The 121,896-nt window shown below is 39.4% G+C and overlaps 2 protein-coding genes and 1 long non-coding RNA gene across 4 annotated transcripts; 1 reads left to right on the top strand and 2 right to left on the bottom strand.

The window, feature by feature from the left end:
• Positions 1 to 16,869: 16,869 nt before the first annotated feature.
• On the top strand, positions 16,870 to 26,827 carry LOC101177068. The gene is made up of 3 exons (XR_004033096.1): positions 16,870 to 17,173; positions 19,426 to 19,538; positions 26,497 to 26,827. It is a non-coding gene; the product is annotated as an uncharacterized LOC101177068 (long non-coding RNA).
• A 2,605-nt stretch (positions 26,828 to 29,432) lies between these two features.
• On the bottom strand, positions 29,433 to 65,614 carry CAV1 (caveolin 1). The gene is made up of 3 exons (XM_004090205.3): positions 65,311 to 65,614; positions 63,714 to 63,878; positions 29,433 to 31,657 (listed from the first exon to the last, which is right to left on the bottom strand). The coding sequence occupies exons 1-3, from the start codon at positions 65,338 to 65,340 to the stop codon at positions 31,316 to 31,318; spliced, it is 537 nt and encodes a 178-aa protein (XP_004090253.2). The 5' UTR covers positions 65,341 to 65,614; the 3' UTR covers positions 29,433 to 31,315.
• Positions 65,615 to 81,731: 16,117 nt separating this feature from the next.
• Positions 81,732 to 90,685, bottom strand: CAV2 (caveolin 2). 2 transcript variants are annotated; one of them, XM_030826727.1, is made up of 3 exons: positions 90,308 to 90,685; positions 89,796 to 89,983; positions 81,732 to 84,313 (listed from the first exon to the last, which is right to left on the bottom strand). In XM_030826727.1, the coding sequence occupies exons 1-3, from the start codon at positions 90,455 to 90,457 to the stop codon at positions 84,163 to 84,165; spliced, it is 489 nt and encodes a 162-aa protein (XP_030682587.1). In that variant the 5' UTR covers positions 90,458 to 90,685; the 3' UTR covers positions 81,732 to 84,162. The 2 variants fall into 2 exon arrangements, with proteins under 2 accessions (XP_030682587.1, XP_030682588.1); XM_030826728.1 differs by lacking the exon at positions 89,796 to 89,983 and having other exon boundaries at positions 84,125 to 84,313.
• Between the last annotated feature and the right edge of the window lie 31,211 nt (positions 90,686 to 121,896).

The raw sequence follows: 121,896 nt of genomic DNA, 5'->3' as shown, positions 1-121,896 counted from the left end.
TGATTAGACAGAATATCCTAAGGGAAGTCTCATATACCTACTTTAATTTCACCACATGAAGGACAATATGAGTTGCCTCTTCTCTCTGGTCATATTAAGGAACCACAATTTGAAAATGATTTTATCAGCATGAATGCTGTGATTCTGCATTCACTAGAGTGACAAACATTACTCTGCAGGTGAAAATACAAATTCTTTAGTAACGAGAAATTCCAGACAGGAATATTGTTGTGCCTGCATGTTATACTTATTTATTCCATTAATCTATCCAGATACTTATCTTTCTTCTAAAAATTAATGTCATTTGTACTGTCTTCTACAGAGCCTTCAGTGATTAAATACACTTATTTCTACGCAGCTTAGTTTTATATCATAAATGTCCAGCAGATGGCAGTGCATGCACTAGAATTCACAGAATATCGTCTCAAACCCTAACCGAAGCTATTTTTTAAAATCTGCATTTTGGAAACATTGATAAGGTCTCACACAATAAGATTAAAAGTCAGCATTAAGCTACTGGCTTCTTATTTTTAGCCTCAGACAACCAATGGAAATGAAACCTGTATCTACATGTTTTATTTCACTGTGTTTGAAAAAGATTTTGGCACAATAAAAAAAAAAAGGAAATCATTAACTTGAAACATCCTCAAACACTGGAATGATAAATGCAATAAACCAATTTTCTGTAAGTTTTCTTGATTTGTCAGAGGGGAGCAGACTGGAGGGTGTGATTTGCGGAGAGGATGCTGCCCTTTAATATGAGCAGCAAAGTCCTGGATGATGCTTGTCCTCCTAGAAACTGTCCTTGTGTGTTGAAGACATAACTTGTAGATGATGTAGGGACAGTTATTGTTAAATAATGAAAAGTGGCTGTCATACAGGCTTCCAGTCTGATTTGTCAATGTGAAAAACTTGGAGGGCAATGGGGAGGCTTCTGGAGGGAGGGAGGGAGGGAGAGAGAGAGAATTGATTTTGTTTTCCCTAAAGGAGAGGAAGTGTCCAGGGAAGGTCTGCCTTTGTGGTTATTCTTGTGTGCCTCAAAAAACTTAGGCAAGATAAAGAAACTTTCTCACTCTACTGGGTAGCAGAGAGGAAGAATCATTGTTTCCAAGAGTCAATGCACTCAGAGCATCCACTGGGCATTTTGTCAGGCCAGAAATAAGAAAGTGCTAGGCTGCAGGATGTGGTGAGGCCACCGGGTCAAGGGAAGGCTGGGGAGAGCCTGCTCCTGATGAAATGACTGGGAATGTACCAGCTGAAGTCCCTGACTCTGTTTGAAACCAGGATGCATACAGCATGGTGTAGAAGAGCATGGAATACAAACACGGGGAGGGTGAGAGGAGATTAAGCAAGTGTAAGCCAAATCTTCACACCCACACTCGCTGGACCCTGAATGCTCTCCTCCTCCTCTAGTTTTCACCAGGCCATCATCTTCTTGGTCTTCAGGTCTCAGACTTACAGTACATATTTCTCAAATAAGTGAATGAATGGATGATAATGCAGAGAAAATTAACATTCCAATCCCAAGAGTTTGAATGTACAAAAGAGGCAGGAACTACTGCCACGATAATGGTAGCAGGAGGAGAGAGCTCCTCTGTGGGGAGGGTGGCTCCGTGTCCCACTGTACAGAGGCAGGGTACTCAGGATAAGAACCTAAGAAGAGCTCAAGACAACCTTACTTCTGGGTGAAGACTCAAAAGAATTGAAATCAGGGCCTTGAAGAGATATCTGTACCCTCGTGTTCTTAGCAGCATTATTCACATAGCCAGAAGGAGAAAGCCACCCAAATGTCCATGGATGGATGAATGAATAAACAACATGCAGTATATACACAGAATGGAATATTAGCCTCTAAAAGGACATATGTATTAGTCTGTTTTCACGCTGCTGTTAAAGACATACCCAAGACTGGACTGGGTAATTTACAAAAGAAAGAGGTTTGCTGCACCCATCAACCTGTCATCTAAGTTTTAAGCCCTGCATGCATTATGTATTTGTCCTAATGCTCTCCCTCCCCTTGCCCCCCACCCCCCAACAGGCCCTGGTGTGTGATGTTCCCCTCCCTGTGTCCATGTGTTCTCACTGTTCAGCTCCCACTTATGAGTGAGAACATGCGTTGTTTGGTTTTCTGTTCCTGTGTTAGTTTGCAGAGAATTATGGTTTCCAGCTTCATCCATGTCCCCACAAAGGACATGAACTAATCTTTTTTATGGCTGCCTAGTATTCCATGGTACATATATGCCATATTTTCTTTATCCAGTCAATTATTGATGGGCATTTGGGTTGGTTCCAACTCTTTGCTATTGTAAATAGTGCTGCAATAAACATACATGTGCATATATATCTATGTAACAAACCTGTACATTCTGCACACGTATCCCAGAAGTTAAAGTAAAATAAAAAAAAAGAAAAGGCAATTAGAACAAAAAAAAACAAAGAAAGAAAGAGGTTTAATAGGCTTACAGTTCCATGTGGCTAGGGAGGCCTCATAATCATGGTGGAAGGTGAAAGGTACTTCTTACATGGCTGCGGCAAGAGCGAGCTTGTGTAAGAGAACTCCCCCTTATAGAACCATCAGGTCTCATGAGACTTATTCACTATCATGAGAATAGTACAGGAACGACCTGCCCCTATGATTTAATTACCTCCCACTGGGCCCCTCCCACGACACATGGAAATTATGGGACTTACAATTCAAGATGAGATTTGGGTGGGGACAGAGCCAAACCATATCAATATATATTCTGATACATGCTACGACATGGGTGAACCTTGAGGATATTGTGCTAAGTGAAATAAGCCAGTCACAAAAAGACAAATACTGCATGATTCCACTTGCTTGAGGTATCTAGGGTAGATAAGCTTATAGAAACAGAAATTAGAATTGTGGCTGCTAGGGACTCAGAAGAAAGAAATGGGGAATTGTTCAATGAATAGAGTTTCAGTTTTGAAAGATAAAAAGGTTCTGGAAATTGCTTAACAATGTGAATATACTTTACTAACTGTACACTTAACATGGTTGAGAAGGTAAATATGTTATGTGTATATTTACCACAATTAAAAAAATGTTAAATAGAAAGGAAAAAAGAGGTCAAGAGTAGATCATGCAGGGCAGAGTGCTTTAGCCAGCATCTCTTTGGAGCTGAGGTTTCTTCCTATATAGTTCAGCTTTGTTTAACTCGTAGGGATTTATGCATTTTTAGCTCAACACTCATGCCACCTATGCTAATTGGGCCTTGACCTTATAATACTGCCATCTTGCCAGTTTTGTTAACAGAGATGCTGCATCTCTTAAAAGGCACTGGCCTGTTGCTTGTAGGGCTGGGGTCCTGCCTTGCTCTTGCAGTTCCTTTTCTTCTTTTACTTCATCCTTGTGTAGCGGTGGAGTCTAACCTCGAGACCCTGACTTCCTGCTCGTTGACTTTCCTAAAGATAACCCCTGCCTGCATTGATTTCCTGGACTATCTGTTCCAATTACAGTGACCAGCTGCCCTGGATTACTGGGGCTGTCCTGGTTTTAGCTCTCCAAGTCGTGTATCCTGGGAAATACCTCAGTCCCGGGGCAGTTTAGGACAGTGGGTCACCCTCTCTGTTACCACCCTCTGTCAGTGTTTCCTCGGTGTTTGACCCTTCAAGTCCTGTCCAGGGGCCCTCAGTGGCAAGGGTGATCTGTCCCCAGAGCATACCTAGAGCAACTGATACCGGACAGGGAAGATGAGGAAAAGCTAAGGATTTGGAAGGCATTGAAATTCAAAACTGGGAAGTCAAGAAGAGGAAACTGGGTGCTAAGAACTAACATTTAAGAACTGTGCTGATATTTTTATGTGAATGAACTCATTTAATCCTTGCAATCTTATAAATTAGAGACTATAATGATCACCATTTACAGGTGAGAAAACTGAGACAGAGAGACAGAGAAGAGGTAATTGTTTATACTGGACTTCCAACTCAGACCATCTGATATTAACCCAGTGGCCCTGGGAGCTTGAGAACAGACTGATACCTGGTCCCACGCCTAGAAAACCTAATGTAGTTGGCTTAGGATATGGCCTGGGTATTGGGATTTTTATAAAATCCCCAGGTGATTTTACTGTTTACCTAGGGTTTTGGAACCACCACAGTTTATAAACCTGGCTTTCTAATAGCTCCTCAATTCTACCTTCCATAAAGGTGAAGGTTCAGAAGACAGGCAGAGCTGGGGAAGTCAGGAACTAAAGGTAGGGCTGGAAGCAATGAGAAAAAGTTCTCGGGTGGTTTCCGTGAATACAGCTGCATGCTGTTTCTTCCTTCTTTTGGCTACTGACCATGGGTAAATCAGACAGGTTTAGATATACCTGGTCAGGACAAATGCCACTGGACAGTCTGTTGTCTCTTGACGTCTTTTCCAGTTGTCGTGTCCTATGTGCACATGAGGCCAGGTGTGCCTGACTTTGTACCTGCCCTTTGCATCTGGGCTAGATTAACATCAAGCCCTGGCCCCTTCCAGAATTCCTGTCTTCTAAAAGTTACCCTGCCTTAAGAAAAAGACCTTTCTCATCCAACTCCATGCCTTTACCCTGTGAAAAGAGCCAGAATCAGGACGTAGATTTTGAGGTTTTACTTGAGATTGGAAGAGTTTACCATGTCCTTGGAAAAATGTATTAGTTATACATGCCTACATGAGTTATTTGTAAGCCTGTGTACCATTCTTAAGTAGCTAATTCCTTCTGTTATTTATCCAGAGAACCTCTCCAAGGTACCAAGAAAGTAGAAACATCCACACTTTGGGTGGTTAACTCAACATTGACATTGATTTTTGAGACACTGACATTAACATTGATTTTTAGGCAAAATAATGGAAGCTACCAGGCCCCTAGTGCCACAGACTCTTCTCACCACCCTGGATTTGAGTACTGCCTGCAAACCAAATATTGTATAGTAGTCCTGGAACATGGCCTATCTATAATCAAGAAAACCAGGTGTTACGAAGGTCTAATTTCAGATACATTGACTAAGACTCCAATTCCTGTCAGTGGATGCAGGAGTTTCAAGAAACTTCATTCTTCTTTTGAGGTCAAACTTAAAAGAAGTTTGAAAATGCAATCAATTTCAGATTTCCAGTCACTTTGTTTCCTAAAAAGTTAGAGTTTGTTTTGATAATCCTTGTGGTACTGATAGAAATACAGGCATAGATTAATTTTTTTCTTTCTTGGTCTTTTTTGGCCAGGAGAAGGTTTTTGAGACAGCTTTTTGGGGTGGGGGTGGAGGTGGCTCTGGTCATAGGGCAGGGTGAAGCCCTGGGTGGTATTTGTGAGCCAGTATCAGCAACACTAGTACTGGCCAGTAGTAAGTGAAATGTTAGCAAATCACAGTCACAGGCTAAATTCAGCCCACTGCCTATTTTTCCCCCAATAAAACAGTTTTATTGGAACACAGCCATGCCCATTCATTCACCTATTATCTCTGGTTGCTTTAGTGCCCAAATGGCAACTTTCACTCATTGTGACAAAGACCATATGACCTGCAAAGCCTAAAAAATATTTGCTATCTGGTCTAGAAAAAGTTTGTTAAACTCTGTAGTAAGCTATTCACAGAATCAGAAGAGAACTGGTTGAAAAATATTCAACATGTCTCTAACAACTTTTGGGAGTCAAGACCTAACTCAAAGAGGCCACCTATTGGCTTGAATGTGGCACCCCTGCAATTTGGAGTCAGTTCCTCAAAGGCTAACAGCAGTAAGACACATGCTGGTCTCCAGTTAGCACTTACAGTTTCAGTTTCAAAAACTCATTGTAAAAATAGGCTTATGTTTTTCGGAACTCAATGGAAATTATGAACTAGTATTTGGTACAATTCAGAATTTTGTGCTAGCAAAAAATTGCTCATTGGAGACCTCCTAGAAAATACTGGAGACCTCCTAGAAAATGTTTCCAGGACTTGTCTTTTTATTCAGCTTACAGGAATGCTTGACCCTTTCTTTCTCTCTTTCTTTCTTTCTTTCTTCTTTCTTTCTTTCTTCCTTTCTTTTTCCTTCCTTACTTCCTTCCTTCCTTCCTTCCTTCTTTCTTCCTTTCTTTCTTTTTTGGAACTCTGTTGTCCCCTTGGGTCTCATTGTTCTCAGATTTTTTTTTTTAAAACTAGTGAGTCAGACCCCTGCTACAATGAAAAAAATGTTCAGTCTCACAGTCCCTTGCTACCATGAGAGATGGCACTGAGGCACAAAGATGTCACTGGATGAACTAAATATAGTCCCAGCAATGCACTGGCTCCCAGGCCCATCCACTCTTTGTAGAGAAGGGCTGCCACATGTCACGAGCCTCCTCCTCTTTCTTTGCCCTGTGCTTTTTACATTGCTCTGAGGAATCTTTCCCCTCAGGGCAGGCCTGATGAAAGAAACATTCCTAAATTCTCTGAAGACATGCTAGACTCAGGAGCTGCATGAACCCTTTTCTGGAGGAAACTCACTGATTGTGGTGACCCAGCAGCATCGGGAGCCTCAAGAAGCTTAGTGTTAGAGCTTGTTTTCTTTCCTGTGTTTAACAAATTCGCTATGCATTTGGGTGGCCGCACTTAGCCCTGTGACACCACAGGGCGGAACTTTTCAATTTTCTTCTTGGTACCAATGAGTTGGGCAATGTAGTTTACAGGTTAAATGATGGGAATGGGTAGTTCTAACGACATAAAAAATATTGATGGGATAAAATCACGTGGGAGAGGGATGAAACAATCCTATATTTAAACCAAAAAAGGATTGTCCAGCTGACTTAAAATCTCCTCACTTGTGTGCGGCTGGTGTGCTTAGTCTTCTCAGTGGTTTCCATGAGAAGGTAGGATCCTGAGTTGATGACCCTTCTCCTTACTGACGCCCTTCTTCCTGGGAATGGAGCTTAGACCCCATCCTGCAGGAAGACAGCTGCCCCAGCAGAGGGAGGATGAAAATTATGGCTTTTCCTCTGACTCACTGTGCGACCATGGAAAATTCCTGATTACAAAACATGGAAGAGGCAAAGCTTTTCCCTTGAGAAACATCTCCTGTGTCTCCTACCCTTCTACTCACCCACAGATCTCAAACTGTCTCCTTGGGCAGTATGGAGAGCTGGGACCTCTACAACTGTGAGAGGGGAGCAAGCTACAGACAGCTGGGGTGACTCACTTGGCTGGGAGCCTAGCCTTGGTCGTGGGTGACTGTGTTGGATAATGTAAGTCCAGCTGCTATGACAGATAAACCTTCAAATATTAGTGGCTCACACAATGGAAATTTCTTATGCATGCAAAAGTCCATTAGTGCTGGAGGGTGGGGTAGGCTGTGGGCTGTGGGGGATGGTACTTTCCTATGTGTAGTCTTTTTTTTTTTTTTTTCAGACAGGGTCTCGCTCTGTCCCCCAGGCTGGAGTATAGTGGCACGATCTTGGCTCACAACAGCCTCTGCTTCCCGGGTTTAAGCGATCCTCGTTCCTCAGCCTACCGAGTAGCTGGAATTATAGGCATGAGCCACCATGCTCGGCCTCTGTATAGTCTTTTGAGGACCCAAGCTGAGAGATGTTGTGTCCTTTCAACATGGGGTTTTCATGGATGCCCTTGGTCTAGATATCCAGCTGACACATAGAGGAAGAATGTAGAATCACACATGAGGTTTTTATGGTCCAGGTCCAGAAATGAAGCACAAAATTTCTGCTCAGATTCTAGTGCCAGATCTTAGGCACATGATCACTGCAAGAAAGGCTGGGATGTGTCGTCTAGCTGTGTGCCCAGGAGGAAAGGTAAAAGATTTTCATGCATAAACTAGCTAGTCTCTGCCTCAGTGGCCAAAGTCCACTTCTCAGCCTGGCTGGTATTAATGTCAAGACCCTGGTAGGTCAAGCACAGGTGCTGGTCTTCCAGGAATCGGGAGTCTTGAAGTCAGATAATGAGTTGTACCTGCTTCTAGGACAGTCTCTTTAGTTTGAAGAGGCCAGTGGCAGAGACATAGAGAATAGGGTTCAGTCTTCTGGGCATTACTTGGAAGAACCAGGCAGTGCTGCAGGAAAGTAAGGTCACAGCCAAATGATTTGGGCCAAAACAGGTTCCGGTCCTGGGAGAAGCCAGAGTGATCTCAGCAACTCCAAGGCAGAAACTCAGTCATGATTCCTTGGCTAATAAAATCAACTGAGAGACAAGCTGTAGGCTGGGCTCTGGATAAGTGCTCAGGGACAAATGATCTGGATGTGATGTGTACAGTCAAATTCTAGGCCATACCACCTGATGGAGGGGAATCTCTGTGCTCTGCCAGACTTGGTGGAACTAACCTGGAGCTAAGCCTCCACTTTCTTCAACTGTTTGGGGTTGAGGAATGCAGAGTCATACACACCTGTTTTCTTTTTCCTTGAATCTGGTAGACATAGTGGTTGAGTCCCTAAGCCAGAAGTCAGAGAAATCTCAGGAACTTTGTGGCCTATTCCACCACAGAACTAAACCTGTCTTCGTAATTCCATCACATTTGCTTGGTGAGGTAACTTGGTAACCCGTGAGCCATGAGGCCCAGGTGAATCTGTAATTCTATGATTGTTAAGGAAGTGTGGCTCTACCAGTCCCCCCGCAGATCCCTGGAATTGCTCTGCATCTATAAGTAACATCTCCCTTAGGTGGGGCATTTCCCCGCACAGGATGTGAAGATGCATTAGATTTGACCATCTCAGCTCAGTGAATCCAAGTAACCATAGATCTTTAGCAGATTTTCTTCCCTGTCATGGTGTCAGGGGCCCAGGGAGCAGGACTGATACAACTCAGTTTCCCTTCCCGGGGCAAGAGTGAGAGGAAGGGTCTAAAGCTGTGGGAACGGCAGTCAGCTGTCCCCTTCCCTTCAGCTTCAGGAAATATGAGGCCAGAAGAGGGAAAGTTCAGAAACTGTGCAGGCGCTCATGGCCCTGCAGAATTTCAGGCTCACTGCTAAATCTGGGAAGGACAAGAAGCAGGCAAAGTTGGATTATGTGGCTAATAGCTTAGAGCCAGGGAAACTAGCATGAGGGGCTTCAAGTCTGCTAAAATTAGAATTTTCCTTTTAGATCTGTGCAGACTTTGTTCTTATTACAAAACGGTGGACATTTTGGAACAACCAAGAAAATTTTATCTGCTCTTCACTTGCTACCAAAACTAGCAGTAAAACAATACCAACATTACTCATGCTGCTTTTCACCCTCAGATACATCTGGGTCTTTAGTCCAGGAAAGAATCCCCTCCAAGGTGAGTGTGAGTGTGAGTGGACAAGGATGTAGAGGATGCCCCAGGCTTTTGGAGGAGTCTCTGTAGGATCAGGCCACCTGAACAGATGCCCTGAGTGCTCTGTTTATTACCTTTGTTCTTTTCAGTATCTGCATGGTGGGGCCCATGGTCTTTTTCCTCTCTGCAGAACAGTGAAAATTTCTCTGCCTTGCTCTGCCCAGGAGCAGGTAGGCCAGAAGTGCCAGAGAATTAACACTCACCATCTTCACCCCCTGTCCTGGCGCAGCCTTCAACCAACTTGCCACTTGGAAATAAATACTTGTTCTCTTGCCCCTTGGGTGGGATAATTCTGCAGCAGGTGCTGTTTCCCCAAGTTTTCCCACCAACATAACCTGACCGTGGTAGCAGATTTAATAGTTACCTTATAGCTCCCTTCCCTTCCCTGTATTGCTTTCCTGGTTCCCAGCTGATGATACTCCCTATTCTTCTCAAATTAACTACTTGTGTGCCAATGAGACACCATCTCACACCAGTTAGAATGGCCATCATTAAAAAGTCAGGAAACAACAGGTGCTGGAGAGGATGTGGAGAAATAGGAACACTTTTACACTGTTGGTGGGACTGTAAACTAGTTCAACCATTGTGGAAGTCAGTGTGGTGATTCCTCAGGGATCTAGAACTAGAAATACCATTTGACCCAGCCATCCCATTACTGGGTATATACCCAAAGGACTATAAATCATGCTGCTATAAACACACATGCACACGTATGTTTATTGTGGCACTATTCACAATAGCAAAGACTTGGAACCAACCCAAGTGTCCAACAACGATAGACTGGATTAAGAAAATGTGGCACATATACACCATGGAATACTATGCAGCCATAAAAAATGATAAGTTCATGTCCTTTGTAGGGACATGGATGAAACTGGAAAACATCATTCTCAGTAAACTATCGCAAGGACAAAAAACCAAACACCGCGTGTTCTCACTCATAGGTGGGAATTGAACAGTGAGAACTCATGGACACAGGAAGGGGAACATCACACTCCGGGGACTGTTGTGGGTTGGGGGGAGGGGGGAGGGATAGCATTAGGAGATATACCTAATGCTAAATGACGAGTTAATGGGTGCAGCAAACCAACATGGCACATGGATACATATGTAACAAACCTGCACATTGTGCACATGTACCCTAAAACCTAAAGTATAATAATAATAAAAAAAAACTACTTGTGTGCAAATCCTTGCCTTACGGTCTGCTTCTGTGACAAGGCTAACTAGGATGTCACTTTTCCAGAAAATAGCCTGGGCTGCATGAAGGAGTCATTCTGATACTTTAAACATAAGGTTTCCCCAGGCAGATGTTTTGGGATCATGATAACATTTACTCTCAACCTTCCTCCCAAGCTAATCTTGATAGACACATGGATATTTTCAGAAAACCAAATACCTCGTGTTCTCACTTATATGTAGGAGCTAAATGATGAGAACACATGGACACATAAAGGGGAACAACACACACTGGGGCCTTTCGGAGGGTAGGGGGTGGGAGGAGGAAGAGGATCAGGAAAAATATACTAATGGGTACTAGTCTTAATACCTGGGTGATGAAATAACCTATAAAACAAACCTCCATGACACAAGTTTACCAATGTAACAAACCTGCAATTGTAACTGTGAACTTAAAATAAAAGTTAAAAAAAATGTTGCATTAAAACTTTCTTTTACTTTATTTGAGACCCAAAGAAAATTTATCTCCAAATAAATTGTGGTAGTGGTTTATACATTTTTAAAATATTACGTTTTACTAAGAAATATGCTTTACATTGCAACTCAGTGTACATACTCTCATAAACATGAGACGTCTTACTAAACTCATCTGATCACCCTTGCTCTCTGTGATTTATATGTTTATTTCGCCTCTCCTCTCTTTTCTTTTCCATTCTATTCAGTTATATTTTTGTTAATAAATGAAAGCCAATTTCACAATTCTAGAATAGGTGCTATGATCAAAATGTTTATGTCCCCCTCAGATTCATATGTTGAACTCCTAACCCCCAAGGTGATGATATTAGGAGGTGGGGACTTTGTGAGAAGATTAGTCATGAGAGTAGAGCTCTCCCAAATGGGATTAGTGTCCTTATAAAAATGGCCTGAGAAAACTCTCTCGTACCCCTTTCTACCACATAAGGACACAGCAGAAAGACCACCTTCTATGAAGAGGCCCATCGCCAGACACTGAATCTGCTGGTTCCTTGATCTTGGACTTTCCAGCCTCCAGAGCTGTGAGAAATGAAGGTCTGCTGTTTATAAGCCAACCAGCTTGTGATATTTTTGTTATAGTAGTTCAAACAGACTAAGACACTAGGTCAGCACTCACAGTTTGAGCAGCACTAGATGAAGGAGATACATATTTCACAACAGGTCAGCAAAACAGGATTCTTAAGGAAAGAATGTTCAAAGAGGAGATTTGCAAAACTATTATTTGTTGTCCTTCACAGCTATCACTGCATAGGGCCAATAGCTATGCAGTGACCTTTGTTGTTAGAAACACAATTTATTACCATCCTCTGCTTCTAGAAGAAACAAAAAAATCAATACATTGCAGGTGCTAGGATGTTTAGGCCCTATGTGTGGATTTCTCCAAGTGTCCCCATTCCAGGTAGTAGAAACGCTGTGGGGTCAAATGGAGCAATGAGATAACTAGAAGATGGGAGGATCTTGAAGGTTTGAAACAGCACTCCTGGGTTTGCACTTGCTGTTAAGAATGGCTCATGTACGTTTTGGCAGGCTGGGGAGACCAGGAGCAGGCTATGCATAAGCAGTGTGTGCACTACAATTTCACACATGTGTAGTTATCTGTAGCTGGCTCTGTGGGTTCACCAGAGGCTTATTTGTTTGGCAGACTTAGAGGAAAGACAATGAAGGAATACACTGGACTCTGAGGTTAAGCCCTATATCTGACAAAAGGCAAGAGTTCAAACCTCTCAGCCATTTAGAGGGAGAACTCTTCTGAAGAGAAAACAGTGCTACTATGTTTTCAAGTAAATTATTTCTTTTTTTTTTTGAGACGGAGTCTCGCTCTGTCGCCCAGGCTGGAGTGCAGTGGCTCAATCTCGGCTCACTGCAAGCTCCGCCTTCCAGGTTCACGCCATTCTCCTGCCTCAGCCTCTCCGAGTAGCTGGGACTACAGGCGCCCGCCACCACGCCCGGCTAATTTTTTTGTATTTTTAGTAGAGACGGGGTTTCACCGTGGCCTGGATCTCCTGACCTCGTAATCTGCCCGCCTCGGCCTCCCAAAGTGCTGGGATTACAAGCATGAGCCACCGTGCCCAGCCTCAAGTAAGTTATTTCATATATTCTAACACTAATAGAGAAATGTGTGTTTGTGTTTTAGAGGACACCTTAGTGGTGCATAGTTAACTTTTGAAATAGTTGGCTAGAGAATTCATACTTAGGGATCCTCAGCTAGCATTTGAACGACCCTAATCAGCTGTCCTATTATAGCTTTATCTCCAATGAACACAAAAAAGCCTGTTAGTTAGCATAGGGGATGCTAAAATACGTTTTCATGGGTGAAATGAGTGGTGATTAAGATATGTGAATACGCTGGAAATATTATGTAAGCAATTCATTCCTTCTGTAAACAACAGGGAGTAAGAATCTGGAGAGAGCTCCACAGCTTACCTTCTTCACAGGGCTGTTCTTGGACCAGGGCTTTATTCAATAGGTCAGCAGAGAATCCTGCAGCTCAACTTCTGATCAGAAGTTTAGCTGAACCTTTCACCAGAATACTGATACATCTGCCTTGAGTGGCCGTTTTGCGCGTGCTGTTGCCTGGGATTTCATTGCGCTTATTGCGTCAGGTTAGCTAATTGATTTGAGTATTTGAACATGTGGCGTCGTTGGTCAAATGTGTTTTCAATATAACTCATCACCCAGTAATGAGATTGTCGGGGAGGCGGATTATCGTTCTCACCTGTTCCTAGCTGCTGGTGGTGATCAGTATCTGCTAGAGTAAACTAAAACTCGCAAACAGCCAAATTTGCTTAAGTCAGGTCCGTTCACTTGATCTGAGATTATTGCTTGAGGGTTAGTTAAGGAGAAACACTGGTTTTTGAACGCAGCTCTGTGAGTGTAACTGGACTTGTCTCCTACTCAGCCCTCACAGTTCTATGGGGGTTGGGGCTGTGACAAAGGGTGAGTCACAAAGTCACACAGACCTCCCTATGGTCTGTGTAAAAAATGTGGCGTGGAAGGCAGCCCTGCACAGTTATTAAGTGGGCAAGATGATTTTTCTTTCAAACACAGGATGTGAGTAATATTACATTTCTTTCCTTTCTCTAAATAAATTTAATGTGCTCCAAGCCTCCCATCGGCCTCACTGGTGCAAAGGTCAAGCTTTGTCTGGATGGCTCTCCACTCGGTGCCATGTGAATGCCCTGTTATTTGGTCCCCAAAGATCATAGCTGACATGCTCAGTGTTCAAAGCTGTACTATTCTTTAAGGATGGAGGCTCTGCTGGAGCTGCCATTGTGGTGCACTAGGGTCATTGCCAAGTCTAGGAGCCCAGTGCTCATGGTCCAGCCTCTTTAGGAACACTAGGTGGCTGTTTCTTGCTGAGATCTTATCATATCTTAGAGTGCTGCAAGGGATCAGAGCACAGGCTCCTAGTGCTGTGGAGCCCCCCTACTTTTGGTATCTTATCAGTCTTGGATGTTCTCCAAATTACTTTGTGGTCTTGCTTTTTCCATTCCTTCTATTTCTGAAAGAATCCCATGTAATCACTCTGCAGGAAGTGATTTAGAAACACGATGTGAACTCTTCTCCTTGGAGTGGTGGCTGGAAAAATAACATGCCAACAGTCCCTACAATGTAACCTACTTATGCTGACAGCCACATTCAGTGAGATAGGTGAGAGGAATCATTGTAGAATTGTCACCTGAAACTGCCCAGTAAGCGAGATGTGACCTTCTGAGATATGAAGTGGCAGAGAGAAAAAATGGAAATCTTCTTAGAGTAGAAGAAAATAATTTGCCTTTTGGGCACGTGTATGTCTTTAACTGTGCAAAGAAACATATATTCAATTATTTGTTAATAACACAAGCACCGTTACTATGATAATAGTTATTTAAAATAATTTGAAGTAACATATTTTAATAATAACCTGTATTTGCTTAGCATTAGATGTTTTCATGCCAGTTATCTCATTTGCTTTTGACAACATCCTGGTAAGGAGGCATGGCACATAGGATTTCCCAATTTTGCCACTAAGTCAAGCACTTTGCATGTTAATTGAACCTCAAAGCCAATCAGTTAGTAGACAGCTGAGTGTAACTAGTACCCAAGTCCATTGATTTTCCACTTGACTACTCTGCCCTAAGCAGTAAGATGTGGAGTGAAAATATGGCTTATGGATGACTTAATCTTAAGTGGTTACTTTGAAGTACATCTTTCAAATTAGCCATAAAAGACTTTCCTCGCAATATCCAATGAATGACCGAATTGCTTTTCCTGTAGACTGCCTATTTAAACTCAACTTGGCCAAGTACATATTGCATGCTTGCAGCACTCTGCAGCTGAGAGCAGTTTGGCGGGAAGTAGGTTTGTGGAGGGATTAGGTATGTGTAGTCATTCATTCGTTTATTCATTCATAAACATTCAAATAGCAACTACTGAAAGCCAAACATCAGCCTAGATTCCAGTGCTACCCTTTTTTTTTTTTTTTTTTTTTTTTTGAGATGGGGTCTCACTCTGTTTCCCACACTGGAGTGCTGTGGTGCGATCGTGGCTCACTGTAGCCTCAACCTCCCAGACTCGGGTGATCCTCCACAGGCCTGTGCCATCACACCTGGATAATTTACTTGTATTTTTTTTTGTAGAAACTGGGTCTTTCTACATTGCCCAGGCTGGTCTTGAAATCTGGGGCTCAAGTGATCCTCCCATCTTGGTCTCTCAAAATGTTGGGATTATGGGTGTGAGCCACCACACTTGGCCTCCAGTGCCGCTCTGTCTGACATAGTAGCCATGAGCTACAAGGGGTGATTTTAATTGAAATTAAATCAGAAATGCATTTTTTCACCTCACTAGCCATATTTCAAGCACTCAATTGCCGCAAGTGGCCAGTGGCTCTTATTGAATAGTGTATACATAGGTTCTTAAAGGAAGAACATTTCTTTAAGAACTTTCCTTTTCCTAGAACAGAAATAAAGCATTTCCCTTATTGCAGAAAGTTCTGTTGGATAGCAGAGCTGCAGAGTTACAAAGATACAGAAGGACTAGACTTGGTCCCTCCATTTTGAGAACTTACAATTATTGCATGCCTATGGCAGAACTTAGAATACATCACAGAAATTCTATAACAGGGTATCAGTTTTAGTTTAGCAGATTTTTATTATGCCAGTCACTATGCTAAGCCCTATGGATACAATGAAAGCTAAAAATTGGTCTCTGAACCCCAGTAGTTTACAGTTCAATAGAGATAAGAAAAAAGTGCCTCAAGGCCTTAGGGACCAGAGTAATTCTGCCTGGGAAAGTTACAAGAGGAAAACACAGTTATACGTATTTCTTCTGTCTTCTCTACGAATGTACATGCCTTGTTTTTTTTTTTTTTCAAACAATACAGAAAATACTTTAATAACTGTATCATGTAATAAGTAATTATTATAATTTTGCATTGACATTCTCAAAGCACTGGGCTCCCTTTGCTGTATTTTATAAATGAACCTGAACCATAGGGTGAGAACTGTGGCAACTTCTGAATTCAGTTGGCAACATTAATCATAGGGCAGGCAATTTGACCTCATGCCAGTGATGTTTCTCAGTGCAGCCTCACCCCCTACCATGGGTAAAGTGAAGGAGACATTTAAGTCTCCTAATGGTCCCACAGTTATAAGTGTGCCCAGCAGTGATCTTTTATTGAAATTTCTGGCAGCAGCTGTTTTGTATTGCTTCTACCTTTAGCATATTTCATTTAAATTGCAAAGATAATAAAATAGTTATGCCCTTTACAGTAAGATAACTCATTTAATTTGTGAGTAGTGGCTGTATATTAACTGTGTTTTCTGAAACTTGTATGAAAGGGACATCTATTTATTGACTGAATTATGGGAGTGGGGTTCTCTATTGCTATCTGGGGCTGGGGCCAAGGATTTAACCCTCAGGTTCCTTCCTTGCTGGCATTAATATTACTGTATAGGCAGGAAGTTGCCCAGGAGTGAAAGCACAATGCTGCTGAGACAAAAGTCTATTTTAAGCTGGTTTATTTCCTCACTTGAGTGACCTTGGATATGTCTGCCTTCTCGCTGTGCCTCTGTCTTTGTCTCTACAATTGATTCAGATGCAGTATTTATTGTACTTGCAATATGGTTTGAAATTTTTGCAGTCTTAATTGTTAACAGGAGACCAGGCAGTCTAAGCTCTCAATTCGAATTTATTTCTTGTTCCACCAGTGGCTCATTAAGTGACCCTAATGGAGGGACCAGTATTCCTGGCACTTTATTCTTCCCATCTGTAAAATGGGGTTATGAGCATGCCTCCCTTCCTATCTCAGGGGAATACAAGAGCATACATATGTGGGAGAATTTGAGGGATTGGAATTTTATGAATATTTAGATTGTAAACAGACATGTTTGCTGGTCTGCCGTCACAATCCTGTCTCAGATTAACTTCCTCTTCCTTTCACAGCCCCTTGACTGGGCAAACTTCAAACAAGGTGACTGAGCTCCCTTAGCTGCCACTGATTGGACCAGGATGGACAGCAAATGTAGGAGGAGTTAATCTGGATCTAGCCTGAGCCAGTCAGATGTCCCCTTTGAATCCATGCCTATAGAAATACAAAAAATGGAAGCCAGAGGATGATGGATCCTTGAAGCAATAGGTCAGGTAGATCTTGAAAATTTTTGACTCAATCCATATTGATGAACACAAGAATAATTCTGGTCTACAAAGAGAGGCAAGGGAAAGACTTGGGGTGTATTAAGAAAAACAGGTAAGTGACCCTGGGCCACTAGAAAGAGTGACACAGGGTGATGGAATGAGTGGCTGCCTGAAACTTTCTAATGCATACAAGGTCTGGCTCTGTTTTAGGCATTCTTCACATTTTCATTTACACCACACTCTAATGAGGTAGGAAACGTTATACCTGCTGGTTTAGAGAATGCAGTCCAGCTATGGGACTTATCCAAGGTCACACAGCTGTTTTTAACTTGGCTGAGGATTTGATTATAGATTTCTACTTCTAAGTTTAAAGTTTTTTCTGCTACACAATGGCCTATTATTTAAGGTTGAAGCTTGAAAGAGAAATAAGAAGATCTAAAGAAACTCTTCTAGTCCAATGAAGATACCGAAGGCTGATATTTTACTTGAATGTGACTGAGTAATATTTGATATCATCCCTGATATTTGTCCCAATGCCAGTAACCTCACTATTAAATTCATCTCTTCCTCTGGAATTTGAATGACACTACCACTTTTTTTCCTACTCATCCCACGCAAGTAATTTTTCATTTCTGTTGGACCAAGAGTGGGAGAGTTTACAAGGCTATCATATATTTTAATTGGTATTTACTCATGGTTCTGATAGATATTTTCTGTGTTTGGTCATCTGCTCATCTGCTCTGTGAAGCCTGCATCTTCAAAAGTTATTATAAGAACACATTTTAGTGATAATTACAAAAGCAAGTACCAACATTTCATTTAAGATCTAAGTTGGTATAAAGTATATGTTTATTTCACCAAGTCAATCAAAGGTTTTCAAATTTTCTTTGTGATAGAACTACTTAGTCAAACAAAATGTTATGCTGAAAATTAATATGAAAAGAAATTAAAACAGAACTTGTGTGTTTGAGGGAAAGTGGTAGACACCATTTCACTGACCCCTTTCCCTAGTCCACCTCTGTCATCTTAGGGGAGCTGGTGGATACCTCGGGATTCTATAAGACACAGTTTTAAAGCCACATATTAAACTGTACAATTGATTGTCAATTTTTATTTTACAAAAAGTTATTTTCTGAACAGAAAAAGAGCAAAATATTAATTTCATCTTGGAGTTGCCTTTGTAGGGGCTTCACTGAGCTTCCATGAAGACAAAGACCTTTGTCTTGCTTATCTTTTTAATCCATGCGATACCAAATAGTTGCTCCATAAATGCCTGTTGAAGGAATAACATGAACAACTATTAACAGAAACTTAGACTAGAGAATACATTATTTGCATGGCTTTTAATCATTCACTCTTCTTTTTTCCTATTGATGACGCACAATGCTATCATAATACTGTCAAATGGTGTAATGCTGTCATAATACTGTCAAATGGTGTCACACTTATGCACTTTCTCCCAAGCATGTAGTGAGTTTCTCTATAAAGAATAGCTTTGAAACTAATAGTCATGGGTATTAAACTCATTGGGTGACCTGGAGTTGGTTATTTAACCATTCTAAGCTTCTATTTCTTGATCTCTAAAACAGAGCAATAGTATCTACTTGACCTAGATAATAACACATAGCATATAGGGCTGTTGTCAGTAATATTTGCAAAATGCTTAGCACATTGCCTTGTGTGTGGTATATGCTCAATAAGTAAAGACTATTATTATTTAGCAGGCATTATGAAAGGCAGCGAGGCAAACAACACAATCACTGTAAAAATGCAAAGTCACTCTGAAGCCAATTTATATTAATCAAAGTGCATATTGTGCTATGTACTTTACTGAGTGCTTACTTGTGTCATACAGTCAACAGAACTTTCTGTCTTAGAGTTGGCAGGTAATTAAATCTCACCTTTTCCAAGAGGTTGTGCAATATGATGGGGGATTTAAGAAACATCCTCTCAAAAGGATGTTGACTGGTGCCTGGGATAGTTATTATCTCATTAATGGATGGCATTATATTAATACAACTGAAGGAGAGGAGTAGGTTTCTTTCTTGGCCATTTGTAGAGTGGCTCAAACTGGCAGCTGTTGCTTTTTTAAAAAAATGACTGCCTTTTTCCCATTGCAAATACCCCATCCTTTATGCCAGTTTTCACATGCTTTTCAGTTGTGTTGTTAAAGTACTAGGCAAGTGTATAGTTTTATCTTTTTGACACGCAAATTACTCAACTTTCTATGGAATCAAATCTCTCATTCTAGTTGATTTTATTCACTTTCTCCCTGTCTAACTCTTCCCACTGCTCTCTCATCACAATAAAAAAATCCCTACTTCCTTACTTGCACCTTTCTTTTTTTCTTTTTTTCTTTTCTAGCTCTGTGGAAGTTTAAGTGACTCATTGCAGAGAAGAATTGATGAAGTCAGCAGCTGCTGGAAAAACTTCTTTTTCCTTAATAGCTGTATCAACATGTGGTTGCTATTATTCAAGTAAGACAAATATGTATATCAAACATCCATGGTAGTCCTTGCTAAAATTTTCGTTAGAGACACTCATGTTTTGACATTAAAAAAAGTTCAAATGTGTACCTTAGAGGATGTTTTGATGGAGAACAAAATCATGGAGAAATAAAGTCTAAAAAGAAAAACAAATGGCAAGCATGTTGTTAATAATGCTGTAATTTATTTCAGAGTGGGTTAGGTGATTTTCTTCATGGCATTACTAGTGGCACTGCAGAAATTTGGCACCTCATGCCTTCATAGTCTCCAGTATGGTCTGACTGTTCATCCAACAAATATTAATTGCTGTCATGGTAAAATCTCTGCCTCATGGAGTTTAAATCCTAAAAGTGGTGAAAAACTAAACATTGTGAACAGCTAATTACTCAATATGATATGTACTGTGAAGGAAATAGGCAAGAGGCTAAGATAGAGATTAAGACAAAAGGACTTGCTTCACTTAGGGAAGACATGGGAGACCTCTCTGAGGGTTGACATTGAGGCTGAGACCTAAAGAATGAGAAGGAGGTAGCAAAGTAGAGAGAATGGTGTAAGATCATCTTGGTCAGAAGGAGCAGCTGTGCAAAGTCCTCTGACTTTGAGAGGGGCCATAGCACGTTCTTGGGACTGAAAGAACATCAGTGTGTCTGGAGCACAGATCATGAGGAGGTTGTGGTATGCAATTAGATTGGAGAGATAGGCAGGAGCTGAGTCACGTAACTTTGTAGGCCTTGGTAAATAGATGTGATTTTATGAATGCATTTTACTGAATGCAGTGAGAAGATACTAGAGGATTTTAAGTTCTGTGTGTGTGCATGTGTGTCTACCTCTGTGAAAATGTGTGTTGCTGTAGAGCAAAGTGGCCAAATGAGTTGAATGGGGTTAAGGGTGGAAACAGGTAGACTGCCTAAAGTAGACCAGGATTTAAATTATGGCTGCTCATACTGAGGTTGTGGCAGTGGAATCGAGGCAGGGGTGCAAAAGCAAGATATATTTTGAAGAAGGAACTGACAGAATCTGGTAATGAATTGGCTATAGGTCTTGAGGAAAAGAAAGGTCTATGGGGACTCCTAGGTTTTAAGCTTGGGTAGCTATGTGGATGATTGAACAATTAAACATGATGTAGAATACTTGGCAGGGTGAAGAAGCATGAGTAGTACAGTTTGGAATAGCGTATGATAGAGATATCTATGAGACACCCACAGGAGATGAGAGAATCTGGAGAGAACATGCACAGAGAGACAAGAAGAGGGCTTAGGGTGGAGACTTGGGCTATTTCTTCATTTATGGGTTGGGTAGAGGACATCTGAGGAGTAAACGATCTCAAAAGCAGAATAACAAACTGGATGACAAACACCCCTGGGAGCAGATATATTAGAACAAAAGGACCAATAATTTATATCTTCTTAAATAAACATCCTAACTGAGAAAAAGAAATATATTAGCAACATGAAACAAGACAACAAATTCCCCCCACAAAAAAAGCCGTGTAAAATATCAGGATAAAAATGTAGATTTGAAGGAACCTAATAGGTGGGAAAAATAGTGACATAGATACAGCTAAAAAATGATGGAGTTGAAGGACCAGATGGAAGAATGCTTCTAGAAAGATAGAAAATGTAAAAGTTCATAGCCAGAGATAATAGAAGTACCAGGTTTTAGATACTTAGAGTCCCTGAAGGAAAAATTATAAAAATTAAAAGAGGAAAATATTTAAAGAAATGTGGAGAATATTTTCAAAAGAAAGAACAGCTACAGACTGAAATAGTCTTTAGAGAAACATTTCATGGGAAATATATGTTAAAAATATTAAATAAATATATATTAAAAAAATTCACACACAGTTCCATTATATTGAGATTTAAGAATATCATAGGCAAAGAGAAAATGATAAATGACACATGACTTGAGGGTTTTCAATAAACGCAGAATTCCAGAGGCAATGGAGTAATTTTTAAAAAAATACTTAAGAAATTTGAAGGTAGAATTTCACAATTAATAAATTTGTCATTCAAACATGTGAAGGCAATAAAAATATTCTCAGGCATACAAGGCTTTACCATAAAAAGGACTCCCACTGAAAAGATGTTTTAACATAAGTGCTCAAAAAAAGAAAGAAAGAGAAGAAAAAATATCAAGAAAAAAATAACTATATCCAAAATACCACAGAATTAACACTCTGTATGGTGTCAATATGATTGGCAACCCTGGTGGGGGGATGGCCAAAAGTAATGAACATATAGTAAAAATCTTGTCTAGTTAGAGCGTGTATATACACAAACATATATATATATATATATATATATATATATATATAATATACTGTATATATATCAATTACTTTAAATAAGAAAGTATTAAAAATAAACAAAAAATAGAATACTTGCAATAAAATGTAGGAAAATAGAAGAAAAGAAAAATGTATCAACAATCACAATGGATATAAATAGACCCAATCTTCCAGTTAAAGAGTACACTATTAGATTGGTTAAAAAACAAAATCCAACTCTGTGCTGTTTATAAAAGACTCACATAAAGCATAAGAACATGGGAACCTTATAGGCACACAGTCTAAGAGATACCATTCACATGACAGTCTCTCTAAATGGCATCACCTAGAGCTGGGTAGTGTACTGCTGATATTGCTAGTGCATGACAGCCCCTCAGAGTAAAAGATTGGACCTAAACACATCAGGAAAATGTTTATCTTTTATTTTATTTTATTTTTTTGAGATGGAATCTTGTGATATTGGCTCACTGCAACCTCTGCCTCCTGAGTTCAAGTGATTCTCTTGCCTCAGCATTGCCAGTAGCTGGGATTACAGGTGCCCACCACCACGTCCGGCTAATTTTTTTAGTTTTACTGGAGACAGGGTTTCACCATGTTGGCCAGGCTGGTCTCGAACTCCTGACCTCAGATGATCCACCTGCCTCGACCTCCCAAAGTGCTGGGATTACAGGCGTGAGCCACCGTGCCCAGCCACGAAAATGCTTAAGTAAGCAGGTATGACTATGTAAGTTTTTAGCAAAATAAACTTTATGACAAAACAATAATTAAAGATAGGAAGACTCACTACCTAACCATAAAAGGTATGTAGAACCAACTCATCAGTAAGATAAAATATTTCTAAACAGGTATGCACTGAATAGAGTAGCTTGAAATGTATATAAAGCAAACAATTATAAATCCATTAGGAGGGACTGATAGTCTAGTCTTCTCATTTAAGAAATGGACTAGACAAAAAAGTCATCAAAATATTGAAAATCTGAACAACAAAACATAAGGCTGATATAATAGACATATATTTAATTCTGCATCTAAAAATTAGAGGATGCATATTCTTCTCAAGCATACATTAAATATTTATAAAAATTTATCATGGACTTGACCATAAAATGTCATAATACATTTCAAGAACAAGTATGTTTAGATCATATTTTTTCCCAAAATAGAGCTAGAAATTAAAACAAAAACAAATTTAAGAAATTTTATATATTTGGCAATTAAAAAACATAACATTTGTCAAAAGTCATTGAACTGTAGTTAGGATATATGTATTTCACTTTAATGTTAATTATGCCTCAATATTAAGTCAATTGCATTTCTAAAGGTAGTCAACAATTAGTAAATATGTTCTAAAATAGTCACTAGGCATAATAATTATCATACTTGGAATAGATAAATCATAAAACATGAAAAAACTCTACATAGAACATTATGAAACTTTACTGAAAATGCTTATAAAGAAATAAATGAAACTTTACTTCCATGTTCAGAGCTAGGAAGCCTTGGTATCATACACATGCCAATTTTCCAACTTGATCTAAAGATTCAATTCAATTCCAATTGATATTCCAAGTGAGTTTTTATTAGAAATGGATGAGACAATTTTAAGTTTTTCTGGAAAATTAAATGGCAAAAAAACAAACAAACAAACCCCAAGGCCCTTAGAAAGTAAGGAGTAAAGAAAACAGGAAATTAGAACTTGTCTTACAAGATTTGGAGACTCACTTTAAAATGTTATATGAGTACAGGAAAAGCAAATTGACCAGTGGGCTGGAATAGAGAGTTCAGAAATCAATCCAAGTATGAATGGAACTTCAATAAATAACAGAGGTGGCATTATAGTTGAAAGGAGAAAGGAGGACATTTTCAATTAATGAAACTAGCATAAATGGTTGTCTCGTTCAGAAAAAAATGAAATTAGATTCCTACATCATGCAACACAAACAAATCAACTCCATGTAACTGGATTAAGGACTTAAATGTTAAAAGCAAATCTTTGATGTGATTGAACATATTGCAAAATATTTTTATGTTAGAAAAACCTAAGATATTTAAACTCTTAGACCACAATAATGCTAGTTAAAATACAATAAATATCTTACTGATCTTGGCAGGAAAATATCTCTTTGACATTATAAAAAGTACTAAAAATAAAAAATGGATAAATTTGAACACTAAAGTCAAAATACTTGTGTTCACTAACAGGCATTTTAATAATGAAAGTGAAAATAAGGATACAAATTGAGAAAAATATTTGAAGCACATGTAAAAATAAAATGATAAACATTAAGAATCTGTGAGAATTCCTATGACTCAATGAAGAAAAATCCATGTTTTAAAAACCCTTGGTGAATGACATGTCATTTCACAGAAGAAGCCCACATGACCAAAAACCAGTGAAGAGACGCTTAACGTCATTGGTAATCAGAAAAGTATACATCAAGACTAAAATAAGATACTATTTCACACCCACTTGATTAACAAAATTGAAGAAGTTTGACAGTTCCAAATGCTGGTGGCAGTGTAAATTGCTATTATTACTTTGAAAAGCCATTGATCATATCTAGAAAAGCCGGGGGTGTATCATTTTTTAGTACTGAACAATTCAGTCCTAATGGTAATCCCTAGAGGAATTTATGCCCACAAACCCTCCCAGTGGACGTATAGAAGTATGATTATAGCAGCACCATTGGCATACCATGTCCCCCTCAAGAGGCAGCCGGATAAAAATGGATATGTTCCCACAACAGACAAATATATAGCACTGAAAATGAATGACTTAGAGCTATATTCAACAATATGAATGAATCTTAATATTAAGTGAAAAAAAATCAAATGCCAGAACGGTCCATTCTGCATGGTACTCCTTAGAAATATTTTAAAAAGAACTAAAACTAAGTAGGTTTTTTTTCCCCCTGGGAGATTGTATTTAAAATATTTCTAATAGGCAAAAAGATAATAAATACAAAATTTAGGAGAATGGTTACCTCATATGGATGCACGGGTACAGGTGGATGGGAAAGAGAAGGAACAAATGTGTAGTTGTGAGTTGTAGTTCTTTGATTTGGTGATGAATTCATAGGTGTTAATTAATGATCATTAAATAATAAAATAAATAGAATCAAATAGAAGAGAGCCCCACATGGACCAATGATGACATTGACTATTGAGCATGCCTATGCTTACATCTGGGTACCAGAAATAAAAATTGCTTAAAAAACCTGTTCAGCTGGGCGCCGTTGCATGTGCCTGTAGCTCCAGCTTCTCAGGAGGCTGAGGTGAGTGGATTGCTTGAACCTCTGTGTTCAAGACCAGATGGGGCAACTTATCAAGACTCAGGAAAAAAGAAAAAAAGACAAAAACCCCAAAACCTGTTTGGCTTAAAAGTATAATTATAGGTAGGGTAATTTAATAGTGTTTAGACAATGTACATAAATAATTCCTTTTTAAATTTTGGCTGTAAAAGAAAGGAGAAAAAACACTGATGGTTGGAGGAGATTATAAGGTTAAGTGAGGGAATGTGTTTTTTTTTTAAATGATAAATTTATACGCGATGTTTGGAGGCTAATGAGAGCAATTCTGAACACAGGGAGAGATAGATAGTAAAAGAGTTAAACGAGATGACAAACGGAGCAAAGATCTTGTGAAAATAAGAAAAGATGAGATTCAGAGCACATGTGATGGGAATGGCTTTTGCTCAGGGTAGGGAATCATCCATTATAATGGAAGGGAAAAATAAGATGAGAGCAAGTATCAGTAGGATTGGTGTGCATTGGGGAAGTGGAGAGAGTTTGCATTGATGGTGAGTTGGGTAATGCACAACATCTTGAGACATTCATTATTACTTAAAGCAACTGGCAGATCTGAGAATGAATATGAAAGTCAAATAAATGAATGGAGAGTCCTAAAGAAAAAAATAGTTTTGAATCTTAATGGTAAAATGGTTCTATCGGTTACTTGAAAGAACCTAATCTGATTCCATGGAGATTATTTAATATTTGTCAAATAATATAAATATTAGAGTTTATTTCAAAAAGTGTGTTTCTTTCCATCATTAAAATCTCTGTCTTGGAGTCTGTACATCAATTTATCACTTAGTCATTTTATGGTCTTGAAAGTCACTAAACTATAATGTGACTGAATATACCCTATTATGAAACATTTTTTATGTCGTAAAAACTTACATGTAAATGCTTAAATAAAAGATTTTGTTAAATTTGTGAGAGCACTTTTAATTTTATATTTTAGACTCAAAATGTTTTAATTTGCATTTTAATTGGCTTCCATATTTTTGACCATTACTTGTTCTCAGTAGAGACACAACTTGCTTTCTGTTTTGCGGGATTCCCGCTAACTATATGATTTGCTGCCATGGTTTAGCTCCTAGATTCCGGAGCCAGACTCCATGGGTTCATAATCCTGACTTAGTTACTAGCTGTGTAACTCTGAGCGAGTTACTTGACTCTTCTGTGCCTCGATTTCTTACTCTGTAAAATTGGAATGATAATGATAATACATACCACATAGGGTTATTGCAAATATTACATAAACTAATACATTTATAAAGGATACAATTGACATGCGAAGTTGAATACAAGTTTTAACTATTAGTTAACTTCTGCTAATGTTTACTCCAATCCTACTCACATTACTTGCTTTCAGAGTGGATGAAATAATTCTGCAAGCCAGTGGGAACAGGAAGCTTCATGAAGAGGAGAAAGGCTTAGGGCTCGGAAACCACACAGAGCAGGATAGATGAGTGTAAGGAGCAGAGCTTTGAGGACAGACACCCCTGGATTAGACAATAGCCCCAATACTTATTAGTGATGGTGAATGGGTGACTTTCTAAAACTCTTTAAACCTTATTTGTAAAATGGGGACATCAATATCTATTTTGAAATCTTGTATAAATTTGCAATAATGTCTGTAAAGTATCTGACAGGAGCTCAGAAATGACACAATTCTTTAAATCCACTCACACCCAAATTTTAAACAAAAGGTAGCAGTATATCCTACACACGATTTTTAAGTTTTACTATTTAAGTTAGTAACATGCTATGAACATATTTCCATGTCATTAAATATTCTATTCCATCCAATATTTAAAAGCTAACAGAAGTCTGTTAAATGCGTATACCATAATTTATTTAACTAATTAGGTTGTTTTAATATTTATGTTGTTTCCAATGTGTTATGCTATTGACAATAAAATGATGAACATTTATGATGATGAACATTGGTATTGCCTCTATTATTTTTATTTAGTAAGAGGAATTGTGGGATATATCACGTGTACATTTAATTGTCTTCCAAATGGTTTATACCAGTTACCCTCACAGATGCAATAAATGAGTGTGCCCACTCGCCTGCATCTTCACCAGCATGGACATTACTTTTGTTTACCGTCTCTGCAGACTTAGGTGAAAATGATGTCTCATTGCTTTAACTCCTACTACTTCTTTACTAATGAGTATAAGTTTTTGTATGATTGTTGTGTACTTCTTTTTGTGAACTATCTTTGCTTATTATTCATCTTTTTCTTAATTTATGAAAGCTCTCTTTATTTTTAGGTATATTATAATGCTATGCATTCAAATGCTTTCTGTTATCAGTCTTTATCATTTGTTTGTATTTGTTTCTACTGTTTTTGATATGTAGAAGTTTGATATTTTGTGTGTTTATTGCCATGACCTTTTATTTTATGATTTCAGTCTTCTGTGTTATTTTATGGGTATCTCTCTTTACTTCTCCCCTCCACCCAATGTTAAAAATATGGATTATAAATTAAAACATTAGAAGGCTTGACTATTAGCACCCACATCAGGGAAGGTATGAGACCTACCTTCCTTCTTTCCTTCCTTCCTTCCTTCCTTCCTTCCTTCCTTCCTTCCTTCCTTCCTCTTTCTTTCTTTCTTTCTTTCTTTCTTTCTTTCTTTCTTTCTTTCTCTCTTTCTTTCTTTCTTTCTTCTTTCTTTCTTCTTTCTTTCTTTCTTTCTTTCTTTCTTTCTTTCTTTCTTTCTTCTCTTTCTTTCTTTCATTCCTTTCGTTCCTTTCTTTCTTTCTGATGGTCTCACTATATTGTCAAGGCTGGTCTGAACTCCTGGCCTCAATTGATCCTCCAGTCTCAGCCTCGGGCTTCCAAACTGCTAGGACTACAGGCTAAATGTGTGATGTATGAAGCTATTTATTACCAATATGGAATAAAAGTTGTCCAAAGCCATATAGTTATTTTTGTAGATGGAATTGGATTGGAAACTGTGATGATTGAATTTTTGTGTCAACTTGACTGGGTCATGGGGTGTCCATAAGTTTGGTCACATATTATTCTGAATGTTTCTTTGAGGGTGCTTTTGGATAAGATTAACATTTAAATTGATAGATGGAGTAAGGCAGATTGCCCTCTCTAATCTAGGTGGGCCTCATCTAATCAGTTGAAGGCTTGCATAGAATAAGCTGACCCTGACCCTGACCACCAAGTAACAGAGAATTCCTTCTGCTTGACTGCCTTCAAACTGGAACATTGAATTTTTTTCCTGCTTTTGGACTTGGTCTAAAATAGCAGCTTTTCCTGGCTCTTGAGCCTGCTGATGTTGGACTGGAACTACATCATCAGCTCTCCTGGGTTCCCAGCTTGCTGACTCACCCTGCAGATTTGGGAACTTGTCAGCCTCCATAATCATGTAAGCCAGTTCCTTATAATAAAGCTCTTGCTCTCTATCTCTGTCATCTCCATCTATCTCTATCTCTATGCCTATCATCTCCATCTATATCTTTATCATCTCCATCTATCTCTATCTGTAGCTCCATCTCTCTATATACATCTATTTCTATCTCTGTCTCTATATATCTCTATCTCCATCTATCTCTGTCTCTATTTCTATCTTTGTCTCTATCTGTCCCTGTATATCTCTATCTCCATCTCTCTCTATATATGTCTCCATCTATCTCCATCTCCATGTCCATCTCTATCTATCTCTATCTTCATCTCTCTATCTTTGTCTTTATCATCTCTGTTCTATCGTCTATCTATCTATCTATCTATCTATCTATCTATCTATCTATCTATTATCTATCTATCTATCTATCTATCTATCTATCTATCTATCATCTACATCTGTCTCCTATTGGTTTTGTTATTCTGGAGAACCCTAATATAGGAGTCCTGAATGTAAACTTAGCCAAGCAACAAACATAAATTGAGACTGCAATACATCTCTTTAAAACCCAGTTAAGGCATGGCAAAGTTCAAGGCATTGGCCCCGAATGCAAATTGTGTCTTTCACTAAGAGTATTAATATCCATCACACAAGCTTGCTGGGGGCTCAAATTAGATGACATATAAAACATTGGGCAAATTGCTAAAAAAAACTGTTATTAATTATAACTTTTATCTGAAGCAACTCATAAATGGTGATGAACTTAGCAGAAATATCCTAAGTGACTTTGTAATAATTTTAAAGTGGGAGACCATTACCCTCCACAAACACATACAAACACATACACACACTATGCACATGTTCACTACATACAAATACATAGACATACACAAATGCTGACACATAAACACCTGTTTTGGGAAAAAATAATAAAACTGACTGTTTAACTGTTACACATTTTTATTGTGCAGGCTTGTAACCTTTACAGGACATGCATGATAAAAAATTGTAAAATATATCAGTAAGCATATAAAATTTCAGCAATCTTTTGGACCAGTAATTGATTTGCATGAGGGACTAAGCATCTATGTAGAACAGACATGTCTTGGAATACACAGTTTACAGACTGAATCACAAAGCCATTTCCTAAGTGATTTTCTTCATATAAAGATAAAAATATCTTTACATTTAAAAAGTATGCAGTATAGCACATTTTCAGTTATGTACATAGTTTGAAAGTAAATATCCATGCCAGTGTCTGTTTTAAACGCAAAAAGTCAAAGTAGGTAACAGGTCGGTAATTAAAGTGTCAGGAAGACTCGAAGAGGGAAAAATCAAGCGGAGTTCCAATAAGTGTATGAAAAAAAATAAAAGCATAACTGAAGGTTTAAGAAAAGTCCCCAAGGGCAGAATCACAATAGGAGCAGGAGGAATAAAAAGTTTTTGGGTATACCAGGCAGCTTTCTGTATGACTCAGGTTTACAGGTGAAATTCCTCAGTTTGAGTTCAGAAGAATTTGAACTTATTCCAGCAAAACACTTCAATCTTTTTATTACTGCCTCCTCCCCCACCTTCTTTCTGAGCAAAGGGATGCTTGGATTAGGTCCAAAGCTCCTGGCAGGGGGAGGGGCCATGTGTCACAGCATAACAGACGGTTGCAAGTGCTTTACTGAGCAGGGCTCAGGTTTGCAGCAACTCTGATAGGCTCACACAATGGCCTCCGTTTTACAGCCCCTCCCTGGAGGCCCACTGATCAGCTGAAATGGGAACACAATGTTGAGCCACTAAACCACCCCAGTGATGGATTAGTTTGGATTCAGGAAAGCGTGATTATTCTTGAAAATAAACGAAGCTGAATAGACATGCTGACCTCATTCAGCTGATGAGAGGCAGGGAAAGCTGGCTTCCAGGCCTGCCAGCCCACAGAGGGCCCAGCCCTATTGGTCCACTTTAATTCATTTCATCAGGCCAGTGTTGACCATACTCACTATGAATAAAGATGTTGCCTGATGAAGCCCAGAAGCGAGCTTCACCAGACTCTGTAGCTCAGAGTCAGAAACACGCATGGAAAACTAGGTCACGGATATTCTAATTTTGGTCTTCAGGGAGGCTGCTGACCTAATGCGAGTTGCTGAGTTAGACCCTATTTGAAAAGGAAAATGTGAAAAACAGGAAGGCACTGAGGTCTCGTTATCTGTATAACAAATATTCAGGCACAGAAAATATCATAGGTTAAAATTTCAGGAAAAGTAAGGCATTAGTTGGATGATGAGAAGGCAGAAGATTATGTTTTCTAACTTGTAAGGATCACTGGATCCTACTGGATTATGAAATGAATGGCAGTAATCCACTAACTCTTTAAACGGTGGGAAAAGAGTTTGCTGAAAATCTGCCCACATACTTGTACACTCCATGGCCATACCCTGGAATTCTTCCCTTAACATAAAATGACCAACATTTTAGAGTAGGCAGTTGAGGTTGTTGGTTCTTTTTTCTTTTTTTCCTCCTCAGTTCTTCATATTTCTCTCAAATTACCTTTCAACAATATGTTCATATCTCAGCCAATAAAGTGATGGTTGATCCACATGCAAATAAAAAGGTAAGGAAAAAAATTTAAATGGGTTTTAAAAATTCAGACTGCCAAAAATGATGAAATAGCTCAGAAGAGACAACACTTATGAAAACTGAGAAAGTGATCTTTTTATTCTCAACCAAGATAATTCATTCATAAATTGTTGCTGTATTAGCAACTTGGAACTTGAAATTGGCACCAGGAAAATTAAAAGGAAAAAAAATCAGGTGTACTTCTATCCTTGAAATGTCATTTATATTTCTTTCTGCAAGTTGATGCGGACATTGCTGAATATTTTCCCAACAGCTTCAAAGAGTGGGTCACAGACGGTGTGGACGTAGATGGAATAGACACGGCTGATGCACTGAATCTCGATCAGGAAGCTCTTAATGCATGGTACAACTGCCCAGATGTGCAGGAAAGAGAGAATGGCGAAGTAAATGCCCCAGATGAGCGCCATCGGGATGCCGAAGAGGGCAGACAGCAAGCGGTAAAACCAGTATTTCGTCACAGTGAAGGTGGTGAAGCTAGCCTTCCAAATGCCGTCAAAACTGTGTGTCCCTTCTGGTTCTGCAATCACATCTTCAAAGTCAATCTAAAAGGAAGAAGTGACAGAACATGAGCACAGAATAGAAGAAAAGAGAAAAAAAACCCACTATTCAGTATCCATAGACATATACTGTATTAGCATTTATGAGTTCGTTCTTTGCAAGATGCTTAAAGGCAACCAGCAGCATCAGCATCACTTGGAACTTGGAAATACAGATTTTTTCATTTTTATTTTTTTGAGACAGGGTCTTGCTCTGTTACCCAGGCTGGAGTGCAGTGGCATGATCATGGCTCACTGCAGCTTTGACTTCCCAGGCTCAAGCAATCTGCCTACCTCAGCCTCTTAAGTAGCTGGGACCACAGGTGCATGCCACCACACTCAGCTAATCCTTTATTATTATTTTTTTTTAAGAGATGGAGTCTCACTATATTGTTCAGGCTGGTTTTGAACTCCTGAGATCAAGGAATCCACCCACCTTGGCCTTCCGAGGAGTTGGTATAATAGGATGAGCCAATAAGCCGACCTGAAACACAGATATTTGGGTTCCCCTTGGACCTTATTATCTCTCAAGGGTGGAACCCAGGAGATTTTTAAACATGTTCTCTAGGTGTTTCTCTACCACACAAAAGGTTGAGAACTACAGCTCTAGAGAAAACCAAATGGATGTGATTAAATTTCTTGACTTAAAGTAAAACCCCCAAACATGGATAAGGATACGAGGCACTCAGTACAATGTAATGAACATGACATAATTTAACTGCCTTTGAAGACAACTACACATGCAATGTTACGGGGCAGTTAGTTCATAATTGGTTAACAATTCTTCAAATGCCCAATTAGCATAATTACTTCAGGAAATTAGATCATGGTGAGCTGGGAGGCATCAAGAAGTCTTCATGAGGTGGGAGATTTGAGCAGGGCTTGGGCAATTGGCTGATTTGGAGACGAAGAAGAAAGGGACCTTGGAAATGTGTCAAAGCCCAGGAACAAGCAAGGGTGTCATAGTGAGTGTCTCAGGCAGAATAGACCTGCATCACCAAGGCTGGAAAGACAGGTTGAGGCCAGACTGAATATTATTTTACAGACAGTGGGGTCTATGGAAGATGTGGGAACAGGGGAGCGTAGCCACAATCGATGCACTAGTTTATCAAGATGGGTTTGACAACCATATGCACACTGGGAGAAGGAGGAAAGAGACTCAAGGCAGGGAGACTGTTGCTGTCACTTAAGTTTGAAGGGCCAGGACTGGAAAAGTGGTCATAAAAAAAAGAAAAGAAAAGAAGTTTCCGGAGATGCTAAGGGAAGAATCCACAGGACTTAGTTAGCTCAAGGGTGGGGATGAAAGGAGCTGGAATGCAAATTTGGCCCCTTTCCCAATAGCTCTCCCAGGTACATGTTCACCCAAACAAGTAATTACAGGAAGTTTTATCCCTCTGTAAAGATTTATATAAACTACACTAAAGCATAGGATTAAAAACAGAATTACCAACAGAGAGGTAGGACAGAGCCAGTGCAACTGCTTGGCAGTGACAGCTATAGGAGGGGATTTAATGCAGTTTGAAATCCAAACAAGTGGATGACTGCCAGCAGCGACTCAGGCAGGCTCAGGATTAGGGAATGAGGACTGCCATGACTCCATGGAGCTGCTCAGTGCCAAAAAGCCACCTTTGATTCGACAAAATAAAATGTCTTCTGGAAAAAGTACATGATGCTTACCAATTTGTAAAGTTTATTTTGTAGAACATTCTGTTTCTTGACTTATTGTCCAATGTTCTAATAATGTAATGTGAAAAAAACAGTATGGCCAAAATTATGTAAGTGAGCTTAAGTAGATTTATTGTCACTCATTTTTTCTTCACCCATTTGGATCTAGACACAGGGTAAACATTTACTTGTGTGTTTTAAAAAGTGGCAAATACATGGCAGATCAGGTCAATACTTTTATGAAGTTTCTGTGCAAATTATTTAATTGTCTATTATGGGTTTGTGTTCTGACAGTGCATTCTTCCCAAAACTATCAAAAATAAGGGGCTCTGGTTTTCCTGCATTCAACTGCAAGACACCTAAAGAATTTTATTTTTTAAAGATGTCTTTGTTTTGTAAGAGGATTTGAAGGCAGAATTAAAATACTACAGCAGGTGTTCTTAATCTGGGGTCAAAAGATGGGCAGTGGTCATCCATGACTGCCCTGAAATGGGTACACACATTTTGAGTATATAATGGGAAATGATCCATCACCTTTATTAAAAAATAGTCTATTACCAAAGAACGTTAGGAAGCAATTTACCGGGAGCAGAGGATTCCTACCTCTTTACAGAGCAGACCCGAAGCAGGTCTGCCTTGAGATTCTTTTCCCAGGAGGAGAAGAGTTGTGAACATTTGTTGACTAGTTATTATGATCAGACACTGTTCTCATTTAACTGACAACAACTCTATAATATAGTATTCTCACTTTATAGAAAAAATGTGAGGTTCAGAAATGCTAATGAGTTGTCCAGGTGAAAGAGAGGTAGATTTGAGGCTTAAATCTGGTCTGAAAGTTATCAACTTTCTTCAATATTGCACCACTTTACAAAAATGTTTTTCAAATTTTCTCGAAGGTGAGTATGCTATTTCATAATTAAAAGGCACGTTAATAAAGAAGAGTTTGCCAAATTTAACCCTCTGATAACTGAAACAATTCTCCCGGCATGTTCTTTGAGGACAGTGTTATGCCATATATACAATTGGTTCTTAGTGAAGATATTTACAAACATGAGTGTGTAAGATTTCTTAATAATAATTCTATTTTTCTAAGCATAAATTCAAATTATTTTTCAATGAATACATAGGAGATTCTTATACTTTCTTTTAAGTTGCTTACTAAATTTCTGGATGCCTGTATTTTCAGTGAAACTGCACTTTCAGAAACTGCTAGTGAGCCTGATTTATCCTCAAATGTCCAAGTGAATTTAGAGCAGGTCTCCAGGGGTGGAAAGCAACATGACAAAAATAACATGTTATATAAATATATTCAGTTAGTTATTGCTGCTTTAGTCTTTAAAATTTAAGGCAGTTTAAAAGAAAACTAAAAGTACAGCCAATTATGTGCAGCTGAAAAAGGAAGCAAGGCAGGTTAAAGAAACAATAGAGGCAGAAATAAAGCTTAGTTTCTTTCTACCTCTATTTACACAGCAGTAATTAGTTTTAGAGGAGTACATGAGATAATTTATATAAAGTACTTAGCATGGGTGCAAAGCATAGCAATATGATTAGTAAATGCCCAAAAAATAGTAGCATTTAAAAAATCTCTTGCTTTTGGTGACTAGGTCTTTCTTTCTCTCTCTCTCTTCCTTCCTTCCTTTTTCTTTCTCTCCCCTCCCTCCCTCCCTCCCTCCCTCCCTCCCTCCCTCCCTCCTTTCTTTCTTTCTTTCTTTCTTTCTTTCTTTCTTTCTTTCTTTCTTTCTTTCTTTCTTTCTTTCTTTCTTTCTTTCGTCTCTCTCTCTCTCTCTTCCTTCCTTCCTTCCCTCCTTCCTTCCTTTCTTTCTTTTTTTGGAGACAGGTTCTTGCTCTGTCACCCAGGCTAGAGTGCAGTGGCATGATCACTGCCCACTGCAGCCTTGACCTCCTGGGCTCAAGCAATCCTCCAACTTCAGCCCTCAGAATAGCTGGGACTACAGCCATGCATCACTGGCTAATTTTTTGCTTTTTGTAGAGATGAGAGGGTCTCACTATGTTGCCTAGGTTGATCTCGAACACCTGAGCTCAAGCAATTCTCCTGCCTTGGCCTCCCAAAGTGTTGGGATTACAGACGTGAGCTACTGCACCAGGCTGTGACTAGGTTTTTAAATAGACAATTGTAATAAGAGGAACTATCAGCTGCAAAGCCCCTAAGGGCTGGGAATTTAAACCCCACCAGTGGCTCAAAAGAGCTAATTTCCATTTATAATAATCTTCACCACAACCCACTGATGTGCACGTCATTATTCCCATTTTACAGACGACAATACTGCCAGGGGTTAAGAAATTATCCAAGGTCACAGAGATGCTAAGTGACAAAACTAGAACTTGTCATATTTCAAGTCTGGGCATTTTTGCCTTTGTATTCCTGAGACCACAAGCCTTTACAATTGTCTTATTTGCTGAATTTTCACCCAGATAGATATGCTTCCTAAAATATTCCCATTTTGATCGTTCAAAGAATTACTCTTGTTAATGTTTCCACTTTAAGTTAGGACATCTAGTACCTAGGATGTTTTGCATCCTAGGTACTGGTACTAGTACATTATTGGTACTGATTGTATTTTTATGACTCTGAACAGTATGTTCTCACAATCCTGGGCACCCAGCCAGGGACTCTGACTCTAATTGACAGATATGGAAACTGAGGCCCAGAATGATTAAAATGAGACAGACATTCTCAAGATCCCAAGTGAATCAATGGAAAAGCTGCAATTAGAACTCTAATTTCCTGATTCCCAGGTCTATGTCCAGCCTTGTGCTTCGTACTTTTTCCCTAGGAAGTTACATCGTCCTCCTCACGTACCTTCTCTGCCTTCTCCATTCATATCTCTAGGTCTCCTTTAAATCTCTCATTGCTTTCTAAGGCACTGACTTGAAAGGTATCTCTGTGTGAGTTTATGAGAAATGTCCTTTCCACAGTGTGAACACGGACATTTTTGTACATCTATCTATGGTGAAAAAACCAGGAAGGAATATTTTTTACAAATCCAGGTATATTTTGACATGTATTCAGAATGCACTGAATCCAACAAAGCTCGGCTAAATAATTGGTCTTTGTATTTAAGGGAGTTCAGAGTTCCACATCAATCAAAGCACAGCTGCTTCAGCAGATTCATAGATATTAAAAGCTAAAGGGATTCTTAAAGCAGTAGAGTCACATATGAGATAGAGAAATTGATGACCAAAGCTGTCAGATGACTGGACCAAGTATATCTTCCCATTTTATGGCAGCACAGGATTGCAATTCAGGCTTAGGAACTCTCCTGAGCTCTTCCACTACTGCTTGCTATCACCACACATCCTTGATCAGTCTAGCTGCTACATTCTGGATACCTGCACCTGAAATTAAACATCTTCAGGCTATCAAGAAGTCCCACAGGTCTATTGTTGAGTGGATGATGGTGCCTCTTTCTCACAGTCTCTAATGGGCTCGTTGTTCACATTTAGCATCAGTTTGATTTATCTCTCATTGAAACGATCACTCCCCAGTTCCGTCTCCTTGGGGACTGACTCCACTTGCCCTTCTATAAGGGCTGGTCTTGCTTGGAGCAGCACTTTATGTGATCACGTAGAATTTGAGCAGAACAAGAATTAAAAATTCGCTTAAAAACCCAATGCCCAAGAGGTTTAGGTGCCATTAGTTTCTTAGAGCGGGATGCCTCAGATGAGGTTGAGCTACTCCTCCCACAACCAACTTTCTGTTCTGTAATTTATGGAACAAGTTGGCCTTCTGGAGAGAATCATTACGCAGACCTAAAGATGAAAGGCATAAATGCACTTCAGTGATATTTTTGTGTGTCAACAGATGCTTTATAAGGATTTAACAGTTTACATTACCAGATTTTTATAAATGACATGAAATACCTTTGTGCAGCATTGGCTTATGATACTACAATTTCAGAGACATGAGTTAACACAAATCAAACAGCAGATGTCAAGAAAAGCAATCTGTCCTGTTTGTTTTGATAATACTTGGCTGATGTAGTAAATCTCAGAAGATTTCATTCTGTTAAATGTATCTGAAGGCAATATTTGAAAAACAGTTTACATGTGCACAGGATTTTTAAAATATAGAATCTTTTCTGGGTTTCAAAATCTGGACATTTTATTTTGAATAAGGAATTTTGAAGAAGGAAACCTTAAGTACATTTGGGATTTCATAAGTAATGATCTTACACATTCTGTTTCTATTGGAAAATATCTTCTTAGACTGTTATTGGAAATTGTGATTGTACTAGATATATAGAACATATATCCAGTACATAAAAAACAACACATAAGAAGTTTACAGAAGACTTGTTTGTTGCCTGCCGAAAATCTACAGTCCCACTTCTCTGCCAACAGGATCCTGATCGATTCGGGTAATGGTAATAATCCTTTGATTTCAGAGATGAGTCACAGCTGGTTTAGACTTGCCATGATAATGTTAGTCTTCTTGGTGAGTGATTGGTTTAAGGCAGGCATGTGACTCAGTTCTGGCCAATGAGATCTAAGTGAAATCTGCTAGAGGAGACCTCCAGGGAAGCTTTGTCTTCCTTATGAAAAGAGACAGAGGCATATGGCATGACTCTTTGCCCTTTTCATCTTGCATAGAATATGAGGTGTTGCCTATGTTGTGATTGTGAGGTGACATGCATGATTAGAAGGCCAAGGAAAAAGAAGAGATGCTGCTTTTGCCATTATCAAGCTACGGAAGCAATGCCAGCAGCTGCCCACCCCTAGACTTTTGCTTACGTGTCATAGATATACGTTTATGTTTAAGCCACAGCTGTTTAGGTTTTTAGTTACCTGTAGCAGAAAGCATTCTTAAAACACTCTTTCCTGTTGGCTTGCATAGTAGTTGTACATCTCCTCTTTTAGAAACATGAGCTTAATTTCTGACCTCAACATATCTTTTCAACACTACTGGACTCTATTACCACAATACACTGCCTAAACTGTATCAGAAAATGTTTGCTTTACATTGATACAAGTTTTAGCGAAGCACAAATGGGATGGTACATTGACCAAGACTGAAACAAATTAATATACTCTTTTCATTTAGAAAAATCACACTTAGATGCGATAGACAGCATCTAAGACGGCTTTCAATGACCCTCTCTGCTGGTGTTCATTCCCTTGTGTAATGCCATCCCTCTAAGTGTGGGCTGGACTTAGTGATTTGCTTCTAAATAATAAAACATGGCAAAAGTGATGGGGTATCACTTCTGAGATGAGGTTACAAAAGACTGGGACATTCACCTTGCTTGCCTTTCTTGTTCTCTCACTTGCTTGCTCTACTGGAAACTAGATGCCATGTTGTGAGTTGCCCTATGGAGAGGCCCAAGTGGAAAGGAACTGAGAGAGGGCTCTGGCTAACAGCCATTGAGACACGGAGGCCCTCAGTCTGACAGCTTAAGAGGAACTGAATCCCACCATCGGCCACGTGAGTGAGCTTACACATGCATCTTTCCCCAGCTTAGCTTTGAGAGGACCCCAGCCCTGAGACCTGGATCGCAGCCCCTGAGAGACCCTGAGCAGAACCATTAAATTAAATCACTTTGATTCCTAACACAGAGAAACTGTGGAGGATCAATGTTTGTGGTTCTAAGCGACTCAATTTTGGGGGTGATTTGTTATGCAGCTAGACAAATAATATAATTCCAAAACAAACCACTTTTGATGATGATTTCTTATTTTCTACTTCCTTGCCCTTTTCTATTAGACAAATCAGTTTTCACATTTACAGAAAAATGTATGCAATGAATGTCTATCAGATGCCCTGGAATTTGGTCCTGGGACAAAGTCCAGAAATAGATGAGAAGGAAATACAGCATTTACAACTTTCTACAATTCATACCAAACAGAATATTAGAAAAAATTTAGGCTATAGGTAGTGTTTGGGTTGAAATATCAGCCCATACACCTGAAGTGGCTTGGATTTATATGCAGGTATGCACCAAAGACCAAGGGCCAGCTCCATCTGGAAAACTGATCACCAAACTTCAACTCTGGAATATAATGCTCCATTCAGCACTAGCACAGGGTTCTCATTTCTCAGGAGTTCTCAGCAACAGGATCACCCGGTGAAGGTGCTTGTTAAAATCCAGATTCTCCGGCCCCATTTCAGAATCAGATCAGACTCTCTGGGGCCTGTATTTTTGTATTTTTACCAGGATTGCCCTTTGTCTCGTGCAAAAGACTAGAGTGTGCCATGTTCCCTTGGATTTAATTACAGCTCCTTTTTGCGTATGCCATTCCTTCTCCTCCACTCCTGACAGCACTGCTTTGTTCCCTGCTCCTTTCTGGGAGCTCCTCATGTGCTGGATGGCATCTGGACACCGGTAGATAAATGAGTGGAGCTACTTTTTGAGAGGCTTTTGCTAATTTAAACCCATAAATATGTATTACTGGTTAAGGATAAATGACCATTATTTACTATGAAAACACACAAATGGACAACAGAAATGTTGATTTATGGTCATTATTCTAAACCTTACGTAAACACTTTTTTTAAAAAAAGATTAAATACATACTTGTAAAATCCTAATGTATGTGTCAAACCCAGTTACACAGAGAGAGGGTTTAGACCAATTTCAAACTCCCATCTTTGTTCCCACACATATTTTTAACATGTTGAGCTTCCTTTGAAGTTGGTGGAATAAATGTTGTGTGTGTGTGTGTGGGTGCAGAGGAGGTTGAGAAATAGCACAATTAAATGTTACCAGAACATAGGAACTTTGCTCTATTACCCATGTGTTTTCTCAGTGGCAATCTTTACTGGGCCCAGCTGGCACCTCTGGGGAAAAGGCTGCAGTGCTTTTGCAGCCCCTACTGAAAACAGGAGGCCTGGATTGTACTGTAGATGTCTGTGTTGACGGGAGTTCCCGGGGATATCCACCTAGACCCCTGGGAAAAATGTAAACCTCTGCTAGAAGTATTCACTCTTTATTCTTGGGCTTCAATGTTGGTTCCCTTGGAGTGAGAGATACTATGTAACCTCCCCTGGCAGAAGCAAGGGTTTCCAGGGTTTCAAGATGGAAGAGGACAAAAATGTGGGTATTTATCTACCTTTGTGAGCAACCGAAGAGGGTTAGGGTGTGGGGTGATGGATGTGGAAGGGACCTGCAGTCACTGACCTGAGCATCCAGCTTGGAACCTCGAGCCTTCTCTTTGAAATGACCCCCCTCTTGTTGCTTCCTAGTCATTACAGAGGCCTCAGAATAATATTTTACATCGATAGTGTTCTATTTCACTCATCTGCTTCTCTTCACAAACTTGTGAAGATCTAGACCACTTTTATATTAAGAATTGTCTTTTACACCTTTTGTAAAGTCCTTTATCTCCCCATTGAAGGAAGGTCACTTGACTAATAAGTGACTACATCAAGACTAGGACTTAGGGCAAGGTCTGTGTCTACTACAAACATCTCGTATCCTCTATAATACCTAGTGGTACTATGCACATGTTAATTAGCATATAAATATTTCTTCAGCAGGCATATTTTAAAGGAACTATAAATGCTGATTGAAAGGATGTAGCCATACATAACATTTCACCAGCCATAATATTATCTCTTATTAATTCTTTGCCTGGTATTACAAGCACACTTTGATATATGTATTTATTATTTTTAGCATCCTCTTTTATCTCATTATTTTATTTTAAATGATTTAAAATTCATTTAAAATAAAATAAATAAAATTCATTTTATTTTAAATGATTTTCTTATTCACCATAGCTCTAAAATACCACAACCATTCTCAAAATGAAATGGAGGTTATCACTTAGGTCACTTGGACAGCATGGAAAGCCCACTGACAAGGGGATAATTCAAGCTCAGAAGTCTTCACCTTTAAAGAAAAACAATTTAGAAAATATAGGTTGAAGTATGTTTTGTGCTTGTTTGGGTTTTCTCCCATGACCTGAATCACTGCAGTTGTGTAGACCTGGCCCCAAAGCGGTGGATATGCACTGGAATATGATGAAGAGGGGGCTTCAGGGAGGAGGCAGGAGAAGCAGCCCAGGCCCAGCCCTGCTGGGGAAGGGACAGGGGAGAAAAGTGACTTTGTCCTTTGGTGCCTCTTGCCTCCACTTTTCCTCATGTTTTCCCATGTGTGTGTGCATGTCTGTGTATGTGCATGTGTCTGTGCAGGAAAAGAGGCAGGCATACTCTTTAGAATGACTTCCGGCGACTGTGTTTTCTTTTCTGGCACGGGTGGGAGGGATGCATAGAACAAGCGACAGCATTATCTCCAGTGTCCTTTATGTGTCATTAATGGACTGCAGGCCTTGGTGTGGCAGATATATTCCAAGGCAAGAGCGTTTTACAGGCCTTGGAATAGCAATAACTCATGTTACACAGTGCTATATGCCTCAGTGGATTCACATCATGCCCTGTGTGTGAGGGCCTGCAAGGCAGGTATTATTTCCCCCATTTTACAGATTAGGAGACTGAGCCTCAGGGAGGTTGTAATGAGTGATTGAACCAAAAGCAGGATTTTGCTTTCTCAGTTCCTCATTCAGCTCTCCCTCTATCACACCATTCTCTTTAACCCCACCCCAAACTCCTTGTTCTTTATGTAAGCCTCTCATTCAAAGAGAAACACGTGGGGATTTCTGAACCCATGGACTCTGGTTGCTCTTTATTGTCTACATCCATACTTGCCATCCAAACTGTAAAACATGCCTCCTCTCACTCTGCAAATAACCATTTCCACCAAGGAAAAGGTGTGTGATCCAAGCAAGAGGATGTAGCTGGCTGGCTTCCTTCTGCTCTCAAGCCTCCACATTCGGCATCACTCTTACTCCTCAGCAACCTAACTCTCTTCTGGCCAGGGCCCCTGGGCATTTGACTGACCATTGGCTACCAGAGTCCTCACTGTGTTGTCATGTCTTTCTGGCTTTTCCTGGTTTACTATAACATTGTACGTTCCCCTTATTCCATTCCTTTAGTGTCAGTGGTTCCCATACATTAGTATACTTAAGAAATTTCTTGGGATGGTTGTTAAAATGCAGATTCTTGGGCCTCGAGATTATGAATCAGTGCTCCAAGGGCAGGGTCCAGGCATTTTTACCTCATCCCCTCATTTTGATGCAGCTCGTCTGGGGAGGACACTTTGAGAAACAAGGATGCCTTAGGCTTCATTCTCTGCCAGGGGAGCGGATCTGAAAAATGTGACACTCAGATGTGAGTGAGTGTGATAATCCATTACTGTGTTGCTTTTGAAGAGCATATATGAAAGGCAATATGATGCCCTGGTTAATAGCATGGAGGCTGGGTTCCAATCTCTGCTCATCAGGGTTATCTCATCTAAACTACTAAACCTCTTTGTACCTAAGTTTCTTATCTGTAAGATGTGGTATGATAGTACCTACATCTTAGGGTTGTTGCTCTGGGCATGAGTTAATTTATGCAAAACGTTTAGGGTACTGCCTGCTACATCAGGAACTACATCAGGAGATCTGGCCCAGGTGCCTCAACCAGAAGTGGAGAGGTGTCAGGGACGTCACTAACAGTATTGGGAAGATGGAAGAGATATTTTGGAAAAGGAGAACCTTTTGGCATTCCTGAAATCGTTCCATGTCAGTGACTGCTTATTTTGTATTCTGCCATTAAGCAAGCAAGAAGGATGAGTTCATCTCTAGCAAGTCAATGAGGCTTCTGGAGTTTATTACCATGAGGCACACAGTGACCAAATGTACCCCAGGGAGATGATGCCCCAGCTGATGAGTGCACAGATGTGTCAGAGGAAGTTCCAACATTCCATATAAGCCACTCTCTTTGCTTTGGATTAATTCCTTTTCATCTTATTCCTCGTTTCCTTCTGTCTGAAGGTAACCATCGGGTTTCTCTATCTTTTGCTCTTTTTAGGAGGGAGTATGAGTTTTCCTGGGGTTTGTATTACACTTTGAAAATTTAAGCTAAATCTTCCTACACTGATAAAAAGATACCCATTTCTAGTTTACGTCCTGTTATGCATTGAATTGTGTTCCCTTTGACAAGTTCTAATCCCCAGACACTCAGAATGTGACTTTATTTGGATATAGGGTCATTGCAGTTGTAGTTAGTGAAGATGAGGTCATACTGGAGTAGGGTGGACCCCTCAACAAATAATGACTGGCGTCCTTATACAAAGATGGCCATATGAAAACATACAGGCAGAAGGCCATTAATGATGAAGGCAGAGTGGAGTTATGTAGCTGCAATCCACAGAATGTCAAAGATTGCCAGCAAACCACCAGAAACTAGGAGAGACAAGGAAGGCCTTCCCTATAGGCTTCAGAAAAAGCATGGCCTTGCTGGAACCTTAATTTTGGACCTCTAGCTTCCAGAATCATGAAATCTGTTCCCAAGAAATTTCTGTAGCTTTAGGCCATCCAGTTTGTGATGCTTTTTTAGGGAAGCTCTAGAAAATGCACACAAATTCCCTTGGAAGTCATCAAAAATGATCCTCAGGGATAGTATTTGGGATTTCTGGAACATTTTCTTATCTCTTTGTGTAGCCTGCAGACTTTGTGTGTGTGTGTGTGTGTGTGTGTGTGTGTGTGTTGTGTCAGAGTCTCATTCTTGTTGCCCAGTCTGAAGTGCAATGGCACGGTCTTTGCTCACTGCAACCTCTGCCTCCCGGGTTCGAGCGATTCTCCTGCCTCAGCCTCCCAAGTAGCTGGGATTACAGGCACCCACTACCACATCTACTAATTTTTTTTTTTTTTTGTATTTTTAGTAGAGACAGGATTTCACCATGTTGGCCAGGCTGGTCTCAAACTCCTGACCTCAGGTGATCCACCCGCCTCAGGCTCCCAAATTGCTGGGATTACAGGCATGAGCCACCATGCCTGGCCTGCATATTCTTTTTTATGGGGTTCCCACGTGGGAATCTAAAACTGCACTGCAGACCAGCTGGCTGTGAGCCGTCTGAGGGAACTCGGAGCCATCTCTCGCATCCACATGGCCTCACGTGTTCATTATCACAAAAAACATCTAGTGGCAGCTGGCTCAGTACAAAGCAGGTTGTACATATCTTGATTCTTTTTTGTCCTCTGCTGTCAATTTGGTAGCACATGTTGATGTTGAGTGTTACCAAACAAGTGACATTGAAGAGTGAATAGTATAAAAATAGGCCACAGAAGGGCCAGCGATAGCATGGATACTGGGTGATTAGTTAGCAAACTTGAACAGAGAGAGGGATAACTCGGGGCACTCATGTTTGTCATCTTTGAGGAGAAATAACCACAACCCCTCCAAGTGTTGAAAGTTCCATCCCAGATAGAAAAATCCTACCTTGTTTAATGTATGAAAATCTTATTTTATCCAAACATGCAATTATAGGGATTCATCCAGAGGCCTGGATTCCTCGCTAAATTCTGTGTTTACACTTGGAAGTTCGTTATTCTTCAACCTTCTGGGCGTGTCATGGGACAAATCTGAATGATTACCACACTAAAGAAAATAAAAGCTCTTTCTTTTCTATCAAAGACAAAAGAAATGGAAATGTCTTCATCATTTTCAGTCTACCCATTGGTCTGAACTACCCATTGTTTGAACTGCAGCTTTTTAAACACCATTAGTGTGTTTTCAGTTTCTACAATACACTTCCTCACGGCAGAGGTTGTTTCCTTCTATTCAGCTAAGTTAAACTAGGGTTACTAATAGCTTTCATCTTACCTCATTGCTGGAATATTTTTTCCTCCAGTGCTTCTAGTCTGTTTACTAAACACACAGAAAATGAATGAAATAAATCTCTGCAGGTTTGAACATTGCTTGGCAAGTGAGGAAAAAGATACACACTAGGGTTCTTGCAAAGTCTAGGCAAGGATAATTAGAGCCCATTATACAGAATTGTTTGATACGCTGTATGATGTGGCTGTCAAGATGCAGTCCCCAACCTCTACAACAGGGTTTTTCTACCTGGACACCATTAACATTTTGGGTCCAATGATTCTTCATTACTGGAGTGTGGGTGGGGGTACTGTCCTGTGTACTGTAGGATGATTATAAGCATCCCCGCTTCTCTACCCAAGTTGAGCCAGAAGCATCCCCCAAATCATGACAACTAAATCTATTTCCAGACAATGCCAAATATCCCCTGGAAGGGAAGAAAAACTTTCCCTTGACTGAGAACTACCATTCTAGAAAATCAGAATACAATGTAATAAGATACAATTTGAAGTTGAGAAATATTTCTAGCCTAGAATGCTTGTTTATTTATTGCAGGCACTTTCGCCTTACTGTACTGTGACTTTGTGAGTTCATTCATTCATTTATCCAATATTTATGAAGCATCTACGTTTTGAGGGTGGAGTAAGTGAAATGAGGAAACAGGACCGGGACAAGGTCAATGAGCTGGCCATGGGTAACTGAAAAGGGGACAGTGCCTATAAAATAGAGACGGCCTCTGGCTTCTTAGGCTCACTCAGGAATCATTACCAAGGAAGGGTGATTTCCTTCCACTTACTTTTAAGGTAAGAGAGGAGTCCTTTTCATACTTGCCTCTCTAAATCACTAAGCTCTAGAATTCAGACTGGAATCTTGAGTATTTCTCGCAGGACAATTCCTCAAACCCTTTTCTACATCAAGGACTCCCCATTTGCTGTTGATTTTGCCTGGAGCACTCCTTCAGCACTCTGCACTTGGCTCACTTTGAGTTATTCATAATGTTTCAACCTAAATGTTTTTTCTTCAATGACTTCTTTCTAGCCCCCACCTTCTTTTCTCACCTGGACTTTTTATTTATTTTTTTCATCTAGCCTATCACATCCTTATTTAATGGAGTGTGTGTGTACGTGTGTGTGTGGTTATTATTACTGATACTAGACTCTAAGCTCCCTGGAATGTAGTAGGTAGTAAATTACTATTTGTTGAATAAATGAATGAAATAGTGAATACTGCTATTTACTAAGTTATATTTTTCTCTTTCTCCTGTTTACAAGAACACTAACCTGATAAAATCTCCCAGGGAAAGAATTCTGAATGTGTTATTATCTGGCATAAGAATTAGTGATTGCATTCATTGATTGAATTTATTTATTCTAATCCAGGCATAATTTTGGCAAAACGTGAACAAAATGGAAGACAAATTAATTCAGTTTTTGCTTATGACGAAATTTGAGTTAAAACCTACAGATTTTGGCATAGCTCTGCCCATGGAGATGATGATTTCCTTAAGAATGTTTAGGTGGTCTGGAATTCAAACCTTCAGGTTTAACTTTAGAATCATATGGCTGGGGTGTTAAGTGATGGAATTAAAATCATGCAGGGGCCTAAATGCTAAACTTTATATGGGTCAGAGAGAAACAAACTCTTTACAGCTGGGTAATGGGAAAATTTGACTCTAAGTAATAGTGCTTCTGCCCTGTAGCTCTTAGTCATCTGATCCTGTTGCTCACAGATGGGCTGTTAAAAAACAAACAAAATGACAGAAATGGGGCCATGTGAACTAGGTGAATTTGACAGCTGTCAGCACTCAGAAAGTCTGAGCACGTTTTATTTAGCTAGACCTTCTTAAGACCACTGCTCTAACTAAAGTTGCAAGTAATTATGCACTTCTCTGTCATGTGAACTAAGATGAATTGGCTGGTTGCCAAAACAAAACAAAACAAAACAAAAAAACAAAACAAAACCAAAACCTGAAAGTTTGTAGCCAACTTTGGAACTGATTTTCTGATCCATCTTAGAACACATACAACCAGTTTGGTGGCAAGGATGATCAGAGGGAAGACCACAGAGTTCTGAGCCCAGATCAGAATGGGAAATGAACTCCAGCTCTTGATCTTCTTCAGTACCAAATATTTATTTGTGGTCTTTTTGCATTCAGCATGCCATCTGTTGATAGCTCAGTATTTCAAAGATGATTTAATTAAATACCACAGTCTGTATTTTAACAGTGAGGATGCCGACTGTTAAAACCTAGGAAGAGGGTAATAAAAATACTACTGATGAGAGGTCTTCCACTCTCTCTTTGTGTGGGCTTTCTGCACTCTTACAGGCTTCAACTCTTGTATGAATACTGGTCAACTGGAATCTCAGAATTTTATAAAAAAAGGCAACTTAGAGATTGTCTGCTTCTGCCTCTTGATTTTATAGATGAAGAAACTACTGTCCAGAGTGTAAGTGCCTTTTCCAAGGCCCAATATAACCCTGGAGGTCCATGTTCAAGAAAGGACTGGAATTCAGTCCTTTATTCTGAGGCTCAGTTTATTTGTCTGCTCTGAGGAGGACTGGTATCTTCTCAGTAACTTAAGGTCTCTTTTCTGTGCCAGGAGCTGGAGAAAGAATGATGTCTGCCTGTCCCTGGGCCCTGTGAAGATCTCTGTGGCCACTGGCACTTTGGGAATTTTGTTGCATGAGTTGGAAAAAAAAACTAGGCCGGGCGTGGTGGCTCACGCTTGTAATCCCAGCACTTTGGGAGGCTGAGGCGGGCGGATCACGAGGTCAGGATATCGAGACCGCGGTGAAACCCCTTCTCTACTAAAAATACAAAAAAAAAGAAATTAGCCGGGCGTGGTGGCGGGCGCCTGTAGTCCCAGCTACTCGGAGAGGCTGAGGCAGGAGAATGGCATGAACCTGGGAGCTGGAGCTTGCAGTGAGCTGAGATTGCACCACTGCACTCCAGCCTGGGTGACAGAGCGAGACTCTGTCTCCAAAAAAACCAACCAACCAAACAAACAAACAAAAAAAACAAAAAAAAGCTAGTGCATGTTGTCAGCTTCATTCCTAGTATGTCTAAACCATGAACTCAGGTGGGAAAAGGGGGAGGGGGATGATACTCTGGTGTTCTAACTGGCTAAGCTTCCTTTTGGGAAGAATTAAAAATAAACAGGCAAAGGAAAGGAAGGAACCACAGAGCTGGATTACATAAGTGATATGAGATTTGTGCTATGTACAAAGTATATCTCATGCAGTCGCTAAAGCAGTGTGCAAGAAAGAATTTTTTGTAATAGAAATTTGAGTGAAAAATATATTCCAGTAAAAATGCCAAGGACCTCCCCAGACGAGGACCTAGTGAAATGATAACTACCCCACTGTGGCCCTTAAGGTCCTGAAAGTCTTGTCATGATAGAGTGTTTTATTATTAAGAAATTCTGAGAGTCTAAACCAGACCCAATTTTAGCTATACATTAGCAGCACCCGAGAGCCTTAAAAAAATAATACAGAGTTCTGGGCCCCACCATAGACCAATTAAATCAGAATTTCTAGGGCTGGGGTGTTTAAAACAGTGTTTTTAAATGTTCCCCAGATGATTTGCAGCCAGGGTGAAGAACCACTGGTCTAAATTCACAGAACAGCCAGCTTTCGCAGAGGCCACACTCTTTCCTGAGTTTCTATCACAATAGGGGATTATACAAGCTGCAAAACTGTGTGAATATGCAATGTGTAGGAGGGAGTGGATGGGCAGGCTTGCCATACAGATAATGCTTCATGCTGACCTTTTGGTATATACAATGCATGCATTTTGCAGTGTTCTATTTTTCAATGTTTACCGCTTGCATTTTCAACCACTGATTGAAACAACGCCACATCAATTCCTCTTTGCCCCTAAACAAACCAGGTATCCTGCTGGCATACGGGAAAATGTTCATATGTATGTCTATGTTTAATTATGAGGCTGTGTGTGAAGGCTGTTACGCACCAAACTATAACTGTAGAGGCAGAAGGATTTGAGAAGTTATATAGACAAATAAGGAATTTAACACACGACTATTACAAAATAACCTCTGGTGACACATTCCTGGGATTAGCTACTCTTATTACTTGGAAGATCTTCTCTCATGTCACCTAACACTTTTTTTTTTTTTTTCCTGAGGTAGGATCTCACTCTGTTGCCCAGGCTGGCATGCAGTGGCACAATCATGGCTCACTGCAGCCTCGACTTCCTGGGCTCAAGCAATCTTTCCACCTCTCGGCCCCCCAAGTAGCTGGGACTACAGGTGCATGCCACCATGCTTGGCTAATTTTTGCATTTTTTTGTAGAGATGAGGTTTCATCATGTTGTCCAGGCTGGTCTCAAGCTTCTGGGCTCAAGCCATCTATCCACCTTGGCCTCCCAAAGTGCTGGGATTACAGGAGTGAGCCACTGTGCTCAGCCAACCTAACATTTTTCTAAATAAAAACCTAAGTGTGCTAGCCTTTCCTCTTATTTCTTATCTTGAATGGTGACTGCATCTCAGCAGTGCTTTTCTTGTAAGTCTCATACTAACCTGACAATAACCAAAGGTAATTGTCCTTCCATGTTTCCTTCCAACCCTTCCACGAAACAGTCCCACCTACACGAAACAGTCCCTCCTCAGGCTTACCTGGGGTTTCCTCTTGGCTCCTTATTCCTTTCCTTTTGCTCTTCCCTAGGGCTTCTCCAGAATCTCTACCTCCCTCTTAAGATCAAAGCAGGAGCCTATTCTGAATGAGTCTGACCAATAGCAGAAGAGGTAGAGAATCTCGTATGTGACATTCCTTTAAATATTTCATTGTGCTTCTTTTATATTATCATTAAATTATTTAGATGCTTAATTTTCCGGAACAACTGACAGACCTAGTGTGAGTCCCCACTTACTCAAGGAGGTATAGCATGTGGATTCATCTATGGGTGTGTTTACAATAGTGACTCAACCTGGAGACCTTTGCCCCTCGGAGCTGTGGAATTATTACAAGGGGGGTTTCCATATCCATTATACTCACCAGGCATCTTAGTTTTCCACATCACAGGCTCCCACAAAAATGACAAGTCTATCCTGGCATCTTCTTATTTTTATATGCTTATCTATTTGTTGCCTACTTAATATATCTGTTTTATTTCAAGTCTTTTAACATCATCTTACTTTGTATTAAACTTTATCTTATTTTTATGGGCTATTGTAATTTGTCTAAATCCCTTTGCTATTATTTTTATCACAAATGTTAACAAGGTCATTGCAATTGGTGTCATTTTTAAGTTGAGAGTCCTCTTAACTTGTTCATGCAAGTTTCTGATAAAATATTAAGTGTGCTATGACTGTGATTCTGGCTGTATGTTAGATACCAAGTTACACCCCAAATCCACAATGCATCTCATCACTCTTTTGAAGGCTACTTCCTAGTTCTATCTATTCTCAACTGAATAACGATCCTGGTATTTTATACTTAGCCTATTGACAGGAAAGCTATTTGGGGTCAAATTGATGAGTCTTATATTATTACAGTAAAATCATCTCTTATTATAGGAGGCAAAAGAAGGAAACATATCTGGGAAAAGACCTGACATTCATTCCACTTGGCACAGACACCAATAATGGAATTAATGGTGTCTGACTCTTTCAGAGTCATTAATGTGTTGTTATTGTTGTTGTTTTTTCTTTTTCCTGCAAAGAGATCTGAGATCTATGAGAAACCACTTCTGAGGCAAAGAGAAATTTCTGTGCTATTGGAATAATGGGTTAACAGTTATCACCTCCCAGCACACAAAATCTCAGAGCTCTGTGTATTTGCATCTAGAAGTAGTAAAGCCAAAGAGAAGGAAGCAGAGACTTTGGTTTCTCAAAGCTGTGGCCTCGTCCAGGGATAGGATGTTTTGGATTTTTCTTTCAGGCCTTTCCCTGATCTAGTCATTCCTCTCAATCTTGCCAGGGTGCGGGGATAGATGGGGGTTTCAATAGGCAGTCCTTTCACCCCTCCCTTGCCAGGGGAGTTCTCCTGTAGCGAGACCCAGCCCCCAGCCTCCACACTCTGGACGTAAGGGCAATGCCAAACAGCAGCTGATGGTATATTTTGGCATTCTGGGAATTTGCCTGTCCTGTCTGCCAGACACCTAGGAGATTAGCCTTATCCTCCATGACCCCAGGAGATCATCTGGATGCCACAGCTTGCTTACTGGAAGGTTTAGGAGAGATGTATTTGTGTCCTCCTAAAAAAAAGTCTAAATAACAAATATTTTAAATATACACACATATTAGAATGAGTTTTCTCTTCACCTAAGTAAATAGACTAAATGTTTTTGAATTTATTTATTAAGTTCTTGAATTTTTTTTTCCAACAAGGTTTTCAAATATGGCCAATAGGGGCAAAAGTGGCAAAGGAAGAAAGACACTCAATAATGTAATCCCAGTGTCTTTTCATTCAAAGCACACATTAACTTCCTTTAAAAAGAACTTCAGAGTGTCAACTGAATTCAGCATCTATTTTCTGATGTCTGACTCTGCATGGGGCACTGGGCAGCCACAGAGGTGAAGGTGCCATTGCTCTGCTTGAAGGACACAGGCACAAAGTGGGGCGAGAAGGAAGGGAGAGGAGAGAGGACACTGAAGGACAGTGATGCAGAATGGTTGGAAGGCTTTGATGAATGCCACAGCAGAGGTAAAAACAAAGGATGGTGGGGGCAAGGAGAAGAGATGGCTGATTCTGAGGAGGCCCAGATGTCAGAGGCAAGCTCCAGCGGATGACTGAGGTCTGTCAGGCAGGCTGTGGTGCGGCAGGACTCATGACATGCTCCGTGCCTGGTGCAGGGCTGGTGCTTCCCAAATATTGGTTGAACGCCTGATATGGTTTGGCTGTGTCCCCACCCAAATCTCATCTTGAATTGCAGTTCCCATAATTTTCCCATTTTGTGGGAGATAATTGAATCATGATGGCGGTTTCCCCCATACTGTTCTTGTGGTAGTGGTAAGTCCCACGAAATCTGATGCTTTTATAAGGGGTTTCCCCTTTTGCTTGGCTCTCAATTCTCTCTTATCTGCCACCATGTAAGATGTGCCTTTCACCTTCATCCATGACTGTGAAGCCTCCCCAGGCACGTGAAACTGTGAGTCCATTAAACCTCTTTTTTTAAATACATCACCCAATCCTGGATATGTCTTTATCAGCAGCGTGAAAACAGACTAATACAATGCCCTTTCTGGGACAGTACATTATATGAGTACATATATGACTCCTATTCCTAGCTTTAGACCTAGAGAAATAGAGGGACTTACCCAAAATAGTTTGGTGAATTTGTGGTTATTAACTGTTTTAGACAATTTCTCTTCCTACTAAAAAACCTCACTCTCAAGAACAAGCAAGGAAGAGAGATCTGTGAAGCTAACCAAAATAATTAGTGGTGAAATCTAATGAACGCAATTCCACTTCCTTGACATATTTTGGTATGCCCATTTCCAGCCATATATTACTTCTAAGAAGATAGAAAACATATACAGTGAACCACGATTGCTGAGACATTTTAATTGTTCTTCTTAGAGATTAATGGTGCCTTGTAAAATGCACTATTAAATCTGTTTCTTCCTTCTGGCATTTGTTTTTGAGAACAAATATGTAATTACTAGGGAGGAAGTCTCAGAGAAATGATTTGCCATATTCCATAGGCATTTCTCCTACCAACGTGAAACTCAGGTTTTTCTCAATTGTTTCCTGCTTTTACAATGTATTGGTGTGGTCCCACAAATGTCTGTAGAAATTGAGCAGGCAAATTGAGAACCTTAAAAGGAGCTGTTTAGTGCAACGTACCTGTCAGGACCTGCTTTTTTTCCTCGGGCTTACCCCTCCCCGTATATCCAGACAGGATCAGCCCCACCCCAGGAGCTCTGGCCAACTTGGGGGATCAGGGGCACTTTAAAGACTTAAGCGATTCAACCTTAGCCACCACCACAACGTGCCTGGTTTTATTTCTAGTCACTGGACGTTCTACTCTAGTTCTTCTCTGGCCACACCTGCCCTTTGTACCCCATTTCTTGTCTTTGGGGCTTAATCCTTCCTGCCCAGCATCCACATTCCTTGAAGCCTGGGGTTTTACATTGGTCCTTCTCCTTCCTCAAACCACCTGCCAAGATCTAGGGTCTGATCCTAGAAACTCAGACCTGTCACTCCCAACAGAGATCATGTCTGGAATCGCCATAAGCTGCTCACCCAGTGTGAGGACACTGTCATCTCTTTCCATACTGTGGCCACACCAGTGGCTTCTGGGATCATGACTTCTTACAGAGAGGCACCGGAGGACAGTGGTTAAGAATCCGGGCTTTGGAGTTTCACTACCTGGGTTCAAACCCTAACTCTACCACTTCCTGCCTGTGTTATTCTGGCAATCTGCTAAGCCTGAGTTTCCTTATCTGCAAAAGGAATATGATGGTGATAATAATAATAGTACCCATCTCATAGGGCCATTGGAGGTGTCAGTAAAATGATCTTTGTCACCCAGTCAGCCTATAGGAAGTGCTGGAAGAAGCACCCCATCTCCTGTCTCACTCCCACTTGCACATACCCCCTTGGTTTGCCCCATTGCACCGAGAGCCCTTTAAAGGGGATATCTCATCAGATACGGTTCTGATAAGTGCAGAATGCAGCTTTTCAAAACTTCACTTTTAAATTGCTGTGAGACAGAATATTAAGCACATATGTACACCCTCAAAAGTTATTTAAGTCTTCTTGAAAGTAAAAACTTTTGGTTTTTTAATTGCCAGCCCAGCTAATGACGATTAAGAGGAAATGGTTGTGTCTTTAGGAATATGTAGTTCCCCTGCCATGAAATAATGACCAACAAGAGACATGACTCCCCTTTTAATGGCTTTCTTTCTGGCCTAAAAAGCCCTCTGTGGGTTGCTATGGCCTACAAAGAGACAAATGCCTTTGCTGGACAAGGAGGGCCCTGCTGATCTGGCTTCTGCTAGTACCCCCGGCTCTGGCCACATCGATTCACTGCTGGTGCCCAGAACAGGCCAGGACCCCTCAAGGCTCTGGTTGCTCCTGCTGCTCCCTCTGCTGGGACCCTGTTCCTGGTGAACATATGTTCAGCTTTGGAGACCACTGAGAACTCTCTTCTTTGTGGTTGACTGTGGCCTGTCCTTTGATTACATGACCTCACTCAGGTTTGTTTACATGTCTGTTTCCCCACTAAGCCCTAAACTCTTTGGGGACAAGGGCTACAATGTAACTACTCAGTCCATGCCTGAGCCTGATTGGGTCATCACACATGGAAGCACCATGCACAGAAAGGGTTGTTGGGAGTTGTGGAGCTGGGATATGAGATATCACAGCCCAGTCCAGCATGGAGCAGGTGGCAGGATAGGGAGAAGGGTGCTCGTGTTACTTTTTTTCCTTTGCTTCTTGTCCTCTCAATCTCCTGCTTTCTCACTGCTTGGGCTCAGCTTCTTTTTGTTAGTCATTGCAAACAAGAAAATGTAATTGTGTTTGACATCTGCACCATGCATGAGATGACCCACTGCCATATCTAGACACAACTTACCTTTTTACATAAAATCATCGCAACATCCTTGCTGGGATCAGGAGAAGTTTATACACTGAATGCAGCTTTTTAAAATGTCGCCTTTAAATTGCTATGAGAAAGAATATTAAGCACATATGTACAACATCAAAACTTAAGTCTCTTTGAAAGTAAAAGCGTCTGGTTCTTAATGGCCAGCACAACTAATGATGGTTAAAGGGAGACTCGGTTGTGTCTTTAGGAATATGTACTTCCCCTGCCATGAAATAATGACCAACAAGAGACATCTTCTCGAGGTTCAATAAAGAAAACAAGATGTATTTCATATCTGAAACATCAACATAGTTCCCATGAAAGGCAGGAAATATGTATTCTGTGCAGGTGTAATTCTGTTCTACCAACCAATTCCCTTGGTAGTTGCATAGCCTGTGGATCATGCAGATTTCCTTTAAGGCAAAATTAAAAACACTTCCCCCACCCTAAACAATGGTTTATGTGCAAGCATGCCATTTTATGTTTCCTGGACTAACTGAAAAATAGTTTAAACTATTTTAAACATTTACATCTTTTACTGAGTAGCTGAGAAAATATGTGATGGAAGGATGTCAGTCTCATTAACCCTGTGTTTCAGAGAAAGAAAGGTCTGAGGGTTGAGTAGATTGGAACATAAGGGGTCCTCTTTTAAGTTAGGGTGCAGTTTAATGGCTGTGATAAAAGGCAGTGATAAAAGGGTGACATTAGAGAAAGGAATCAGGGGAAGGCCTGACATGCCTGGAATGTAGAAATTTTGCCTATTCTGCTAGAAAATAGTGTGAGTAGGGACTTCCAGTATATTCCAGGTATAGGAATCAGAGACAGGCCATTGCCAATTCATTTGTGACAATATTGTTTTTTCTTCCAAATGGGACACTTCTGAGCATGCCTGGATGCTATTACTTGGGGCTGAGTAGTGCTGGCTAGTCTATATGAGACAACCTAGAACATATGGTCACCCCATTCCTAGGTCACTCTAAGGCTCTAAGCTTGCAGTTGGCTTTAAGCCCAAGTAGCTTGAAGGGATGGAGAACCATTGAGCGAGTTGATTTGGGAGCCCTCCATGGTGTTTCAAAACTCTCTGGCAGGGTTTTAAATGGCCTAACCCGCAAGTATTCTACTGGCAGGAAAAACATCTACAACTTTGCTGTGTATCTTATTTGCTCTCTTCAGGTAGAATCAACCAGGGTGTATATCTTTAAGCCAACCTTGGGCACAATCATTTCTAAATCTGACTTCACAGTGTAATCATTTGAAAAATGATCATTTGAAACTCTGAAAAATACAGACACTTAGGCTCCACCTCTAGATATTCTAATTTAATATACCTGGGCTGGGCGCAGTGGCTCACGCCTGTAATCCCAGCACTTTGGGAGGCCGAGGTGAGTGGATCACAAGGTCAGGAGATTGAGACCATCCTGGCTAACACGGTGACACCCCGTCTCTACTAAAAAATAGAAAAAATTAGCTGGCCGTGGTGGCGGGCGCCTGTAGTCCCAGCTACTTGGGAGGCTGAGGCAGGAGAATGGCGTGAACACAGGAGGCAGAGCTTGCAGTGAGCCGAGATCACGCCACTGCACTCCAGCCTGGGTGACAGAGCCAGACTCCGTCTCAAAAAAAAAAAAAAAAAAAAAAAAAAATATATATATATATATATATATATATGTATCTGAGGTGGGCCCAGGCATCTGTATTTGTAAACATTCCTCTGATTCTTTTGACACCTAGCCAAATTTGATAGTGCTTTTGGGTTTATAAGGAGGTTATGGGGTTTTAAAAAGGCTGCAAATTTCAATTTTTATTTTTATTTTTTTCATGATGGAGTCTCACTCTGTTGCCCAGGCTGGAGTGCAGTGGCACGATCTTGGCACACTGTAACTTCTGCCTCCCAGGTTCAAGCGATTCTCGTGCCTCAGCCACCAAAGTAGCTGGGACTACAGGTGCATGCCACCATGCCCAGCTAATCTTTCATATTTTTAGTAGAGACAGGGTTTCACCATGTTGGCCAGGCTGGTCTCAAACTCCTGACCTCAGGTGATCCGCCTGCCTTGGCCTCCCAATCAATGTTTCAATTGGAGGATTAGAAGTTGAGAGCCAGTATGTGAGGAGAGGATATTAGAGAGGAATTGAAATATTTTCTACAATTTAATTACAATTTTTTATGAGACCAAAACAGAAGCAAATTGCCTAAAAATACATATTCCTATTTTGCCTTGTTTATTTGCCCAGAAACAATTTGAAAATTTATAAATGACATGTTGTTTGGACCAAAGATAAAAAGATAGAAGATTTTAACAGACAGTAGAATTTGGTAAAGGAATCCATCAAAAGTTTGTGAAGGAATCTGCATAAAGAAAGTCAAGGAGATAGCTACAAACTCTATGTGGGCAGCATTTATATCCTGGCTAAAACAATTAGCTGGGAATTGTGGCACATCCCTGTGGTCTCAGTTACTCAGGAGTCGCTTGAGCCCAGGAGGTTGAGGCTACAGTGAGCCATGATTGTGCCATTGCACTCCAGCCGGGATAACAGAGCAAGATTTTGTCTCAAAATAAATAAATAAATAAAGCAAAGAAACACTAAATAGTTTGCCCAAAATATTTTTGGGGCGCTCATTTTATTTTATTTTATTTTATTTTATTTTTTGAGACGGAGTCTCGCTCTGTCACCAGGCTGGAGTGCAGTGGTGCACTCTTGGCTTACTGCAATCTTGGCCTCCCAGGTTCAAGCCATTCTCCTGCCTCAGCTTCCCGAGTAGCTGGGATTACAAACACGTGCTACCACACCGAGCTAATTTTTGTATTTTGCATAGAGGATGGGGTTTCACCATGTTGGCCAGGATGATCTTGCTCTCCTAACCTCATGATCCACCCATCTTGACCTCCCAAAGTGCTGGGATTACAGGAGTGAGTCACTGCGCCTGGCCTTTTTGGGGCATTTATTGAATGCTTTTAGACAACAATTTTGCTCCCTATGTATAAGCTCAAATCTCATGGACTACTGAGGAAGATAAATCTATGGGCTTAATATTTTTGATCCCTTCTTCCTCCTTGGTGGCCAGTGGGACTAGAACGCTTTCTAGTTGAAAGAGATCATGAAAGCATTAGGCCATTATGCTGAAATCACACCTGATCTGATTACTTCATGCATGCCTTTTCCTGACTGCTAAAGAAAAAGAATTTTGTGTCAGTCTCTACTTTAGAATCAGCACATTCAAGTTTTAGAGAAGAAAGTTACAAAAGTTGCAAATATATGTTTTCTAATCTTGGCACAATCCTCTTTCACTACAACAAGTTGCCTCTGAGAATCTATGTGTTAGGCACAATTTCTAGGGGCTGAGAGTGTCTTTTTTAGAAAGTTGTTTTAAAACAAGTATAGTTTGCAAATCTTTTTCTCTAGAGCCTCAGATTATGGTAAAGAAGATAATAAATATGCAAGGTCTCCAGGGTGTGGAAGAAGAGTGTGTGTATCTTGGAATAAACCATCTTTGTATGAAGACAGCAGACCTCAACTTTCCCCACAGCCAGGGGGATCATGGAAGGTTCAACCCCACAGGTGAGCACACATAGCCCTGTCCTCCTAGAGACCAGCTGTTTCTGGTCATTCCATCACAGAGAATTATGTTTAAAAGTAGGGCAAACTAAAAAGCAGTTTCATTTGGAATATGAAAGTGTCTGTTATTTTATGGACTTGAGTGGGCCGGATACATAAACAGGTGGTTTTTCAAATTACTGGACTTTCCAGATGCTGCTCACTATTGCAGCTGTTCCTACTTTCAACCCCTTAAAAGTGTAGCCAACCCTGCCGTTAATTGAAAGAATATCCCACATCATGAAGCTTTTCATAATTCAAGGGTACTTGGTGCACCTTGCCTTAAATTTTAATAAATAATATGAAATCGTATTCAGTTAAAACCGAAGTTTTTTGATTGCAGTTAATAGATGGAGGAGGGAAAAGACTCTTTTAGTAAGCATTTAAAATGTATATAATTTTGGGTTGAACTTGAAAGCATTTCATATGCTTAAGAATGAATAATAGCTGCCATTTTAGTATCATCCTTTGCTCAGTATTCTGAGAACAATTTCCCACTAAAGATGATCATAATGCAATTTTACAAGCTGGGGAGTCTGAATTCCATGCATGACTTCATACATGGTAGAATATCAATCACCAACTTGTGAAGCTATCTCCTGAACAAACATACAAGCAAAAGTAATACTAATACCAACAGAAAAAGATATTGACATGGTGCCAAGACAATCTGATCTTTTAAATCTTATGCTTTGATTAGATGTATATCAAATAAATAATAATTTTATAAGTGACTGTTATACTGATATTAATCACCAATTGCTCTAGAATGCTTTCTAGTTGAAAGGGATCACGGAGGCATTAAACCATTGTATTAAAACCGAAACTGATCTGATTATCATGTGCGTGCATTTTCTTGACTCTTAAAGAAAAATTTGTGTCTGTGCATATTTAAGAATCATTACATTCCAATTTTAGAAAAGCAAGTTATGAATGCATATTTCTGTTTTTCAACAAAGACCTCCTTCAGATGTCCTGATTTGTCTCAGTGCTAACAGAATCATCTAAACACATTTTTCCTCTCATGACAATAGTCCGTGGTGAATCACATAATCTTATCTATTCTTCCTTAATGATACATTTCAAAATATTCATTTTGGGCAGTAACTATGTAAAAAGATGGATAACATTTTAAACTTGTTAGCCCTTAATTTCTATTAATATTACAAAAGAGGAATTGGAGGCCAGCCTGGTAACCATGATGATCCCTTCCAATTCTAAAATTCTGTCATTTTATGCATGTACGGTTCGATCCCCAATGCCACTTCGCATTGTCTTCATTTCACATCTTGACCATGATGCAATTACATCTGAACTCTTTTCTGCTCAACTAGACTGGCTACTTTTCATTACCTTCTGTACCTTTACCGGAGTCATTTTACAAAAATGTCACCTTCATTATACCACACCGATGCTTGCAGTCATTTATGGCTGCCCACTGCTGACATGATGATGTCCAAACTTATCATGAGTGCTGGATTTAGAGACTCTGCATTTTACTATGATCAGTCTTTTCACCTTTATCACCTACCACTCTGCCACATGAAATCTCAAATCCCAGTCTGACTGAGCTACTAAAACTCCCCTGTGGGAGACATTCTTGTCTCCATGCCTGGCTCATTTAGAAGGCCTTCCTGTGCTTTTGCCCCAGCTATTTGCAATCATCTGTCCTCCATGACCCAATTCAAACTGCACCTCCTTCATACCATTCTCCATTAAACCATCTGCAATACATCCTCCTTCTCTGACCCTGCTATCCTTTCCATGGCTGGGTCTCCCTAACACTTCATATTGATACCATTCCCTATCTAAAAACCTTTTTGTTATGCAATATTCAACACTACTGTATTTACTTCTGATTTCTTACCATATATATTATATATGGTCTGTTTCCAAAATGATGAGACGGCTTACAGTAGAGACTACATAAGACAGTATGTCAGTTAAAAGGGGGAAGTGAAAATATAAAACCATATGTGGGAGAGAATAAGGAACATGAATTAATGAAACTTAAAATCCAGCTATAGATTTGAAATTGCTTCCTGGCAGTCAAGGCAAAAAAAAAAAAAAAAAGGAAAAAGGACCAATCAGTTTCCATGTAGCAGTGACTTACTGTTTTGGTTGTGTGTATGTTTTTTTTTAAAACACTTTTTACCTGTGTGCATGTTGTCTCACTAACTGTAATCTTCTTTGTGATTGCTAGGATTTATTGTAGGAATTACATAGCAAAGCATCTAATCTAGCATATTGCATGGGTTTAATAAATAAATTAATGGATGGCTAATTTTATCAGAACTATAGATTTGAAGCCATTTTATTTATCTAGAAAATCAAAATAAGTACATAATAAACATGTGACTAACAATGTGAACAAAAAAGACACAGAAATCTCAGAGGGAGAATGAAGGGTTTGAGTTTGTGACCACTTTAATTAAAGGAAATTTTAAAAAGTATTCACAAGCTACTTAATATTTTTGGGTAAATGTCTATATTTGGGTAAATTGTCTCATAATGTGCAGCAGCAAGCTTTTAGTAAAATGAGAAATTAATTTTATTGGAACTGGATTGTATACTATAATGTGTGTCATTATTACTAGTAAAATAGGTGATAATGCTGCACCTTCTTGAAATATAAATTCATGCCACACGTGAGTTTTCTTTCCTCTCCAGAAATGAAACTGGGGTTTCATTTCTTCTCTAGAGTTTTGTTGTTATTTTCTTTAACTTGGCAAAGGGATGCTTTTACAATGCAGAGAACACCCTAATCTGGCACTGTCCAATAGAGATTTCTGTGCTGATGGAAATGTTCTATGTCTGTGCCACTAGCTTTACCTGTTGGACACTCACAATGTGGCTAGTGTGACTAAGGAACTGAATTTTAAATTTTACTTCATATTAATTACTTGAAATTTAAATGGAAACACAAATGGCTAGTGATTACCATATTGGACAGAGCAGCTTTTACAGGGCTGCTTGCTTTTAGGACCAACTTTTCCTTACTTGATTGGGTACCTTTAACAGTAGATTCCATTGGCCACTGTTTCTTTCTTATTATGTGAAGTTTTAAGCTAGCATGCATTAGCACTAAAGCTTTGGGTGCTTTTAAGAAGCACCCAAAATTATTGTCATGATTTTTTTAAGAAGTCTATGTTGTTGGCCAGGTATAGTGGCTCACACCTGTAATCCCAACACTTTGGGAGGCCAAGACCAGTGGATCACTTGAGGTCAGGAGTTCAAGACCAGCCTGGCCAACATGGTGAAACCCCATCTCTACTAAAAATACAAATATTAACCCGGCATGGTGGCATGCACCTGTAGTCCCAGCTACTCAGGAGGCTGAGACAGAAGAATTGCTTGAACCTGGGATGTAGAGGTTGCAGTGATCTGAGATCATGCCACTGCACTCCAGCCTGGGTGACAGAGTGAGACTCCATCTCAAAAAAAAACATAAATAAATAAAAATAAAAAATAAAAAGAGTCTATGTTGTCAAAAGTAAAATTTAGGGAAATTTATTATTTACTGTCATGGAAACTGGGAGAGAATCATCCCTGTTTCTGTTATTTTGTTTGTGCTTGGACTTGAGGATACGTATTTATAAAATAGGAGTCTCCATAAGATGTAGATAGGCCCCTGTTCATCAGCCAGGCACTCTTTGGGCAGAATTTGCATTTGTAGTCTTGGTGTCTCTCTGTAGGGCATTCTCTGAAGTCCCCTCTAGGCCAGGCATCTGAGTGAGACTGCCAAATTCTTTCCTAGGTGGATTTTTTGGTTTGACTGTCTTGTTTTGCTCACAGTTCTATGAGCAAGTAGTCAGGGTTTCGTTTCTTTAGGCTATCAGGAGCTTGCTCTAGCTTTTTCTTTTAATTTCTTTAATTTGAGGATCCCCATACTTGCTCTTTGAAACGCTGTTTTGTAAACTGCTATTTCCTCCAAGCCTGTTATGTTTTTTTCCATCTGTGTTGAAGTCTCTTTTCCCAGTGGGGCCTTTCTTTCTCAACTTAGTCATGCTATGTGTGGAGACCCACATCCACGCTGTTGGCCTCTCTGACTCATCCCGGGAGGTTCGCTTGCTCCAGGGAATCTCACCCACAGTGCAGTGGAACAACAGGGAGGATCCAGTGAAGCCAGCCCTCTCTGAAATCTGCCTCTTTTCCTGGCAACTCTCCTTCTTGTTCAAAGCTACATGAGAAGGGTGGGGGTGGGGGAAAACACAAATATCCTCTCCCTTTAAGGTAATGTTTTTAGTAAATAGTTCTTTTAGCAATTCTATTTTCTAGTTTATAAGGTACTTTTGTTGCTGTTGCTTTTAAATATTCCATAATCCAGCTAGTCAAAAAAAAGCTGCAAATGCTCCAATTTTCCTTTTTCCTACTCCAGGAAGCCAAGAGAGTCAATTCTGACAGTTTTTTTTTTCTTCCAGTTACAGATTAAACTGTTTCCCCTTTTGAAATATATTATTCATGAATGTAAATAGTTTGTGAACTACAGCTACTCCCATCCATAGATAGCAGGCGTGGTGGGTGGAAATTGCTCATCCACCTCATTGATTGCTGGGGGTTGTATAGGAGTAGATCTTCACACTGCAATCCCTGAGCCAGGATTTTTCCTTAGCCCTCCATTTCTCAGAGAAAACCCTCTGCCAAGGATGGCTCTAGCCCATGATATCCCAATCCAGATGTGTTTAGGCAATAAATTCCTCCCACTAGATTGGCTAAAAGGGTCAAAATCGAATAACAATGATAATTTAAAACTGACCACTGAGTCAGATCTAAGTCTGGCCAATAACCCAGTCCATTTATATTTAATCTCACCAAGCACGTCCTGAAAGTATGAAAAGGAACTCCAACCTGAATGTGCCATTAGCTCAGGGAAGGCAGACCCAGGTAGCTACTAAAGAAGCAGCTTTCCGCATCTAAGTGCAGGTGTCCATAGATAGAAGAAACCAAGAGGCATACATTGTTTTTGGCTTTGTAAATTTGCTTAGTCGTGCACAAGTGACTTGTTAGGCTAGTTAAAGTAACTTTCATATGTATATGAATAAGTACGTATTTTGTCTTTAGTCCTAGGCATTTCCACCCACTGTAGCGTTTTTAAGAAAATCACTTCTCATCGTTTTAGTTGGGGGAACATGCCCATCTTGTATTGTGACTCATCCTCAGCACAAGACCTGACACAATTATCTTACTGTCTTAATGCCACGTGCAGTGGGGGCCGGTCACTAGACTTTCAACCTGGGAATGGATAGGAACCATCTCACCGTCCCAAGGAGTATGGGCAGTCTGTTGCTGAGGTCAATAGGTTCATTTGCTAGGATAAAAGTGTAGTTGTAGGAACTTCTACAAAACTCTAGCTGAATTTCAGCTGAACTAACTATTGGGGGGAGATGGGGGAAGGGAGATATAACGTTTCTGCCGACTGCGGGAGCTCCCACACATCAAACCCACAAAACTCTGTGTGTGTGTGTGTGTGTGTGTGTGTGTGTGTAGGGGGCGGGGTGGGGTGTGCGTACACGGCAATGCTAAAGAAGGATGCACGGGCTAACTGCCAGAGGAGAGCTGTCCCAGCCCTTCCCTGTTTGTTGGTCGCCTTGGCTTACCTTGACCACGTCATCGTTGAGGTGTTTAGGGTCGCGGTTGACCAGGTCGATCTCCTTGGTGTGCGCGTCGTACACTTGCTTCTCGCTCAGCTCGTCTGCCATGGCCTTGTTGTTGGGCTTGTAGATGTTGCCCTGTTCCCGGATGGGAACGGTGTAGAGATGTCCCTGCAGAGGGCGGAGGGCGGACGGCCAGGAGGGGGAGAGCCGCAGCGGCGGTGGGAGGAAAAATGCAAAAAGAAAAACAAGCGATCAGAAGTCAGCCTGGCGGCGGGGGAAACCTCGAGCTCGAAATCGAACTAACCGCTCCGACAGCTACGGCTCGGTGCACAGAAACCGCCTGCGCGCAGCCAGCTTTTTAAGAGGATCTCGCAGAGGACACCACACCCCTCCGTACTCCGCAGGGCGCGCCTGCCTCCCCCGCCCGCCGCCAGGGGTCAGGGCAGGCCCCGCCGCGCAGTCCGCAGGACCCCGCCCGCGCACGCCCCGGCTCAGCACGCAGGACCCGCAGGACCCGCAGGACCCCGGCGGCGAGGGGGCAGCCACAGGCTTCTCCCGGACTCTCTAAGCCGTGCCGCTCTCGCCCCGAGCGCTTCACCTGTTTCGCGTTCCGGTCCCCGGCCCCTATTACCCCTGCCCCGGTAATCTCTTCCAGCTTTATCTAAGATCCAACAGCAGCCGCCCGACCCGCGGAATGTTCCCTTTATCGCTGCTTCTTGGCCGCGTGCCCCTCGCACCTGCCCGCGCCCCCCACCCTGCCTCGGCCCTCTCTTGTCCTTCCACGGCTCTCCCTCCTCAATCAGCCGTGATGATCACAATCCCGAAAGTCCCCATTTCTGGCGGAGCCAGGCTCCAGACCCCCTAAACGTCCTAGAACTCAGTCTCACCTGCGCAGCTTCCCCGACCCACCCTCAGGGCACTCCCAGGCTGCGGGCGGGTGGCTGAAGGGCAGCTGCGTGTTGGAAGACGAGGTTTCCACACGCGGGCAGAGCTCCAGCGCGTGGAGGGCGTTGGAAGTGATGGTGGCAGTTTGGGGAGGGGAGGCCCATCCCTCTCAGAACACCCCTGCCAGACGCCAAGATGCAGAAGGAGTTCTTGAGATGGTTCAAGAACTTTGGAAAGTGCAAACACACCGCGCGCCGCCTCCGGGACCTGCCGGTCTGGGCGCCTGGCGGGGAGTCCCGGGGACTGTCCCCAGGACTTGGGTAAATGACACCTCCACCCTGCACTCCACTTCTTCGAACCCCCAGCAGGCAGGGCCGGACCGCGGGGGTCCCGCGACAAGGGAGCATCCTAGACCCATCCAGTAAACGCGTCCTGGGCCCAACAGACCCAATCTCAGGACCCCAATCCCCTTTTCCGTGTCCTCCTAGCTCAGGGGATCCCTGGGCCCCCTCCTCACTAGGAAAACATAAAACATTCCTGGCTTCTCTTCACTTCCCCGCCCAGGCCCATTCCTCAGCGGTGCCAACGCCAGAGGAGTGCTCCGAAGTGGAGAGAGGGCTGGGGCCAGGGCAGCAGTCGGGATATTTGGAGAGGCAGATAGCAGAAGCGGACACTCCCCGCGCGCCCGGGCCGGCGCGCCCCCACCGATGCCTACCTCCGAGTCTACGTATTTGCCCCCAGACATGCTGGCCCGTGGCTGGATGAAAGCTCTGAGGAGGTTTCCCTGGGCTGTGATTTAAGGGAACTGAGGAAGGAAGATCTTGTATTGTATGGGGGAAAAAAAAGGCGCTGGCGGGGGGGCGGTGGCTGGGAGGGAGCCTCCTGGCCGCCCGCCAAGGGTTTGTTCTGTTCGTGGTTGGTCCGGACGTGCGCTGCGCCGGGTTTAGGCACATCCCCAAGGTTCTGGCAGCAGAGGGCGGGGAGCGCCCGCAGCGAGCAGAGAGCGAGTGAGAACGTTTCTCCCGCGCTGGGGTGCTTGGGCAGATTATTTTAAACCTGAGGCAACATTTTCCCTGCTCTGAACCACCGAGAGGCGTCCCGGGGAGAGCGAATGTTTTCGCAATGCATCATCTCAGCAGGGGTGGAGGGAGCGGACGCGCCTATAGAGATGCCCAGTATGGGCAACCAAGGCGGCAGAAACAATCCACAATCCTGCCCTGTCCTAAGCCGTCGCCTCCCACCTCCCCCACCCCTCGCCCACGTTCCATCTCTGCCTTAAGACACATCTGTCTCTCTGTTTCACAGAGGGAGGGATGAAAGACGGCTAGGAACCTTTAGGTACATTTCACATCTAAACTTTGTGGATCCCTTGTGGAAGGAATCTGTGTGGGTGCCTGTGGTGTACTTTTGGTGACACTCGTTTACATCTAGTCGGTGTGGATGGAAACTTAAGCAGGCATGCAGAATTTAACATTTCCCATCCGTTTCTGAAATGTCTCCCAAACGCTTCGAAATAAGAAATGAAGATCTTTAACTTTTCAATAATTTTATTACCGATATTTTCTGGAACAATGGAATTTTATGTCAACAGGTTATGCCATATTTGCAAAATACACAAAATATTTATAATTGTAGAATTATTTAAAACTTCAAGTTTATTATCAGAGATTTTTTTTAAATGTGCTTGGCTGTGAGGAAAGATTTGACTTTTCTAATTGACTAGACTTAAAAAAAATGTGATAGCGATTAAAGTATTTTATCTGTTCCTGAATTTGGGGCTTCTGTCTTTACTTTATTGTAAAAAAGCACAAAATGAATTAAATAGTAATCAGTCATTTTACTCTTGAGCTGGAATTAATCAGGAAACTCATTATCCAAAAATGAAAGGACATGTTACTTACGCTTCCATATGCAGTCAAAAGTCAAAGTATCACTTGAAATTATTAAAAAAAAAAAAAGCTGGAGTACACTTGAAGGGGCACAGGTTAAAATTAAAATAAAGAGGGGAATGTGGGTTGGGAGTAAGAGGGAGGAGAAAGGGAAATGGATGGAATGCTGAAAGAGTTAGAGAGAAGACACGAAAGTATAAAAGAACTATAAAGGACAGGCTATTGTTGGTAGCAAAAATTTTTGGAACAAAAGATCAGTTTTAACTAAGAATGGCAGGGAAAGTGTCACAGTGTCACAAACGTTGGCATGTCTGTAATTATGTTGGCTATTCATGATTAGCAGACTAAAGATCTTTCAAAAGTTGGGTTTTCCCAAATACCACATTAGTGGGAGCTAAATGATGAGAATTCATGGAAACAAATAGGGAAACAACAGGCACTGGGGCCCACTTGAGGGGTGGAGCGTCGGGGAGGGAGAGGAGCAGAAAAATAACTATTGGGGAGTAGGCTTTGTAGCTGGGTGATGAGATAATCTGTACAACGAATCCCTGTGACACAAATTTACCTATTTAACAAACTTGCACATGTACTCTTGAAACTAAAATAAAAGTTAAAAAACTTTGGAATGTTTTAAAATAAGCTTATTTATGAATAAACAAATAATTAGGGTTTCTTTCTTCTTTCTTTCTTTCTTTCTTTCTTTCTTTCTTTCTTTCTTTCTTTCTTTCTTTCCTTTTTTTCTTTTCTTTCTGACAGGGTGTCCTCTGTCACCCAAGCTGGAATGCAGTGGTGCATTCACAGGTCACTGCAGCCTGGACCTCTTGGGCCCAAGTGATCCACCTCACTTTCCTGATAGAATGCTGAAACTATAGGTGTGCCCCACCACACCCTGCTAATATTTTTAAAAAGTGTTTGTAGAGATGGGAGTCTCACTCTGTTACCCTGTCTGGTCTCAAACTCCTGGCCTCAAGCAATCCTCTTGCCCTAGTCTCCCAATGTGTTGGGATTACAGGCGTGAGCCACTACAACTGGCCAAAAAGTTGCGTTTTCTTAATTTCATTTCTGTCAGATTGCATTTCTAAATTATTTGAACAAATTATATTAACAAATATTAACAAACACAATATACTAGAAAAGGACTGCCAGGTTCATATGTTCTATAGTACCTAGCCCACCTCTAATGACTGCCATAAATTCATTTAATTCTTCCATCATACAAGTCAGTTGGGGTTACGTTCTATGGAAAAATGTGGAAACCACTTCCCATCTATTGTTATTCAGTCTTCAGCTGTGATGAGTAACGTTAACTGTGAAAAAAGTCAACAGGAACACAGAAGGAGCTTGTCCTGCATTCCAGCAAGAAAAGGACTTTCCAGGGAGGCCTTTAAGTGAATGCTTAACTAGTACTCAACCAAGGGAAAGCAATCTCGCTGGGAAAGTCCGTGTAGAAAAGTCTAATCAACAGCAGCACATGGAATCATAATGATCAGTGAAGCGTTGTCAATGCCAAAATGCATTCCTAATGAGAGGAAAAACCACAAACTCTTCATTAACCTGCCTCAACAAGAAGCTGGCACCAAAGAGAAACACATCTTAGTCTGGTTATAATAGCCGACTTAAAGAAACTGCTCCAGATTTGTGAGAAATAAAAGGAGAAGAAGAACATTGTTAGCATAGGTACAAAATTGGAAATGAATAGATGATATAAGCAAAATGTTTTTCTTTGATTCCCACACAGATAACTTTAGGCTTGGAGGCAAGTTAATAACTTTCTCCAAATCGTTTACTTAAAAAATGAGTATTTGGCAATTCATTTGCCCTCTAATTTTTTTCTTTTTTAGAAGCAGCATTAAAGGTCATCCCATGGATTAGAGGGCACTAGAAATATAGATCTAAAAGCCACTCAGACGAACCAAAACAACCATCTGAGAGATGAGGACACTAAAGCTTAAATACATTAAAAATACCTTTTCCTAAGGAGTTTTGTTGGATAATGAAACATTTTACAGTTGATAAATCACCAGAGAACCTGTTAGCAACTTCTGAGACATGGGGTTCTTAAGTAGGCTAGTCAGGGTCGGCTTATGGCAAAATTGTGAAATTCGTTGCTTTTCATCATTCTCCCATCTCCTTCTTTATGTCACTTTACTCTGGTACAACTACCTCTTCCCATCCCTGCCACCATGGGTTCTTTTCACATTCTTGGCTACTTTTTTTAACTACCACTATAAGATTTGGAATCTAAAGGTTTGACCACTGTCAATGATATCAATGGTGTTAAGAAGCAGGCATCTTTCCAACAATTCTCAACACTCAGCAGTCCGAGACTTCCCAAATGTGCCTCTGGCAATGCGTTCAGAGAAGGAATTCCAGCTTGGGTTATAATAGGAGTTATCACCAGGTATGATATTATAAAAAAGTAATAATCAGTATGGCAGAGCCACCAACCAATCATTTCAAACTTCAGCCGTGGCACTGGAGCTGTGCATTAGAGTACTGCTGGTTAGTTGCTAAACCATTAGGAGGTTAAGGGTCCTCAGGGGAAGGGCAAAGTACATTTCAGAGCGGTGACTATTTACATGCAAGTGTATAAACATGCCAACATTTTAACAAACATCTGTGTGTAAGTACATAAACATGTCATCTTTTAATGATCTCTGAGTTCAGCTCAGTATTTACCCGGTTTGTCAGCATCACCACCCCATAGGCCTTCCGCTATTCATTGCATCTGCTGAATCCCATTGAGGCCTCCTTCCTACAGTTGCCCATTTCATATGTGGAAAGAAATGGCTTTCTGGATGAAGACTTGCCTCATCACCTGACTCCTTCCTCACCTTGTTCTAACTTGAAGCTTCTGTGGATTGGGGCTTTTCCACTTTGAGTATTTTAAATAATTTTTTCCTACTTATTTTCTTAAAAAAAAAAAAGCAAACAGCGATTTTGTGTTTTAAAAATCTTTCTGATCAAGATGGCTGAGTTTTCTTTTCCTACTATTTATTTAAATTAACTTCACTTTATTTACAAAATTAAAAATACCACTGATATCTACCCAATAGGAGCGTGTAAACTTTAGTGAGGTGATGTATTTGAAGCTCTGAGGATACTGCCTAAAGCACAATAGTTGCTAAGGTTGAGGGAATACATTTTAGTCCACAAATTTAAGATTCAAATAAACATATTTTACTTCAAAGTATTTTTATTGTAAAATAGTTCGATTATCTGAAATATGGCAAATTGTATGATGGACACCTGCCACCTAGCTTGATCAAGTATCATTTTGCCTTATTTATTCCAGAGCTTTTTAAACAGAAAACATTATAGATACTGTCAAAGTCCCATGGAATTGTAACTTTCTCTTTTTCTGTAACTGATCTTAATTTCTTTTACAAAGTCCCATTCCTTCAGGTGGCAGAAACTTAATTTCAGTGAATTTCTGGTTTCTTCCACTTTGTCCTAAATTCTACGGGCTTATGAGGTGACCAGGAATCTTGAGTGTGTCTGTGGTGGAGGGTTTCTTCCTTAGCTGTGCATCTTGGCATCTGCTGATGAGTAAGTCACTCTGTCTGTCCTTGGTTATTGATCCATTCGGGAGAACAAGAGCTGCACTGTCCTTCAAGCTCATTGAATGTGCCCCTTTGGGCCAGAGACACTTTCTTGCTATTTCTGTTCCTTTCTTGGGGCTCTCTGCAAGCAAATCTGATGAATCTGGACGGGCAGGTCTGATACAGCACAGTGGAACCTCCCATGTTGAGAGTGATGTAGAGAACAGAATGAGTCCTATGCCCTGTCATGGTGCAGAGGAGCTCCAGGGTGTCACTGCCTCCATGTGCCCTATCTTGAAACAGAAGGCACAGATATCTTTGCTTTTTGATCCTCTTAATTTATCAGAGTCCACCCTAGAAACACCCCTGTCAAAAACTACTTTGCTTCTTTTCTCAATTTCTTCTCCCTTGAGCAGGAAGCCTTGTTCTTACATCGCCCACCAATATTTTCATGCCATGAATCCCCCAGGACCAGGATTTTGGAATTAAGAAAAGCCTTATCTCTGCTTGTATGCTATACAAATTCTTCCACAAGGGTAGATGGGGTAAGGGAAAGCTCCAGGGGCAACCGGAAAAGAACATTAGTGAAACTTCAGAAGTGTCATCCTTCCCTAATTTTCCCCTCTTTCCCTTTAACCAAATCTTGCCAAGATTTTTGCCAGTAACATCTCTAAGAGCTGCTGTTTCTGAGTTACAACAAACCCTCAAACTCAAATTTCACATATGTAATTTCAGAACTTCTGCCAATATTTACATTTCATTGGTAGCCTTGATTAAGGCTTTTTAACCTAATTAACTCCAAATATTGCTAGTGAAAGAATATGTTTAGTCTTTAGCATTTCCTATGTCACTTTACAATTTTTTTTGTAAAATATTTTGTTATTCAATACAAAATAAATCTGATTGGTTATTTAATACAATGGAAATAAGGTTAATTCTTAAGAAAGCTTTTGAGTAGCAAATCCTATGTTGAAAGCGCAATTTTTTGTGTGTCCTAGCTAAAATTGCTAGAGGAATAGCCATATTGTGACTGCTAGACCAGTAGTGCAGATGTGGCTTTATGGCCCTATCTAAAGGATATCATAAAGCTAATTGAAAGTGAAAGATGAAGTGACCCAACATGTTTTTGTCATCATATATCTGACACGTATTTATTTTAAGACTACATTTTAGGGTGTACCAATCCATTATTGCTGCAATAATACTGCATAAGTAAACTACTACAAAACTCAGTGCTCTAAACAACCACCATTTTTATCATAGAGCTATGGATTGGGTTGGCTGGGGCTTGGCTGATCCAGGTGAGGTGTCTGGGGCAGATCCACCTCTCACTGCTTGGTACATCTCTCCTCCTCCTTGGACTAGCAAGATGATTGGGGCACATTCTTCCTATGCTCCATGAAGCAGCAGTGGCATAAGAGGACAAGAAAAAACATACAAGGCTTCTAAAAGCCCAGACTTGGAGAGGCACATTGTCACTTCTGCCTTGTTCCTTTGGCCAAGGCAAGTCAAGTGACTTAGCCCAACATCAAGGGATGGGGATGGAATTGCCACCAATGATGAGGCCATGGCAAGGGATGTATGAAAAACTCAAATCTGTATCACATATGTGTGGTCATTAGAGGTTTTTTGTCTTGGCTTTCAATTTTATAAGTTTTAATCTAACTTTTTGATACTTACTATTTTTGCCATTTATTACTTCTTTCTCAGAAAGCTTTATACAGTATATTAAAATTTTTTCCATGAAACAGTTGGTAACAAAAACAAAAATCCCTTAATCACAAATCAAATGCAAACTTCTAGATGAAGATTCTCAAATATGATGCCTGACAGAGGGCCTCCGAGAGAGGGGCTCGGTGTGGTCACAGATATATTCTCTTGCCTTAAAACAGAATGCGATTTTCAAAACAGTTGATAATTTATCTTACTGAAATAATAATTAGGCCATCACCTTTCCTCAGAATTCTTGGCTGATGAAACCTAAAAGAATGATTGATTTTAGGTAGCTGAAACTAGCCTTTAGAGTACCAGCTTTTATATTTCAGTAATTTCTGACAAAAATCACTCTTTAAAACATTAATTTTTGCCTGGGCACAGTAGCTCATGCCTGTAATCCCAGCACTTTGGGAGGCCAAGGCAAGCAGATCACCTGAGGTCAGGAGTTAGAGACCAGCCTGCCCAACACGGTGAAACTCGTCTCTACTAAAAATACAAAAATTAGCCCAGTGTGGTGGCGAGCTCCTGTAATCCCAGGTACTTGGGAGGCTGAGGCAGGAGAATCGCTTGAACCCAGGAGGTGGAGGTTGCAGTGAGCCAAGACCACATGCCATTGCACTCCAGCCTGGGCAACAGGAGCAAAACTACATCTCGAAAACAAAAACATTCATTTTTCTCCTCCCTGCCTTTTAAAGCAGAGTTGGCAGAGCATAGGGGCTTGCCCCAGGCCAATATTCAGTAGGGCTGCTGAAAGTGCTGGCATCTTCCTCCTACTTCTTCACTGTTTTAATGAAGATCTGGAGAGATGCTGCCTGAAGCCAGATTTCTGAAAAAAACTTCCAGTTGCAGAAACTTCCTGAAATAGTCTCATTGGTATTTGTGTTACAGAGAGCAAACTGTCATCATTATTATTCTGGATTTAGAACTAAATCTGATGAAACTTGTGCTTGTCTTTGAAAATGTAGCAAAATTTTGCCTTTAAAGGTAGGTTATCTCAAAATGCATACCCTTTCTTTATCTTATTGCAAAATTTTGTTCTTTGAGATAATATTTTCTTTTTAATTCCATTAAAAACAAACTCATAAAGGCAATATGATTTATCAGTATAAAAGTAAATTCAAATATTGAGAAAATGTGAAATGATAAGCAAACCAAATTTCATTGAGTTATTTTCATTTGCACTTAAAGTCCATTAAAAATTTCAGGTTTCAATTCATCACCTCATTATGATGACATATAAGAAATCAAACTAGCTGCCATGAAATTGAGTGGATTATAATAACCCCACCAAAATAATGGCTACCATTCTCTAAAGATAGGAAGTCTTAGTCTAAACTGGGAGCCAAACACTAATATAATCAAGGGATAATGTATTCAGTAAGCACAAAATGAGAGGTAAATAAATATTTGGCTCATTTTTCATCTGGATAGATTTAGATCAATAATAAAAGTAAAAATTATAGCCCTACCTAACTCAAGACTGAAAATATTTACTATAAAGCTTGAGCTTAGCAATTTTCAGAAAAATTATGGTCAAGTGGTAAAACAAATTATTACTTTTCATCTAGTTGAGAGATGTAAAATATTTAAATATACAACAATTACGTTTTCTCCTATTCAAGCAAAACAAAATTATGACCACCTTTTAGAAATATGGAAGCCCCATAAATGTTATCCAAAGTATGACTAACTCTCAAACCTAGTAGGACAACAAAATAATGCAATATGATATAACTAGTACCTAGATTTAATATATATTTAACATAATATAGCTTATATCTGAGAAATGTACCATTTTATAGCATACTAGTAGAGCTTTTAAATAGCATATTAGGGAAACATATATTTTATTATTAACAAGTAAGTAATTAAAAATCCATTTTGATTATAATGAAATGATAAAGAATAAAAATGACTTTAGCCCCTTAATACTACCCCCAAATTATAAGGAGATAATAAACTTCCATGTTTTTCTTAAGTTAATGTAAATATTTGGGAGTAGTTCTCCGCAGAAGCCCTTTGTTTGGTAACCCATCTGGCTTTAAGTCAGGGCTCCATTATTTAACAAAGGAAACTCTCTTTCCTTTTGGCTCTTTCTCTAGTAAATAAACTATTTATCAGGAGTTGGTTTTACCTGGGGAAAATTTATCTCTAAACCGCTCCTTTTGAGGCAATGATGCTTTAAAAGAGTAAAATATTTTACTCTTTTAAAAGTATATATATATATGTAATATATGTATATGTTCTTATATATACACACACATTATATATGTGTATGAAGTTGATTTTTCACATATATTTGTTTGAGGCAGAGTCTCATTCTCTTGCCCAGGCTGGAGTACAGTGGCATGCTTCAGGGCTGACTGCAGCCTCCACCTCCCAGGCGCAGGTGATCCTCAGCCTCCCTAGTAGCTGGGACTACAGGTATGTGCCACCAGACCCAGCGAATTTTTATATTTTTAGTAGAGACAGGATTTTTGCCAGCCTGGTTGTGAACTCCTGGACTCAAGTGATCCATTCACTTCGGCCTCCAAAAGTCTAGGATTGCAGCATAAAATAAAGTCAGTCTTTAAGGACTGTGTGTGTGTGTTTATATATATGTGTGTGTGTGTGTGTGTGTATGTTCATGTGTTTAAATACACATAAGTGGTCTGCTCTTCATACAGAACTTTGCTTTCTTATAATCATATGATGAGTTTGTTTTTTCACTAATTCCAGGGAAAATCTGTGATTGCAACATCAGCTTTTGTGCATACTGGAGAATGGGGTTTATTTCTGCACTGCTGGCTTTGCCTTCAAGCAACTCAGCTAACTTCAGACGGAATGTGAATGTGTTTTAAAGCAGGTGTGGGGATTTAGGTTTTGGACAGCCAGTAGAATCTTTTCATAGAGCTAAACAAATGAACTCTCTGTTAGTTTCTTCTCTTGTCTATCTGTAGCTACTTTATCTTCATCTCTTTCCGTGTCTTACTCAAGCTATTTACTAGATAGATCCTTGCTACTCAAAGTTTGATGTAGGGACTTGCAGCCTCAGCATCCAGGGAGCTTGTTAGAAATGTAGAATCCCAGGACCAATCCCAGATTTACTGAATTTGAATTGGCATTTTAGCAAGATCCCCTGGTGATTCCTATGCTCATTTTATTTTGAGAAGCAGTAATGTAGGGGAAATAAAAACTTTAAACCTGAAGATGTTTAAAAAGGCAGAAGTTATGCCAGCAAATATCACTCTCCTATGTAAGAACCCTAAATGGAGAACAAAATTCCACAAATACAGACAAAAGGAGCCTTTACATCACGGGAAGAGCAGCAGCACTGCAGGCTGGATGACTTACAGGGAATCCCAACTCAATAAAACGAAGGAACATATTATTAAAGAAATATTTGTAAGCAAATTGAAGGAAGCTTCATTTAAGGGGGAACACTACAGGCTAAGTTGGCCAAGCTGCTTGCAGGGAACGGGCAGTTCTTTCTATTTCTATAAACTGAAGGCTTCTTGGAATGTGAAATCAAGAATTACAAACTGGGCAGTAGACAGGATTATTATTATATTTTATTTATTTTATTTATTTTTGCTATGAAAGGGCCTGAGCTATATTAAGTTGTCTCATTGACCACACCCAAAAGGTATTGCTGAACAGCAAGAGTTGAGGTGGCACCAATCTATTAACTTCATAAAAAAGAACAATTTCTTAGGAGCTGCTTCAAAGTAGCCCAAACCTATCCTTCATTTTGGAGAGTCCCATGCCCTGCAGACTTCATTGCAGACTTGAGGGATTTTCCTTTCCAATTCTGAATATTTCTTCAACTCTAAGAACTGTAAAATCATGGAAATCAATAGATCCCTAGCTCATCACACAGCATAGAGCCTGGCCTGCATCTGATCTGCCCCAGATTAATGTTTATTATTGCCAAAGTTCTTCCAGGAAAATTATTTTACAATCTTCTATTTGCCATTTTCCCTTGTTTGAACATACTTATGGTCACAGTTTTTTGTGTTTCTGTGTGCCTAGTTGAATAAGATTGTTGCTTAGGATAACCCCACATAGGATTTCTCTCCTCAGAAAAAAAAAAAAAAATAGTCTTTTTTTTTTTTTTTTGAGACAGGGTCTGTCTCTGTCACCCAGGCTAGAGTGCAGTGGCGCGATCTCGGCTCACTGCAAGCTCCGCCTCCCGGATTCACGCCATTCTCCTGCCTCAGCCTCCCGAGTAGTTGGGGCTACAGGCGCCTCCCACCACGCCTGGCTAATTTCTTTTTGTATTTTCAGTAGAGACAGGGTTTCACGGTGTTGGCCAGGCAGGTCTCGATCTCCTGACCTCGTGATCCGCCCACCTCGGCCTCCCAAAGTACTGGGATTACAGGCGTGAGCCACTGTGCCCGGCCAAAAAAATAGTTTTAATAAAAATCACTTTACACAGTTATTTTTTTTCCTAGGACCCTTCGATCACTTCCAGGACAAATAATACCAACAATGCTGATACATTTTTAGCAATCTAATTTAAAAAATTATAATCATCATAGGATTTTCCTCATCTAAATAAAATGTATATTAATGATTCAGTTGATTGCTCACTTGTTTCTTCTATATGATAGCAAATTACTTTTTGGTGTTTTATTTCCAGTGCTTTCATCATGCCCCTCACTCCACCCATCCCATCCCCTCACGGCCCCTGCACATACAACATGTGAAATTGATCGAATAGACTAGAAATTCTGTGGGGATCTTTTCATCTTGTTTATGTTACCTAACCCTGAATAATGTGTGCTATTCCTATGTCTGCCTCAAAAAGGCTATAGATAACTGGAGAGACAGGGTTGGTTGCATCTTATGCTTCTTTTTATGTATTCTAGTGTCATGATTTCCCATTTTTTCAATCTAATTCTTGACTTTGATACTGATTGGTTTACCACTGTCACTTTGTGAGAAAATATGTAGAAACTGGGTGTGATGGTATGCACCTGAAGTCCCAGAAACTGGGGAGGCAGAAGAGGGAGGACCACTTGAACCTAGGAGATTGCATCACTGCACTCCAGCCTGGGTGATAGAACAAGACCCTGTCTCTAAAAAATAAAATAAAGAAAATTTATCATGAGCAAATTATTCAATAGGAGAAAATAAATTCATATATGGTTTTCCCTGGGATCTCCAAGATGAAGTAACTGACAATAAAATTGGATAACATATTAAAGGATGTACAAACTGACAAGAAATTTCCAACAAAATGAAGAAAATACGAAATAAGGTTTCTGTCTAGAAAACAATATGCTGAGTCCAAATTGAAATTATTGCTGTAATTATTAATATTTTACATGTCAGGATGTTTAGCATTGAGAAGAAAAATCATCACTGGGCTTTTGATACACATTAGGCAAGTCTGTGTGAAGGAATAAAATTCTACAAAATTTACAAAAATGAGAATAATGGCATTTGGGAACTATTTTTCTGACTTTAGCTGGAGTGTAAGGTCTAGACCTCAGATCCTAAGAAGAAAGAAAGGGTGTGCCCTGAAAAGCGGCGTACAGGGCTGGGGGAGGGGCTCAGGGATTAGACGGAGGCCGAGTAAGGAGGGTACGTGAAGCCCGGGTGCTAGCTTGGGGCAGCTCTTACTTCTGAGGACATGAAACTGCCTCCATTGATGGGAGAATGGAAAAAAGGTGCTTCTCAGAGTAGGAAAGGTGGATGAATGAAGATTTTGGCTGGAAGTCATAAGAACAGCCATGGACACATTCTTTCAGGAAGTAGAAAATCATCTCTACAGTGATTAAGAGTGGACTCTGATGTCAGGCTCTCTTGGCTCAAATCCTGACTGTGGTCTAGGGCAAATTCCTTAACTTCGCAGCATCAGTTTCATTATCTGAAAAATGGGAATGACAGTAACATTCCCATCGTAGGGTTACTGTACTGATTAAGTAAATGCCCAAAAGATTATAAGTCCTCGACAAACCTAAATACTCCTGTTATTGTTTGTACTGAGATCAGAGGTCTCCCAGCCATATAATGCATGAAGAATTTCCACCAGTTTCCTCCTCAGTAAAATAAACGTGGTGGTTATTTCTCACCACTTGCCTCCCTGGGATGTGAAGTGTGCATCCCTGAAACTTTCCAAATGACTCCTTGTTTCACTGCCCTAGTTAGCTGAGACAGCAGTTGGCTGGAACCGATGTGCCAGTCAGTTAGAGAAACAGGTCCTGCATACTGCCCTTCTCTCCCCTTTTGTTACTGGTTGGTGCTCGGTGACAAGTGACTGGGAGGCAGGAAAGAAAAGAATGCTCCAAAGATGACCTGCTGCTCTCACCTCTTCCTGATCCATTTATGTCTGAGAGAAATATTTGCCCTTGACTACATGCTGTTTCCCACTCTGAGTCATGTCTCTTCCTTTCTCTCATCATCCTACACCCCTACCTTTTCCTATAATGGCAAAATGATTTCTCCAGTCACACAGCTGAGCTGAATGACCTAATACGTCCAAGCGCAGGCAGATAGGTGTCCCTGTCCTATTTTTGGTTAATTGTTGAAGTGGTGTCCTCTGATTTCTCTGACTGCAGCATGGTCTTTCTTTGCCACAGACACGCCGCAACAGTCAACAGCACAGAGAGGCAAGGCGAAAGAAGACACAGATAGATGGTCACAAGTTACAGTTTCATTTTCATTTTCAGTTGCACGCTTCGGCATTGTCTTTAGGGCACATGGTTCCAGCAGAGCCCTCATGCCCACTCCTAGGGTCCTATTCATTCAGTAAGACAAAAGCAACTTTCCTTTGTGGATAAAAAGAAAAGTCTTTAGCTGACTTGAACTTCCTCCACTCCTGTTCAGATTCCATGCCCCTTTCACTAGGGATTTGGGTTGTCCAAAAGCGAAACTGGGAAGGCTGAAGGCCATGTGATTGGAGCCTCTTGTTTCCCTTTGTCACAGCTTTCCCTTTGGTGACATCTCTTTTAATCGGTGTGTGGTGCTCTCATATTGTGCTCAGAGCTCTTATGCTTGGTTCCCATATGTAGTTTTCAACACTCCTTTCTCAGATCATTTGTTCACCTAAAGTAAATAGATGACTGCTAATAGATTGAAATGTTACCCCACTCAAGGATAGGTTTCACTTAAAAAAGTATCAAGATGTCAAGTTCCAATGGCAGCATTTCAGGTACAATCCAAAGCAAGAAACTGGAGAGTGGGCACAGAAATGTCTTTAAAAATGTAGCAAGGGGTGCTTTATTTTGCTCGTTTTGCTATTTTGGGGTGAATAGGGAGAAGAAATTGGGATGGTTAAATTATAGTTGCCAAACTTATTTTTACTCCTAAAAAATATAAACTGAATATCTAGTATACTTGTATCCTTTACCCCTCATCTGTCAACTTCTTCCCCTGTCCTCCCTACACACATATACACCTTGTAGGGAAGAAGTGTACCAAATCCTGATTTGTGATAAATTACATTCATTGTGGTTATTTTTCTTTGCAGTTCTACTTACTATTTTTTAAGTTTTCTAAAGTAACGTGTAACCCTATAAAAATTCCGTAAGCTCTTGTTATCTTAAACAAACATTCTAAAATGACAAAGTTGCAAGCTAGAAAAACCGAGCTATTATTTGTTTGATTTCTCCATTATGTTATTTAATTTGTCCTGGGATTCAAATGAGACAATGTATTTTCTAAAATGTAAAACCCAAAGAAACAATGTTTCAGTGTTATAAATTTCAAAGTGAGGAATAGAATAGTAAATGAAATAGCAACATTCTAAAAAGCATGAAAGTGTGTTTCCAAACAAGTTTCTAAATGCTAGGGCTTTCTACCCCTGAAGAATTTAAAGTAAATTTTAGATACGAGAATGGAGACTAAAGGCAGGCATTACCCCAGTCGATAAAATATAAAATGGTTTATATACATTTTAGTTTTCTCAACTTAATGAGTCATGAGAGAAAATGGTGGGAAGGAAATTTTTATTAGAATCAGTACATTTCAAATCCCTTTTGTAAAGAAGAAATTATGAAGTTGTAGTGCAATTCCCACTCCCAGTTCTGCAATTATCCCAAGCTTTCTCCAGTTATTTATTTACATAATCATTCATTCAGAAAATATTGATGGAACTCATTAAGTACTGGGCACCATTTCAGAATCCCAGCAAAGGTGAAGTGATGTTTTTGGTTCTCACATACCTAACTAGCAGTCTAATGGTGTTAGTTAACAGGGTTACTTTTACAATGTGACAGGTGATAATAGGAATTTGTACAAGATTTTAGATGTAGACACAGAAGAGGCACTTAATGTGGAAGAATTTTGGAAACAGAGAAGAGTGAGGCAGGCATGAGGAGAAAAACAATGCTGGCATGGGTACATGGGAGTAGCAGGGGTTGTTCAGTAAAGCTACAGAAGAGTTGCTAATGATGACAACAGTTTGATGGTGAAGGCCTTGCATATGTTGCTCAAGAACTTGGAATATTATTCTCAGGGCAATCACATACAATTGATAGTTTTAAGCAGGGAAATGACAGGGTAGTCTTGGTATAATCACGTTCTTTTAGAGAAAAATGGACTGGTGATCATATTGAAGGCAAGGAGTGAGGCCAATTAGGAGGCTGTGGCAAATAGCCAGGCAAAAGAGAAAGATGGCAGTAATTATGGTGGCATAGCAGTGATTTTGATAGAAAATCTTCGAATGAAATAGAGTCATTCCTCGGTACCCTCAAGGGATAGTTTCCAGAATTCCCCTGCAGATATAAAAAATCCTTGCATACTTAAGTCCCATCATCCCTGCAGAACCCAAGGAGGTGAAAAGTCAGCCCTCCTTGTCTGAGGGTTTTGCATCTTGCGATACTCTATTTTGGATCCAGTTTGGTGGTGGATGAGGAACCTGTGCATACAGAAGGCTAACTGTATTTACTGAAAAAAAATCTGAGTATAAGTGGACTGCACAGTTCAACCCCATGTTGTTAAAGGTTCAATCGCAAATACTATTTAAGATATGAAGTAATTTTTTTGAGAAATTCATAATAATAATAAAAAAGACAGCATTGATAAAAATCTTAGGACCTCTGTTTTAATGAATTGAGGCCAAATACAGTCTCAAAATCAATAGAAGGGTGAAAAGTACATGCATTAATTATCGTATTTATAGCACACCTATCCTGTAATTGATGGAAAATTCACTGATTTAAAAAAATGTTTTTGGATTGGACAGCTAGGTTGGTTTTCATATACATAGTCCAGTCTTCATCCTACCAAAGTCACAGAAAACAATGAGATGGGAAGCTCCGGAGAGACCATTTAGTTCAATTCTTTCATTAATGATAAGAAAACTGAGAACCCGAGATTAAACCCTTTGCATGAGGGGATACACCTCAATAACGGCAATGCTGAGGCTGGAATCCAGTTGCCTGACTTCTAGGGCAGGGCTTTTTCCACTACAGTTCAACAACTTTCCAAGGGAGGCATCAAAATAAATTAATGGGATGTGGAGGACTATCAAAAAGATGAATTTTTAAAAGTTCCTCAAAACTATAAAGAACATTTTAAAAAGCCAAGCACCTGCTTTATTATTATAGGTTGGTCATTTTTCCAGATGAACTGACAAGAAAATGTATGCCAATATCAGCAACTACTCACTTTCCAAAAATAATTTTGGACTCTAGTCTAGCTTCATGGTACAGGTATCCAAGTACATGTGATTTATATTGTTACTTTCTTATTTTAAAAATTAGAAACAGAAATTTCAGTTTATTTAGGATTAGCAAGAAAAGACTTAATAAAAAAGAAGAAGTATGGTGGGTGTGTGAACAGGCTATTTTATACTATTTATCAAATAATAGAACATTTATATGGAACCTCTTTAAGTGCTGGAAAACAAAGAATTCAACTACCAATGTAATAATTTTTAAAAATGCATTCCTGAATAAGCAATAACTAATGTATTTATTATCTATTTTGAGTTTTTAATAAGGTAAAAATAAATATGAAAGGTTCCATATTTACTGTAATAAAAGCAATACACACATTTGTAGCCTTTTAGAAAATTTATTATGAATTCTGAGGAAGTCTGCTCATCATATACCTCCCCCAGCCCCAAATAAAACAAACAACATGTTTGTACATAAAGCCTGGATTTACTTGGTACAAAATTTGAGTCTTTGAAAAAAATACTTAATGGAAAATCTCAATAAAAATTCATTTTGAAAGTAACCAGTACTGTTAAGAAATAAGGAAGTCATGTTACTTGAGAAGTCACAAAGTTTTATTACAGAACTATGTGTATATATTTTGGGTTTAAAACTTGCCAATAGCTATTTGAAAGGATAGAAGCTCATAATTTATTAAAATAGATATTTTATTAATCAAATGTTTTTGGCTTATCAACATATCCAAATGTTTAAAAAATGTTTTTAAATATAGGACATAATTATAAAGTCATGAGGCTGATTGACCTTTTAAACTAACATAATAAAATCTATATGGTCAAAATGAGTGGTGATGCTTTAAGGTAATGATTATGCGTCCCATCTAAGGATGCTACAATGGCCTAGGGCAGTTTTGAAATGTCTCTTTGCAACTACCTTCAAAAGGATATGAGCTTCACAATTTAATCATTCATTTGATTTGGTCCCCAATAGTATTCCAGTTCAATCATCATTTATATTCACCAGTCCTGGCGATTTTGAAAAATCTTATTAATCTTATTTGTCACTTATGAGGGTATTCAAAGGAACGTCAATTGAGGTTCTGATGGTAATTCTGAAATTTAAGCATTTACACACTTTTAAGATGTGTAAATTTTAGTAACTACTCACATTATAGACTTGTTTTTGGCATATGTCTATCATTTTGAAATAATGAGATTTTTCTTTTTTCTTTTTCTTTCTTTCTTTTTTTTTTTTGAGACAGACTCTTGCTCTGTTGCCAGGCTGGAGTGCAGTGGCATGATTTTGGCTCACTGCAACCTCTGCCTCCCGGGTTCAAGCAATTCTCCTGCCTCAGCCTCCCAAGTAGCTGGGACTACAGGTGCATGCCACAATGCCCAACTAATTTTTTTGTATTTTTAGTAGAGACGGGGTATCACCATGTTGGCCAGGATGGTCTTGATCTCCTGACCTCATGATCCGCCAGCCTTGGCCTCCCAAAGTGCTGGGATTACAGGCATGAGCCACCATGCCCGGCCCAGAAATAATGAGATTTTTCAAAGCAACAGTGATTCATCACACTGAAATAGGACTCTACAGTTCAAAATGACAAGAATAACTTTATCCTGTGTTACATGTCAATATTAGAGAACATCTTAAAAGTTTGTAGCTGTTAGTTTTTAGTTTATGCATGTAGTTCAGTAGCCCAACAAGGTGACAACTCTCCTGTCTCTCTACATGAATCACTGTAGTTGAAATTGTACTAAAGTATCAGAAGTAACCTTTACTGTAAAATGTTAAATAGCACCAATATTACTCGAAAGTAAAGTGAAACATTAATAGGAATGCTGACACAGGTTTAATTTCTAACTACTAGAGAGAAAGCATCTCCTAGACAAAATACTATTTAGATATGAATTATTTTAAGATCACAGCCAGAAAAATGTCATAAAACATTTTAGATTTTGCCTGGAAAATTTAGAAAAGAAAGCTTTGTGTATCACTCTTTTATATTTTATTTCCAAAGAAGATGTATAAATGCTTACATAATCAAAACAGTGCAATCTTACCAATGAAGTTTACCTTGTGGGAGCTACATTTACTTATTTCATATATTAGTTCAACAACATAAATATAATAAAAATGCTTTTAAGCAATCTGATTAGAGCAACATTTATATTAAGTACAAAATATACAGTAAAATGAAACATCTTGTTAAATAGGCCTGTAGGAAAACAATACTTTAAAGGAATACATTTTCATGAATCTACTTTCACATTTATTTGTTTTATTGTATCTCATAGTTACTATAATCATTGTGTGCTTTTGTTACTGCAATTTCCAGGATCATTGTATATTCTCAGTATACCAGTGACTATATATGTAAAGGTAATTTAAAAAGCATTACTCCCAGAGTAAAAACAAACAAACAAACAAATAAGAAATCTCATTTTTAATGGGAACTTGTGCATAAAACTATTGTAGTATTTTGATAGAAATGTCCCTTAATTATTATAAATTTATCATTATAAAATATATACTATTGTACTAAAGCAAAACTGTCTGCCTTTAAATCTAAGTGGTGTCAACTTACTGTATAATTCTGGTTACAAAGTTAGATATGAAATCTTTGGCTATTCATTAGAAAAGCATTATTTGAAAAGATCTGTCAATAAACATTTCTAAATGTGGTTGCTCATCTTAATAGTTTTCTTAATTAGAACAGCTAGGAAATGAACAGAACAGTGGTGCTTTTATGTTATAACAACAAAGAAGTATTACAGTATCCCAATCTCCAGACCTGGGGTCCAGGTATTCAGTCCTGGCTCAGCTGCAGGCTGACAGAAGAGAAGCTTCGTCCTACGCTCGTACACAATGGAGCAATGATAACATCTGTCACACTCTTCCATATTGTCTGCACTGAAGGCAGAACCATCAGGCAGGTCTTTACAAAAGGCATTAAAATCCTGGAATGAAGGAAGAGAGATGTGTGAGGACTATTGTTGTTACCAAATAAGGTCTCTCTTGTACATGTATGAAAAGATACAACACTGATCCAATTTACTTAAATTTGGTTGAGCGTTTGAAACAAATAAATGAACAATGATCACTGATAATGATTTGGGCTTTTCGTCCCCCCGACTCTCATTTTGAAATGTCGTCCCCAGTGTTGGAGGTGGGGCCGAGTGGGGATAATTGGATCATGGGGGTAGATCTCTCATGAATGTCTTAGCACCTGCCACCCTCTTGGTAATGTGAGTTCTCACTCAATTAGTTTGCGTGAGATCTGGTTGATTAAAAGAGTCTGGGACCTCCCCATTCTCTCTCCTGCTCCCTTTCTTGCCATGTGACATGCCTGCTCCTCCTTCGCCTTCCACTATAAGTGGAAGCTTCCTGAGGTCCTTGCCTAAAGTAGATGCTGGTACTGTGCTTCCTGTACAGCCCACAGAACTGTGAGCAAAAATAAACCTCTTTTCTTTATAAATAACCTAGTCTCAGGTATTTCTTCATAGTAATGCAAATGGACTAAAGTGATAAGATGCACAAAAAATATGTTGCCTAAAAATATAGTCATGTAGATAATAAATACTAATATTCTTTCTATTGGTGGCATGCTATCTGAAACAGTAAAACAAAAATAAATAAAACCGTGTGTTTATCTACCTGGTCTCTGCCAGTTACCATTCACCTGCTTAAGTCTTCACATTTCTCTGAGGTTTTACTTCCTGATAGCCTTTCCTGTTGCCTCAGTCTTCTTCCCTTTTCCTGGACCAGGCTAGATCGGATACTCCCTCATTGTATTTCTAAAGTACTGAAACAAACTTCTTAATCTTCACATGTATCAAAAGGTATTATAAATAGATGCTGTATTTCTGTCCTTCCTACTAGAGTTTAAGTTTTTTTAAACAGTGAGGACATCCTTGACCCTTAGTAAATGTTTGAGCTAACGTAAATTTATCATTCTTTTATGCCTTATGTTATTAACTATGCTTTATATTTTTTAATTTTTCACAGTAATCACACACACTGAAAAGGGCTGAATGGTATAGTTGAAAGAACCCTGCAATTGATGTTAGAACTTTAACACAAGAAAACTAGTCTATCCTGAAATTGTTATTTTTTGTATGCTTGTTCCTAACATAGCTGCATATTCTTATAGTCCCCAGGATGGCTAATTTTATATGTAATTTTCTAAACTATGTTCTCTGCTGTAGTAATGTCCTCTGAGCACAAAAGTAGTAGTGAGATTTTCAGGCACTGCTGGTAGCCTCAATGGAAGCTTTATTATTACCTGGGTGGGGGTAAGGGAGTAGGCTGATTTTCTTGGTTTGCTATTAAAATATCACTTAAATGAGGGTCTGCTGTACTTAGCCCAAAATGAAGGAAATATTAGGCAGCTTTCTGATTGATTGATATGTTTTTAGAATTTAGAATTATTCACATTGACTGTCTTCACAAATTATATTTGTGTTTTATTTCAAGTGCAAAATACATGAAACACTTTTATATAATAAGAAAATTAATACTAAGTGTTTCAGAGATAAATAGCTGAATAGAAACCTCAATGATGGCAACTTTAGACTTCTTATTCTATTATATTTCTCACTTGATGTGTGGTCTTGGGCATGTTGCTACAAATTAAAGTGACAACAGGAGATCTGTCAGAACTGGCTATGAGGATTGACATTTATTATGTACCCCTGAAATATCTGTATGATGCTGTCATTATAATGTATAATAAATAGACCTATTTTGAAGGCAGAATATATAATGAAAATAACTATAACAAAATAACCTCAAATTGGCCTATTAAAAGGCTGAGGTTTAGATCAGAAAGTTTCCTAACCAAATCCATTTCACTTTGAATTCATTCTTTCTTTTCTTCTTTCTTTCTTTCTTTCTTTCTTTCTTTCTTTCTTTCTTTCTTTCTTTCTTTCCTTCTTTCTTTCTTTCTTTTTCTCTTTCTTTTTCTCTTTTTTTCTCTCTTTCTCCCTTCCTTCCTTCCTTCCTCCCTCCCTCCTTCCCTCTCTCTCTTTCTTTCTCTCTTTCTTCTCCCCTCCCCTCCCCTCCCCTTCCCTTCCTTCTTTCTTTTCAGGGTCTCACTCTGTTGCCCAGGCTGGAGCACAGCGATGTGATCTCAGCTCACTGCAACCTTTGCCTCCCAGGTTCAAGTGATTCTCCTGCCTCAGCCTCCCTGAGTAGCTGGGATCACGGGCACTTGCTACTATGCTTGGCTAATTTTTGTATTTTTAGTAGAGACAGAGTTTCACCATGTTAGCCAGGCTGTTCTTGAACTCCTGACCTCAAGTGATCTGCCCAGCTTGGCCTCCCAAAGTGCTGGGATTACAGGCGAGAGCCACTGCTCCCAGCCAGAATACAATGTACTTTCTATTCTTCCTTAGGCTAATAAATTTTCTATCTCCATGACTCCTTAGATCTCTGTGTCCTAAAAGGGAATTTAGCACATGTCAAAAGTGAATCTTCTTGTTCGGCAAAGCAGTTACCCACATTCGAGGAGTTCAGTTTATAGGGTGTTGTTAACTCATTTGGATTTTATTTTTCTTTACTTGTGTTCCCTCATTTTGGAGCCAAGAATCTAATGATCCTCTGATATCAAACTTAAGTTGGGTTCTCAACATCACAAATAGTTTAGCTTCTGAAACTCTAGGCAGTTCTGATTGACCCAAAATTTGGTTGAGGCTCAATGTGGCCAACAATTCTTAAGTAAATGTTATTATATATATATATATATATATATATATATATATATATATATACCCATATCCCTTATTTTTGCTGGGATGCAAAGCAAACAAATGTCCAACTGATGGAAATGGAATAGTAGCAATCTCATTTCTAGAAGACAGTTATATATATCCCCATATAACTGTCTTCTAGAAATGAGATTGCTACTATTCCATTTCCATCAGTTGGACATTTGTTTGCTTTGCATCCCAGCAAAAATAAGGGATATGGGTGCTCCAGCCACATTTCTTTGGTTATGATCCACTTATGACCAATGACCTGTGCTTAACAAACAGCAGCTTTCTCTGTCTGACTGTAGTATGGAATCCAACTAATTCACTGATTCCTAATGGCCTGTACTTCCGGTCTAGGATCCAACACCACCAGACTTCTGTGTTTTATTGTTGTTGTTTGTTTGTTTAAAGGATCTAAAATCTGACCTGTTTTAATATTGTGACATGGTTCAAAGTTCCACTACTGCATATTTTCCTAGCTTTGGTCACCACTACCTTTTTGGTAAAAACAATACACAAGCCCCTGCTTTAAAAAAATATATATAAAAAGAAAATAAAAAAAGTTTGCCCAAATGGGTTTGCAATTCTGTAAGGTCTGTCCTTGATCTGGTCTTCTCATGTCATGGGAATACAATCTATTAATGATAAACCTATTTTATCAAGGCATAAGCTAACTTTTAAGCATTCTTGTTTGAAATTACTCTTCTACTTGCAATCACAGCTGCCTGGTGACAAATGTCTGACAGTTAAATATTAATGCCCCACATAAACATAGTTAAAAAATCAAGCTGAAGTTAAATAATATGTTTTATGTGGCTAAAAAAAGGTGCATTGATGATTCACCAATTGAAGCACTATACAAAAACACCTCCCATTCTCAGAAGAGCCAGCTGGAGAGAGGCATTGCTTGGTTAATTGTAGTTTTACTTATATCTTTCCACCGTTTAGTAAATGAGAAACTTTTTTTTTTTCAAATTCTTTCACAAAAGCTTTCGGAAACCTAGCTTTGTTGACTATAAATATGGTACTTTACGTTTCCAAATAGCTTCGTAGCCAGCATTTCACAATATGCTATGCGGTCACTCAGTTTTTCACAGTTCTGAAAGTGAGAAAACTGACATAGAGGTTAGATGATTAGTTTTAGTTAATTGGAAATCCCAAATCTTATGTGCCAACTTAGGCATCTTAAAAAAAATTCACGTGGAAATGTCAGAATATAACTATCCATTTGACCTTCATGAAGCTGATCATGTACAAAGGCAGCATTTTCATTTCCCTGGCAATCTTGGCACCTTCAACATAGTTTAATTGTTTACAAACTTTAGTGATAAAATTAAATTGGTGTTCTTTGTGTATCCTTTACATATTTGGTAAATTTTCATTTATCCTTTCAAAGTCTTTTTCGACTCCCTTCCCTCTTCAAAGCCTTGTCTGTTCCTCCCTCTTTGTCAGTTGACTGTGTTTTCTAAGCGTCCATCTATTTACCTACCCAGCTGCCCTGATAGGCTGTGAGTAAGCTGAAGGCAGACCCTATCTCTCATTCATCCTGGCCCAGTGCCCAGCACAAACTAAGCACTCAATCAATTTAAAGTTTGTTAAACTAACTAGCTAGCTAACTGACTAAAGAAATTAAGATTATGGTGGTATAGAAGAATAAAGGATAAATTGGTAACTTCTAACAATGAACACCGAGCATTTATCAGGGTGTGGCAATATCATATAAAGTGTAAGAAAGACACGGAGGTACCTTGGGTTATACCTTTCACCAGGGCTAACCTGAAACACTAGCGTGACAACCGTTGTGATACTGGGGATGATCTGAATATTCTTCCTCTCAGATTAAAGTGGATATTTTCTAACACAGCAACATTTATTGGCAAAATATGACATTTTCCTTAAAAAAATTTAAAAGATGCTTAAGAATGTTCTCTACAGTTTAGGACACATTTTGAGTATGAATAGAGTTACTCAAAACAGCCTATCAATATCCAGTGGGCTTCCATATTTCTTTCCCCTTTAACTAGATGCCACTTCCATTTGTGTTTCATCAGTGAGAAAGTAATTTGGAGGCCTTCTCATTCATTATCCCGCAGCTGGAGTTTTCATTCGTTTGTACTGGGTGACCCTCGCCTTAACTGCACACACCTCCCTTTCCTCTGGGTCCCATCCTTGCCATCTGCCAGGGGCAAAGTTCAAGCAGCCCCTCCACACCACTGCTTAACCAGGTCTGACATCTTCATCCAATTCTACTGTCAGCGGCATTCTGCTCAGAGATCACTTTTGTTTTACCCCAAGCACAGGTAGTGACTGAATAAAAGGCAATGAAAGAAAGAAGAGTCCTGCCCAGAACCACAGGCACGAGTCACAACAGGGCCCCGAGAGCAGCCTGTGGCAAGAAGTGTGGCTTCCAGGTACCCGCCTCCACACTCAGCCCAGCCTTATGTATGCAAGGAAAATCACACCCCAGGAAAGACCGACATTCTTTCTCCTGTTGAAACTCCAAGCCCAAACTGTTATTCTAAAGGAAGCGCACTGCCTTTCAAGGCCTTCCAGTTCTTCCTACTGCTTGGGAACTGATGCGCGTTCCTCCTCCTGACGCCGGCCTGGGATAAGGGGAGAGTAGGGGGCAGGTGGCGGAGCATATACCCATGTTTCAGAAAGCCGGTTCACCCGGTGTGCCCCGTCTCACCAGATGTGCAGACAGCTGAGGGTGGCAAAGAGAATTCCCGCAATGAAGGCCAGGGGAATGGCCAGGAACACCGTCAGGAACTTGTACATTACGTATTTGCTGATTTCAAAGAGGGCATGGCTGCAGATCCACACTTTGTCAAAGGAGTGCGTAGTCACCGGCTCTGCGATCACATCCTCGAAGCCCAGCTGCGGAGACAGGAGGCATGCCCGAACTGTCACCGACCTGCCGCCCCGGGAACCGGGAGCGCTTTGGGCGGGGGAAGCAGGAGGGAAGGACGTGCCAGGGCGTCCGCCTCTTCTCTTAGGGTCACGGTGGGCGCACAGGAATCTGGCTAAGAATTCCTGGCTACGCGGGCGGCCTGGTGACGGGTGGGACCGGGGAAGGGTGCGAGTCTCAGACCCTGCGGGGCCGACCCGCTGGCAAGGGTGGGACGGGATAGGGCGGGGCTGAGGGGCGCCCGCACCTCCCAGCCTCAGCGGGGACTTGGGCCCGCCCGCCCCGGGCTTCACCTTGAGATGCGAGTTGAGCCGGTGGGGATCCCGGTCCTGGCCCGAGTCCGCGAACTTCTCGGGGTCGGCGTACTCGAGGCTGCTATGGTGGCTGTAGGAGTCGTCGTCCATGAAGAGCTGCACGTCGGCCTTCTCCGTCTCCAGCCCCATCGCGGCCTCGGTGCGCGGCCGCTGCAGCCCGGCTGGCGCGGTGCGGCTCCCGTTCCGCGCGGCCTCCCCTTCCCGTAGCGCCCGGCCCCGCCCCGCCTCGCCTCGCCCTGCGCGGCCCGGGCGGCGGCCGCTTCCCGCTGTGGGCTCCAGCTCCCAGCCCGGTCGTCCCGAGCCCCGCCCCGGCGCCCCGCCGCCCCTCCCCGCCCGCCTCCCCGGCTGGGGGGCAGGGAACCGTCCCCACGAGTCACAGCCCGGGCCCTGCAGTGGGCGGCGACGCCTGCAGCTGGGACGAGGAGGGCCTCCTGGTCACCCTTCTGGAGGCCCCTACTGTCATGCCTCAGAGCTGGTAGGTGGTCCCAGGGAAGACAACGGCCTTCCTGGAGGGAGGGAGCCTTGTGGTTAGGAGCACGGGGTGCGAAGCAGGTCTGTGCTCACCTCCGGCTGTGTTTGCCCTGCGTGCTTCGGCCCATGGTGCTGGTACTGAGCCTCTGGGAACCTCAGCTGCCTCGTTTGCAAAATGGGGGCTGTGGCACCTGCTTCAGAGGTGTCCGTGAGAATTAAATGTTAATTTCACGTAAAATTCTAACACACATGGCCCATGGCCCGTAACACACAGTTATGAACTTCCAATCAACGTTGTTGCTGCTGTAGTGAGAGGTAAGGAGCCACAAGGTACCTGAGTGCTAGGTGACCTGCAAGTGCATGTGGAGTTGGGGAGGCGAACGCCCTGGTCCTAGAGTTTGTGCCTTCAGACCTGAAGGGTGAGGGGAGATCTCATTTTTTTTTTTTTTACTTCCTAAACTACACCGTGTGTGTGTGTGTGTGTGTGTGTGTGTGTGTGTGTGTGTGTGTGTGTGTGGCGGAGTTTCGCTCTTGTTGCCCAGGCTGGAGTGCAATGGCGCGATCTCCGCTCATCGCAACCTTTGCCTCCCGGGTTCAGGCGATTCTCCTGCCTCAGCCTCCCGAGTAGCTGGGATTACAGGCATGTGCCACCACGCCCGGCTAATTTTGTATTTTTAGTAGAGACGGGGTTTCTCCATGTTGGTCAGGCTGGTCTCGAACTCCCAACCTCAGGTGATCCGCCCGCCTCGCCTCCCAAAGTTCTGGGATTGCAGGCGTGAGCCACCGCGCCCGGCCTCCACCTGTTAATTTTCCTTTGAACCAGACTCTCTTGAAAGATTCAGGAACCTCTAAGATGCAGTCACATCTGTGATTATCTTGTAGGCAACACGGAAACAGAACGCTAGCACAAAGCCACATTGCAATAGATGAATTAGCCTGCTGACCACTCACACAAAGGTTTTCAGAAGGGAGGAGTTTGCATGTTCATAAAGGGCTTTAGGGTCTGGTAGACATATACGTGTGTTTGGGGAGGAAGGGCACTTAGTGAAAATTTGCCAAAAGCAGAACAGAACTAGGCTTGAGGTGCAGGTTGCTCAGAGCTCAAAGTAGGCATGTAGTAGGTATTGCTGGATACAGTGTATTTGGAGTTTGTTGAACATATCAAATCCCCTTATGTGAACTGGATTTGAAGAATTACTTCTTCTGAAAGAAAAAAGATCACTTTTGAAACAGTAAAAATTACGGAAATAAAAAAGAGCAGGAACTGAATGAGAAAAATGTTTGGGGGTGGGGGGCAAAGTTCAATATTTCTAACAATTAAATAAAAAGTTTCCCTGCTGCTACCTCAGTATATGAATGGCAGTGTTATAACCCTATAGGGGGTTACACAGTTGACTCTCATGGCTATGGAGCCTCTCCTCTCCCAGACGTCACCCTGCTTACCCATTCCCTAGTTTTTTACGTATCTTTCTCATTTTTATTTATGTTCAGTCAATTCCAGAGTGATGACTTAGACATTCTACTCATTGCATTTTCTCTGCTTCTCCACCTTGTCCATTCTCCTGATGAGAATTGGAACTCTTCTAGAATTGTTGCCCAACAACTGTTGATTAAAGTGAATAGAATACATGAATCCTTATGGGAATCCATAATATCAATTGTGAGGAACAGAAAAAAAAAGGAGATAATTTACAGCCAAATACCATTTTATAATTGTAATTCAAAATTATAATCCCAGATTTCAAGGTCTCACCCAAAGAAGAAAGTCACTCCTCTAGGACAAGAGTGGGCTTATGTAGTGGGTAAAAATCTGACATTAGCACTTCTTACCTTATAATTCTTGGTCCTCATTACATTTACATTTTCCATGGGATTTTTAGGACATTTGAGAGTTATCACAAATAATTGACTTGTTTTCAGGAAGTGGCCAAGAGGACTATTTAGACGATAGCTTCATTCATAAATGATAGGTATTTAAGAAAGGTGTCTCTAAAACCCATCTAAATGAAACCCATCTAGATTTGTTGTATGGAGCATAGAACTTGAAAGGAGAGGATTCATTTATTCATCCATTTGTAATTTTTTGTTGAACAATCTTCTCTCTCATGGGTCAGATCTGGCAAGGTTCTGATTTTGATGAAATTCTTATCCATTTCAACATTTTAATACATACGATTTTTTTGAAAGAAGCTATAAAAATGATTTTGCTTATCCTATTGGTCAGTGTTTAGATAAGGTTAGTGATATGGTTTGGATTTGTGTCCCTGCTCGAATCTCATGTGGAACTGTAATCCCCAGTGTTGGAGGTGGGGCTTGGTGGGAGGTGGAGATTGGATCATGGGGGGCAGAGTTCTTAGGAATGGTTTAGCAACCACCCCCACTGCCACCCCCGCCCCCCGACCCCACAGTTGGTACTGTATAGCGAGTGAGTTCTCACTAGATCTCGTCCTTCAAAAGTGTGTGGCACCTCCCCCTCACCTTTCTTTGGCTCCTTCTGTGGCCATGTGAAGTGCTACTCCCTGTTTGCCTTCTGCCATGATTGTAAGTTTCCTGAGGCCTCCCCAGAAGCTGAGCAGATGCCATCATATTGCTTCCTGTATAGCTAGTGGAACTGTGAGCCAACTAAACCTCTTTTCTTTATAAATTACCCAGTCTCAGATATTTCTTTATAGCAGTGTGAGAACAGACTAATATAGTTAGCTACTGTTTTTCTCAAGGGGCTTAAACCAGAGTGATTCCCACAGCAATGGCATCTGTCCTTATGAACATAAAGGAAAATTTACCAGGAAAGGGAAAAGAAAGGAGGTGGGTGGGTGCTAAATGGCTGAGCAGATTCTAGTGTCTTCCGGACCACAGAATTACTCTCCAATAAGCACCTCCTACAGAGTTTAAGTGCCCTGTAATCCAGAGAAATTAATAAAATTATAATAAATTCATACTGGTGCATTTATCTTCTGACTTATTATGTATCATAGCTTCTGATAAGAGGGCTGTTTTTTAGATGGTGTATTAATATATTTTAGAAATAACAGTCTGATAATAGATTAGAATTTGTGAGAAGGATAGTTTATAACCATTTTGTTACTCGCTTCTTTCAGCACAGTGTCAATGGAAGAAGGTTGTTTTTCTGGAGCATTGAAAATTGTATGGCAATGCTCTTATGAATAAAAATGTCTAATTTTTTCCCTTCAGCTTTTTTTTTTCAAATCACAAATGTGTCATATTTTTTTCCCTGTATAACTCACATACAATTTTAGTCAGGGTCTGTTTTTTCAAACTGCCTTTGAGCAAATTGGTATTAACAAAAATGCAGTAATAACTCCTTGATCTCACCATATGTTTTAATAACATTCAGAGTGTTCGGATTAGACCAGAGTTTCTCAGTCTCAACCCTATTGGCATTTTGGGCCAGATTATTTTTCCTTGTGAGAGGCTGTCCAGTGCATTGTAGGATGTTTAGCAACATCTCTGGCGTCTACCCACTAGATACCAATAACACTCCCAGTTATGACAACGAAAATGTTTCCAAATGTTGCCAAATGTCCCCTCGGGGGCAAAATCACCTTTCCCCTTCTTTCCTAGGCTGAGAACCACTGAATAAGACAATGTTGAAACAGTGCTGTGTGAATTAGAAAAATTAAGCTCCAGCTCTTCATTTACAAATCCATGCTTAAGAGAAATCTCAGAACTGTATCACCAATGTATTAGAAACTCCAGGGCTAGGCCTGGCACAGTGGCTTACACCTATAATCCCAGCGCTCTGGGTGGCTAAGGAGGGAGACATAGTGAGACCCAGTCTCTACAAAAAATAAAAAAAAACTAGCCAGGTGTAGTGAGAGATGCCTGTAGTCCTAGCCGCTACAAGAGGAGTTCTTGAGCCCAGGAGTTTGAGATTGTAGACTGGAGTTTGAGGGCACAGAGCAAGGCCCATCTTTAAAAAAAAAATAGAAAGAAACTCCACATCTTTTTGAAATTAAACTTAAGAATATTTGTTTGTCATGCAAAATGTTCAGAAGAACCCATTATCATTGACTAATTGCAAGTTTTTCAATACAATGTTGGTATTAATTAATGAATACATATTAACCCCCACCCCCTTCCCCTAGAGGTCAAAACGAAGCAACTGCCAAGGCCTCAAGCCCTGTCTACCTTGCCTGGCCTCCCATACTTTCCTCACAAAGGGTAGGATTGTTTAAATGATTATATCTGGAAAAACACAAGCTTGGGACTTCTTGATCTGTAAGATTCTATCTTAAAGCTATAAAACTCAGTGATTTTTGACAATCTTCAGCAAGTGAATAGTGTTTGCAATTTTAAGTGATCTTAACTGAGAAATCCATGGACTTGTTAGTGGGAGAGCCAGGCAATTGCTTACCGGGTTCTTCAAGCATCCCCTCCTAGGCTTGCTTACTGTTAGCAAGGACAAAGCTTGAGAAATTTGGAAGGACCTGCTGTTTCTGGCATAAGCCACTCTCTCTGTGGCTTTACATAAACTATTCCTTGCATAACTCCTGTCCCCTACTCCTTCTTTATCAATGCATCTTTTAATTTCCTCCTTCTACCCTCCAACTCACCCTTAACCACTTCCCCCACCTTCCAACTGTCCCCCCACACTCCCCAATACAGAGGACATTTCCTCCACCAAAAAGTTTAAAGGAATAGACAAAAAATGTCTGCTATTAAAGTTAGTCAATAATCAACTTTGCGGAGTGGTGCCAAATGGTTGCATGGTATTTAATAAAAGTTTCTTCACTTTTTCCCCCCTAATTTACCACTTGTCTTTTTGTTCACAATTTGAGTAAAGTAAGTCTTGCATCAGTGGACCAGGGAATTTTTAGCTTAATATTAAGACACAGTAGCTTGTCGGTAATTGTTGCAAGCTTGATCTTCTGGCTGTTTCAAACAGCACCTTCTCTGGTCAAAAACCTCTCCTCATTTACAAGGATTTCCAGAATTAACTTTTGTTTGGCAATGCCTGGCAATTAGAAATAAATGAGGAAGAAGGTACACTCTTGAAAAACCTGTATTCACAATTAGAGGTGGTAGGATAGGTCATTTCGTTCTCATTCAAAAACAATGTATGACAATTAATTTTAGATTTATTTTATCCTGTGTTCCATAAGTAAAGGATGTTCCTGTTTAATCTTTTGCATATCCCATTGATTTCTGAAATACTGTATATACAAATAAAACATCTCTATAGGACGCTGATATTTTATCTTTCCATAACATGAAATGGGCAATAATGAACTTCTGTTGTGCACTAACTGTTAAGTTAAACTCTCAATAAGTACAATTTCCTGTATGTTCAAGTGGGAATATCATTTCTACAAAGCTACAGAGTTAAATGTTTTCCAAATACCAACTGAAATGTGCATTGCAAGATTATTAGTTGCTAAAACAACGGATCTAAAGGTTGTTTTCTTGATTTGGGATTTGATTTTGGACACAAAATTTATTATAGCTCAGTTTGAAGCCTTTGTGTTCCCTAATCTTTTTCTTTTTACAAATGTTATTCTATTTTTTATTTAGAGTTAATGCAAATTTTTAAAAATAACATGGCTAATCTACTACGTTAGCCAAGAGAAAAAAATGGGAAGACTTTTTTTTAAAAAACAAATTTTAGCCTTATTGCATATTTCCAATACAAAAATAAGAACAAAAGTACAGAATGCCTTCCACCTGGATCTTGCAAATTATGGCTTTGGTGTCTATCAGATAGATGACTTTTAATGCTTGAGAGAATCATTTATGAGTAAAGAGCAAAGGGAATCCAACTGCACAAAGCAGATGGAAGACTGGGATGCAGCCAAGGGGTTGGGCAGAAGAATTTTTAGATTATATTTTCCTAACAATAAATATCTGGGAAGATTTTTGTTTCCAGAGAGTTTACTAAAAAAAAGTTACTCTATTTCTGTTCTGTGGCTACACAAAACAGTAAGGCAGATTTCTACAATACATAAAGGCATAAAATAGGCAATTTAGATGTCTGTATCTACTCTTTCTGGGCCACTGAAGCACAGTGAGACCCTCAGTGTCTGCCAATTGCTTGTTAAGGTCTCAGTTTCTTGTTTAGAAAAGCCTGAGGATTGGATCTACAGGTAGTTAATAAAGAAGGTACTCTATTAAATACATTATAAATAAGACTGTTGACATTCTTGAGTGTCTGAATGAAGTAATTCTTCTCTAGTTAAACAATTACTAAATGGATAAATGTCTTATTTCAAAACAACTTTAGTAGATGTTTGCATTTTCTTTAAAAAAGGAGGAGGAAGAGTAGAATCTTTCAAAGCATTTGGAATATTCTCATCATGCTAACCTTGAAAGAAACAACATTTTACTGAAATATGCACTATTTTCTATAACATCTTTATTTATGTTTTCTTCACTATTGGGAAATGATAACAATTATGTGCCAGATAGACAGAGGGACTCCCCCCGCTTCACAATAGTGAATATACATAAAATTCTGCTTGTTACTTATTGTTCATCGATATATGTTCATATAATTACACATAGTACTAAAAGGTATCCCTTTTTACCTTTTAAAAAGTATTGCGGTCATTGGAATCTCTTGGATAAATAAGTTACTGGAAATAAACTTAGATAGTAAAAACATTGTGGTCCTGAAAAACTGCACAGTACTTTATTTGGAAATAGTAGAATTTGCAGAATGTTGCTATAAAGGGCATGCTACTCAAATTACTTGGTTCTGAAGACTTTTACTATGAAAGCAAAGTATTTTCTGAAGGAGTAGAGCACAAATAGCTAAATGTTTAGGGCAAAAATAGAGTTATTATATTATCATTTTGTAAAATCCTCTCCAATTTCACCATGTGTGTATTGCATGTCATGTTGTTTAAAAAATGATATAACACAAGAAGTGAGAGATGTCGAATGACTGACTGATAGGTTTAAATTACTTAAAACTGTAGAATGCTGATTATTTACCACAGTTGGGCTGTTCTTTAGGAAAAGAATAAAATCCAGGAAATTTCTTTTAGGCATAGGGAGATATTTTAGGATATTAAAACCTGCTTTACAAGACCATGCTCCTGTCACAAATCTTATTTTCACCTAAATTTCTTTAGTGTTTAGTTGTTAGTTTGTCTTTTTCTGCCAGGGAAAGTGTTTGATAATATAAGTGTTTCCCTTTCCTCCCCTTTTGTCCTGCTCCTTCCTCTCTGTTTCTTGCATTCTTGCTTTTTTTTTTCCTTTTCAAAATAATTCCTTGTCCATTCATAACATCTCAGAGTTGGGAAGAACTTAGAGGCTCTAGACCAACGATCCACTCGTCCATGAATCTTCACAGTGGCCATACAGGCTTTGCTGGAATATTTTGGCAATGGAGAATTACCATATTAAGCAACTCAAATATAATTCTTAGAAAATTCTGTGTTATTCTGTGTCAGGATTTATTTTTCTGATTATCATCTATCTGTCTGTCTGTCTATCTATCTATCTATCTATCTATCTATCTATCTATCTATCTATCTATCATCTATCTATCATCTCGTCTTAATTCTGCCTTTTGTAGTTTTTGGTGGCTCACGCTTGTAATCCCAGCACTTTGGGAGGCCGAGGCGGGCGGATCACGAGGTCAGGAGATCGAGACCACAGTGAAACCCCATCTCTACTAAAAATACAAAAAATTAGCCGGGTGTGGTGGTGGGCGCCTGTAGTCCCAGCTACTCGGAGAGGCTGAGGCAGGAGAATGGCGTGAACCCGGGAGGCGGAGCTTGCAGTGAGCCGAGATTGCGCCACTGCACTCCAGCCTGGGCGACAGAGCGAGACTCCGTCTCAAAAAAAAAAAAAAAAAAAAAAAAAAAGAAAAAGGTGTTAAATGTCAGCCCTTGAAGTATTTGAAGGTAGATTTTAAACACCAGTCCCTCTCCCCACTTTATCTCTTTTCTAGCTAAGCAGCTCCATTTCTTTCAGTTGTTTTTCATGTGCCACTGTTTCCAAATATTTCTTGTAATTTTCTTTTTCTCTGAAGCTGTTCCCATATCTTGTGACACTTGGTCTGGGGTTGGAAGAACACAGGATAAAATGAGAAAACTATATTACCTTTTTTGTATTGATCTCTAGACTGATTTTTTTTTTGGCTGCTGTATCTTATTGTTGAATCAAATGCATCTCATTTGCAATTAAATCTTTATGTCTTTGGTAGTCTTGTATTTTGGTTAGGTCACACTGCTACTATGAAACAATTGATTATTTGAACCTAAGGCATCTAATTATTCCTACTGTATTTTATTATGCTTTGAGTTTCCTTTTACATTGTTTTCTGTGTATTACTCCACTGTTAATCTGTGGGTTTGTTTACACTTCTATTCCTGGTGACTGATAAAATGTTGAATAAGGAAGGGTTGAGAACAGACTTACGAGGCATTCCAATTTAATGGCTATAAATACCCTCTATATACTGACAAGTTCTAAATTTATAGTTCTAGCTATTTTCAAGCTTCAAATTGACATATTCTGCTGACAACTTTGACATCTCAGATTTCCTATGCCCCAAAACCTACCAGTGTACTCCCATCCCCAAATCTGATCATTCCGTGTTCACACAGTCAACCTCAAACCCTACGTGTCAGCTTTCATTCCTCCATTTCCCTCATTACTTCTTCTCTAATGAGGCCTGTTAGTTCTACCTTCAAAATCAGTGCTTTCACCCTCTCCTATTTCACTTCTCCTCCCTGGTCTAAGTTCAGATCTCACCTGAGAAACCTCCACAGGCTCCATGTTTGGGTGTTCATTCCCACTCCCTTCTCATAAGTTACTTGATCTACAGAGTAGCCAAAGAACCTTTAAAGGATGCACAATTTAGTGACTATTCTTGTGTGTATGCATATATATATATATATATATATATATATATATATATATACACACACATATACACACACACACAGAAAAGTGATAAATCATAAATATATGGCCCAAAGATCACAAGGAAAACACACCTTATAAGTTTCACTCAGATCAAGAAATAGAACATCACCAGACCTCAGAAGCCTATCTCTGTCACCACCTGTATCCTCCTCCCACAAAGTAACTACTGTCCTAACCTTTAACATCATGCATTAGATTTGCCTGTTTTAAATTTCTTATGAAGAGAATCATACATTACTCTCTATTGTGTCTAGTTCATTTTGGTAAACAAGACTGTGAGATTCATCCAAGTTGTAAATAGGAGTAATTCTTTCATCTTCATTTCATTTGATTCTTGGTTTTTGTACATGGTGTTTTATTGTATGAACAAACCACAATTTATTTATTCATTCTAATGTTGATGGGATATGGGCCACTTCCTGTTTGGGGATGCTATGAATAACACTACTATGAACATTTCTAAATATGTGTCTTGGATTACATGTATACACATTTCTGTTGGGTTTATATCTAAGAAAATATCTGAGGCATTAAAGGGTAAATACACGTTCGATAATACTAGTTACTGCCATATTATAAAGTGATTATATTAATTTATACCCCCACCAGCAGTGAATCAGAGTTACAATTACATTTTCACTATGTGTACGTAAAACTTTGATTTTGAATAGCAAAAACAAAAAAATTATCTAAAAACACAGATAATTCAACAAGAGTAGAAGAAAATATTGAGGTTGGCAATGTCTGGAGTAAAAGGCGACAGATGTCTGCTGTCATTTTAAACTTATGAGTGAGTGAAAAGCATAATTGAGTACTGGTTTGAAACTGATATGCTTTCCAAGAGGTGGGTCCCTGGCAAACACACACTCACAGGAAAACACAAGGGTCAAAACAATCAACCTTGCTAAAATGTCTCTTTGGGGAATGAAAAATGCACTCTTACCCACTCTACTTGCCTCCTAGGAAGAAACAACATCAAATGCTGGAGGAAATATCTTGCTTTTCCAAACTGCCTTTTAACATATCTTATTATCAGCCAGTAGATTATTTTTCTCTGAGTATGTTAACACATGCTGTCTCACAATTCTTCATTTATGTACTCTCTATTTCTCTTCTCTTTCCTGTCTCTTCAGTCTAATTATTCACCAGGCCTTTATCTTCTTCAGACATGTACATAAAGCTTAGCCTAACTACATAAACTTAAAGAAAATCTTCTTTTTTCTTTTTCTTTTATTTATTTATTTTTTTTGAGGTGGAGTCTCCTCTGTCACCCAGGCTGGAGTGCAGTGGCGCGACCTCGGCTCACTGCAACCTCTGCCTCCTGGGTTCCAGTGATTCTACCATGTCAGCCTCCTGAGTAGCTGGGATTACAGACATGTGCCACGATGCCTGGCTAGTTTTTGTGTTTTTTTTTTTTTTAAGTAGAGACAGGGTTTCACCATGTCGGCCAGGCTGGTCTCAAACTCCTGATCTCAAGTGATCCGCCTGCTTCGGCCTTCCAAAGTGCTGGGATTACAGGTGTGAGCCATCACATCCAGCTGAAGAAAATCTTTAGCACATTTAGAAATCTATGACTTTGATATGTAGGGATGACAGTTGAGAAATACATATGTAATTTCTTGATGATTCTGGTTGACCTTCACGGTGAAGAGTCAGTGTTACCACCTCAGATTCAAACCAAAACTTTTTGGAGTAAAAAGAGAGGGCGGCATTGTTGATAATTACATCAGAATTACATCAGGATAATTACAATCAGCCTACGCAGGGACTGTCCTAGGCAAATTAGGACCTATTTTAACCGTAGCTTGATAATCGTCTTCAGATCATCCTCTTCCCTTTTCAGGAGCTGTGGATGGTGGATCCTCTAATGTGAATGTTTTAAAGGAATGGGAGTTGTTCAGGAGATTACAGAAAGGAGAATTTCCCCCAAAAGTATGGTGTAGTAGAAAAAAAAAATGTAAGTTTAGAGTTAGGTTTTAATTTCTGATCTAAAACTCAGGTGTAAATTTGGTTGTTAGTCAACCTCTCTTATCCTTGGGTTCTTCATTGCCAAATAGTAGAAATGTAAGAATAAAACAAAATGCCTGAGACAACGTTTAGCTCTGTAATTTTCAGAAAAGATACTCAATAAATTTTAGCCTACTTAGAGGGTCAATGCTTACAAATAAGGCAACCAAAGGGAGGGGAGGGGAGGGGGCCTCGTACTGAATAAGGTCTAATTTGCTCATCTGAATAATAATTCTTAATATTATACACATCTTTTACATTTTTCTGCAAGTACTTTTACATTGCTCCTAAGAACTGTCTTGTGAGCACACCCATATTAGAGACAAAGAAACTGAGGCTCAGGGAAGTTCACAGATTTGACAAAGTTTCCATGATTATTAAATGTTAAATCTAGGCTGTAAACCCACATTTCTTTATACATCATCCTGGACTCATCCAGCGAGATATCACACTTATTTGAAAGGAATTTTTCAATAATAAAATATTTAAGGTGTGTGCTTGCGTAATATAGTTGGCTTATTTTTCTACACAGTGAGGTGCTATTGTTCTGGAAGCTCAAAGATCAAATCATGAATCTTTTATTATCTGCATATGAATTACACATTTTATGGTGATTCTCAAACAAACATTCAATTCTGTAGTTGCTTTCCCCTGAATACTAGAAATGCCTCAGATAGTTTTCTTTCAACCCTCTTCAGTGTGAACATTCTGCAATGGGAGTGCTCATATTGTATCCAAAATGGAATTAATAATTTAAGTCTGTGATTAAAACACACAAATTATTTCAAAGGCAAATAAAAAGTTAGTTGTGGGCCAATTATTCTTTAGAATTTTTCCCTACTGATTTTCTGATTGATAACACTAGAAAGTTATAATTAATTTGAGAAACTTGGATAGTCAGGACTTCGCTAGTTCTTCAACAATGAACAAAAGTGGGGGGCCGGGGAAAACAGGTGGATAGCGTTCCAAATCCATGGGAGTGGCACATGCCTCTCCAAGGGGAGTGGGCTGACCCTGGAGCACCAGCCAGGGAAACAGCCACCCACATGGCTGCAGCTTCTACCGAAATAGCTCTGAAATGCCTCAAAAAATGCCAGACTAAAATCACAGAAGGAAATGTATGTAGTTTGTATGATTTGGGAGAATAGACTAAGTAAAAGTTGGAATCAATACAGAAAAGTATTTAGACATATTTTTTCATTTTTTAAATAACAACTTTATTGAGCTAATTAATCTAACATATAATTTACAAATTTAAAGTGTACAATATAGTTTTTAGTATATTCACAGAGTTGTACAATCATCAATCATCACAATACATTTTAAAACATTTTTATTCCCCCAAAAGAAATCCAGACCCATTAGTTAACATCACCTGAGCGTTCCATCTCCTCCTGTCCTAGGCAACCACTGAGCTACTTTCTGTCTGTATAGATTTGCCTATTCTGGGCATTTTCTATAAATGAATTCATACAATATGTGTTCTCTGTGACTGATGTCTTTCACTTAGCCTAATGTTTCCAAGGTTTACTGGTGAATAATATTCCTTTTTAGCAATGCTATCTATTCATCAGTTAATGGACATTTGGTTATTTCCACTTTTGGGTTATAACAAATAATGCTGTTTTGGACATTTGTATATACGTTTTAAAATACACACTTGTTTTCATTTCTCTTGGGTATATACCTAGGAGTGAATCATGTTAGCTCTATGTTTAATCTTTTGAGGAACTGCCAGGCTGTTTTCCAAAGTGACTGCACCATTTTACATTCCCACTAGCATGTTTTCCATGTCCCCATCAATACTAGTTATTATGTGTTTTTTTAATTATAGCCATCCTAGTGGATGGGAAATGGTATTTTATTGATTTACATTTTCCCAATCACTAGCATTTTTGTACAAGATGTTAGCCAACATATATGCCATTCAAAGAGCAATATCAGACTTCTAAGCTAAAAGTTGAATAGTTTTTACCTAAAACATTTTCTCCACTATGAAAATTCTTATTTCATTTTATATACTTAATATTCCATAGTTATTTGTTTCCCCTGGATTTGTCATGTGGGAATGAACTTACAGTGTATTGCATTATTAGTTATATCTTTTCTGGGGGCATGATAGTCTTTTCTCCAGAAAAACTGTAGAAGATAAGGTCTATGCCTCTTATTTATTTTGAAACCTTATAAGGATCTAATACAAAATTGAACATGAGTTTGGGCTCAATGAAGATTGGCTTATTGACTGGTTCAGTTAATTGCTCATTTTTGCTGGGCTGATTTAAATTGTCGTAAAAAGAAAATAACTGAAGCAATATTGACAAAGAATAAACTACCCTCCCCACAAGAGTCTCGCTCTGTCTCCCAGGCAGGAGTGCGGTGGCGTGATCTCCACTCACTGCAAGCTCCGCCTCCTGGGTTCACGCCATTCTCCTGCCTCAGCCTCCTAAGTAGCTGGGACTACAGGTGCCCGCCACCACCTTCGGCTAATTTTGTTGTTGTATTTTTAGTAGAGACGGGGTTTCACCATGTTGGGCAGGATGGTCTCGACCTCCTGACCTCGTGATCCGCCGGCCTTGGCCTCCCAAAGTGCTGGGATTACAGGCGTGAGCCACCGCGCCCGGCCAAAGAATAACCTTTACCAGTATTTGAGTAATTGAGATTTTACCAAATCAATTTGTAATTCCTAGAGTTACAGAATCTGTTGATTAAGTGAAGCGGCATCTCTAAGATAACGGAATTGGGCAATTCCCTGTCGTGGGGAGTGTGTTGCAAGGGGGCGTGTGCTGCTGTTTCAGAGAGTTATGTGGGGAGTTTTTCTCATGTCTGTCAACAGGACAAATAAAATAACATCTATAGATTCTATTCGGAGATATTTGGAAGCTAACCAAAGAGCATATGAGCAAAAGTAGTTGTTTTTGTTTTTGTTGTTGTTTCGTTTTGTTTTTTTTGAGACAGAGTCTGGCTCTGTTGTCCAGGCTGGAGTGCAATAGCGTGATCTTGGCTCACTGAAAAGTAGTTTTAAGGGAATCAGTTTTCATTTGTTTGACTTCTGTGTATACTCTACCAAAACTAATTTGCCAGATAACTGATCTGTGTCTGTGGTTTTCCTTTTTTTTCAAATTTGCGTCTTTCAGCCAGGCACAGTGGCTCATGCCTATAATTTTAGTACTTTGAGAGGCCAAGGCGGGAGGATTTCTTGAAGCCAGGAGTTTGAGACCAGCTCTGACAACACAGTGAGATTCAATTTCTCAAAACAAAACAAAACAAACAAACAAAAAATGCTGGGCGTGGTTGTGTGTACCTGTACTTCTAGGTACCCAGGAGGCTGAGGTGGGAGGATTGCTTAAGCCTAGGAGGTCAAGGCTGCAGACTCCAGACTGGGAGACAGAACAAGACCCTGTCTCAAAAAAAAAAAAAAAATTCCCATTTTACACAGAAATATAAAGAATTATAAAGAAATGCAGACCCATCCTGAACTCACCGCGCTGCTGTACTTGGTAGTGTAAAAGCCTCCAGGTGGAAGACGTGGGGAAAGGATAAATTACAATAGGACTGGCAGCAAAATCTTCTTCAATCAGAGTACATAAGCATTACCTCTAATCCAGCTCATTTAAAATAAACATTTCCAATACATTATTCTTTTTATGGTTAGCAATTTTCGCCAAAATTTGTGTACTATTTATAATTTATTGATCAATTATATACTATTATTACAGTTTAAAATTTATTTTTAATTGATAAATAAAATATATACTACTGTTTTTAATAGTGATTACTATTATTTATTATTGTGAACTACTAATAATTAAAACAATACTCCAGAAGGAAACCTATAATTGTTAGGTATTATTATCATAGGCAGCAAAAATTAATTTCATTTTATAGGCATATTTTTGTGGCAGAGAAATATGCTAAGGTGATCAAAAATACTTTTAGCATTATATATAGATTGTATAAAGAAAATGTGGCACATATACACCATGGATCACTATGCAGCCATAAAAAAGAATGAGTTCATGTCCTTTGCAGAGTCATGGATGAAGCTGGAAACGATCATTCTTAGCAAACTAACACAAGACAGAAAACCAAACACTGCGTGTTCTCACTCGTAAGTGGGAGTTGAACAGTAAGAATACATGGACACAGGGAGGGGACTATCACACACCAGGGCCTGTTGGGGAGTTGGGGGCAAGGGGAGGGATAGCATTAGGAGAGATACCTAATGTAGATGATGGGTTGATGGGTGCAGCAAACCACCATGGCACATGTATACCTATGTAACAAACCTGCGTGTTCTGCACATGTATCCCAGAACTTAAAGTATCATAAAAAATTACTTTAAAATAATATTCTATTATGGATTCTATAGGAGAAATCACACAGAATAATTGTTTTGAGGAAAAAAAGGGCCAAGCCAAATTTTTGACACTTGAAGAGTTGATCATGTATTTGCTCATATGTTTGTAAAATAGATGATGATGGCATCATATTGATGTAATATTTATATTTTATTGGATATACTTAAAACGGTAATGTTAGCATTTATAATATTCTGGAAATTTATTTCTGTGCAGCTATTTAAACTGAGGTGAAGAAGGCATTTTATATGTCAACCTAGAAATTTACAAAGGGGCATGTTTTTCCAAACTCAGTGGATATTGAAAATAAAAAGAGAACATTGCCATGGACCAAGATAGGATACTTTCCAACCCCTCAGGTTTCTTTTCTGTTACTTACTTTTCCATTTTATGCTGTTCATTATATTACTTTTGGGCCTAATTTTATCTAAAAATCTTAGAGTTGGGGAAGAATAGGGGAGCAAGTAGAACCTGCAGCTTTTAGTCTCTGAGTACATTCTCCTTCTGGAAGTGATCCCAGAAGATGCTTCTCAATGATTCCAGTGAGATGAGACTTGAACCAAGCCTGCTTTTGAGAATCTTCTTTGAGAGCCCTTGATTTCCCCCTCAGAGTGATTCTTATCATTTCTTAATTGTCTCATCAATATAATAAATGCAATTTAAAAGCATATTTTTCAAGTTAAAAGAAAAACCTAGTTATACCTAAGTTATAGCAGGTAAAACTTCAGAGAAGTGGTTACATTCTAACATTACAAGAGTTGGAAGTTGGTAAGTATACTGCAATGTTTGTTTTGGCAGCTGAGAGGCAAAGCTTTAACTGTGGGTAAGATTTTCATATTTTTAAGCCAAATATGGTCAGTTTTTAACTCTAAATAATGTCCATACATAGATCTCTGTTTATTGTGTGACTTGAATTTATTACTCATACAAGCCACTCCTTTATGAGGCAGCGTGGGTTGTTCCTGCCCTTGACCCTTCCTTGCGGCTTGTCACTTGCCCTTCCCCCTTTGGGGCACAGGCTCATGACAAACTAGGCTAATAGGAGGAGATTTGGGGTGATATGGAGAAAGGAGACTGGGACTCTGTACACAGACAAAGTCCTGAATGGAAATGGGTGATGTCATTGAGGGGAGTCCAATGAGGGGGTATTTTCAATGGTGTGGGACAGGTAAGAGGAAGCACTAGCACCAGCTGGAGGCAGTTACCAACCATAGGCCTGAAGGGCAGAGTAAGGGCTGGTGACCTGAACCCAAAATCTACCTGATAGTGTGGTCTTTGGAAGAGAAATACAGATACTGGTGGGCCCTTGAAGGAAAAATTAAGATTCATTCTCCTTCTTTACTCTAATCTTTTGCAGGGCCTCTACTTGGCCAGACCAAGCTAGAAGACTAAGATCAGGGGCATTCTGGACACAGCCCAAAAAGCTAGCTAGCTCTCTGTGGCACTGAGCAAGGTAGGGAAGGATGGAGAGTATCTTTGCCCAGTAGCTGCAGAATGTCCAGCATGGTGAGGATAACAATACACTAGAGCTTTAAGAGGTGGCAGTGTAAGAGAAAGTCGTGTCTTGTAGCTGAATTGTTTCTAGGTTTCTAAAGGAATTGGAAAGTATCATAAAAGGAATGTTTGTGTCTCCCCCAAATTCATATGTTGAAGCCTTAACTCCCAATGTAATGGTATTAGGAGGTGGGCCCATTGGGAGATAATTAGATTTAGATGATATCATGAAGGTAGAGTCCCCATGATGGGATTAATGTCCTTACAAGAAGAGGAAGAAACACAAGATTTTCGTCTCTGCTGTGTGATGATACAGTGAGAAGGCAGCCAGCCATATGGTGGGCTGAGAGGAAAGCCTTCACCACGAACCCGACCATGCAGGTGCTCTGATCTCGAACTTCTCAGCCTCTAGGACTGTTAGAAAATAAGTGTCTGTTGTTTAAGTCATCTAGTCTCTGATACTTTGTTATTGTAGTCCAAGTTAAGAAAAGGAATCTAGAGGTCCCAGTGCTATTCTCTCTTCTTGTCTGAGAGCCAGGACTCTGGGGGAAATAACAGGGGCAAAAAAGCACTTTGAAGACAGATATAGTGGGAATTGATAAATGAATTGATAGAAACAGAAATGAACTGTTTTATTTTATTCTCTGAGGACTCTGCTTATCACCCAATAGTACCATTTTCTTTCTCAGAATGGATTCTTTCCCCTGTCTTTCTAATCATTAGAGAAGTAGCTAAGAAATTACATATATGCATATGTATAATATGTATATGTGTATATATGAATGCATTATCTGAATATTAATAATTTTATTGAATTTCAACTTAAAATGATAGGTTTTATTTTAAAGTATTGTAAAAGTTCCTATATTCATATTACTTCAAAATCTTATGCTGTATTATCAAAACTATATCACTCAAAACTATATTTAACTTGTTTGATACTATTAATGTAATACTGTCAGATTAAACCTTACCACTATTTATTCTCACATATGTACACTTAGATAATTTAAAAAGTAACAACAAGCATGGAAATATAATTTCCATAGATATCATTGAAATAGGGTCAATAATAATATAATGAACTTATTTATTCTTGAATAAATATATGTTGTTATAATGTTTTTCTTTAGAAAATGGATTTAATAGAAAAGGAAGAAACAGTGTTAAGAAGGCCCTCCAATTATGATTTTCTGAATATTCTCTCTCCACTGGAGAGAGAAACCAAAGGTATATTTGTGAGGATGTATACTATAGACCTCTTACTCTGTAGGGAGCTATGAATAATAGTAGCACTAAGGCAAAACATAGTTGAGAAGCAGGAGCTTCAAATATTTGGACAGCTGGTGGAGGAGTTAGTCTACTAAAAGCAGAGTATTTGCTGAAATTTTCATTTATAAGAAGAAAGTGTGTATATTGAGGGAAGCAGTGTTCTGGTCTTCTTTCAAACTATAAGAAAGCAGGTTCAAAACTTGGAAGTAAGTGACAACCTTAAGTGAACATCTCGGAATCATAAAAGTGAAGCAGTTCTTTACTTGGACAGCAGATTACAGGAAGGAGAAACTAAGTGTGGTCAGCTGACTAGAAACAGCAAGACACGATAGATCACAATGGAAGTGAAAAACAGGAGAAAACTAAATAAACCAATGTTTATTGCACATCAAATTACCATACTAAGCACACATGTCCATATTAAATGGAAGAATGCGAACATAACCTAAGACAAATGAAGCAAGAGTTAGGAAGACTAGAGACTAAAATAAAATGAAGCTTGAGAAAAGGACTGGGAACACAATTTAAAAACTAGCAAAAGGTAAGTATTTAAAGCTGAATCTGGTGCAAGGTGATCTGCCTGCTAGACTGTGGCATGTTAACGAATGCTAGAGAGCAGGCTGAACTGCCAGGATCCTGTTTTACATCTGTAAACTACAAAAAAAAAAAAAAAAAAAAAGCCCTCAGAAATAATACCACACATCTACAACCATATGATCGTTGACAAACCTGACAAAAACAAGAAATGGGGAAAGGATTCCCTATTTAATAAATGGTGCTGGGAAAACTGGCTAGCCATATGTAGAAAGCTGAAACTGGATCCCTTCCTTACACCTTATACAAAAATTTATTCAAGATAGATTAAAGACTTACATGTTAGACCTAAAACCATAAAATCTCTAGAAGAAAACCTAGGCAATACCATTCAGGAGATAGGCATAGGCAAGGACTTCATGTCTAAAACACCAAAACCAATGGCAACAAAAGCCAAAATTGACAAATGGGATCTAATGAAACTAAAGAGCTTCTGTACAGCAAAAGAAACTACCATCAGAGTGAACAGGCAACCTACAGAATGGGAGAAAATTTTTGTAATCTACTCATCTGACAAAGGGCTAATATCCAGAATCTACAAAGAACTCAAAACAAATTTACAAGAAAAAAACAAACAACCCCATCAAAAAGTGGGCAAAGGATATGAACAGACACTTCTCAAAAGAAGACATTTATGCAGCCAACAGACACATGAAAAAATGCTCATCATCACTGGCCATCAGAGAAATGCAAATCAAAACCACAATGAGATACCATCTCACACCAGTTAGAATGGCAATCATTAAAAAGTCAGGAAAAAACAGGTGCTGGAGAGGATGTGGAGAAATAGGAACACTTTTACCCTGTTGGTGGGACTGTAAACTAGTTCAATCATTGTGGAAGACAGTGTGGCGATTCCTCAAGGATCTAGAACTAGAAATACCATTTGACCCAGCCATCCCATTACTGGGTATATATCCAAAGGATTATAAAGCATGCTGCTATAAAGACACATGTACACGTATGTTTATTGCGGCACTGTTCACAACAGCAAAGACTTGGAACCAACCCAAATGTCCATCAATGATAAACTGGATTAAGAAAATGTGGCATATATATACCATGGAATACTATGCAGCCGTAAAAAAGATGAGTTCATGTCCTTTGTAGGGGCATGGATGAAGCTGGAAACCATCATTCTCAGCAAACTATGGCAAGGACAAAAACCCAAACACTGCATGTTCTCATTCATAGGTGGGAACTGAACAATGAGAACACTTGGACACAGGAAGGGGAACATCACACACTGGGGCCTGTCATGGGGTGGTGGGAGGGTGGAGGGATAGCGTTAGGAGATATACCTAATGTAAATGACGAGTTAATGGGTGCAGCACACCAACATGGCACATGTATGCATATGTAACAAACCTACACGTTGTGCATGCACATGTACCCTAGAATGTAAAGTATAAAAAAAAATAGTTTAGAGGTTGTTGAAACCTTTGATAAATGAAGAGAAAGTATGGTTGTGAGAACAGGAGTTTGAAAACTTTTTTACTATATTTTTAAGCCATAATTACATGTAGTAAAATGCACAGATCTCAAGGGTAGAGCTTGATGGATCTTGACAAATGTCTACAACTGGGTAATCATCATTCTAATCAAGATACAGAACACTGCCATCATTCTAGAATGTTCCTTTGTACCCCCTTCTAGTCCATTGCCATCCACTCTCCCCTGCTGAGGAAGTGATAGTTCTGAGTTCTATCACCATTGATTAGGATGGCTGATTCATTCTTGATCTACATATAAACGGAATCTTACAGCATATACTCTTTTTGTTTGGCTTCTTTGCTTAACATAACGTTCTGAAGATTTACCCACATTGCTGTAGGAAGGGCTAGTTTGATTCCCAGCTCAAATACTCTAGTCATGTGACCTCCACACAGAATTGAAGCTCCAAGGCCGGGCGCGGTGGCTCACACCTGTAATCCCAGCACTTTGGGAGGCTGAGGCAGGCGAATCACAAGGTCAGGAGATCGAGACCATCCTGGCTAACACGGTGAAACCCTGTCTCTACTAAAAAATACAAAAAAATTAGCCGGGCGTGGTGGCGGGCGCCTGTAGTCCCAGCTACTCAGAGAGGCTGAGGCAGGAGAATGGCGCGAACCCGGGAGGCGGAACTTGCAGTGAGCCGAGATTGCACCACTGCACTCCAGCCTGGGTGACAGAGCGAGACTCCGTCTCAAAAAAAAAAAAAAAAAAAAAAAAAAGAACTGAAGCTCCAAAAGAACAGGAACTTTTATCTGTTTTGTTCAATGCTTCATCCCCAGTGCCTAGAATAGAACCTGACACATAGTGAGTGCTCACTTTTTCAACTATAAAATGAAAATAAAAGTAATAATCTTTCTCAACTATAAAACGAAAATAAAAGTAATAATCTATATACTATATAAACTATATACTAATCTATATATCCCCCTATAGAAGGGGGATAGGGGAACAGTGAATTATAAGGAAATAGGGTAATCTGGAAGTGTGGGTTAAGAAGGAGCCAGTTTTCCGGGAGTTGAAATAAATTAAATAGGAAGTGGCTGGAAGAGACTCACATATGTTTTATGGTGAGTGAAATTAATTGAACCATGAGATGAGGAATGTACTTAATTATATAGAATTTGAACCTTTAGGGTTTTTTCAATGTAACAAAAAGAATGTGCACTTAAAATGCTTGGCAGAATGTGCTGTCCTAGAATCTGGAGGTCATCAAAGAGAATTATAAGGGGAAAAAATTACAAATCTATTCCAGTTGTATGAGAAAAGCCTTAAGTGGAAGCTTGGTGAAGGAAAGTCTTGAAAAGTTTAAGGGAACTATTTGTCATTTCCTTCTTTTTTGTGTTTTTAAAAAATTTTACTAGCATTCACATGGACTTAGCTACATTTTCTGAAGATTATTCTATATCTCATATATTTTGTTGGCATGTAAGTTTATTCCCCACTCCACAAAGGAAGTGTATCTTGAAATGATTTGCAAGTACAAATTTGGTAATGGACCTTTTATCATTACATTATGCAATTTAGGGTTGTGATAAATGACTTTATAAGGCAAGTTCATCTCATCGTGCCCCGGAACAAAGGAGTTCCTAATTATGCTCTTGTTTTCCTAGTTCTTTAGTGATCTTAGAGTAATTGTATTGATGACTTTTTTTTTTGCCAAAACATGATTCTTATCAATTAAATTATTTTGTTTTCTTAGTATGATTGTACTAAGCTTACTGTCATTTAAGAGGAAATATATTGTTATAAATTTTCATTTTCTTGATGTACTTAAATTTTAAACAATGACTTTAATAAAGTCACTTATTTGAATAAATGACTTTAGCTTTTTTACCAAATCATGGCTAACATTAATAGGAGAGGTATTATTGACAAAATTCTTATGGCTGGGTGTGGTGGTGCATACCTGTAGTCCCATCTACTTGAGAAGCTGAGGTAGGAGGATCGCTTGAGGCCAGAAGTTTGAGTCAAGCCTGTACAACACGGTAAGACCTCATCTCTAAATAAAACAAAAGATGATTATGAATTGTAAATATTCTGTAAGCTGTGTAAATGCTTTGCAAAATAGATGTTAGATGCTCTTCTGCATATTTTACATAGCATAGTAGAGTTTGATATTTATCTACTTTAATTATCGGCATTGTAGAATTTATTACATAGTTCCCCAGGTTATTTTCTGTGGTATATTTTCTTGAGCATATTTTTCACAAATTTTTTTTGTCTTCTAACTTGTGCATGCTGTGACTCATTATACTCATTAATATTAAAATGACATCTTAGTGAGCATCTAAATTGTTTACTTTTCTTTTTTTCGAGTTGGAGTCTTACTCTGTCACTCTGGCTGCAGTGTAGTAGTGTGATCTCAGGTCACTGCAACCTCCACCTCCTGGGTTCCAGCAATTCTCCCACCTCAGCCTCCCAAAGTGCTGGGATTACAGGCATGAGTCACTGCGCCCACCCTACATTGCTTACTTTAAGTGTCTTAAAGTGGTAATTATTTTAAGATACTTCAGAATCCTTTGGATTTTGAAAATACTAAAGGAATTTAAAAGAGTAAAATGTATACATTATAAACTATAAATTATGTAGGTACCATTTTGATGGCTTCTGAAATTTCAGTGAGTTTTTAATGGCCTATTAAAAGGTATTTTTCACTGTCTGGATTGTGATGCAGATATTCTTGGAATATAAAACATTCCATAGCCTCCGTTTTCACCCCCAGTCAAAACACAGACATGTACACTTGCACATGAACACACACACACACACACACACACACAGTGAGTCTACGTCCTGTTGGTATGCATGCAGCATCTGTTTTGCCACCAAGCTCTGAGTTTGGTTGAAGGCAGGGATCATAGAAAATAGGCCAACCAGGAAGACTGAAGGGATGGCATGGAATATATTCCCAGCCTAGCTCTTTGGACTGGAATTGGACCTTTGGGATTAGAACAGAAAAGCAAGAAGTTGGAAAACCTGTTTGCATGAAAGATTTTGTAATATTATGGACATATTGGAGATATTTTGAGACCCATTCCTCCTTGACTCTTCATGGGTCCAGTTCTGCTTTGGAATCCCAAAGTGTAATGGTTTTGAGATCTTCAGGATTCAGCATGCATGGCACAGATTTTGGTTTGGTGTCACCATCAGTGGAGCAGGCGTTAGGTTCTTCATTAAGGTTCAGTGAAGGAGAGGATGTTGGATGCCACTAGGTGACACAGGTGAATGTCAGATTGGCCAAATGGAAACATTGGCAGAATCCATTTGGGAGTATTAGAAACAATCAGAGGATGCTTTAAACAGCTTAGCATTCTTAATGAAGCCATCACAATTTGAATATGTGTATACATATATACACACACTGGTGAAACAAAGTGACAATTTGGCTGTACTGTGATGATAATAAATTTCAGTGTGCATATGTAATCTAAAATTACAAATTTTTTGGCTAAATTAAATTATTATAAAATGGCTTTCAATTAAATAAAATTAAATTTAAATGGCTATATTTGTTGTCTCTGATATATGGTACTTTTGGGATTAGTGTGGTCAGAGGTGATTGTCTACAACCAGTTATAACATAACAGTAAATGTCTCTGTTAAAATATTGAAGTTGTAATTACAAGACATTGCTTCCGGTAGCAATTTCTTTTTCTTTAAATTTCAATAGGCTTTTGGGGAACAAGTGGTGTTTGGTTACATGAATAAGTTCTTTAGTGGTGATTTCTGAGATTTCAATGTACCCCTTGCCCAAGCAGTGTACACTCTACTCAATGTGTAGTCTTTTATCCCTCACCCCCTCACACACTTTCCCGCAAGTCCCCAAAGTCCATTGTGTCATTCTTTGTTATTATTATTTTTTTATTATACTTCAAGTTCTAGGGTACATGTGCAAAACGTGCAGGTTTGTTACATATGTATACATGTGTCATGTTGGTGTGCTGCACCCATTAACTCATCATTTACATTAGGTATATCTCCTAATGCTATCCCTCCCCCCTGCCCCCACCCCACAACAGGCCCTGGTGTGTGATTTTCTCCTTCCTATGTCCTAGTGTTCTCATTGTTCAATTCCCACCTATGAGTGAGAACATGTGGTGTTTGGGTTTTTGTCCTTGCCATAGTTTGCTGAGAATGATGGTTTCCAGCGTCATCCATGTCCCTACAAAGGACATGAACTCATCCTTTTTTATGGCTGCATAGTATTCCATGGTATATATGTGCCACATTTTCTTAATCCAGTCTATCATTGATGGACAATTGGGTTGGTTCCAAGTCTTTGCTATTGTGAATAGTGCTGCAATAAACATATGTGTGCATGTGTCTTTGTAGCAGCATGATTTATCATCCTTTGGGTATATACCCAGTAATGAGATGGCTGGGTCAAATGGTATTTCTAGTTCTAGATCCTTGAGGAATCGCCACACTGTCTTCCACAATGGTTGAACTAGTTTACAGTCCCACCAACAGTGTCTTATGCCTTTATGTCCTCATAGCTTAGCTCCCATTTATGAGTGAGAACATATGTTCGGTTTTCCATTCCTGAGTTACTTCACTTAGAAAAATGGTCTCCAATTTTATCCAGTTTGCTGCAAATGCCTCATTTTGTTCCTTTTTATGGCTGAGTAGTATTCCATATTTCATATATATATATATGCGTACATACCACATTTTCTTTTTCCACTTGTTGGTTGATGGGCGTTTTGGCTAGTTCCACATTTTTGCAATCGCAAATTGTGCTGCTGTAAACATGCGTATGCAGGTATCTTTTTCGTATAATGACTTCTTTTCCTCTGGGTAGACACCCAATAGTGGGATGGTAGATCAAATGGTAGATCTACTTTTAGTTCTTTAAGGAATTTCCACACTATTTTCCATAGTGGTTGTACTAGTTTACATTCCCACCAACAGTGTAAAGGTGTTCCCTTTTTACCACTGCCACGTCAACATCTTTTATTATTTTATTTTTTGATTATGGCCATTCTTGCAGGAGTGAGGTAGTATCGCATTGTAATTTTGATTTTCATTTCCTTGATAATTAGTGATGTCAAGAATTTTTTCATATGTTTGTTGGCCATTTATGTAACTTCTTTTGAGAACTGCCTATTTGTGTCCTTAGTCCACTTTTTGATGGGAACAAATCTCGCTGATTTGTTTGAGTTCCTTGTAGATTCTGGGTATTAGTCTTTTGTTGGATGTATACATTGTTAAGATTTTCTCCCACTCTGTGGGTTGTCTGTTTACTTTGCTGATTATTTCTTTTGCTGTGCAGGAGCCTTTTAGTTTAATTAAGTCCCATCGACTTATCTTTGTTTTTGTTGCACTTGCTTTTGGGTTCTTGGTCATGAAGCCTTTGCCTAAGCTAAGGTCTAGAAGGTTTTTCCAATGTTATCTTTTAGAATCTTTATGGTTTCAGGTCTTAGATTTAAGTCTTTGATCTATTATGAGTTGATATTTTTTAATAGGGTGAGAGATGAGGATCCAATTTCATTCTTCTACATGTGAAGAATTTAATTAAATTAATTTTAAATGGCTATATTTGTTGTCTATGATATATGGTACCTTTGAGCTTAGTGTGGTCAGAGGTGATTGTCTACAACCAGTTATAACATAATAGTAAATGTCTTTTTTAAAATATTGAAGTTGTAATTACAAGACATTGCTTTGTTAAAATATTGAAGTTGTAATTACAAGACATTGCTTCAGGTAGCATTTTTAAATTAAATTTCAACAGATTTTTGGGGAATGTGGTTACATGAATTGGTTACATGAATAAGTTCTTTAGTGGCGATTTCTGCACCCCCTCACTCAAACAGTGTACACGTGTCAATTATCCTAGCATCATTGGTTGAATAGGGTGTTCTTTCTCCATTTTATGTTTTTGTTTGCTCTGTCGAAGATCAGTTGACTGTAAGTATTTGGCTTTATTTCTGGGTTCTCTATTCTGTTCCATTGGTCTATATGCCTATTTTTATACCAGTACCATGCTGTTTTGGTGACTATGGCTTCATAGTATAGTTTGAAGTCGGGTAATGTGATGCCTTTGAATTTGTTCATTTTGCTTAGGCTTGCTTTGGCTATTTGGGTTCTTTTTTTGGTGTCATATGAATTTTAGAATTGTGTTTTCTAGTTCTGTGAAAAATAATGGTGGTATTTTGATGGGAATTGCATTGAATTTGTAGATTTCTTTTGACAGTATGGTCATTTTCACAGTATTGATTCTGCCCATCCATGAGCATGGGATGTGTTTCCATTTGCTTCATCTATGATTTCTTTCAGCAGTGTTTTGTAGTTTTCATTGTAGAGATCTTTAACCTCCTTGGTTAAGTATATTCCTAAGTATTTTATTTTATTTTTTTGCAGTTATTGTGAAAGGGGTTGAGTTCTTGATTTGATTCTTAGCTTGGTCGCTGTTGGTGTATAGCAGAGCTACTGATTTGTGTATGTTAATTTTGTATCCTGAAACTTTGCTGAATTTATTTACCAGTTCTAGGAGCTTTTTAGATGAGTCTTTTGGGTTTTCTAGGTATATGATCATGTCATCAGGAAACAGCAACAGTTTGACTTCTTTATTACCAATTTGAATGCCCATGGGTAGCAATTTCTAAGAGAAGTTGCCATGGAAACTCCACCTAGTATGAGTCCATACTTACTAAGCAATCCCACCCTGGAATAAATCCTTTATCAAAGTTTGGTTAAAAACAAAGTATCCAAGACCAGCTCTAACTTTCCATAGTAAACAATTAGACAACTAAACAAAATAATAAAACAACTGTCTTTAGTGGTTAGAGAAAAACAGCACAGGGCTGTGATCTTTCTGAGAATGGTAGCAACTACAAACCCTATGATCATCTTGGCTTTCTTCCTAGAGTCAATTTCTAACTGTTGGCACAGGGAGGAAAATCCAAACAGATCTTGTAATCATTGATGAGTTGTGAAAATGGAGACGAGAGTTGGAGAATCTGAGGCAGCTAGCAAAGTTTTGGAAAAGGGGGCACTCAATAAGAGAACTCCATAAACCTGCATGGGCTCCTCTCTGATCTTTGTTGAGTACTAAGCTGCCCATGTGTAGAATAAAGCTCCACAAAGATGGGCTAAGGATGGCCAAGGAGCTGCAAACTGAAAAATTCCCAGAGCTCACAAAGGACAGGAAGACATTGAGCTCTGGCCATCCAGAATGAAGTCCCTGATGATCATCTGGGAAATTTGGTGGAGACTCCTGGAGTCCTGCCTTACAAGCAGGAGTGAACCAGCACTGGAGTGAAGCTACTATTAGACGTTCTCTAGCAAAGCGAATAAATAGGCCTCAAAGTCATGAAATTGATATTCAAGTTGTTTCATTCTGTAAAGGAAGAAAACAATATCTAGATGCTTAATAGTGTTACATTTACCATATCTAACATCCAATAAAAATTAATAAACATGCCAAGAATGAGGACAATATACCCATAACTGGATACAGATCAGTAAATAGGAAAAAGTACCAAAATGACAGTGTTGTTAGAATTAACAGATAAAGATGTTAAAATAGCCACTATAATTATGTTCAGTATTAAACAAAAGCAGCATAGTGAAAGAAGTAACATAAATTGTTAAAAAAATGAAATAGAACTTGTAGGAATAAAAAATACAATATATAAAAAAATTCTGGATAGGAGTAATAGCAGATTGAATAGTGTGGCAGAAAAGATCAGCATACTTGAATATATTGTAATAGAACCTATTGAAAACAAAAAGAGATAAAAGAAAGAAAACTAACAGAGCCTTGGTGACCTCTGAGGACAATATCATACAGACCTATTTATATAGGTATAATTAGAATTCCAGACTAAGAGGATCGTAGGGGCACTAAAAAAATATGTGAAAAAATGATGGCTCCAAATTTTCCGAAACTGATGAAAACTTAAATCTGCAGATCCCAAAAGCTTAAATGGATCCCAGACAGGATAAATGCACACAATGCTTACATAAACACATCAAGGTACTTCATAATCAAATCTCTGAAAACTACTAGAAAATGATATTTTTAAAAAGCAACTAAAGAAAAAAGACATTACATTACAAAGAAAAAAACATAAAACTTACAGTAGATTTCTCATCTGTAATTATGTGAGCAGAGGACAATGGAAGGACATCTATAAAGTGCTGAAATATGTGTTTTAAAAAGGCTATCAATCTGAAGTCTATAAACAGCAAAACTCCTCCCCAGAATAAAACCAAATTAAAGACACTTTCAGAAAAAAAATAGAAAACATTTGTTTTCAGCAGACCTAAGTCACAAGAAATGTTAAAGGAAGTTCTTCATGTAGAGAGGAAATCGTATCAGTTAGAAATTTGGATGAACACACTGAAATGAAGAGCACTGGCAATACTAAATATATGTTTAAATATGGGGATATTTTGCCTTAATTTTTAGTATCTTTAAAAAGTATTTGATTGCTTAAAGTAAAAATAGTGATGTGCTTTGGTAGTTTATAAGACATGTAGAAGTAAAATATAAATGACAGCAATGACACAAAGGAGAGGAAGGAGAAGCAAAATACAAATGGCCAATAAGCACAAGAAAAGATGCTCAACATCATTAGTCATCAGAGAAATACAAATTAAAACCATTATGAAATACAACTTCACACCTTTTAGGTTACCTAAATTTATACGACCAACCATACTAAGTGCTGGCCAGGATGTAGAACCATTGGAACTATCATACATTGATTTTGGCAGGATACATGTACAATCACTTTGGAAAACAGTTTCACAGTTTCTTATAAGGTTGACATACCCTTTACATATGATTTAGTAATTCTCCTCCTAGATTTTTATCCAAGAGAAATGAAAAGTTAAGTTCACAGACTCTGATGCATGAACGTTCACAGCAACCTTATTCACAATTGCTAGAAATGGAAATAACCCAGGTGTTCATCAAATGGTGGTGGATAAACAAATAATGGTACATTTATAACATGGAGTGTTACTCATCGATAAAACAGAACAATGTACTGCTATATGCAACACCATAGATGAATCTCTAAAATATTACGGTGAGTAAAAGTAACCAGATTCTGAAGAGTACATACTGTACGATTACATTTATAAGAAACTATAGAAAAAGACAACTCTAATCTAAAGTGACAGAGTGAAGGTTAATGTTTGCCTGGGAACAGGCTGGGAAGGGGGACAGCTCCTGATTTAGAAAGGACACAAAGAGCTTCAGAGGTGATGGACATATAGTATATCTTGACTGTAGTGGTGGTTACATAGTATATCATAGTATATACATTTGCAAAAACTCATTGAAATATACACTTAACATGGGTGTAGTTTATATGTGAAAATTACACTTCAATAAAGTTGATTAAAATATATCATCAATAAAACAAAAGGGAAAATAATGTACTGCTATTTGGCTGATGAATGGAAACATTTTGAAGAGTTCTATGGTGGGCTTAGCCAGGGGTGCTTTAGGTGCTTGCTTACTGCAAGAAACAGGATACAAAAATATGTAATTATGGCAGGAAGGTAATCGTGTTCATTCACTCACTTGGATCCTTAATCTCGTATATCTTATTACCGCTTGTTTCTGGTTTGAAGCAAAAGCATCCTCCAGTTAGCTGGGCATCATCATTCTTGCTCATCTTAGAAAACACTTCAGTCTTTTGTCATCTGTTTATTGCACTCACCTGAATTAAAACAATCATTCTGTGAAGTAAAAATAACATGTGAACATAAACATAGCTATAGTGGAATGATTAAGTAACAGAGCAGTAAATACCTAGAAGCCACCGTGCCCAGTATCTGAGGCCAAGGAAGTGGAATGGCTGTCCAAAGTCACAAAACTAGTTAGAGGCAAAGCCTTTATTTTTACACTGATATTTTTTTCTTTTAACTGGTAATGCATTTAAAAATGTAATTCCTCCTCCTTGTTTCTTGTACCTCTGTCCTTCTCTGTCCTGTCCCTGTGTCTCCCTAGATGTTCTTCTGCCTTTCTTATGCTCATCTTTCCTGTTCACATGTCTCTGCCTTGACTTTCATCACCCCCTCATCTGAAATGTCCTTTGGATTCTCAGCAAATGCAGCTGGTGAAGAAAAGTTGTCATGTTGTATACCAATGTGTTTTTATTTCTTATATGTCTTACTTGAGGTCTTACAACAATTTACATTAAGGTACATAATGAAATATACTCACCTAAATCATGTTTACCTCAACCTTTGTGACCACCAGTCTCTTTCAACACTTTCTGAGAATCTGTCTGCTTTAAGAAGGTTTTTCTAATCCATAATTAATGTCTCCTTATACCCTTAGTATCTGTTTTGTAATTTATTATTTTTTTGAATTAGGTTTTCATAGGCAACTATTTCACAAACCATATATAAAATAATGCCTTTAGCGAATTTATTATTTAATGTCTAAGGGCACTCCTATTGTAAGACAGAATTATTTGTTTTGATCTGAGACGTATGAAAGATGATTATAGGTATTGCTCTATGACTGTAAAAAAAATGCACTGAGGCTGGGTGTGGTAGCTCATGCCTATCATTTCAGCACTTTGGAAGGCCGAGGTGGGCGGATCACTCGAAGCCAGGAGTTTGAGACCAGTCTGGCCAACACAATGAAACTCTGTCTCTACTAAAAATAGAAAAAATTAGCTGGGCATGGTGGCACATGCCTGTAATCCCAGTTACTTGGGAGGCTGAGGCATGAGAATCACTTGAACCTGGGAGGCAGAGGTTGCAGTGTGCCGAGCTCATGCCACTGCACTCCAGCCTGGGTGACAGAGTGGGACTCTTTCTCAAAATTAAATACAATTTTAAAAAAGAAAAATGCATTGAATTTCTATAGCCATGTTTGAATTATGAAATTGATTTGCTTATCAAGGACTAATCTTCAGTCAATAATTTCATGAAAAAGAATTTTCCAGTAAAACACAAAATCTCATTTAACAAGTTACTTTTATAATACATTAGAAGCCAGACCCTAATTAG

Source organism: Nomascus leucogenys, chromosome 13, assembly GCF_006542625.1.
Source record: "Nomascus leucogenys isolate Asia chromosome 13, Asia_NLE_v1, whole genome shotgun sequence".
Lineage (NCBI taxonomy): Eukaryota > Metazoa > Chordata > Mammalia > Primates > Hylobatidae > Nomascus > Nomascus leucogenys.
Note: the sequence above shows the minus strand (reverse complement) of the source record. Positions and strands in the feature narration are given on the sequence as shown.

Excerpts from the sequence above, each read along its gene's own strand:
- CAV1 (XM_004090205.3), bottom strand. The coding sequence starts at position 65,340 with ATGTCTGGGGGCAAATACGTAGACTCGGAG. Across the intron at positions 63,879-65,310 it reads GCAAATACGTAGACTCGGAG|GGACATCTCTACACCGTTCC; the intron begins GTAGGCATCGGT and ends CGCCCTCTGCAG. Across the intron at positions 31,658-63,713 it reads TCAACGATGACGTGGTCAAG|ATTGACTTTGAAGATGTGAT; the intron begins GTAAGCCAAGGC and ends TCTTCCTTTTAG.
- CAV2 (XM_030826727.1), bottom strand. The coding sequence starts at position 90,457 with ATGGGGCTGGAGACGGAGAAGGCCGACGTGCAGCTCTTCATGGACGAC. Across the intron at positions 89,984-90,307 it reads GGCTCAACTCGCATCTCAAG|CTGGGCTTCGAGGATGTGAT; the intron begins GTGAAGCCCGGG and ends CTGTCTCCGCAG. Across the intron at positions 84,314-89,795 it reads CTCAGCTGTCTGCACATCTG|GATTTTAATGCCTTTTGTAA; the intron begins GTGAGACGGGGC and ends CCTTCATTCCAG.